The 114,322-nt window shown below is 36.2% G+C and overlaps 2 protein-coding genes across 2 annotated transcripts; both read right to left on the reverse strand.

The window, feature by feature from the left end:
- Positions 1-24,590: 24,590 nt before the first annotated feature.
- On the reverse strand, positions 24,591-30,271 carry LOC115929446. The gene is made up of 4 exons (XM_030998343.1): positions 30,192-30,271; positions 26,999-27,027; positions 26,206-26,325; positions 24,591-25,676 (listed from the first exon to the last, which is right to left on the reverse strand). The coding sequence occupies exons 2-4, from the start codon at positions 27,005-27,007 to the stop codon at positions 25,425-25,427; spliced, it is 381 nt and encodes a 126-aa protein (XP_030854203.1). The 5' UTR covers positions 27,008-27,027; positions 30,192-30,271; the 3' UTR covers positions 24,591-25,424.
- Positions 30,272-32,435: 2,164 nt separating this feature from the next.
- On the reverse strand, positions 32,436-77,314 carry LOC115929628 (tenascin-X-like). The gene is made up of 19 exons (XM_030999210.1): positions 77,232-77,314; positions 76,680-76,834; positions 74,749-74,838; positions 73,531-73,620; positions 71,594-71,683; positions 70,378-70,467; positions 68,448-68,537; positions 67,233-67,322; positions 65,306-65,395; positions 64,074-64,163; positions 62,304-62,393; positions 61,084-61,173; positions 51,531-51,620; positions 48,011-48,100; positions 46,786-46,875; positions 45,004-45,093; positions 38,338-38,436; positions 33,081-33,142; positions 32,436-32,555 (listed from the first exon to the last, which is right to left on the reverse strand). The coding sequence occupies exons 1-19, from the start codon at positions 77,312-77,314 to the stop codon at positions 32,436-32,438; spliced, it is 1,779 nt and encodes a 592-aa protein (XP_030855070.1).
- Positions 77,315-114,322: the final 37,008 nt, after the last annotated feature.

Raw genomic sequence — 114,322 nt, forward strand, 5'->3', positions numbered from 1 at the left:
AACCTATTGCAACTCATCTGCAATGTAATCTGTATGATTAGAGTTAAGTTTTATGTTCTTCTTTTTTTTCCGTTTCGCTCCACCATAGCTTTATACGTTCATTGAATATATTTCAACAAATTGCGGTGGGTTGAGGTTTCCATCCTATCTAAACAGTCAACTTATGATGCTAATGATGCTTTTAACAAGCTAGTTGATGTGATATCTATATTCCAGTGAAATCATCCTCCAAGTCGAGTTATAAAAAGGTAACTATGACACAAACGGGAATAGTGACTGTACAAAGAACTTCGTTCGTAGAAGTTGCTTGATATGTAAAAAGGAGCTGATTAATTGCAATACCAAGGATATCTTGTGTGATAATTGCACAGATCTACCAAATAAAGTCAAATCATTGGAAGCTTCTGTCCTTGACATCGTTACAAGGTTGAACGACCAATATTGTGACCATATATCAATTGACGAGTCCTTAATAGGATCTACTGTCGAGAGTCCCAACAAAGGGAATAATAGACCTGTGTCTCCTGAAGTTAGCGAGACGATTCAAACAGTCGCTGACTTAGAGCGCCGCGAACAAAACGTTATTAATCCCTCTCTACAGGAACAGTTCGACGAATACAAAACTAAACAAAAGCAACTGCACGCCCTGACAAAATCCAATCAAACCAATGTGATTGAGAATGCCCCTATTAACACTGACATTCAAACCACAAGGGATTCCATGACAAGAGAGAACGAAACATCACATGATGGAAACCCCGTTTCCATGAATGAGCGGAATCAGAAATCTATGCAAACACAAAGACCGATGAAAGCGGATGTGCTGATAATTGGGGACTCTATGACGAAACAAATCAGACCATCCAAACTTTCTCGAAGCAAAAACATTATCTGCAGAACTCTGAATGGAGCGAAAATTGAGGATGCACACAATGATGTATGTAAGTTCGCTAATGAGTATGAAGTAAGCGAAGTTGTCGTACATCTCGGCACAAATAACTTGCAATGCGATGAATCAGATGTAATAATTGCTAAAACAATCTCACTTCTTGAACAAGTCCATACAATTCCTGGGGTCAAGACCATTGCTACTTCAACTATCATCCATAGACTGAATGAAACGAATCAAGAATATACCAAAGTTTCAGAGGTGAACGCAGCCATCAAACTTTCAGCCAATCAACGAAGTTGGCTCGTCATCGATAATGACAATATCGACCCTGGCCTTCATCTCAACGCAGATGGCGTACATCTCAATCGGACGGGGACGATCACGTTTGCACAAAATATCATTCACTTTCTGCGGCGATCATCTAGACCAACATCGATGGACTCGCAATACAAGTCTCTGCAATCCTATGATGTTGATTTTCCACCCCTGAATGATAACAGAATTCCACAGAACGGAGGAGATGATGGATTGACATCAACCCAATTTAGCTATCCAACGTGGACGCCCCAGCAAGACGCACAGAAGAACGAGCCTCCACCTTTTCCGTGGCACAGCTACAGCTACTCGAAATCTCGACGGAAACCAGAAAACAGAGTGTTCCCAAAGATTGGATGGACAGTCTTACAACAGCCAGGAATCTCCTGAACAATCGTTACCACTAAATGCCACTACTTGTGACAATATCACCTTTACTTCTAAAAACAGTCTCAATCCAACTGGCTCACAAACTGATGTAAATTGGGCCCACACCTGTAAGTACTTCGGAACTCAAGATAAATTATTCAGCTGCCTTCCTAAAACAGGTTTAAAAATATGTCACATTAATATAAATTCAATTGTACCAAAGTTATCTGAACTTAAAATTGTACTTCAACATAATCCTTTCCATGTTGTTGCTGTCTCTGAAACCAAATGCGATGCTACCATATCTGATTCTGAATTAGACATTGAAAATTACAATATTTTCCGCAAAGACCGCAACCGGCATGGAGGGGGTGTGGCTCTGTACGTGAAAGATGACGTAAGTTGCCGGTTTGAAAATAATATTACATGCGACGATATTGAAGCCCTGTGGGTAAAATTATCGCCAAAACATTCAGAAACACTTCTTATATGTGTTATCTACAGACCTCCAAATTCGTCGTCAAGTTACTTTGATTTATTGAACGGAATGTTAAGTCAAGCTGTCACTAATACAGATGTGGAAATGATATTACTTGGAGACTTAAATTGTGATATGTGTCCAAATAACATAGACTCTCTATCACGATCTCTCGAAGAGATGATGTCTGGTTTTCTTTTCGACCAACTGATTGATGATCCAACACGAGTGACGACAACGTCGCAAACTATTATTGATCTTATATATTCCACTGACGTAGAAAATCACTCCTTGAATGGAGTGCTAAAAACATCATTTAGTGATCATTATATGATTTTCACCGTTTACGGTGATGCTGATATTACTCAAAAAGAAAATATCATAGAATGGAGAGATTTTAAGGGTTTTGAGTTTGCAGAATTCAATTTTTTACTTTCCCAAGTGCATTTTGAAGAATTATATCAGTGTAAGGATGTTAACTGTGCATGGGATATATGGTACAACCCGATAATGGAAATTGTAAATATGTGTGCACCATACAAAAGAAAACGTCTAAGAAATAATCCATGTCCTTGGGTGACAGGTAACGTCATTAAATTGATGAACACGAGGGACTACCTTCGTGATAAAGCAATACAGCTCTCGTCATCAGATTTTTGGGAACAATATAAAAAATGCAGAAATCTTATCACACGCGAACTCAAAAATCTTTAAAAATCATACATTACTTCATTATTGAACGACAAATCAGGAAACGCAAATGCGTTATGGGATGTTATGCGACGTCTTACTAAGAAAAGTCAGTCTAAAAATATAATATTGAATGTAAACGATGTTGAAATATCAGACTTGAAGGAGGTTGTCGAATATTTTAATACGTATTTTGTTGACTCCGTTTCTGAACTCACTAAAGGTTTTGAGCTCGAGACCGAAACAATTAAGAGATGTGAATCACTTGAAGAAAATCTGGAAAAACAAACAAACGGTGATTTACTTTACTTTTCAAATATCTCGATAGATTTCGTCATCAAACAGATAAAATCATATACTTGCAAAAAAGCAACTGGGTATGATGAACTCTCTGTTAAAATACTGAAATATATCTGTGATATTCCTCATGTAATGGAAAGTTTAGAATATATACTAAATTTGTCTTTGCATTCTTCAGTATACCCTGATGCTTGGAAGATAGCCCGAGTCCAACCAATTCCCAAAGGAGGGGATACAGCCATAATGAAAAACTACAGACCCGTGTCTATATTGCCGATTTTATCTAAAATAATTGAAAGGGCAGTTTATTTAAATATCTTTGAATATCTGTCTCAGCATAATCTATTTTATAAGAACCAATTTGGATTTCGTCCTAAGCACTCATGTGAAACAGCCCTATTGTGCATGGTTAACCAGTGGTCAGTCAATGTAGACAAAGGGTATTTAAATGGTGTAGCTTTTATAGATCTCCGACGTGCATTCGATACAGTCAATCACTCTCTCCTCTTAAATAGATTACATCAATATGGTTGCTCTCCGCATGTAATTAAATGGTTTGAATCATACTTGAAAAATCGCCAACAATTTGTCTCATTAGGGAAAGAAAAATCAACATTTAGAAATATAACAATGGGAGTTCCACAAGGGTCCATCCTGGCCCCGCTCCTTTTTACTCTATTCGTTAATGACCTCCCATGTTCCATCTCAAATGGCATTGTTTATATGTATGCGGATGATACTACTATTTCTGTATGTGAAAAAACTAAGCAAGAGGTAGAACTCAAACTGACAAAAGCTCTTGGTGAACTGAATTCTTGGCTGAATAAAAATAAGTTGATTTTGAATAGTGATAAAACCAAAACGATGCTGCTAGGATCAAATCAAAAGCTTAGATCATTAGATAACAGTATGCTGTCGATTGAATTAAATAGATGCCAATTGGAATGTGTATATACCTATAAATGTTTGGGAGTTATAATTGATAACAGTCTTGACTTTAAAAAACATATCGAAAGTATTGCTTTAACTGTGAAACAGAAATTAGGAACTATTCGTCGATGTAAACATTATTTTGATAAAGCACAATTGAACAAACTGTACTGGGCTTTTGTAGTGCCCCATTTAATGTACTGTTGTACCGTTTGGTCTGGGAGATCTGAAGCAAACCATAGTAAACTAGAAAGATTACATAAGAGGGCAGCATATATGATATCTCGTTTTTCCTGGGAAACCCCATCTGAACAAGTGTTTGAAATTCTATCCTGGCCGAAAGTAGATCATCTGTTTTTTAGAGCATCTTGTTGCATGATTCATAAATGCTTACATAAAGCTGCACCTGAAGTACTAGGTGATAAGTTTATTTATATTGAAGCGATATCATCTCGAACAACAAGGAGCACAAATAAGATGCTAATTAGGATGCCACATGTTCGTACGACCTTTTATCAGAAGTCATTTCTTGTCACAGGTCCATCAAACTGGAATAAATTACCCGAACGTATTCGATTTATAAAAAATATGAAACCATTTAAACAAGAATTGGCAAAATGGCAAAAGACATCCACATTTTAATATGATTATGGTATGATATAACTCTTCTTTTTCTCCTCTTTTTATATATTTTATCATATCTTCTTCTTGTTTTCTTTTGTTGGTTTGTTATTGTGGTTGTATGTTGCTGTTGTTTTTTTTTTTTTTTTTTTTTTTTTTAAATAACTTTTTACTGTTTGCTTCAATAGGATATATGGCATTAACATATTTGTATCATATACATTTTACTAATTTCGTTATTCTCTATGTTCAAATCCTTTTATATAACCTGGTTTGCAATTTTAGTTTGTTAAAATCGTATTTTGTAACTTTCTATATTTATTTATATTTTTATATTTGTATCATATACATTTTAATCATTTCGTTATTCTTTATAATCAAATCCTTATTTATAACCTGGTTTGCAATTTTTTGTTTGTTAAAATCGAATTTTGTAATTTTCTATATTTATTTATATTTTGATATGTTGATGAAATGTATATACTTGTTTGTGTCATGAAGGGCCTCAACGAAAACCAGTATTTGTTTGCTGATTGGGCTACCCTTCTTTTTAAAGATGTGTTATAAATAAATTTAAAAAAAAACTAGATCCCCCTGGATGTCCAATTCTGTACTTAGATCCATTAACCGGAAAATAGTCTTTTTTTACAAATATAAATCTAAAAGAACAGATGAATCTAAGCTGAAATATTCTTCCTATCGTAATTCCCTGACATCTGTAATACGTAGGGCAAAAAAGAATTATTATGCAACCTAATTCACCACTCATCAAAAAGACATAAATTCAACCTGGAAAATGATCAATAATGTTCTCAGGAAAAGTGAAAAGAAAAAAAAAACAAAAACAGTAAGATCGTCTACAACGGAAACGAAATAAAAGACCCTCTCGGCATAGCAGAGGCATTCAACTTTTTTGGGGTTAAATATAGGGCCAGATATTGCCAGTAAAATCCCGGTCACAAATAATTATTTCCACTCGTTTCTAGGAAACCCAAATCCTCAATCAATATTTCTTGTACCCATACATGAAACTGAGATTATTGATATCGTGAATAACCTAAATGTAAAGAAAAGTTCTGGTTGTGATGGTATCTCTGATTGTCTCCTCAAAACTATTATCCATGAAATAATCTCTCCATTATGTATTCAATTTGTCTTTGGTACATGGAATTAAACACCTGCAACATTCTAGTAAATTCTCAATTCGGTTTTCGCCAAAAACATTCAACCACGCACGCGATAATAATGTTAACTGATAAAGTAGCAAAAGCCATCGATAATATGTCTCGTACTGTGGTATTTTGTTGGACTTCTCCAAGGCCTTCAACACAATTAACCACGAGATTCTACTTTACAAATTATCCCATTACGGGATCCGTGGGAAGGCCTTGGAGTGCAGGTTCCGAAGCTATCTTACTGGTAGAACCCAATTTGAGTTCATTAATCACCCAAACTCAAACTCAGAATTAATATCTTGCGGGGTACCACAAGGCTCCCTCCTTGGCCCACTCCTCTTTATTCTTTATATCAATGATTTCCAAAACTCATCAACAGTTCTCTCGTTTCTCCTCTTCGCAGACGATTCAAATATATTTTTTTCTCACAAAAACCCAAACATGCTTCTTGATATTTTGAATTATGAAGTGCATAGAGACATGCAATGTTGCCTATGTGTTATGCGCTATATAAAAATGTTTAATTATTATTAATAGGTGGTCTTTCGTAGACAGATCACCTACTGTTTTCGTCAGAATTTTCTTTCTTCTTTATTATTAGGTGGTCTGTCGTAGACAGAGAGTACGAATCAGGTCATTTTAAGCATTTCAAAATTTTCCATCCGTACGTGTCCCCGCGCGCGTTGTGCGGGCTCTAAGCGCGCGTAAAAGGTCAAATTCAAAATATTTACATGATTTGGATTTCTCTTACCTTAATTAACAATTTACATGAATTTCAGTCATTCATGACTTTTTATAAGGCCATGAGCGCGCGTCAAAATTCAAAATCCGCGCGTGCTGCTATGGGCAATAAAATGCACATTTGATCAAAAACATGCCTTTTTAAAAATCGTAATAGCTCTTCAAATAGTCCGTCGACCCCCGATTTTTATATCATGGTTGGAAAAAGTATGAGTTGGAGATATGATTTCATACCACCTTGACTCGTACAAAGTGAAAGTAAGTCATCATATTGGCATCTAAACTAAAAAAAAAGTATTTTGTTGATGACGTCATTTTTTTCTTTGTTTAATTGAGATTATCTCGCTTAATCGATCGATTTTCTCCCAAACTTTGAAATGTTGTAGCTGAGATAATTGTCTACAAGAAATATGACATTTATTATTCATTTGGATGACGTCATCATAGTGAAATATTCAATTAAAGGCGGCAATGCATTATTTGTCTAATTTGCGTGTTATGTCTATGGGAGGTCACTTTTTTCAAAACATGAATCTGCATGACAATGTGTTTTGACCATTATCTCGGTTATTATTCAACAGTTTTCTCCCAAATATTAGTATGTTGTAGCTGAGACTATTTGCTATCTAAATATTTCCTTATTTTTTCAATCAGATGTCAGGATCATGCTCATGCTCATCATCATCAACATCAATATCATCATCATCATCATCATCATCATCATCATCAATATCACCATCATCATCATCATGGTCTGAAGATGATCATCATCAACATCATCATGATCATGATCATTATCATCATCATCATTAACATTATCGTTTTTATCGTCATATAACATTATCTTTATCATCATCATCATCACCTTTACTATCATGATCATCATTATGTTCATCATGATAATCATTGTTTACATGTCCATATAACTTCTCCCATTCTCATATCTATCATAAGACTTAGACAGACCACCTTATTCGTCTTCGTGACTAATTAAATTCTAGTTTATTATCAGGTGGGCTGTATAACGTACAGACCACCTTATAATTTCGTTAGAATTGCCTTTATTTATCAGGGCTGTATAACGTACAGACCACCTTATAATTTCGTTAGAATTGCCTTTATTATTACATATTTTTACCAAAAAAATTATAGCATGTTTATCTCTTTATGACTATTAATGACGGAATGATCGACCGTTAAACATAAATTTCTGTGCGCGCGAGCTCTTGTAATACGTAGCATATATGGGCAAAAACATGCCTATGCAAAATCCATTGTAGCTCTTTAGGATGCAAGGTGACCCCAATTTGTTTTCATATTTTGATTGAGTATGAATCGGAGATATGATTTCATGTCTCATTTGACCCTCAATTAACTCCTGACGTCATCATAATGGCCTTCGAACTCAAAATTTCAATTTGCATATTATGACGTCCGCATATTTTTGGAGAATTGATTGTATTTTTGTGAAAATTGATCGATTGTCTTCAAAATTTTGATATGTTCTAGCTGAGACAATTCTCTACAAATCTAGTCATCACGATTTTTCATTTTGACAAAGGCATCATGGCGTATTTTTGCGATTAAAGGAGGCATGTCAATTTTTCACATTTTGCGTGTATTCTCTATGGGACATGACTTTTTTCTCAAAACTTGATTCTACATTCCCGTCTTTCGCGAGCAATATCTACGTCGTTTTAGCTTACGCTGAACTTCGAGTTTGTTGTAGCTGAGACAAAAAGCTATCTCAAATGTACCCTTCCTTTTTGTCTCAATTTTTTGCTGGATCAGCCCACCTATACTTGTTCCAAACAAGTATTACAAATCTAGTTTATTTTTATTTATTTCTCCACTTTTTTGTGCAACCGATTTCTCAATATCCATCCACCCAATTTCTCTCAATTTTAACACAGTCATAGGTAATCATCATGAGACATGACAGGAACATTTTCAAGGTCATCAAATTATCGTGACGTCATCCAGGCGCCAATTTGTGAAATCACATTATCCATCATATCTTCATGATGCATACTCAAAGTTCATTTATATTCATATCACATATACTTCAGGTTAAGGGTCAACAGGTCGTATCATTAAAGATCAAATAAAGGTCATGACACGCGCGTACGCGCGCGTCAAAATTTTAAAATGCTCAAAATGACTCAACTATTAAACGAGAGTACGAATCAGGTCATTTTAAGCATTTCAAAATTTTCCGTCCGTACGTGTCCCCGCGCGCATTGTGCGCGCTCACAGCGCGCGGAAAAGGTCAAATTCAAAATGTTTACATGATTTAGATTCCTCTTACCGTAATTGACAATTTACATGAATTTCAGTCACTCTTAATCTTTCATAAGGCCGTGAGCGCGCGTCAAAGTTCAAAATCCGCGCGTGCTGCTATGGGCAATATAATGCAAATTTCATTTTGAAAATCGAAATAGCTCTTCAGATAGTCCATCGACCCTCAATTTTTATATCATTGTTGGAAAAAGCATGATTCGGAGATATGCTTTCATACCACCCTGACTCGTACAAAGTGAAAGAAAGTCATCATATTGGCATCTAAACTCAAACAAATGTATTTTGTTGATGATGTCATTTTGTGTCTTTGTCTTTAATTGAGATGATCTCACCTATCGGTGATCGATTTTCTCCCAGATTTTGATATGTTGTAGCTAAGATAATTCTCTACTACAATTATATAATTTATTTTTTATTTAGATGACGTCATCACAGTAAAATATTCGATTAAAGGCGACAATGCATAATTTGTCATATTTGCGTGTTATGTCTATGGGAGGTCACTTTTTTTAAAACATGAATCTGCATGACAATGTGTTTTGACCATTATCTCGTTTGTTATTCAATATTTTTCTCCCAAATTTTAGTATGTTGTAGCTGAGACTATATGCTGTCTAAATATTTCCTCATTTTTTCAATCAGATGTCAGGATCATGCTCATGCTTATCATTATCATTAACATTATCGTTTTTATCATCATATAACATTATCATTATCATCATCATCACCTTTACTATCATGATCATCATCATGGTCATCATGATCATCATTGTTTACATGTCTATATAACTTCTCCCATTCTCAAATCTATCATAAGTGAAGGCAGACCACCTAATTCGTCCCCATGACGAATTAGATTTTCTAGTTAGGTGGTCTGTTGTCAACAGACCACCTATTGATTTCGTCAGAATTTTCTTTCTTTCTTTCTTTATTATTATTAGGTGGTCTGTTGTCAACAGACCACCTATTGATTTCGTCAGAATTTTCTTTCTTTATTTCTTTATTTATTATTATTTATTATTATTATATTTATTATTATTTCTGTTGCAAACAGACCACCTATTGATTTCGTCAGAATTTTCTTTCTTTCTTTATTATTTATTTATTTATTTATTATTTATCAAGTGCTGGATATGATGATTTTGATGTTAAAATTGTGAAAAGATGTATCTATTTATTAAGCAATCATTTATGTACAATATTTAATCAATGTCTTGAACAAGGAGTATTTCCAGATAAAATGAAAATAGCAAAAGTGATACCTGTTTTTAAAAATGGAGTGTCTGATACAATGTCTAATTATCGCCCTATATCCGTTTTAACAGTTTTTTCAAAAAATTTAGAAAAATGTATGTATAATAGATTATATGCTTTTTTAACTAAGTGCAATATTATTAATAATAATCAGTATGGTTTTAGAGCTGGACATTCTACTTCATGTGCAATAATTGATTTTATTCATAAGGTAGCCTCTGCAATAGATAATAATGAAGTTATGCTTTGATTGTTTTTAGACCTTAGTAAGGCTTTTGACACGTTAGACCATCATATACTGTTGGTGAAATTATATCAATATGGAATAAGGGGAATCGGTTTAGATCTTTTTAAAAGTTATTTGTTACATCGTCATCAATTTGTTTCTATTGCTAATGTAAAATCAAATTACCAAGAAATCAAATGTGGAGTACCTCAAGGATCCACATTAGGCCCATTATTGTTTATTTTATATATCAATGATCTTCCTAGTGTGTCGAGAATTTTAAAATCAATTTTATTTGCCGACGATACAAGCATTTTTTTTTATCCCATCAAAATATACAATCACTACAAGATATATGTAATCGAGAAATTAAGTTAATAAACACATGGTTTTCTGTAAATAAATTGTCAATCAATATAATTAAGACACATTATATGATTTTTACTAATAAAAAATGTGACACTGATTCTATTATAATTCGTTTGTGTAATACAGAAATTAAACAGGTCTCTTCACTTAAATTTCTTGGCATAACCATTGATAATAAGTTGAAATGGACTGATCATATCAATGCTGTTTGTAATGTATTATCGAAAAATATTGGTGTTATGTATAAATTAAAATCATTTCCTAAATGCATATTGAAGATGATATATAACAGTTTGATATTACCATTTTTGTATTATGGAATACTTGCATGGGGGAATGCACATGAAACCCATATTAGGAAAGTGATTTTATTGCAAAAACGTGCAATTCGTACTATTTGTCATACTTCTTATCTTGCCCATTCACATCCACTTTTTAAAGAAATGAAAATATTGAATTTTACTGATATGTATAATTATCAATGTGCAATATTTATGTTCCAGTGCTATTTACAAATCCTTCCCAAATCACTTTTAAAACTTTTTATACTAAATTGTAATATACACCACTATAGTAGCTAGAAATGTTGAGAATTTTCACTTGCCACTTGTACATACAACTTCATATAAACGTACAGTAATATTTAATGGACCTTACTTATGGAGTACTATACCTCGTAAAATACGTGAATTGAAATTTGTTAACACTTTCAAACGTAAATACAAAAAATACTTGATGGACGTATATTGATATTAGCTACGGATTTTAACGGTTGTTAAATTCATTATATTTTACATGTAATTGTTGCTTGTTTCACTTTTTATTACAGCTTAACTTTTTATATTTGATTAATTGGTCAGCCGCATACAAGGACCACCTCCTTTCTGGCTGCTACCAGCATTAGCAATTTCCTTTGTATTATTCATGTTTGTAAATTGATTCTGTGTATTTCTGTGTTTATCTATGTTAGTAATTGTAATTGTGTGAAACTTTGTATACTGCTTTTGTTTTACCCTGTATGTTTTTTATTGCTTGGCAAAATAAATTGAATTGAATTGAATTGAATAGGCAATATTGAAATGGGGCGGTAATTATTAAAGAAGAAATATTTCCAGATTTGAATATTGGTACTACCCGAGCCTTTTTCCATTCACCTGTAGACAGGGATTTGTCTGAATGAATGATATCACAAAGAGACTCTGCGATAACATTCTTTGTCATCTTTAAAAGTTTACAGCTGATGTGATCTATACTCAGATTATCAATCTGTTTCAATACAAAATCCTCAGTAATAAAATTCAAATTAAATTGCGAATGAGTTGGACCAATATTATTGTCCTCGTCTACTCTCAGTTGAGACGTATTCCTTCGCAGGTCCTTTGTAATCTTAGTAGCATAAGAAATGAAAAAGTCATTAAAAGCTTCAGCAATATTTGTATTGTCTGACACATTAGCACCATCAACATTTATGCTATTGGGAGAAATAGGTAATGACTTAGGCACAAGGTTTCTCAAGCATTTCCACATTTGCTTACTATTGTTATGATTTTGCGAGATCTCGTCCGCATTATATTCTCTTTTTCTTTTCCTTATGAGATGAATAACTGTATTCTTTAGATATTTGTAGGTGTCCCAAAGATCATCACTTTTGTTAGCTTTAGCAGCTTTGAGAACTTTATCACGTTCTGTCATAAGCTTGACAATCTCGTCAGATATCCATGGACATGCATTTTTTCTTATCCGCTTTTTACATACTGGTATGTGCTTGTTGATTATATTATTGAATAGAGTCAACCACATATCCCACGCAGCATCAACATTATCTATATATTTTATGACCTGCCAAGGAGTACTTCTCAATTCACTGTAAAATTCCTCCTCGTCAAGATTTTTAAACGAGCGAAATTCTGCGTATTCAGGTTTGTTATGGATCTTTGCACTAAAATCGCGAACCGTATACACCAAATAATGATCACTTATGCTAGTTTCAAATATTCCCCATTCATTGTAAAGTTCCTTGTCTGATACAAATATCAAATCAATTAAAGTAGAAGAGGTATTTGTAACTCTTGTCGCAGTATCAATTAGCTGACTTTGCCCGTACATATTTGTATAAAACATTAACATTAACTTTTCAGCATTCAGATCAAGTTGGTGTGGCATACAATCACGATTGAAATCATCTAAAATAATACTGCTCATATCTTCCGAGAGAGCAGAGTCCAAATTTCCGTCTAATTCTTCAAAGAAATAAACGTGAAAATTTGGAGGTCTGTAAAACTCTCAAACCAGGATGGGAGACTTATTTGGATAATGCAATTCAAACCAAAGGCATTCTAAAGTAGATAAAATCAAATCATTCCTTCTTTTATAATTGAACCTCTTGGATATATTTACAGCCACACCACCACCATGTCTCGTACGGTCTCTACGTAATAAATATAATCATCTACATACAATTCAGAATCAACAATAATGGAGTCCCAAAATGTAGTCAAGTTGTACACACTATTAAAGAGACGATGAAATCAAAGTAATCTTACCTGCTCTGGTTCCTTTAAATCCTGCTGACCAGGGTTGATAATCAAGAAAGAATCCCCAGAATAGATGAAGAAAGAAACAAGTGTTAGTGTGGTCAAGGAATATGAATGTATATTTCTACATTAGATCTCTTATCTCTTTTTTTTATTTACTATCTCAATCCCCCCCCCCCCAAAAAAAAACTAAAACAGGTGTCTTGAAGGTTAAAGCAAGTGAATAATGATAATTGTTAAGTTACTAGTGTTCAATTATTGCTTATTAAGACCTATGTAGAATGTCATTAATATCAGATATGTATATTTTGTAATGTCTTTATGTTATGCACTGTATAAAAATAGTTAATAAATAAACTTGAACTTCTTTTTTTTCCCCTTCTATTTTATAACTTTTTACGGTCTGCGAATCTACCTCACACCCCCTAGTTGAATTTCTACGCTAAAACAATGGTGGGTTCAGCCTGTTCAGCATTCTGCCCAGTTACTTTTGAGTATAACGTATGAAGATATTCAGGAGACAGACCTTGCTCTATTAAAAAAAAAAAAAAAAACACTACAAGATTGAAAAATGGATAGGTTCGTCAACTATTCTACAACTAATGTGCAACCATTCGGTGTATGTGGAAACTATTCTGTTGTAATTCCTCAACTTCTCTCCTTACTATTCTGAAAGGAGCGAATGTCTGAAAATGCCTGTCAGCCGCTTTCGCAATCTATTGTCAACTAAATTGAGATATACCTCAGTTACACCGTGAGACGATCCTAGACTTAACCAACACAGAACCAACATTACATGACTCCGAATGACCAAGGACAGGTTGGTCTGGAGTTGGTTCGAACTCGCATAGGTAGTGTGACCGAGATGTAAGAGTACGGTAAGATTTCTTCGTAAAACCTCCAGCCATTTTCGCTATGTAGGGCCCTGATTCTGAAATGTTGGGCCCTTTTTACAAATGTTAACTGTTTCAACTAACCTATCATTAGAGGGCGCTATACAAGTTCTCATATTCGAAATTGAGACTGTATTTGATTTGCGGTTGTGAAACGGGGACCAATATCATTATCTCTATGAAATAAGGATGCTCTCAAAACCGCAATATATGCCTACCCGTAGTAAATCGAATCGCAACGTGTGTTCATTCGACTTACAACAGGACGTAAATGTAATAAAATCAAATGCACAATATGTAACCATACTTGCATAGAGCAGTGGCGGATCCAGGGGGGGGGGGGGCCCGGGGGCACGGGGGGCCCCCCCCCCCCCCTTGAGAAAAAAATCAAGTAAAATCACGTGTTTTTTACCTTTTTTGGGGGTTGGGGCCCCCCCCCCCTGGCGCTCAAGGGGGGGGGGGGATGCAAATTGAAATTTTTTTGAGGATCAAAAAAAAAAAAATGTGCACTACCCCCCCCCCCCCCCCCCCCACTGAGCGATTTTTTGGCCGGCGCGTTTTACAAATTTTCGGGAGCAAAAAAAAATTGTGCTCTGTACCCCCCCCCCCCCCCCCCCCCCCCCCCCCCCCCCCCCCACTGAGCGACTTTTCGGCCGGCGCGATTTTCAAATTTTCGGGAGCAAAAAAAAAAAATTGGGCCCCCTCCCCTAAGAAATCCTGGATCCGCGCCTGGCATGGAGCCAATATCCTGAACAACATGTATCATATAGCACCCAGTCTCAATGCACTATTTTAAATATAAATCATTGTAATGCCTTATTTGCAAGGATAATGTATTAATCAAAAAGTTATCTGTATTCAATTGTTACACAGGTCAGACACGGCTTCCTAACTGAATTCATATTTGGACATTGCATTTTATTCCTGGTTTTTTAAACATAACAATTGTAAACACTTATTTTACTGTTAACCTCCTTTCCTTCTTTTGTTCCGCTCTCCTTCTATTTTTCTTTTCCTTCTTTTGTCTTGTAATACCAAATTCACTACTGTATACATGTCTTACTTATGTATTTGCCTATTTAACATGGTACTATTTGCAGTTTTATTTGTAAAAGGCATCACCTTTTAGCTGTAACTTTGAATTTTTATCAATACACCTTTTCAACTAACTTTAATTCAATTCAATAAATATGTCACGTCACAACACGACGTTAATATTTTAGACACATTTTAATTCGAATTCCAACACAATTTTAGGTAGACAGTTTTTGTGAAGGCAGATTAAGAGTCATGTTAAAATTCGAATTAATACGTGTCTTAAATATTTTTGTTGTGCTTTTAAAGTGACTCGGTAACATTGCTGAAGGTTGATGAAAAAATGCGTAATTTTTGTATGAAATGTTACCTATTATATTCCTTCTAATGTGCTGACCCTCTAACAAATCCTGAAAAAATTCTCCAACCTCTGTGCGACACTCTTTAACATTAAATTCTCCCTACGATTTTTGAATTTTCCGAACCGTTTTCTATGAAAATAAGACAGGCTTTTAAGAATCTTTCAACACTTAAATGTCTGGAATGGAATTTAGAGCCAATTTATTGCTTTGTGACAATTTTCATTTACCTAAAATATATAATTAAATTGTAATGATATATTTTGGAGAATTAAGGAATCGATCAGATCAGCTTCCCAATTTTAATCATTAATAATGGTCTGTTTTCCCTCAAACTTTCAGATTATCTTAAATTGTGCATCTAGCATTGAAGTTACTACCTAAACACCATTTTCTCTCATCGGAACAATGTTAAAAAGTCCCTTTCATTTCATTTATTTCATTCTCCATAAAAAAAACATTAAAAAATAAAAACACATTGCAATAAAAATATAAAGGAAAGCAGCAAACAAAATTTGATGGCAATGTGGGGTTTAAAAAAGGGCAATTAGCCTTATGAACGTCCACCCCTTTAAAAGTTTAATACTACAGTACATGATTAACGATCAACAAAGTGGATCATTACACCAGCTAGCCTTCGCCCTTTTCCGATCATATACACGAAGCCTTGCCAATAACAATTGCGAAAATATGTTTAAAGATATCTGCATGAAAACGAAAAAAAATAGGGCCCATAAGGTATTTTCAAGCGTTCCCCAAAATAAGGAGATGGTAAATAATTACTTACCTGTAATGATTAACATTAAGACCAAGGCGATTGTCTTGTAATCCCCCATTCTTGTTAATTGTTGAAATCCTGGATTAGAATAGATACACCTCAAATATGTCAATAAGCGCTATATAAAAACTGAGTATTATTATTGTTATTATTATAATAAAGAAACATCTCCCTCACTCATTCGTTTTGTTCTTGTCTATAATTCTGTTCTCCAATGTTTCTATTTCATAGAATTACTTAGAAAATGATCATCCAACATTTCTTTAGTAAGAAAGACACTTCGATGTAAGTTCTCGTCAATATATTGATTAATGATTCAGTGGTTATCATTTAATGTACAAGTACGAATCGTATAGAATGTATATATACCTTAGTTGTTACGCTGTAAGTCGATGACAACTTCGAACGGATAAATACATTACAATTGTCTCATGGAATTAGAAATGACACAGACAAAGCTTACACTAATACATTACCGTAATTTTGGAAAACGTAAACTAGGACTTGATTTGATTTGAATTCATCAATTCCCCACCCATGGGTTGGATTGACCATATCACCGATAAACTGCTTTTAAAAATATGGATTTTTTTTTTTTTATAACTAACATATAGCTCCTTTTAGTCTCATTTCACAACGCCCCCTATCGTCAGAGTCAGCAGCCTAACATGTTAGCCTATGGAATTAAACCCCCCCCCCCAAAAAAAAAAAAAAAAAAAAAATCGTTAAAAATTCATTTTTTGTTTAAACGAAAAGCACATCCACCCGACGTACGCTATCACTAGCTCTTGCATTGGAACCCTCATGTCCCATTGACTTTTGAAAGTTCACCCACCGTAATTTGATAAAAATAGGTTGCAAGCTCGCCATTGTCTATAATACACATGTGGGAACAACTCGAACTTTGGACTCAGTTTGCCGAGCGATTTTAAGATTATAGGTCAAGCACACGAAGAGAAAGAAGCAGGAAATATCATAGATCACTTCTGCTTGGTTCATTATGTCCATTTCATCCAACCCCCCCCCCCCCCCACCGGCATTTTTCCATTTAGTAAAAGCAAACATTTTGCCGAGGTAAGCAAAAACATGAATATTTATGAACGGTCAGACAATACAGCCTTTTAGTATAAAGTATAGTGAATGGGAATGAGCGATGATCCGTCCAGGAGGTAGAGGTCAGTGATTTGTGCTGGTAATGTTCCAGTTAGCGAAAATGAGACAACCGGAGCAATATGCAAGCAATCATGGAATATAAAATAATGTGCAAAGTAACGTTAATATGAGAGGGAGAAATGTATATAATATGTGCCTGACTGTGAGATTGATTTCTTCAAATAGAAATGAAGACTGTTTTACGTCCTTTAAGATTATTAACATCTTGATGGCGTTGTTGTCCAAATGTATCGATATTCTGGGTATTTTTCGTAACACAAGTAGATTGCAAAATCTTATATACGCATAATACCTATGTACCTGAATTATTGAAAGCATTACGATGGAAACATGACGGGAACTTTCAGAAAGGCCAACTTCCTACTATAGTGACTACAATTACTTTACTTTACGAAAGTTTTTTGATAAAAAAAACAACAATTGAATGACTTGACGAGGGCTGAACACAACGAAGTATTAGAAGAAATTTCGTAAAATGCCCTCTATCGTCGATACGGTAAATAAATCCATTTTCATATTCTAGTCAGTTATTAGGTTTTCTTCTCTGCACGGACAGTAAAAAGACAAGAGTCATCACAGTTGTTACTAGCATGCGGAGAAGCCTGCTTACTTTCTTTCCTTAAATTTAGTGTTTAAGAAATCGAGCTCCAAGTGAAATCATTTTGTATGTAGTTTGAACAGTTTTATATCTATAGTATAAAAAATGTTACAATTTCGGAATGCATGGAGGAATTTGTTTCTTTTAAAAACATTAACATCTTGAAATATATTTGTACGGAATACTTTTGTGATTTAACTTAAACATCCTGTATGATTCAGATGAGTGATAATAACACAAGATGATTGCCAACGTACGTTCACTTAAGCAAATAGGTTCTGAATCGGAATTATGTGAAGGAAAAAGACAGAAATAATTGCAAATTGGAAATAGGCTTCACGATTCAATAAAAAAGTACGAATATCAACACTGTTATTGATTTTAAGTATCATTAAACTGGAGAGACACAAAGCCTGTATTCAGTGATCACAATTAGCCTATATTTGTCAGAGCCGAGTGTTCATTTTTTCAGTTTGCAAATAATTTCAAAGATAACTGTCTTGATAAACTAATCGCAAAACAACTACTTAAAAGTGTAAATGAGATACCAATACAAATGTGAAAGATAATGGTAATAATACTGAAATAGCACTTACCTCTTTTTGACTTGGGTAATGTATGTAAACCCAACAGAATCCGCCCTTAGAAGCTCCTAACCGTGGATTGAAATATGAGATTATGAGCAAAGATATGACTCTGCACAATGTATATATCACTTTTACCAAAGCAAAATCCAAATCATATTTATGTCTGTTTTTTTCTTATTAGGGATATAATGTGCTACTGATAGCATACATAGACATGCCGGGAAAACCGTGTATGCAATGGCTGAAAAGGAGTCCCTTTGTAAGTGAATTATTTAGGGATATAGTTCAGAACCTAATCCCAGTGAAGTGAATTATGTGTGAGAGATAAATAAGGAAGCTAGAGAAGTGTGGGGAATATAGGTCAATTACGAGACCAAGTTCCAGCCGAGAGTCAAAGAAGGAGTGAATGAGTAAGAGATACAGCAATACTGCAGGTCTTGAGTTGAGAATCTGATTTGAAGTGTACTCCTATACGTTAACTTTTTATGACATTTAAATTTGTGTGTTGGTTCTATTTTATCTTTCTCTTGTTGAAATATCAGAACTCTTTGTCTTTGCTTACAGCTGAGACTGGTGTAAATGTTTAAACCCGAAATCAAGTAGAGGGTATCGCTGTATGGTAAATGGCATGTCTGCAAATGCAATTCTTGTTTTAACCATGTGAAACCGAGCGAGGCAATTTCGATTTGGAAGTTTACAATTTGTACTTTAAAGCCAAAGAAAGCTTGCTAAACATCGTTAAACATAAAAATCATTTCACGTCCTTTTCTCGCTTTTTTTGTTCTAGTATGATAATATACCATTAGGACCAAGGCAATTGTTTATCCCCCATTCTTGTTGATTTTTTTTATAAATCCTGAAAAAGAATAGATACACCTCAAATAAGTCAATATAGAAATATCTCCCCTTTCTCTTCTTTTGTTTGTCCGTCTCTCTCTTTCTCCATCTTTTCGTTTCTTGGTAACGTTCTTGTCTATAATTATGTGCTATAATTTTTTTATTATAAAGAATTACTTAGAGCATTATCACCAAACGCTTCTATCGTTAGAAAGACACTTCGATTCAAAATCTCGTCAAAATATTGATATATCATTTCGTGGTAATCACTTGATTTACAATTCTGAATTCTATCGAATGTATATATACATTAGTTCTTTACGCTGTAAGTCTATGGCAACTTCGAACATATAAATACACTACAGTACAATTGTCTCAGGGAATTAGAAAGAAAATAAATAAAGCTTACACTAATATTTTGTTATGGAAAACGTTAACTAAGACTTGATTATATTTTATTTTATTTTATCACTTTCCCGATCATGGGTTGGATTGCCCCTGGCAGCTGTTTTCTCTGGGTCGCTTCGCTCGCAAGAATTTACGCGAGGGCCATCGACAAGAGGCTAGTCATTTATTAGGTTTTCTTCTCCGCAGTCCGCACAGACAGAAACAAGACAAAAGTCATTACAGTTGCCACCAGCATGGGGAGAAGCCTGCATACATATTTTTTTCAATTCAGTGTTTAAGAAATCGAGCTCCAAGTAAAAACATTCTTATGTAATCTGAGCAGCTTTATATCTACAGTATAAGAAATGTTACAATTTCGGGAAACATCGGGGAATTTGTTTCTTTTTTGGAACTTTTGAGATTTAAAGGTACTATGTTCCTTTTGCAGCCAACCTCAAATTCTGTAGAACTTTGCAGGAATTATGAATATGTCATGTATGTCCTATCTGTGAAATTTAAACGTTAGCAGTGTCTTCATATTCAAATTATGCAAGGAAACCCGTTTACTTGCTAGACTTCACTGTCAGACACTATTGAGTGACTGACTGGCTTTTTTCTTCTTTGGTAACAACATACATGAAAAGAGTTGTCTACATCAATAACCCACTTCTTGTGATGGCCAAGATTAAACTGATTGAATCTTTGCGCAGCATAAAACGTATGACCATTCGGTACAATTGTCTGAAAATCAAGACTATCACTTTTGGGCTCTATAGCCCTAAAGTCGATTTGACAACTAATAGTCATTATTTTTCCACTTGAATACATTTTCAAGCCTTACCTTTTTAGGGAAGTTCTAAATAAGTATTATCTTTCAAATGCAGTTGGAATTTAACTTTTTCATTTTTTTGGCCTGCAAATGGGACATAGTACCTTTAATATAAACATCCTGTAGAGTTCAGATGAGTGATAATAACAAAAGATGATTGCCAACATACGTTCACTTATGAATATAGGTTCTGAATCGGGATTGTGTGATGGAGAAAGAAATAGGCTTCACGATTGAATAAAACAAGTATGGATATATCGAACACTGTATTGAGTTTAAGTACTTTTATAAAACCTGAAGAGACACAAAGCCTGTATTCAATGATCACAGTTAGCCTAAATTTGTCAAAATTTAGTGTTATTTTTTGTTATAAGTTTGCAAATAACTTCAAAGAGAACTGTCCAACCGTTGATATAGTCATTACAAGGCAACTACTTGCACGTGTACATGAGAAACCAATACAACTGGAAATGATAACGGTAATAATACTGAATTGCACTTACCTCTATTTGACTCTGGTATGTATGTTATCCTAATAGAATCTGTCCTTATAAGTTCCTGACAGGTTGAAATATGTGATTATGAGCAAAGATATGATTCTGCACAATTTATATATCACCTCTATCAAAGCCACGCCCCCTGTTTTCTCATTGCCATGAATACAACGTGGGCAACCAATGGATAGCCAATAAGAGGCGCGCTTTCATGCCTAAAACGAATGAAATATTGGACAATCATTGGCCAGTAATATTGTCCAATGGGTTTACAGTGCGTTAAAATAGTGTTTTATTCCTTCTGGTTCATGATACTCGTGTGTGTGTTTGTGTATAGATGCGATTGGGTGACCTGATTGATTCATTCATTCGTACAAAATGCATGGAGATAAATATAGGGATATGGGATGTCTGTGCCAAATACAAAAACATGAACGCGTTACTACCCATGTATAAACTTTGAAAAGGGATCATAACAGGAACACGTATACATGTATATTATACACTGTCTTTTCGAGGTTCTTGTTAAAATTATGGTCAAGAGGTGACTCCACTATTTGCTGGGAAAATAGGAGTATTGGAGTCACTGAGGCCCATAGTTTAACCAGTACCCCGAAAAGAAGGCATGGCATATATCTTTTATATCCTGCAACATTTTTTTAAACAATTTTTTTTTAAAGAGGAAATAATTGTATAAAATGTTGTTTAACATAATTACAAACAGGCAATACAAAGGCACAAATTAATACCAACACGAAACAATACATATAAAATCATATACTTAAGTATAAAATTATGAAACAAAAACACAACAATGATTCTCTGTACAAGACGAAAGTATTTCAAATAATTTTGACCTCAAGCCCTTCTTTTCAAATAATTATTTTATTTGACGTTGAATACGGGTACAAAAAAAAAATGCGCAAAATAGTACCCCAGTGACTCGGCTCGGGGGTTGAACACGCGAGCCGTTGCTCAACCCGGCAATTTTATTTCATATAAACGGGAGCTTAGTGATCCGCGAGCCGTGTAGAACCCGCCATTTTGGATCCGCCAAAATGGCAGTTTTAACCCGCGAGCCGTGCTCAACGCGGGGCATTTTATGTCATGTAAACGGGATCACTGATGTAGGTTAATGACCTACGCACATTTGAGTGTCAAATTCCATGCATTGTGACATCATTGTGACCCGCGGGCCGTGTTGAACTCGCCTTTTTTTGTCCGTATCAATATGTTATTATACCTTTTCAATACTAAATTTGTATGTCTAACCTACAACATGGACCAGATTGCATTACAATCGAACTAGAAGCTCAAATACTAAGTTTTAGATGCTTACGTTTGTTTTGATGGCGTGCAATTACAAAATATTTGGTATTTATAAATTCAGTGTTTTCTTGATATGTAAATAATTACCAAACATGATATCGGCAATGGTGGTCACATCCACAACAAAACTTTAAGACGAAACGAGCAGGTTATGACAGCTTAGAGTACTAGATGAAATATTTATATCATTTTATATGACTCATATTATGCTTTTTTGTATTTTGTGTCGATCGCTGCATTTCTCTTTTTGGTTCACAGAAGCTGATGTCAACTTCTTTAGGATTCAATTTCCATGGAAACGGCCATTTGTTTTTGCTAGAGTAAGATCCTCATGTCCCTGTATCCTTCAGATTGTGCTATTCTCGACATGCTTGATGAGCTCCTGACGTTTCCTGTACGACTATAATTGAACATGAGTCCCTCGATTCTTTAAGACGTTCATCCTGTCACTGATCGGTCGTCTACAATGCGTCTTCAAGATGACAAAGACATTCATCCTGTGACTGATCGGACATCTCAAGGAACCATCGAGTTAGTCAAACAAAATTTGCATGGGCATCAATCTTAACTTGACAATATGTTGATCTCATGGGCTGTCCGCTTCATGACTTCTCGGGCCTTATTGGGGTTATCCCAGTAGACAGACAGCCCATAATACTAACAAAGACTGTCAGTCTCGTCGTGCGTCAGTCTGGTGAACCCTTGAAACGTTGTCAGGAGCTCCACGAGACTGACATTGTCGGTCTAATGGTCTATTGGATTAGTGAGGCCTCAAAAAAGATGTCAAAAGGCCTGTGAGACCGACATTGTTGGTCTTGTGGGCTCTCATCCCTAAGACCAATTACATTCTAGGATCACGTACTTGTTCATATAAGTGGATGAAGTAAGAACATTTGGTTTCATTATTCTAAAGAAATAAGTCCACATTAACTATGATTAATGACACCTCAATCTAAACTTTATTTAGAACATTAAAGGAAAATGAATTGACAATACATTAATACGTAACAATTTAATGTATATTTTAGATTATGTACATCCATTGCAATGTGAAAGCTCTAGTTGTTTCAGCATTATGACATATTATCAAATACATGTACAACCCGAATGAAATACACTCTTCCCCATCGTTAAATTGTTATCAAATTATTAAGAAAACAGCTCTGCATCAAAAACATCAATAAATTCATACTTGTTTGTACAGATAAGCAGCTTTTTATAAGAGAACAACAAAGTCAAAGTTGAGACGAATCAATCAAGGTGATCGAGCATACCATAGAAAATGTTAGGAAGATACATAACAAATTTGACACTGTTAACACTAAACATAACTATACAATAGAAGACTGAACTACAACTTTCTAGTATATGGTATAGTAAGTTAGTTTGTAGGCATATTTCATATCTCTCTTCTTAATGAACTCAATTCACTACCAATTGGTATCCCCCTAACCTCGCAGACTTGGACAAATAATTGATTTTTTTTAAGCGCTCTAATAGTTTAAAAGTAAAATTATCCTTGGTCATGTTGAATGGAGAAAATAAAATGAAAAACCTTTTTTTTTTCGTTTCGTCAATGTCTTCCTTTATGTATTAAATCAATAACGACTACAGATGTAAAGTGCTGAAGGCAGTTTTCCCCCAATACGTTTATGTAGGGCAATATGACAATAATTGTGTACATCTTACCAGCTCCTCATAAATATCATGTATGGAGCTTTCTCCCCATTCCAAGACTACACAATACATTTCCATTCCCACCTTTTAAACAGTTTTATCAGGCAATGAATACAATTCATTCATAAGTGTTCTACCTGTGTATTGGTCGATAAAGTGAAAAGCGAATATTATTTACAATATCCCTGTGTCTGTTTGTGAGTAGTTTTCATACCTTTCAGGTCTACATCAACGTACTGGCAATCATCAACTTATTGATACATACACTAAATTTTGATAAGAGAAAACACATCATGGAAGCAAGCTATAGAAGCCTGATACCCAGGTCATTTGTGTCATTCAAATGTAAATGTAATTAGAATATTAAACAGTTTTCTATCAGATTTGTTGAAACTCACATAAAAACAATGTCACATTGATTTTTCCTATAATACAAATTTAATTTAATCAAATACTTTCCATTCATTGTTTATATTACAGTTGGTAAGGGCACAAAATCTACCAAAAATTTGAAAACTTCAAGGTACTATAAATCGTTTTTGAACGTCTTTATTCTGCATTTTAATGTACTTTTAAGAATATGTCCATGCAGAAAATTCAGGACGGATTTTAAGTCTTGTTTAACGTGAATAGTACATTAAAGATATTCTAAACTTTTCTAATGATAAATATGTATAATAGAAGAAATCTTACCAAATCTAAAAGTGATTTCATTTATTTTCAATTCAATGTTTTATTCAATCAATACTTATTTATAAAACAAAAGTATGTTACTTACTTTTGCAAACACTGATGGTTTGGTTGTAAGAAATAGTTGTTTCCTTTTTAAAGTGTTATTATTTGATTTTGTATATCGCAATATTGCTAATTTTTCTGATTTATTAACATGCTTAGTGGCCAATAATAAATATTAAATATGATTTTGCATTATCGTGCGTTTATCTCACAATACTTTCCTGGTTTAATAAACGACACAATATTATGATTAATATTGTTGCTAGTATCGTTATTATTATTATTGTTATTAGATTGAGTACATAAGTGCTTGCCATATTTTGATTTAAAAAAAAATCATATTTCAAATTTCACATAAATCTTATTATCCGTATGATTATTCAAAATATCCTAGTTCAACCATTAGTCTTTCATCAATTACAAAAGTCAATATACAATGTATTAACATTATGATTGTGAATGGAGTGACTGTTATAATAAATGGTAATATGAGGACAGCTTTTGACATTTGAGTTTTGTTAGGTTCTATAAGTGATGAGCATGATGACCACTGAGAAAAGAGATGTCAGCCATGTCACACAGCTAGAAGTGAGACCCTCAGAGCTGGATTTGTTGTCGTTGCATTTTGATTCAGTACAACAGGATGTGCAACTGGTAACACCATTAGCCATAGTGCAATAAGGTCCACCACCTTCATGCAAGTCTTCACATGGCTCATCTGTACATCCACGCGACACAACCGTGTGTGATGAGTTTGCATAATGATCAGTCTGCAAGAAATACAAAAATTGTATTATGGCTATGTAACTTAGTCTTTCATGTTTAGTTGTGTTTGTGGCAGTATTCTTTTTTTTAACGATATTGTAAAATTTTCATCTCGTCATTTCATTTCTTCAAAATACAAATCGGCTCTTTCCCTCATCCAGTTAACTTATAGTGTTGTCTTTTTGTTGTTGATAGACGTCCCACTATTTCTTGTCTCTTGCTTTGTAATCTACTATTTTTTTGTCTTTGATTAAAAAACAAAAACCAAACAAACAGACAAACTATCTCTTACCTCAACTTGCCCAAGTATATGAAGACAGAATTAAAAAAATATAAATAAGACGATAAATTATACAATATAAAGATGAGGTGAAAATTTAAGATTAACGTTTATTTTGTATAAATTCATGTCTTCTGTCTCACAACATCAATTTACAGATATTTCCTCATTGTATTTTCACTCATCAACCCAAACTATATAAACATGCCAGATCAACCCTGTAAAGAAATGTAAATGTCAAAGTATTCAAATACCCAACAACGCTGTCCTTCATAGCATGTAACAGTTGATACTCCGGAACCGCTTGCAAGGTCATCAGCAGTAGAGCAAACATCCGTTATGGAGTTAGTCGAACAGGAATGACATTGAAGAGTCTGCAAGGAAAATTTAAATGCACATGGTATTAATTTCAAAGATATGGAAAGAATGTAGTATCTAATTATATTATACTTGGATAGGTGGTCAGCATGTATCGCTAAAAATGACCAAATACTATCCATTCCTTGTTCTACATCAAAGGTGAACCAAAACTGTATTGATACAAAATGTGTTTAGTGTAAAAAAAATGTAAACAGCAGAATTATCAAATATTTTCTAAGCCAGGCGCGGATCCAGAATTTCTTAGGGGGAGGCCCTATTTTGAAATCAATTTAAAATTTAGTCTGCTGAAATTTGAAAATATATATATTTTTTGTTGCCCCTGGAAACTTGAAACTTGTGCCAGCCGATGTTAAGCTCAGTGGGGGGGGGGGGGGGGCAAAAAAGAAAAGGTAAATACTTTTTTTTTAAATTTTTGCGTGACTTTTATTGTTGCCAGGGGGGGGGGGGGAGGTCCGCTCGGCCCCCAGAATATCAACTAGTTGTAGTCTGTAGGCAACAAGTAAAAAGATTTTTCTTACAAGATCTCTTTCATAGACCTTCCTAACAAAGAATTATATATTTTAGGTCATTATTGTTGGTAAAGACATATACATAGTTACAACAAATTTGTACAATATCGAAAAAAGCCTCTCCCCATCAAGCATTACAAGATTTCATTTCACTTACCCCTTGCATTCTTGTGGCCGGGGTAGTTGCTGTAGTGATGGAAGTTTGATAAGGTATCATTATTGATATGATTTACAGACAATACATAATTAATGCTATGGTCAAATAACCCAAAAGTAGCCTGCTTGGCGGCCGAGCGGCGAGTTTTTAGCCAATTTTCCCCGGCCACCGAGCGGCGGCCGCCCAGTAGTTAAAATTCGGGCGGCGCCTGCTCACTTTCACTTGCCGCCCGAACTACGCTCGGTGACCGGGCGGTCGCCGCCCGGGCTCCGACCTAATCGAGCGTTCATCGTCGAGCGTTTTAGGTCAAAAATCGAAGTCGCTAGGTCAAAGGCTGTCGAGCAATCGCCGCCCGGTCGCCGCTCGGTCGCCGCTGGGAGATCAGTCGGTCACTGGTCGGCGAGTCCAAAATCGGTCGGCAGCCTTTGACCTAGCGGCTTCGATTTTTGACCTAACTCGCTCTGCGGCGAACGCTCGATTAGTTCGGTGCCCGGGCGGCGAACGGCCGGGCACCGAGCGTATTTTGGAGCCGGCGCCGATCACTGGCCGGCCGCCGTGCAATATCTTTAAAATCAGTCGGCAGCCGGTGGGAGACTGCTCGGGAATGGGTGGGTGACCGGTGGGTCACTGCCGGGACACCGCGCGGAAAAGTTCCGCGATTTCGCCCAGTTTTGACTTAAAATCGACCGGCGACCGACGGGAGATCGACAGGCACCTCCCATGCATCGCTGGGGCTTTACAGCCTGGTCGACTTCTCCAAAAATCGCTGGGCGATGCCTAAATTCCAGCGGGGACCGAGCAGGCAACTAATCAGTTGGTTGTCGCTCTGATTTGTGACCATATCATTAGTTTCCATACCTTGCTAGGTGATTCAGGAGGGGAAGGGGGGTACTGAACGTTTCCAATACCCTTTGGAAAATAGGGCAGAGTCCCAAAGGGTTAGCGAGATGTCAAAGTTGTGAGTGGATATTCCAGAAATATCGTTATAAAAAAATTTGTTAAAATGAGGATTGTTCTGATCTTTGGAACGGTCTTATATTTCTTCATTCAAATTTCGTCCTTTTTTCCCCATAGTGTTATTCCTTCGTGTATAACCCCTGTCTTCCCTTTCTGACAGAACTAAATGAATTGTGTTTGAATAAAAAGCGTTGCCGCCCCGGACTCTTTCAACATTCTCCTTTTTAATCGACACTGTAGCTTGATTGACACTTTTGTTATTTTGGAAGATAGAATGATTCTTATAGCAAAGTTTGTTCGTCAGTTCCTCGCGTTGAATCAACTAATAAAGGCCAATGAACTAAAGTTAACATTGTGACTTTTCATTGATGATCGAATGGAGATGCGAAGCCTGAGTTGAAGGTTGAATCCCCCCGCCCCCCATCGTGGATACGTGCCTGAGTATGAGATGGTCTGTATTTAAGTTCTTTTAATGACAATGAGAACGACTAAAAGAACCTGAACACGATGATGATGATGGTGATAATCATAAAGATAAGTGTATTGATAACGACTGTGGTGATAATAAATTACGATGACTACAATGTCAATATATCAAGTTTATACTTCAAACTTAAGTTCAAACCGAGTCGCTCTCCCGTTTTTTTGTATAGATATGAACATAACTTCAGGACAAAGTAAAAGCATATACTGTCGTCATTGACATCCATTGAGCAGTTTCGGACCAATTGAGACGATAAGTGTACCAAGCTTCAAAGGGATGGACCGTGCCGTTTTTAGATGTATAACCTTATGTATGTAGTTGAATTATTAAAGGTTCGAAAGATTCAAAAGCATTTGGAAACTATTCTTTGATAATTACCTGTGTAGAGAATGACGGTGTTATTGACATTCATTGAGCAGTTTCGGACTATTTGAGGCGATAGTATAAGTGTACCAAGATTCAAAGGGATGGACCGTGCCGTTTTTAAATGTATAACATTTTGTGTGTCATTGAATTACTTAAAGTCCAAAAAATTCAAAAGCATTTAGAAACGATCCTTTGATAATAACCTTTGCAGAAATAATGACGGTGTTGAAGCAAAATAACGCATATGGGCTCAAATTAAAATGCCGGGAATTTTCGAAACTTTTTTAAATTGACATATCCACTCGACCACGACACCTTTCCCCATTTAGCCTCTTTATGGAGGCCTTCCTGACATAACATGAATTGAAGTATGCAGACTGGATAAGAAGTCTTGTAGTTTAGTCATTGATGATATTTTAAAGGGACTCGGTACCATTCTTCAGATGAAACAAAATGGTGCTGAGGTAGTGACGCCAATGCAGTGCCTTTAAAAACGACCCACGTAGCAATCCACTAAGACGACGTGCAAATCTAAAAATCCCTAATGCAGAGACACCATTACAAAAGCCTTGACAAACGAAGACGTACCAAACACACACACGTCTCAGTCACCTAAGAAAATAACCAATACCCAATTACACAAAAGTCGCACAGAACGACAGCAATACACAGAGCAAAACCTCCGTCGTTCAAAACGTCATATCCGTAAACCAGATAAGTTGGACTTATAAAAACAAACAGAACACACTTTGTATTTAGTTCTTACTGTGTATCATAATGTAATTGATAAGACGAAAAGATGAGATCAGAGTAATATGATGTGATTTGATAATTATGCTCAATATTGTTTGGTAAACTGTAAATTGAAAAATCGCGTAGACTGATATTTTGCTCAGTTGAGAGGAAGGGCGGGGGCGGGGGGGGGGGGGGGGTAGTGACCACTTATTATTATTTTTTGTTTGTCCCAGCAAATGGGAAAATTGCCTCGACCAATATTTCGCTCAGTTGGGGGGGGGGGGGGAAGGGTAAGAGCATTAATTCTATTTTATGCAGCACAACTCCTCCCACACTATTGAGCAAAGAAAAATTAAGGTGGGTTTTAACCCCAACAATGCGTTCGCGACTGATGTAGAGCCCCCGACTCAATGTTATTGGAGACTTACAGTTTTCAACACACTACTTTTTGATCGACTCTGTAGCTTGATTGATACTTTTGTGATTTTGGAAGATAGAATGATTCTTATAGCAAAGTTTGTTCGTCGGTTCCTCGCTTTGAATCAACTAATAAAGGCCAATGAACTAAAATTAACATTGTGATTTTTCATTGTTGATCGAATGGAGATGCGAAACCTGAGTTGAAAGGTAGGAAATTTGAAGAAATCTTACCTCCGTCACAGGTTGAACCAGCTGGACAGGTGCACGTACCCGATTCACAACTCTTTTCGTCCTGGCAACCCGCGTTATCGGTACAGGTGACTGTAAAGAGCCAATCACAATTATGAACAAGTATGAGATGGTCTGTATTAAAGTTCTTTTAATTACAATAAGAATGACTAAAAAGAACCTGAACACGATGATGATGGTGATAATCATGAAGATAACTGTATTGATAACGCCTGTGATGATGATGAGTTACGATGACTACAATATCATTAAACCAATTTTCTACTAATCATTTATTAGTTTCTAACCGAGTCGCTATTCCGTTTTTGTTATGGATATGAACATAACTTCAGGACAAAGTAAAAACGGCTTCCTGTCGTTATTGACATTCATTTAGCAGTTTCGGACTATTAGAGGCGATAATATAAGTGTACCAAGATTCAAAGGGATGGACCATGCCGTTTTTAAAAGTATAAACTTTTGTGTGTAATTGAATTACTTAAAGTCCAACAGATCCAAAAGCATTTAGAAACCAATTTTTGATAATAACCTTTGCAGGAATAATGACGGTGTTGAGGCAAAATAAGGCATATGGGCTCAGATTAAAATGCGCGGGAATTTTCGAAACTTTTTTTTGTTGACATATCCACTCGACCACGACACCTTTCCCCATTCAGCCTCTTTATGGAGGCTTTCCTGACATAACATGAAGTCATGTATGCAGACTGGATAGGAAGTCTTGTAGTTAAGTCATTGATGATATTTTAAAGGGACTCGGTAACATTCTTCAGATGAAACAAAATGGTGCTAAGGTAGTGACGCCAATGCAGTGCCTTAAAATAACGACCCACGGAGCAGTCCACCAAATCGACGTGCAAATCTCAAAGTCCCTAATGCAGAGACACCATCACAAAATCCTTGACAAGCGAAGACATACCAAACACACCCACGTCTCAGTCACCTAAGAAAATAACCCAGACCCAATTACACAAACGTTACAAAGAACGAGAGCAATACACAGAGCAAAACCTCCGTTGTTCAAAACGTCATATCCGTAAACCAGATAGGTTAAACTTCTAAAAACAAAACACACTTTGCAAATAGTACTTGTTGTGTATCTTAATGTAATTGATAAGACGAAAAGATAAGATCAGAGTAATATGTTGTAATTTGATAATTATGCTCAATATTGTTTGGTATTAACTGGAAAATCGAGTCGACTGATATTGTTGTCAGTGGCGAGAAGGGGCGAGGGGTAGTGACCACTAATTATTAAATTTTTGTTTATCTCAGCAAATGGGTAATTATATCGCCTCAACCAATATTTCGCTCAGTTGGGGGGGGGGGGGGGGGTTAGGAGCATTATTTGTTTGTTATGCAGCACGACCCCTACTCCACTTTTGAGCAAAAAAAAATCAAAATGAGGTGGGTTTTAGCCCCAAACCCCCCCCCCCCCACCCTGCGTTCGCCACTGATGTAGAGCCCCCGACTCAATGTTATTGGAGATTTACAGTTTTCAAAACACTCCTTTTTGATCGACTCTGTAGCTTGATTGATACTTTTGTGATTTTGGAAGATAGAATGATTCTTATAGCAAAGTTTGTTCGTCAGTTCCTCGCTTTGAATCAACTAACAAAGGCCAATGAACTAAAATTAACATTTTGATTTTTCATTGTTGATCGAATGGAGATGCGAAGCCTGAGTTGAAAGGTAGGAATAATCATACGTAACTCATGGGTGGCGGACGTGTTTTTTGTTAGCTCCGGCAAGCTAACGTACTGGAGCGAAGGAGCACACTAATTGACTTGACTGATATACCGTTATACAAGGGAATATAGTTGATGTATATTCTTTTGATATATTTTGGACTTTACACTCTCATCGAGGTCTTTTTGGAGTACATTGGAACGTTTTTATTATATACTGGATCTCCTGCGTTGTCCCACAAGCATGCCTGGCACGAGAAGTTCGACGAAGACGGAGGACTTGGTCGTGGATGTTCGAGAAGAAGTACGCAAGGCGTTGGAAGTAAACCATGACCTCCTCGACACTCTCGTGGCGAAGGTAAAGCAGACTCTTATAGATGATCTTACCAACACCATCACCACGAGAGTAGCTGATGCACTAAAAGAAACTTATGGCTTTGAACTAGGTGAGAAGGATAAAAGAATTAATGACCTCGAGCAGAGAGTCGACGATCTTGAAAATCAACTGGATGACGCCGAATAATACTCTCGAAGAAACTGCCTAGTGTTTCACGGCCTTGATGAAAAGGAAGGAGAAAATACCGACGAGGTGCTTAAGAATTTCTGCAAAGACAAACTTGGAGTATCCATAGAAAACAGCGACATCGACAGGTCCCATCGACTCGGAACGCAGAAGCAAGACAAGAAGCGTGGAATAATCATGAAATTTTCTAACTACAATACGCGTAATGTCGTTTACCAGAGTCAGAGTAAGCTACGTAGATTAAAGGCCCCGCCATTTTATTACATCCAAGAAAATTTGACCAAGGCAAGGTCTGACCTCTTCTGGAAAGTCAAGAAAAACTACAAGGATCGTCTTAATAGTATATGGACCCAAGATGGACGAATAAAAGTAATCACGGCTGACGATAAGCGAATTACTTTGACGAGGGTGAGTCATATCGAGAAAATCTAAGTCATACTTTCGACGTCTTAAATGTATGTAAATCGAACCTGATCACATTCTTTGTGTCATTGCTACATACTACCCATATACCCAGCTCATCTATTTATTCTTATTCGTGTTTACTCAGTATTATATCATTTTTTGGTTCTACAATGATTAGCTGACTATTTTGTGTTATTGCTTATTTTATAATAACTCATGTATATTTTCTATATTCACGAATTTGTAATATTTTTTTACATTCCAGAAAATGGCGATCTTCTCTGATTTAGACGTATAAGTGATCATTGTCGTTGATCCCACTGATGTCAGTATTGGGCTGAATAACTTTTTTTAGTGTATGTGTACCATCTCACAATACCTTATTCATTATACAACGAGAAGGTTCTTCTCAGGGTGAATTGTTCAGTGGTATAACAAGAAAGAAGATTTGGGAGTTGCTACTCCACGCCCAAAATGTCTATGCGGATTAACTGCTTTTTATGTACTTCTGTTGCACATTGAAACTAATCGCTATGCAGTGATGTTCAACTATGGGTCATTGACACTGACTGCATAGACTCAGATTGTAATAGTAGTTCTCTACTTCGTATAACTCTCTCATACTCTATATACTCTATATATAATGAGTAGACTCTTTTGTCATGTTGCTCTTTTGTATTATATGACCCTGGATTCTAGGAGTATTCATGGTCCACTCTGGTGCTTCTGGTTCTTTATCTTTATGTTTTGCCACTTAATGATATGCAATAATACCTATTGATCATTAGGCCTGCCTGCAGGCAAGTCTTCTTTTTTTTCTTTTTTTTTCTCTCTCTCCTAAATGACCGTAATGTGATATCATGCAAGGCTACTGCTTTGAATGAACCTGTAAAGCTAATAATAATCGTTCTCTGTTATAACATACATGTATTGATATGTGATTTAGTACTGCTCCCGCTCCAGTTTCGGTTTGTCTTCACCTGTGTGTGCAAACATATTTATATATATATATATTGCTGTTGTTATTATATATATATATATATATATATCCATTTTTATTATTTTGTTTTGACATATATTTGTTTTTGTTTTTGTTTTGTTTTTTTGTCACTTGGTTTCATATTGATTTTGTATTTTCTGTTTTCTTTTTGTAATGAACATCAATTTTGTATGTGCATTATGTAATAATCTTGTTAAAGTCAACCATAGAGCACTTCTTTGTACGTCTTGTAATGATTGGGTTCATATCTCCTGCGCTAATATTCCTGTCAAAGTGTACAATGAAATGTCTGAACTATTTTTGGAATGGCAGTGCCCGAAATGTATCATGAAAGTATTGCCATTTTATGATGAATCTAAATGTACCTGAATGTATTACAATTGTATCAAATTCTCATAAGGATAAATCAGAGGTCACCCAGAAAAATCAAGATATTAGCTTCAACAAATATTCAGAATTATCTATTAAGGGTCTGAAATTTGTTCATCTTAACATTGCCAGTTTACTTAAGAATATTGATGAATTGCGATCTATTGTTATGAAGAACCAAATTCACATTTTTGCATTCAATGAAACTAGACTGGATGATAGCATCAGAAGTTCTGAAATTGAAATACCTCATTATTTCATTGTCATAAAGGACAGAAATAGATCTGGAGGTGGAGTTGCTATTTATATACATGGAAGTCTTATTTATTCAGTTTAAGAGCACGATTCTCTTTCCCACCTTGAGGCCATACCATTATTATTCGACTAAAGAATACAAAACCTATTATCTTTATTAACTGGTACAGACCTCCTAATTCAAAAAATGAAGTTTTTAATTATTATGATGAACTTATTTCTTTTGCATCTGGATTTAATTGTCATCTGATAATGATGGGTGATACAAACTGTGATATCTTAAAACAACCTTTACATCTGAAAACTAAGAATTATAATCAAATTAATAATATATACTCAATGAACCAGATAAATACCTCTAAACCCACTCGAATTGTGAATAGTTCCTCATCCTTAATAGACCATACACACTAAGAAAAAAATGGTGCAACTGTGCACCTTTAGGGGTTCAAACCGATGCAACAATAGCAGCACCTTTAGGGGTTAAATCCTGCACCCTTTTTAAAGGTGCAATCGTGCACCCTTTAAAAGGGTGCCAGATTGAACCTTTTAGGGGACATGTTAGTATCCTTTATGGTTCAATCCTGCACCTTTAGGGGTGCAAACCGATGCAACAATAGCAGCACCTTTAGAGGTTAAATCCTGCACCCTTTAGGAGGGTGCCAGAATGCACCTTTTAGGAGACTTGTTAGTTCCCTTAATGGTTTAATCCTGCTCCTTTAGGGGTGCAAACCGATGCAATAGCAGCACATTAAGGGGTTCAATCCTGCACCCTTTAAAAGGTGCAATTCTGCACCCATCATCAAGGAATACTCGTGACATTTGCTCGTACACAACTACATATTAAACATGCATGATGTTTCTTGGTTAGTAATCATATAATCAATATATATATTGCTAAAACGTGAATGTAATTGTAACATGATCAGACGAAATAATCTATTGGTTAATGATTGCCGAAGGAAAATACAAATCACAAAACTGATGTGCATTGTCATAGTTTGCTTAACAAATCATATGATAAATGTATTTTTATGTGAACACGTGGAAAGTAATCATGAATATGCATGCAATATGCAAACTTTTATTTTGCACCTTTTTGGGTCGTTAGGGTTCATTTTTGTGGGAAGGGTGCAAAATCGTATATTGCACCCTTTTTTGAACCCCTTTTCCTTCAATAGGGTTCATTTTTATGTAAAGGGTGCAAACTCTTATTTTGCACCCTTTTTTGCACCCTTTTTTGCACCCTTTTTTCTTAGAGTGTATAGTAACTAATTCCGTTGATAAAATTAAGTCCTGGGGGTAATTCACAGCGGGTTAAGTGACCACTCAATTAGTTTCATTGTATGGAAATCCAATTGTAATAATAATAAGATGAATGATAAATACATTACTTTTAGAAAGTGTACTAATGTAGATGTGGAAGCTTTTAAGTCCGATGTGAAAAAGCAGCCTTGGGGTGAAATTAAAGTATATGAAGACATTGATGAAGCAGCAAACAAATGGAAAGAACTTTTGATAAATGTGATAGATAAATTTATGCCTTTAAATAAGCAATCCCCCTGGTTAAATGAATCAATTTTTTCTTTGATGAAAAATAGAGATAAAATGAAAAAGAGAGCAATTTTGAAGAAAAGATGAAAATATTTGGATCGAATATAGACGTTTGAGGAATAAAGTAACATCAGAAAATCGAAAGCTTAAAAAGACACATTTTACTGACAAATTATATGAATGTCAAAACAAAACTCAATCTTGGAAGGTTTTAAAATCACTTACTACAAATGTCAGCTCTTCATCAACTATTACCATTCATTCTAATGATACCCGGACTGCTGCTAATAAATTCAATTTTCATTTTGCAAATGTAGTGTATGACTTAATCAATGATTTGTCGGAACAACATGCAAACTATTCTGTTAATACTTCTAATCCTGATAATTTGTTAATTTTTCATACAGTAAATGAAAATGATGTTTTAAAGGTAATACTGAAGTTAAAAAACAAGAAATCTGTTGGTGTTGATGGTATATCCACATTTATCTTGAAAACTTGTGTAAACGAATTGATCGAATCTATAACATATTTAATTAATAAGTCGATTTTAGATGGTAAAGTACCAACATCATGGAAGATAGCTAAGGTAATCCCTCTACATAAAAAAGGAGATAAATCAAATCCTGATAACTATAGACCAATTTCTCTTCTTCCTTGTATTTCTAAAATCCTCGAAAAAATCGTCCTAATTCAGGTACTTAAGTTCATTCAAGTAAACAAAATGTTAGTACCTGAGCAATCAGGATTTAGAGCTAAGCACTCAACCATAACGGCATTGTTGAAAGTGACTGACGACTGGCTCCAAGCCATGGATAACGGACATTATACCGGGGCGGTATTCATCGATTTACATAAAGCCTTTGACATGGTCAATCACGAGCTACTTTTATCTAAGCTAGCTCGGCTTGGTATAGTTGGTAAATCTTTGGACTGGTTTTCAAGTTATTTGTCGGAAAAAAAAATCACTACTTTTTTAAATAAAACATTTTCGGATGAATATTCTATTAACAACGGGCTGCCCCAGGGGAGTTTGATTGGGCCAATTATCTTTGTATTATTTATTAATGACTTAGCTTCTGTATTTGACAAATGTGCTTTTCACTTTTATGCAGATGATACTGTTTTATATTTCTCTGATAAAGATCCAAAAGTTGTTGAGACAACTTTGAATTCCGAACTTACCAAAGTTAGTAAATGGATGAATAGAAATAAGTTGAAAATAAATTGTACTAAAACTGTATGCATGTCTTTAGGAACAAGACAAATGCTAGCAAGGCACGATGTTTTAAATTTAAGAATTCAAAATACGTATATTAAAAATGTAGAAACAGTAAAATACCTTGGAATTATTATTGATAAAGAGCTTAAGTGGAATTTTCATATTGAACAAATGTGCTCTAAAATTGGTAAAATGATAGGTTTTCTTGGTAGACTGAGACATTCTGTAAATGAATCTATTTTAAAAATTGTTTATTCCCCAATTATTCTTCCCCATTTTGATTACACCGATATAATCTGGCAGTCTGCCCCCAAAAAATATCTAGATATGTTGCAAAAACTTCAGAACAGGGCAGGAAGAATCATATTGAAAATCAATCCATACTCTCATCTTTCCACTTCTCATATCCATGAAGTTTTAAATTGGAAATTACTAAGTGTCCGCCAAGAAGAACATATATATATTATGATGTACAAAATTTTAAATAATCTTATTCCTGAATATATCAAACGTCCCATACCAATCAAATCAGACAGGTATTTTTTCCGTTCTATAGGTAACCTAAGTCTCCCTAGACCGAAAACCAATAATTGTAAAAGAACATTTTATTATAGAGGAACTTCATTGTACAACAAATTACCAGCTAATACCCGTAGTGCTTGTACGATTCAAAATTTCAAATCCAATCTGACAATTTTTTTCACAATATCTTAGAAATATGCTCAATAATCTGTTTACCTCTCTTTCCTTTTACTTTATTTGTTCAGGGTTCGTGCGGTTCTGTATCCCTTATAAAATCCACTGAATTTTAATTATAAATGTAAATTGAATTTATTAGACTCGAAAATATATTATACATGTTCAGTTATATCCTTTATGTTTGTTTAATGTAATGTTTTCATTGAATTTATATAAATCTAATTTCCCTATGATTGTATAAAATATCTGATTTTTATGTATCAGCTTTTTTTATCCGGACCCCATGGAAGAACAGGCGTATTTTGTCAATACGCCTGAAATGGGCTATCCGCCGTATATCTCATTTATGTATGTATTTGTATCTTGTGATGATTTTATACGGAAATAAAAACAAACAAACAAAAAAGAAATCTTACCTCCGTCACCTCCGTCACAGGTTGAACCAGCTGGACAGGTGCATGTACCCGACTCACAAGTCTCTTCGTACCGGCAATCCGCGTTATCGGTACAGGTGACTGTAAAGAACCAATGACAATTATAAACAAGTATGAGATGGTCTGTATTTAAGTTCTTTTATTGACAATAAAAACGACTAAAAAGAACATGAACACGATGATGATGGTGATAATCATAAAGATAACTGTATTAATAACGCCTGTGATGATGGTGAGTTATACGATGACTACAATATCATTAAACTAATTTTCTACTAATCATTTATTAGTTTCAAACCGAGTCGCTATTCCGTCTTTGTTATAGATATGAACATAACTTCAGGACAAAGTAAAAACGGCTTCCTGTCGTTATTGACATTCATTGAGCAGTTTCGGACTATTTGAGGCGATAATATAAGTGTACCGAGATTCAAAGGGATGGACCGTGCCGTTTTTAAAAGTATAACCTTTTGTGTGTAATTGAATTACTTAAAGTCCAACAGATCCAAAAGCATTTAGAAACCATCTTTTGATAATAACCTTTGCAGAAATAATGACGGTGTTGAGGCAAAATAAGGCATATGGGCTCAGATTAAAATGCGCGGGAATTTTCAAAACTTTTTTAATTTTTTTGGTTTTGTTTGTTGACATATCCACTCGACCACGACACCTTTTTCCATTCAGCCTCTTCATGGAGGCTTTCCTGAAATAACATGAAGTCATGTATGCAGACTGGATAGGAAGTCTTGTAGTTAAGTCATTGATGATATTTTAAAGGGACCCGGTAACATTCTTCAGATGAAACAAAATGGTGCTAAGGTAGTGACGCCAATGCAGTGCCTTAAAATAACTACAAAATATTAAACACGCTACACAAGCGCGCAGCATATATTGTAAGTGGATATACTTGGGAAACCTCATCGGAAACAGTTTTTCGAATACTAGCCTGGCCTACTCTAAAAGAACTGTTTAACAAGTCAATATCATGCATGGTGTATAAATGTGTAAGTGGGGTAGCACCATCCCAGTTAAGTAGTAAATTTGTTCTAAATGACAATGTCTCTACACGTGTAACACGAAGCACCAACAGGTTGTTATTACGTATCCCTCAATGCAAAACTCAATTTTATCGGAGGACATTTGTACCAGTTAGTGTAAATGAATGGAACTGTTTGTCCGATGAATGCCGATCTGCCCAGTCCTTAGCCATTTTCAAAAAATGTATCAAACCTTGCAATAAATAGCTTTTTTAAAATGAAGGTGGAGGAGGGGGTCGCAGTGAGGTCAAATTCATTTTATGCTTGATTTTAATGTAATTTTTAGTTTGTAAACAGGTGTTAAATAGGTGTGTGTGTTAGCTTTCGTTACCCCTGTCATTTCTATATATAATATTGTTCATTGTCATTTTATGTTGTTTTTTAAACAGAGCCCTGTTGTAAACCAGCCTATTTTAATGTTTTTAACAATGTTTTGTAATGATTTTTAGCTGAACATGTTACTCTGTATAAAGATGCGAAATAAATAAATAAATAAAATAAAACCCACAAAGCAGTCCACCAAATCGACGTGCAAATCTAAAAGTCCCTAATGCAGAGACACCATCACAAAATCCTTGACAAGCGAAGACATACCAAACACACCCACGTCTATTAAAGTCACCTAAGAAAATAACCCAGACCCAATTACACAAACGTCACAAAGAACGAGAGCAATACACAGAGCAAAACCTCCGTCGTTCAAAACGTCATATCCGTAAACCAGATAAGTTGGACTTATAAAAACAAACAGAACACACTTTGTATATAGTTCTTGCTGTGTATCATAATGTAATTGGTAAGACGAAAAGATGAGATCAGAGTAATATGTTGTGATTTGATAATTATGCTCAATATTGTTTGGTAAACTGTAAATTGAAAAATCGCGTAGACTGATATTTTGCTCAGTGGAGAGGAAGGGCGGGGGGGGGGGAGGGGGTAGTGACCACTAATTATTATTTATTTGTTTGTCCCAGCAATTGGGAAAATTGCCTCGACCAATATTTCGCTCAGTTGGGGGGGGGGGAGGGGTTAGGAGCATTAATTCTATTTTATGCAGCACAACCCCTCCCACACTATTGAGCAAAGACAAATTATTAGGTAGGTTTTAACCCCAACCCCCCACCCATGCGTTCGCGACTGATGTAGAGCCCCCGACTCAATGTTATTGGAGACTTACAGTTTTCAAAACACTCCTTTTTGATCGACTCTGTAGCTTGATTGATACTTTTGTGATTTTGGAAGATAGAATGATTCTTAAAGCAAAGTTTGTTCGTCAGTTCCTCGCTTTGAATCAACTAATAAAGGCCAATGAACTAAAATTAACATTGTGATGTTTCATTGTTGATCGAATGGAGATGCGAAGCCTTGGTTTGGTTTTGGTTTTATTTTCCGTATAAAAATTCAATACATACAAGAATACAATTTACAAATAATACAAATCAAGAATTAAAAAACGGCTGGAAAGCTCTATTCAGAGCCATTATTAAAATAGCTCTGTTCTTCCTAGAGGTCCAGAAATAATCAAACATAGAAATAAAACACAAAATATTACAAAAATATAATATTACAAACGCACTATCTACAACCCCTCCCAAACCCTCTATAACACATTATGAATACGATTGTTACCATCCCTCCCCCCTCCCCGTTTACACCAATCATACTTGTTCATAAATTTATCTAGGCGTTGTGGCGTAGTTGAAAGGTAGGAAGTTTGAAGAAATCTTACCTCCGTCACAGGTTGAACCAGCTGGACAGGTGCACGTACCCGATTCACAAGTCTTTCCGTCCTGGCAACCCGCGTTATCGGTACAAGTGACTGTAAAGAGCCAATGACAATTATGAACAAGTGTGTGTGTGTGTGTATTTGGTTTTTACAGACGTGTATCAATCAGATATGATTATTTACGTCTGGGGACCGACCTTTAACGTCACCATCCGAAAGACGTGACTCAGTTTCGAACCTGCATCCTCGGCTGAATCAGTTTGTAACTTCCACTGTTAGCTGGATTACAGGCGCACGCCACAACGCCTAGATAAATTTATGAACAAGTATGAGATGGTCTGTATTTAAGTTCTTTTAATTACAATGAGAACGACTAAAAAGTACCTGAACACGATGATGATGGTGATAATCATAAAGATGACTGTATTGATAACGCCTGTGATGATGATGAGTTACGATGACTACAATATCATTAAACCAATTTTCTACTAATCATTTATTAGTTTCAAACCGAGTCGCTATTCCGTTTTTGTTATAGATATGAACATAACTTCAGGACAAAGTAAAAACGGCTTCCTGTCGTTATTGACATTCATTGAGCAGTTTCGGACTATTAGAGGCGATAATATAAGTGTACCAAGATTCAAAGGGATGGACCGTGCCATTTTTAAAAGTATAACCTTTTGTGTGTAATTGAATTACTTAAAGTCCAACAGATCCAAAAGCATTTAGAAACCATCTTTTGATAATAACCTTTGCAGAAATAATGACAGTGTTGAGGCAAAATACGGCATATGGGCTCGAATTAAAATGCGCGCGAAATTTCGAAACTTTTTTAAATTGACATATCCACTCGACCACGACATGTTTCCCCTTTCAGGCTTTTTATGGAGGCTTTCCTGAAATAATATGAAGTCATGTATGCAGACTGGATAGGAAGTCTTGTAGTTAAGTCATTGATGATATTTTAAAGGGACTCGGTAACATTCTTCAGATGAAACAAAATGGTGCTAAGGTAGTGACGCCAATGCAGTGCCTTAAAATAACGACCCACAAAGCAGTCCACCAAATTAACGTGCAAATCTAAAAGTCCCTAATGCAGAGACACCATCACAAAATCCTTGACAAGCGAAGACATACCAAACACACCCACGTCTAAGTCACCTAAGAAAATAACCCTGACCCAATTACACAAGCGTCACAAAGAACGACAGCAATACACAGAGCAAAACCTCCGTCGTTCAAAACGTCATATCCGTAAACCAGATAAGTTGGACTTATAAAAACAAACAGAACACACTTTGTATATAGTTCTTGTTGTGTATCATAATGTAATTGATAAGACGAAAAGATGAGATCAGAGTAATATGATGTGATTTGATAATTATGCTCAATATTGTTTGGTAAACTGTAAATTGAAAAATCGAGTAGACTGATATTTTGCTCAGTGGAGAGGAAGGGCGGGGGGGGGGGGGGGAGGGGGTAGTGACCACTAAATTATTATTTTTTTTTTTTTGTCCCAGCAAATGGGAAAATTGCCTCGACCAATATTTCGCTCAGTTGGTGGGGGGGGGGGGAGGGGTTAGGAGCATTAATTCTATTTTATGCAGCACAACCCCTCCCACACTAGTGAGCAAAGAAAAATTAAGGTGGGTTAAAACCCAACCCCCCACCCATGCGTCCGCGACTGATGTAGAGCCCCCGACTCAATGTTATTGGAGACTTACAGTTTTCAAAACACTCCTTTTTGATCGACTCTGTAGCTTGATTGATACTTTTGTGATTTTGGAAGATAGAATGATTCTTATAGCAAAGTTTGTTCGTCAGTTCCTCGCTTTGAATCAACTAATAAAGGCCAATGAACTAAAATTAACATTGTGATTTTTCATTGTTGATCGAATGGAGATGCGAAGCCTGAGTTGAAAGATAGGAAGTTTGAAGAAATCTTACCTCCGTCACAGGTTGAACCAGCTGGACAGGTGCACGTACCCGATTCACAAGTCTTTCCGTCCTGGCAACCCTCGTTATCGGTACAGGTGACTGTAAAGAGCCAATGACAATTATGAACAAGTGTGTGTGTGTGTGTATTTGGTTTTTACAGACGTGTATCAATCAGATATGATTATTTACGTCTGGGGACCGACCTTTAACGTCACCATCCGAAAGACGTGACTCAGTTTCGAACCTGCGTCCTCGGCTGAATCAGTTTGTAACTTCCACTGTTAGCTGGATTACAGGCGCACGCCACAACGCCTAGATAAATTTATGAACAAGTATGAGATGGTCTGTATTTAAGTTCTTTTAATTACAATGAGAACGACTAAAAAGTACCTGAACACGATGATGATGGTGATAATCATAAAGATGACTGTATTGATAACGCCTGTGATGATGATGAGTTACGATGACTACAATATCATTAAACCAATTTTCTACTAATCATTTATTAGTTTCAAACCGAGTCGCTATTCCGTTTTTGGTATAGATATGAACATAACTTCAGGACAAAGTAAAAACGGCTTCCTGTCGTTATTGACATTCATTGAGCAGTTTCGGACTATTAGAGGCGATAATATAAGTGTACCAAGATTCCAAGGGATGGACCGTGCCGTTTTTAAAAGTATAACCTTTTGTGTGTAATTGAATTACTTAAAGTCCAACAGATCCAAAAGCATTTAGAAACCATCTTTTGATAATAACCTTTGCAGAAATAATGACGGTGTTGAGGCAAAATAAGGCATATGGGCTCAGATTAAAATGCGCGAGAATTTTCGAAACATTTTTAAATTGACATATCCACTCGACCACGACATCTTTTCCCATTCAGCCTCTTTATGGAGGCTTTCCTGAAATAATATGAAGTCATGTATGCAGACTGGATAGGAAGTCTTGTAGTTAAGTCATTGATTATATTTTAAAGGGACAAAATAACATTCTTCAGATGAAACAAAATGGTGCTAAGGTAGTGACGCCAATGCAGTGCCTTAAAATAACGACCCACAAAGCAGTCCACCAAATCGACGTGCAAATCTCAAAGTCCCTAATGCAGAGACACCATCACAAAATCCTTGACAAGCGAAGACATACCAAACACACCCACGTCTAAGTCACCTAAGAAAATAACCCTGACCCAATTACACAAGCGTCACAAAGAACGACAGCAATACACAGAGCAAAACCTCCGTCGTTCAAAACGTCATATCCGTAAACCAGATAAGTTGGACTTAAAAAAACAAACAGAACACACTTTGTATATAGTTCTTGTTGTGTATCATAATGTAATTGATAAGACGAAAAGATGAGATCAGAGTAATATGATGTGATTTGATAATTATGCTCAATATTGTTTGGTAAACTGTAAATTGAAAAATCGCGTAGACTGATATTTTGCTCAGTTGAGAGGAAGGGCGGGGGGGGGGGGGTAGTGACCACTAAATATTATTTTTTTTGTTTGTCCCAGCAAATGGGAAAATTGCCTCGACCAATATTTCGCTCAGTTGGTGGGGGGGGGGGAGGGGTTAGAAGCATTAATTCTATTTCATGCAGCACAACCCCTCCCACACTATTGAGCAAAGAAAAATTAAGGTGGGTTAAAACCCAAACCCCCACCCATGCTTTCGCGACTGATGTAGAGCCCCGACTCGATGTTATTTGCGACTTACAGTTTTCAAAACACTCCTTTTTGATCGACTCTGTAGCTTGGTTGATACTTTTGTGATTTTGGAAGATAGAATGATTCTTATAGCAAAGTTTGTTCGTCAGTTCCTCGCTTTGAATAAACTAATAAAGGCCAATGAACTTAAATTAACATTGTGATTTTTCATTGTTGATCGAATGGAGATGCGAAGCCTGAGTTGAAAGGTAGGAAGTTTGAAGAAATCTTACCTCCGTCACAGGTTGAACCAGCTGGACAGGTGCACGTACCCGACTCACAAGTCTCTTCGTACCGGCAATCCGCGTCAACGGTACAGGTGACTGTAAAGAACCAATGATAATTGTAAACAAGTATGAGATGGTCTGTATTCAAGTTCTTTTAATTACAAAAAGAACGACTAAAAAGTACCTGAAGACGATGATGATGGTGATAATCCTAAAGATAACGGTATTGATAACGACTGTGATGATGATGAATTACGACGACTGCAATGTCATTATACACATTTTATACTATTCAGTTCTAAGTTTCAAACTGAGTCGCTGTACCGTTTTTGTTCTAGATATGAACATAACTTCAGGACAAAGTAAAAACGGTCTACTGTTGTCATTGACATTCGGTGAGCAGTTTCGGACTAATTGAGGCGATAAGTGTACCAAGATTCAAACGGATGGACCGTGCCGTTTTTAAATGTATAACCTTTTGTTTGTAATTAAATTACTTAAAGTCCAAAAGATTCAAAAGCATTTAGAAACCATCCTTTGATAATAACCTTTGCATAAATAATGACGGTGTTGAAGCAAAATAAGGCATATGGGCTCGAATTAAAATGCGCGCGAAATTTCGAAACTTTTTTAAATTGACATATCCACTCGACGACGACATGTTTCCCCTTTCAGGCTTTTTATGGAGGCTTTTCTAACATAACATGAAGTCATGTTTGCAGACTGGATAGGAAGTCTTGTAGTTCAGTCATTGATGATATTTTAAAGGGACTCGGTAACATTCTTCAGATGAAACAAAATGGTGCTAAGGTAGTGACGTCAATACAGTGCCTTAAAATAACCGCACACGTACATGTAGCAGACCACTATGTCGACGTGCAAATCTAAAAGTCCCTAATGCAGAGACAAAATCACAAAAGCCTTGACTGGTGAAGACATACCAAACACACACGTCTCAGTCACCTAGAAAAATAACCGAGACCCGATTAAACAAAAGTCACACAGAACGACATCAACACACAGAGCAAAACCTCCGTCGTTCAAAACGTCACGTCCGTAAACCAGATAGGTTGGACTTATAAAAACAAACAAAAACAAAACAAAACAAAACGCGCACTTTGTATATAGTTCTTGTTATGTATCATAATGTAATTGATAAGACGAAAAGATGAGATCAGAGTAATATGTTGTGATTTGATAATTATGCTCAATATTGTTTGGTAATCTGTTATTTGGTAAATCACGTCGACTGACATTTTGCTCATTGGGGAAGAGGCGGGGGTGGGGGGGGGGGGGGTAGTGATTACTCATTTCTTAAATTTTTGTTTCCCCCCGCAAATAGGAAAATCGCGTCGACCAATATTTCGCTCAGTTGGAGGGAGGGAGGGAGGGGGGAGGGAGTAAAGGAGCATTTTTTATTTTTCATGCAGCAAAACCTCTCCCCCACCCTTGAGCAAAAAAAGTAAAAAAAATTGACGGGGGGGGGGGGTAAACCCCCGCAAACACCCCCACAAATGCGTTGCGACTGATGTAGAGCCCCCGACTCAGTGTTATTGGAGACTTACAGTTTTTAACATTCTTCTTTTTGATCGACACTATTGCTTGATTCACATTTTTGTTATTTTGGAAGATAGATTGATTCTTAGAGCAAAGTTTGTTCGTCAGTTCCTCTCTTTGAATCAACGATAAAGGCCATTGAACTAATAATTAACATTGTGACTTTTCATTGGTGATCGAATGGAGATGCGAAGCCTGAGTTAAAAGGTAGGGGGTTTGAAGAAATCTTACCTCCGTCACAGGTTGAACCAGCTGGACAGGTGCACGTACCCGAATCACAAATCTTTCCGTTCTCGCAACCCGCGTCAACGGTACAGGTGACTGTAAAGAGCCAATGACAATTGTGAACAAGTATGAGATGGTCTGTATATAAGTTCTTTTATTTACAATAAAAACGACTAAAAAGAACCTGAACACGATGATAATGGTGATAATCATGAAGATTACTGTATTGATAACGACTGTGATGATGAATTACGACAACTTAAATGTCATTATACAAATGTTATACTATTCAGTTCTAAGTTTCAAACCGAGTCGCTGTACCGTTTTTGTTCTAGATATGAACATAACTTCAGGACAAAGTAAAAACGGTCTACTGTCGTCATTGACATTAAGTGAGCAGTTTCGGACTAATTGAGGCGATAAGTGTACCAAGATTCAAAGGGATGGACCGTGCTGTTTTTACATGTATAACCTTTTGTGTGTAATTAGATTACTAAAGGTCCAAAACTTTCAAAAGCATGCGAAAACAATCCTTTGATAATTAACTTTGCAAAAAACAAAACAAAACAAAACACACAATTTGTAAATAGTTCTTGTTTGTGTATCATAATGAAATTAATAAGACGAAAAGATCAGATTAGAGTAATATGTTGTCATTTGATAATTATACTCAATATTGTTGGGTAATCTTTAAATTGGAAAATCGCTACGACTGATATTTTCCTCAGTGGGGAGAAGGCGGAGGGGGGGGGGGGTAGTGACAACTTATTATTACATTTTTGTTTGTTCCCGCATATGGGAAAATCGAGTCGACCAATATTTCGCTTAAATGGGGGGAGGGGTTAAAGGAGCATTCATTTGTTTTGTTCATGCAGCACAACCCCTCCCCCACCCTTAAAAAAAAAAAAAAAAAGGAGGCTGGTTTAACCCCCCCCCCCCCCCCCCCCCCCCCCACCATGCGTTCGCGACTTATGTAGAGCCCCAGACTCAGTGTTATTGGAGACTTACAGTTTTCAACATTGTCCTTTTTGATCGACACTGTAGCTTGATTCACACTTTTGTTATTTTGGAAGATGGATTGATTCTTAGAGCAAAGTTTGATCGTTAGTTCCTCGCTTTGAATCAACTAATAAAGGTCAATGAACTAAAATTAACATTGTGACTTTTCATTGGTGATCGAATGGAAATGCGAAGCCTGAGTTGAAAGGTAGGAGGTTTGAAGAAATGTTACCTCCGTCACAGGTTGAACCAGCTGGACAGGTGCATGTACCCGACTCACAAGTCTCTTCGTACCGGCAATCCGCGTTATCGGTACAGGTGACTGTAAAGAACCAATGATAATTGTAAACAAGTATGAGATGGTCTGTATTCAAGTTCTTTTAATGACAATAAAAACGACTAAAAAGAACCTGAACACGATGATGATAATGATAATCATTAATATTACTGTATTGATAACGACTGTGATGACGACGACTACAATGTCATTAGACCAAATTTATACTATTCAGTTCTAAGTTTCAAACTGAGTCGCTGTACCGTTTTTGTTCTAGATATGAACATAACTTCAGGACAAAGTAAAAAGGGTCTACTGTCGTCATTGACATTCAGTGAGCAGTTTCGGACTAATTGAGGCGATAAGTGTACCAAGATTCAAAGGGATGGACCGTGCCGCTTTTACATGTATAACCTTTTGCGTGTAATTACATTACTTAAAGTCCAAAAGATTCAAAAGCATTTAGAAACCATCCTTTGATAATAACCTTTGCATAAATAATGACGGTGTTGAAGCAAAATAAGGCATATGGGCTCGAATTAAAATGCGCGCGAAATTTCGAAACTTTTTTAAATTGACATATCCACTCGACCACGACATGTTTCCCCATTCAGGCTTTTTATGGAGGCTTTTCTAACATAACATGAAGTCATGTTTGCAGACTGGATAGGAAATCTTGTAGTTCAGTCATTGATGATATTTTAAAGGGACTCGGTAACATTCTTCAGATGAAACAAAATGGTGCTAAGGTAGTGACGTCAATACAGTGCCTTAAAATAACTTCACACGTAGCAGACCACTATGTCGACATGCAAATCTAAAAGTCCCTAATGCAGAGACACAATCACAAAAGCCTTGACTGGCGAAGACATACCAAACACACACGTCTCAGTCACCTAGAAAAATAACCGAGACCCGATTAAACTAAAGTCACACAGAACGACATCAACACACAGAGCAAAACCTCCGTCGTTCAAAACGTCACGTCCGTAAACCAGATAGGTTGGACTTATAAAAACAAACAAAAACAAAACAAAACAAAACGCGCACTTTGTATATAGTTCTTGTTGTGTATCATAATGTAATTGATAAGACGAAAAGATGAGATCAGAGTAATATGTTGTGATTTGATAATTATGCTCAATATTGTTTGGTAATATGTTATTTGGTAAATTACGTCGACTGACATTTTGCTGAGTAGGGAAGAGGAGGGGGCGGGGGGGGGGGGGGTAGTGACCACTCATTTCTTAAATTTTTGTTCCCCCCGCAAATAGGAAAATCGCGTCGACCAATATTTCGCTCAGTTGGAGAAAGGGGGGATGGAGTAAAGGAGCATTTATTATTTTTCATGCAGCACAACTTCTCCCCCACCCTTGAGCAAAAAAGTAAAAAAATTGACGGGGGGGGGGGGGGTAACCCCCGCAAACACCCCCACAAATGCGTTGCGACTGATGTAGAGCCCCCGACTCTGTGTTATTGGAGACTTACAGTTTAAGGGAAAGTCCACCCCCAAAATAAGTTTGTTTCGATAGAGGCAGAATATTAAGAAAATCAGGTGAGTGAAAGTTTGAGCAAATTCTGAATGAAAATAAGAAAGTTATGAATTATTGAAGTTGTGATCAATCAAACACAAATTGGCAACTCTATGACGTATCATGCGAGCTCAACTTCCATTTGCTCAGTACTAAAAAAATCTAAAATTTTCATTTTCCCTCGAGAAAAATTTCAACCATACATGCACCCTAAATATAATAATTGCAAATATGTTTCTATACTCCCCCTGCAAGGAACAAATATATATTCCGTCATCAATAACGAAGAAAACATGATTTTATGGAATATTATGCACAAAGCAAATGAAGGAGAGCTCGTATAATAAGTCACAGAGTTGCCAATTTGTATTTGATTGATCACAACTTCAATAATTCATAACTTTCTTATTTTCATTCAGAATTTGCTCAAACTTTCACTCACCTGATTTTCTTATTATTCTGCCTCTATCGAAACAAACTTATTTTGGGGGTGGACTTTCCCTTTAACATTCTTCTTTTTGATCGACACTATTGCTTGAATCACATTTTTGTTATTTTGGAAGATAGATTGATTCTTAGAGCAAAGTTTGTTCGTCAGTTCCTCGCTTTGAATCAACGTAAAAGGCCATTGAACTAAAAATTAACATTGTGACTTTTCATTGGTGATCGAATGGAGATGCGAAGCCTAAGTTTAAAGGTAGGAGGTTTGAAGAAATCTTACCTCCGTCACAGTTTGAACCAGCTGGACAGGTGCACGTACCCGAATCACAAGTCTTTCCGTTCTCGCAACCCGCGTCAACGGTACAGGTGACTGTAAAGAGTCAATGACAATTATGAACAAGTATGAGATGGTCTGTATTTAAGTTCTTTTATTGACAATAAAAACGACTAAAAAGAACCTGAACACGATGATGATGGTGATAATCATAAAGATAACTGTATTAATAACGCCTGTGATGATGATGAATTACGACGACTACAATGTCATTATACCAATTTTATACTATTCAGTTCTGAGTTTCAAACCGAGTCGCTGTACCGTTTTTGTTCTAGATATGAACATAACTTCAGGACAAAGTAAAAACGGTCTACTGTCGTCATTGACATTCATTGAGCAGTTTCGGACTAATTGAGGCGATAAGTGTACCAAGATTCAAAGGGATGGACCTTGCCGTTTTTACATGTATAACCTTTTGTGTGTAATTAGATTACTAAAGGTCCGAAACGTTCAAAAGCATGCGAAAACAATCCTTTGATAATTAACTTTGCAGAAAACAAAACAAAACAAAACACACAATTTGTAAATAGTTCTTGTTTGTGTATCATAATGTAATTGATAAGACGAACAAATCAGATCAGAGTAATATGTTGTCATTTGATAATTATGCTCAATATTGTTGGGTAATCTTTAAATTGGAAAATCGCTTCGACTGATATTTTGCTCAGTTGGGAGTGGGTGGAGGGGGGGGGGGGAGGGGGTAGTGACAACTTATTATTACATTTTTTTTCCCCCGCATATGGGAAAAACGCATCGACCAATATTTTGCTTAGTTGGGGGAAGGGGTTAAAGGAGCATTAATTTGTTTTGTTCATGCAGCACAACCCCTACCCCACCCTTAAGCAAAAAAAGTAAAATAGTGAGGAGGGTTTAACCCCCCCCCCCTAACCATGCGTTCGCGACTGATGTACAGCCCCAGACTCAGTGTTATTGGAGACTAACAGTTTTCAACATTCTCCTTTTTGATTGACACTGTAGATTGATTTACATTTTTGTTATTTTGGAAGAAAGATTGATTCTTAGAGCAAAGTTTGTTCATTAGTTCCTCGCTTTGAATCAACTAATAAAGGTCAATGAACTAAAATTAACATTGTGACTTTTCATTGGTGATCGAATGGAAATGCGAAGCCTGAGTTGAAAGGTAGGAGGTTTGAAGAAATCTTACCTCCGTCACAGGTTGAACCAGCTGGACAGTTGCATGTACCCGAATCACAAGTCTTTTCGTACCGGCAATCCGCGTTATCGGTACAGGTGACTGTAAAGAACCAATGATAATTGTAAACAAGTATGAGATGGTCTGTATTCAAGTTCTTTTAATGTCAATAAAAACGACTAAAAAGAACCTGAAGACGATAATGATGGTGATAATCCTAAAGATAACGGTATTGATAACGACTGTGATGGTGATGAATTACGACGACTGCAATGTCATTATAATAATAATAATAATAACTAGAATTTAAATCGTCACGAGGACGATTAAGGTGGTCTGTCTTCAAGTCATGATAGATTATAATATTTACTATATTGAGAAAGGGAGAAGTTATATAGACACATGTAAACAATGATGATCATGATGATGATCATGATGATGATGATCTTGATAGTAATGGTGATGTCGAATATGATGATGATGATGATGATGATGATGTTGATGATTATCATTAACAGACCATGATGACATCAGACTGAAAAAAATGAGAGAACATTTAGATAGTATATAGTCTCAGCTACAACATACTCAAAAATCAACAAAAATCAAGCCGAAATAACGGCGATATTGCTCGCAAAAGACAAGAATGTAGAATTCAGATTTGAGAAAAAGTCATCTCCCATAAGGATTACATGCAAAAAGTAATGGATCAAGTGATAATAGGGTAATAATAAAGTAAATATGGTTGTTTATTACATTATTTGCGATTTTACGTGTTTTAATATTCAAAGGAGATGGTACAGTGAAAGGTCAAAAAGAAAAAAAAATTAAAGAAAAAAAATTGTTGGAGACGCCCGGACTTGAACCAGGGACCTCGAGGTCGGAAGTCAAGTGCGTTACCGATATACCAAAACATTTCCTATAGAGATTACACGTAAACGGAAAATAGAATTCTCAAATCCCACTTTGTAAGTGAAATATGAGCATGATCCCGGCATCTGATCGAAAAATAAAGGGCACACTTGTGATAGCTTATTGTCTCAGCTACAACATACTCAAAGCTCAGCGTAAACAAAAATAAAACGACGGAGATATTGCTCGCAAAGACGAGAATGTAGAATCCACTTTTGAGAAAAAGTCATCTCCCATAGAGAATTCACGCAAAATGTGAAAAATTGACATGCCTCCTTTAATCGCAAAAATACGCCATGATACCATTGTCAAAATGAAATATCGTGTGAAGCGCATTTGTAGAAAATATTCTCAGGTAGAACATATCAAAATTTGAAAGAAAATCGATCAATATTTACAGAGATACAATCAATTTACCAAAAATCTGCTGACGTCATAATATGCAAATTGAAATTTTGAGTTCGGAGGCCATTATGATGACGTCATGAGTTAATTGAGGGTCAAATGAGACATAAAATCATATCTCCAACTCATAATCTATTTAAATATGAAAGAAATTGGGGGGTATCTATCCATCCTGAAGAGTTACAATGAATTTTGTATAGGCATGTTTTTGCACATGTATGTTATGTATTACAAGAGCTCGCACGCACGGATGCGTATCTTAACGGACGCTCATTCCGTTATTAATGGTCAAAAAAAGGTGAAAATGGTATCAAAATGCTTGAAAAAATGTGCCAAATATGATGACAGAGAAAATTTGGCGATTCTATGTTGCAAAATGCAAGTACGCGCGAAAACGCGCACGCATGCGCGTGCGCGTGTTTTTTTGCAAAATGCCTAAAATGGCCTGAAACGTGTGCAAAAAAAAATTTAAACGAATTGGAGCATTTTAAAATTTTGATACGCGCGTACGTGCGCGTCGAGGTGCGCGCGCAAAATTTGTTGACATTTTTAGTTGAACTTTGAACTGAAGTTGATGTATATTAAATATGGTTGATTTTTGTTGACTCGTTATCGAGATATGATAATGACCTGACTTTTACAAAATGGCGCCTGGATAACGTCACGATGACCTAGTGACCTTGAAAAAGTTAATTTGACTTGAAATTATAGAGCTTGATGACTGACAGAAATTTGAAGGCAATTGACCATGTTGATTTCGAGTAAACGTGTGGACAAAAAAGTGTACGGAAGAAATAAAAATAAAGAATAAAGAAAGAATAAAGAAAGAATGAAAGAAAATTCTAACGAAATCAATAGGTGATCTGTCGTTGACAGACCACCTAATAATAGAATAAACTTATAGAGCGCACACTCCGTCCAGGGACGCTCATGGCGCTAGCATTTACACTTTATACTATTCAGTTCTAAGTTTCAAACCGAGTCGCTGTACCATTTTTGTTCTAGATATAAACATAACTTCAGGACAAAGTAAAAGCGGTTTACTGTCGTCATTGACATTCAGTGAGCAGTTTCGGACTAATTGAGGCGATAAGTGTACCAAGATTCAAACGGATGGACCGTGCCGTTTTTACATGTATAATCTTTTGTGTGAAATTAAATTACTTAAAGTCCAAAAGATTCAAAAGCATTTAGAAACCATCCTTTGATAATAACCTTTGCATAAATAATGACGGTGTTGAAGCAAAATAAGGCATATGGGCTCAAATTAAAATGCGCGCGAAATTTCGAAACTTTTTTAAATTGACATATCCACTCGACCACGACATGTTTCCCCTTTCAATTCAATTCAATTTATTTATTCATCATCCATAAAAATTATAACAGATATTGACAATATTTGACGATGCATAACAATAATAACAATAGATGAAAGGATACCTTCAAAAAAAGCACGGGGCTTGTACAATAGAAGGCACCTGAACAAAGTTAAATAATACATTTATAATTGCAAAACAATTCACCCAGCCACAAAACACAATAGTCACACACAAAAATGCGCCGACACACAAACACACAAACACACACACACACACCCTCACTCACAAACTAACTAACTACTAACCGAAATGTAACGTAAACAATCTTTTGAAAATCATTGTTGGAGTACATCAAGTATTGTAACTGTTAACGAAATGCTGGTTAAGTTTACGTTTGAATACATTGAGTGTGGTTGCATCGGAAATACAATTTTCAATTTCGTTTAAAATTTTGGGACCAGTATACCGAATGGATCTTATATCTAACGAATTTTGAGGTTTTGGCAGTCGAAATTTCATTGAATTGCGGGTAAAATGTGAATGAATATCTGAATTTAGCTGAAACATATCATGAAACGAAAGTGGAAGAGTATTGTTTATATATCGATACATGAAAATACCAACAAGATATTTATATATGTCAAAAATGTTTAAAAGATTTAACGAATGAAAAATAGGACTAGAATGGGCAAGATAATGCGAAAGAGTACAAATTCGAATAGCTTGTTTCTGTTTCTTAAAAATACTTACTAATCTGGTTTTACACGCTGAACCCCATACAATATTACCATACATGAGATACGGCAAGATAAGAGCATTGTATAATAGAATTAATATATGTGGGGGTACTGTATATTTCAATTTATATAAAATTCCAATGGTTTTACTTATTTTATTACAGACATGTCTGACATGAAAATCCCATTTTAGATAACAATCAACATGTATACCAAGGAAATTATGACAGTCGACGAAATCAATCAACTCTCCGTCCAATTGTACTTTGGGTAAAGCGATACTCCGTGAATTGTTCAAACAAAAATATATACATTTAGTTTTTTTAACATTGAGACATAGCTTGTTTGTTCTTAACCATTCAACAACCTTGATAAGTTCTGTATTTGTTTGACATATTAAGTCATTCTGATTATAATTTGAGGCAATCAAACAAGTATCATCTGCGTATTGAATAAAGTGAAACAATTTTGAAACACAATATAAATCATTAACATATAATAGGAACAATAGAGGACCTAGAATTGATCCTTGAGGAATACCTGTTTTGATCAAAAGTTTTTTAGAAATATGAGTTTTATACATTGTACATTGATTTCTGTTTGTTAAATAATCTTTAAACCATAAATAGGGTATACCACGAATACCATATCTAGATAACTTAGAAAGTAATATGTCGTGATCCATTACATCGAAAGCTTTCGACAGGTCTAAAAATATACCGATAACAAACTTATTTGAGTGCAATGCGTTACATACTGTATCATTAAAATCAATAAGAGCATGATCAGTTGAATGGTTTGGCCGAAAGCCATATTGATGCATGTATAAAATATTGTTATGTTCAAGAAATTTATATAGACGAACGTAAACTAATTTTTCTAGTAACTTTGAAAAACAAGGAAGTAAAGAAATTGGACGATGGTTGCATATATCATAAGGATCCCCTGTTTTTGGTACAGGAACAATTTTTGCAGTTTTAAGCCGGTTTGAAAATTTTCCAGTCGAAATTGATAAATTCATAATGTGCATCAACGGACGGGCTATAGCGTGAATAGATTTCTTTGCTATATTTTGACTAACATCATCAACTCCAGTGCTATTTGTATTCTTTAAATTCCTAAAAATATTTATAATTTCGTTTTCAGATGTAGGGCACAAAAATAACGAATTTGGATTTGATGCGTTCATGTAATCCAAATGGTGTTTATAAGAGCGAGGAATCTGGGCAGCTGTTTTGGTTCCAACGTCATTAAACATTCTATTGAACAGTTCGGATATTTCGCACTCATTGTCTACTATCACACCGTTGACTTTGAAATGATTCGGCAGGACTTTAGCTTTTCTATTTAAAATACCATTGATAATGCCCCAGGTTTTCTTCAGGTTATTAGAGTTGTATTTAAGCATATCACCATAGTATTTTGTTCGTGCTTGTCTTAGAAGAAAAGTAACTTTATTTCGATAAGATTTATACTTCCTACTCAAATCTGAAGAAAATTTCAACTTCAATTGCTTATATAACTTATTTCTCCGATTGATACAAGAGAAAAGAAAATTATTTATCCACGGTTTTCGAATTGATTTTTTCTTCCTACTTTTCTCCTTGAGGGTAAAGTGTTTATCATACAATTCAGAATAGATATCTATAAATATATATTATGCCTGTTCGACATTTGTGGATCTATAAACACACGTCCAATCATATAAATGTAGACCAATGCAAAATTGTGCAATGTTTGCCTCCGTAAAATGCCGTGTACGAACATTTAAGATAGGAATAGAAACCTTTAATTTGTAGTTAATTTGAAAAATTGGAAAATGGTCTGTAATATCACAATATAGAACTCCAGAATGAATATCATTGATAACGTTTGTGAATATGTTGTCGATCAATGACATTGATTTCGATGTATTTTTTCGGGTGGGTTTGTCTATCAAAGGATATAAACTATTAGAGTGGAGAATACTCAAGAAGTCAGAAACATGAATATTTTGTGAATTATGTAAGTTTATATTAAAATCACCCATTAAATATATGCTTTTATTTTCTTTACTAATCTTAATGAGAAGTGCCTCGATTTCTTCAAGGAAGCAGGGAATATTGGAAGCAGGTGGACGATATATGGTTCCAACTATAATATTTTTTCTTTCAGATATATTTATCTCAATAAAAATGGATTCGATGTTATCATTGCACATTTTTAAGTCATCTCTGGTCTTGAACTCGAAGCAATCTCTTACTAACATAGCAACACCCCCACCCTTCTTTTGTATTCTGTTGGAGTAAACAAAATTATATCCAGAGAAATCGAAACAATGTGGTGTATGTTCTTGAAGCCATGTTTCCGTGAAAGCAATAATGGAAAAAGGATAGTTAATTGCTGATAAAAAATCTGAAATATCATTGAAATTTTTGGACAAACTTCTTGCGTTAAAATGTATAGTACTAAAGAAATATTCTTCTCTTGTGACATATTTAGAAACAAATTCCTGAGGTATGTAATAATTGCATTCACTGTTCTTAAAAATATCGCAATGTAAATCAGGGTCAATGTCATCAAGTGCATTCAAATTATCTTTTAACAACTCAAGTCTGATGGTATTGAAATTTTGTAACGAAATTGTAGAATCGGCAGTAAACATATTAGATTTGAAATCTTCGTCGCTAATCAGACTAAAAGGAAATATGCATATTATACAATCTTTGCACATCCAATCAGAAACATTTTGAATAACATGACATGATTCATCGTGAAAACAGTCACAGTTTATACAGCAAACGGAAGAGTTTGTTTTGACGGTGCACCCACAACAATTAGTATTTGCTCTGTATCCAATCATACAATAACGAATCAAACACTCATACAGACACACGTACACTCACTCCAAGATAGCAAGTTCAGTATTTTGTATTCTCTATACAGATAGGTTTCACAGTCCAAAAATGAAGGAAAACCCCCACCCCCAATCCGCCAAGTTGTTGACATGCTTGACGATTGCATAATAGAACATGTTACATAATCGACTAAACTGTTTACATTCTTGGATTACTGAGTGCCGAAGTATTAATTCAAAGAATTTGGAATCGCATTCTATGAATAAATGAATTAAATCATTTTGTTAAATGGTTGACATGGGAACGGGCTATGCACATGTAGATGGTACTGTAATAAGGCGTGCTTCAAATCAAGATATTTCGATTGAAAGAGTGTAAAATAAAGAATATAAATGGCATATAGTTACATAAAATAGTATTTTAAAAAAAAATTACAAAAAGAAAAACGGTGACGTGTCGTAAAACGAAATTCCATGTATAGACGCATTATTTTGAAACAATCGTTATACTCACGAAATGAAGTCCAAGTTGCTAGTGTCTGTGATTTTGGCCTGTGCTCCAGTACTAGTTTTACACCAACCAGTCGAATTCTAGTTGACATATTTTGTGTTTTTCGTAGATTATAGGCTTCTCTTTCCAGCTGATAGCGAGCTTTCTTTAGTTCGGCTGGCAAGTCGGTACGTATCGTTATTCTAGGCGTATCGTCTGGAGTCTTGGCCGGATTTGGACGTCGCTGTATTCGTTCGAAGGCGGCGAGGACTTCATTGCGGTCGGACATGCAGACAAATCGCACGATGATCGGGTCGGGAGTTTTGATGTTCTCGTTTGGCTTACGTGGCAATCGGTGAACATTGTTGAATATCATATTTTGTGCCGTACTTTCTGAGACATCGAGAGATGTAATTGCTTTTCGAATAACTTCTTGTATATTTTCATCATTTTTCTTTTCAATACCGTAGAATAGCAAATTTCTTTTCCTCTCATGAATTTCCATGGCTGTCATCGCGTCGCGAATACTCTGGTCGCATTCCTTCTGTTTCTTAATCAGGGCGGGAATAGTATCATTTTCCAATGCTTCAACTCGGGATGCGGAGTCTGCAGCTGCAACTTGTAGTTCTGATATCGAACTTTTGACGACCTTTATCTCCTCTCCTATGGTTAAGACATTAGTGGCAACAGTATCCAATTTTTTCAGTATCTTTGCAGAAAATTCGTCGAAATGCTGTCTGAATTCCGTGACTGATTCAGCCGTAGCGTATGCTTGCGTGGCAGCTGGAATGTCGGGTGTGTCCGTTTTGCTAGCCGCATCGGTAACAGTCTTAGATCTTGGCATTTTTGTAGGTTTTGGAGGTACGAAACGAAATGTTATAACGAATTTATCCGTAGAATGTATCAAACTTACTTGCAAACTGAAAATTTGTTCAATATTCCTTTTTGTAGAGGCGGATTAAGTGGGATTTTCCGTCAGATTTTAAGAGCGTTAAAAATCAGTCCTCCATGTTCCAAATAGCGCTTTTTATGGAGGCTTTTCTAACATAACATGAAGTCATGTTTGCAGACTGGATAGGAAGTCTTGTAGTTCAGTCATTGATGATATTTTAAAGGGACTCGGTAACATTCTTCAGATGAAACAAAATGGTGCTAAGGTAGTGACGTCAATACAGTGCCTTAAAATAACTTCACACGTAGCAGACCACTATGTCGACGTGCAAATCTAAAAGTCCCTAATGCAGAGACACAATCACAAAAGCCTTGACTGGCGAAGACATACCAAACACACACGTCTCAGTCACCTAGAAAAATAACCGAGACCCGAGCCCCGTCTTACAAAGAGTTACGATCGATCCAAATCAATCGTAAGTCCTCCAATCAATCGCAAGTTTGCAGTCTCCTATCTCTTATGTACATAGTTACGATTGATATCAATCGCAAATAAGTTACGATTGATATCAACTCTTTGTAAGACGGGGCCCCGATTAAACAAAAGTCACACAGAACGACATCAACACACAGAGCAAAACCTCCGTCGTTCAAAACGTCACGTCCGTAAACCAGATAGGTTGGACTTATAAAAACAAACAAAAACAAAACAAAACAAAACGCGCACTTTGTATATAGTTCTTGTTGTGTATCATAATGTAATTGGTAAGACGAAAAGATGAGATCAGAGTAATATGTTGTGATTTGATAATTATGCTCAATATTTATATGATATTGACTGACCTTGAGGGGTATATCATAAATATTGACCAAGCTCAGATCATATTGCCCCGAGTCGAAAGACGAGGGCAATATGGTCTTAGCGCGGTCAATATTTCTGATATTCCCCGAAAGTAAAGCCAGTCAATATTTGTATTGTTATCCTAATCAGACATCTAGAGCAAATACAGAAATCCGGCATGACAATCTCAAAGAACTGAACAAACTTTGTCAAATATCCAGTGCTTGACGAAATTTTCGATACACTGCAATCAGTGTGCATTTGATGTGATTAATACGTCACAATAGAGTGCGCGCAAAGTGCGCAGGTTCTCGTACGCATAATAGATGCGCAATGAAAATGACAAAATACGGCGCGGTCAATACAAGATGCCCGGATGCGAGACCGTGGAAAATACAAAGGTATTTTTTCACTCGTCTCTACACGCAAAGTCTATACGAGCAGGGAGACCAAGGAAAATACAAAGAATATACCCCTCTGTTCCCACTGCTAGTAAAAACTAGGGCAATACGGTTTTGTAAATGACCAGCTCAGATGTCTGATACGGGTAATAATGTTTGGTAATCTGTTATTTGGTAAATTGCGTCGACTGACATTTTGCTGAGTAGGGAAGAGGAGGGGGCGGGGGGGGGGGGGGGGTAGTGACCACTCATTTCTTAAATTTGTGTTTCCCCCCCGCAAATAGGAAAATCGCGTCGACCAATATTTCGCTCAGTTGGAGGGAGGGAGGGAGGGGGGAGGGAGTAAAGGAGCATTTTTTATTTTTCATGCAGCACAACCTCTCCCCCACCCTTGAGCAAAAAAAGTAAAAAAAATTGACGGGGGGGGGGGGGGGTTAACCCCCGCAAACATCCCCACAAATGCGTTGCGACTGATGTAGAGCCACCGACTCTGTGTTATTGGAGACTTACAGTTTTTAACATTCTTCTTTTTGATCGACACTATTGCTTGAATCACATTTTTGTTATTTTGGAAGATAGATTGATTCTTAGAGCAAAGTTTGTTCGTCATTTCCTCGCTTTGAATCAACGTAAAAGGCCATTGAACTAAAAATTAACATTGTGACTTTTCATTGGTGATCGAATGGAGATGCGAAGCCTGAGTTTAAAGGTAGGAGGTTTGAAGAAATCTTACCTCCGTCACAGGTTGAACCAGCTGGACAGGTGCACGTACCCGAATCACAAGTCTTTCCGTTCTCGCAACCCGCGTCAACGGTACAGGTGACTGTAAAGAGTCAATGACAATTGTGAACAAGTAGGAGATAGTCTGTATTTAAGTTCTTTTAATGGCAATAAAAACGACTAAAAAGAACCTGAACACGATGATGATGGTGATAATCATGAAGATTATTGTATTGATAACGACTGTGATGATGATAAATTCCGACGACTACAATGTCATTATACCAATTTTATACTATTCAGTTCTAAGTTTCAAACCGAGTCGCTGTCCCGTTTTTGTTCTAGATATGAACATAACTTCAGGACAAAGTAAAAACGGCCTACTATCGTCATTGACATTCATTGAGCAGTTTCGGGCTAATTGAGGCTATAAGTGTACCAATATTCAAAGGGATGGACCGTGCCGTTTTTACATGTATAACCTTTTGTGTGTAATTAGATTACTAAAGGTCCGAAACGTTCAAAAGCATGCGAAAAACAATCCTTTGATAATTAACTTTGCAGAAAACAAAACAAAACAAAACACACAATTTGTAAGTAGTTCTTGTTTGTGTATCATAATGTTATTGATAAGACGAAAAAATCAGATCAGAGTAATATATTGTCATTTGATAATTATGCTCAATATTGTTGGGTAATCTTTAAATTGGAAAATCGCTTCAACTGATATTTTGCTCAGTGGGGAGTGGGCGGAGGGGGGGGGGGGGGTAGTGACAACTTATTATTACATTTTTTTGTTCCCGCATATGGGAAAAACGCCTCGACCAATATTTTGCTTAGTTGGGGGGAGGGGTTAAAGGAGCATTAATTTGTTTTGTTCATGCAGCACAACCCCTCCCCCACCCTTAAGCGAAAAAAGGAAAAAAGTGAGGAGGGTTTAACCCCCCCCCCCCTAACCATGCGTTTGCGACTGATGTAGAGCCCCAGACTCAGTGTTATTGGAGACTTCCAGTTTTCAACATTCTCCTTTTTGATCGACACTGTAGCTTGATTCACATTTTTGTTATTTTGCAAGATAGATTGATTCTAAGAGCAAAGTTTGTTCGTTAGTTCCTCGCTTTGAATCAACTATTAAAGGTCAATGAACTAAAATTAACATTGTGACTTTTCATTGGTGATCGAATGGAAATGCGAAGCCTGAGTTGAAAGGTTGGAGGTTTGAAGAAATTTTACCTCCGTCACAGGTTGAACCAGCTGGACAGGTGCACGTACCCGACTCACAAGTCTCTTCGTACCGGCAATCCGCGTTACCGGTACAGGTGACTGTAAAGAACCAATGATAATTGTAAACAAGTATGAGATAGTCTGTATTCAAGTTCTTTAAATGTCAATAAAAACGACTAAAAAGAACCTGAACACGATGATGATGGTGATAATCCTAAAGATAACGGTATTGATAACGACTGTGATGATGATGAATTACGACGACTGCAATGTCATTATACACATTTTATACTATTCAGTTCTAAATTTTAAACCGAGTCGCTGTACCGTTTTTGTTCTAGATATAAACATAACTTCAGGACAAAGTAAAAAGGGTCTACTGTCGTCATTGACATTCAGTGAGCAGTTTTGGACTAATTAAGGCGATAAGTGTACCAAGATTCAAACGGATGGACCGTGCCGTTTTTACATGTATAATCTTTTGTGTGTAATTAAATTACTTAAAGTCCAAAAGTTTCAAAAGCATTTAGAAACCATTCTTTGATAATAACCTTTGCATAAATAATGACGGTGTTGAAGCAAAATAAGGCATATGGGCTCAAATTAAAATGCGCGCGAAATTTCGAAACTTTTTTAAATTGACATATCTACTCGACCACGACATGTTTCCCCATTCAGGCTTTTTATGGAGGCTTTTCTAACATAACATAAAGTCATGTTTGCAGACTGGATAGGAAGTCTTGTAGTTCAGTCATTGATGATATTTTAAAGGGACTCGGTAACATTCTTCAGATGAAACAAAATGGTGCTAAGGTAGTGACGTCAATACAGTGCCTTAAAATAACTTCACACGTAGCACACCACTATGTCGACGTGCAAATCTAAAAGTCCCTAATGCAGAGACACAATCACAAAAGCCTTGACTGGCGAAGACATACCAAACACACACGTCTCAGTCACCTAGAAAAATAACTGAGACCCGATTAAACAAAAGTCACACAGAACGACATCAACACACAGAGCAAAACCTCCGTCGTTCAAAACGTCACGTCCGTAAACCAGATAGGTTGGACTTATAAAAACAAACAAAAACAAAACAAAACAAAACGCGCACTTTGTATATAGTTCTTGTTATGTATCATAATGTAATTGATAAGACGAAAAGATGAGATCAGAGTAATATGTTGTGATTTGATAATTATGCTCAATATTGTTTGGTAATCTGGTATTTGGTAAATTGCGTCGACTGACATTTTGCTGAGTAGGGAAGAGGAGGGGGCGGGGGGGGGGGGGAGGGTAGTGACCACTCATTTCTTAAATGTTTGTTTCCCCCCGCAAATAGGAAAATCGCGTCGACCAATATTTCGCTCAGTTGGAGGGAGGGGGATGGAGTAAATGAGCATTTATTATTTTTCATGCAGCACAACCTCTCCCCCACCCTTGAGCAAAAAAAGTAAAAACAAATTGACAGGGGGGGGGGTTAACCCCCGCAAACATCCCCACAAATGCGTTGCGACTGATCTAGAGCCCCCGACTCTGTGTTATTGGAGACTTACAGTTTTTAACATTCTTCTTTTTGATCGACACTATTGCTTGAATCACATTTTTGTTATTTTGGAAGATAGATTGATTCTTAGAGCAAAGTTTGTTCGTCATTTCCTCGCTTTGAATCAACGTAAAAGGCCATTGAACTAAAAATTAACATTGTGACTTTTCATTGGTGATCGAATGGAGATGCGAAGCCTGAGTTTAAAGGTAGGAGGTTTGAAGAAATCTTACCTCCGTCACAGGTTGAACCAGCTGGACAGGTGCACGTACCCGAATCACAAGTCTTTCCGTTCTCGCAACCCGCGTCAACGGTACAGGTGACTGTAAAGAGTCAATGACAATTGTGAACAAGTAGGAGATAGTCTGTATTTAAGTTCTTTTAATGACAATAAAACGACTGAAAAGAACCTGAACACGATGATGATGGTGATAATCATTAAGATTATTGTATTGATAACGACTGTGATGATGATAAATTCCGACGACTACAATGTCATTATACCAATTTTATACTATTCAGTTCTAAGTTTCAAACCGAGTCTCTGTCCCGTTTTTGTTCTAGATATAAACATAACTTCAGGACAAAGTAAAAACGGTCTACTGTCGTCATTGACATTCATTGAGCAGTTTCGGACTAATTGAGGCGATGAGTGTACCAAGATTCAAACGGATGGACCTTGCCGTTTTTACATGTATAACCTTTTGTGTGTAATTAGATTACTAAAGGTCCAAAACGTTCAAAAGCATGCGAATACAATCCGTTGATAATTAACTTTGCAGAAAACAAAACAAAACAAAACACACAATTTGTAAGTAGTTTTCGTTGTGTATCATAATGTAATTGATAAGACGAAAAGATCAGATCAGAGTAATATGTTGTCATTTGATAATTATACTCAATATTGTAGGGTAATCTTTAAATTGGAAAATAGCTTCGACCGATATTTTGCTCAGTGGGGAGAGGCGGAGGGGGGGGGGGGGGGGGGGTATTGACAACTTATTATTACATTTTTGTTTGTTCCCGCATATGGGAAAATCGAGTCGACCAATATTTCGCTTAGTTGGGGGGAGGGGTTAAAGGAGCATTAATTAGTTTTGTTCATGCAGCACAACCCCTCCCCACCCTTAAGCGAAAAAAGGAAAATAGTGAGGAGGGTTTAACCCCCCCCCCCCCCCCCCCCCCTAACCATGCGTTTGCGACTGATGTAGAGCCCCAGACTCAGTGTTATTGGAGACTTCCAGTTTTCAACATTCTCCTTTTTGATCGAGACTGTAGCTTGATTCACATTTTTGTTATTTTGGAAGATAGATTGATTCTTAGAGCAAAGTTTGTTCGTTAGTTCCTCGCTTTGAATCAACTATTAAAGGTCAATGAACTAAAATTAACATTGTGACTTTTCATTGGTGATCGAATGGAAATGCGAAGCCTGAGTTGAAAGGTTGGAGGTTTGAAGAAATCTTACCTCCGTCACAGGTTGAACCAGCTGGACAGGTGCACGTACCCGACTCACAAGTCTCTTCGTACCGGCAATCCGCGTTACCGGTACAGGTGACTGTAAAGAACCAATGATAATTGTAAACAAGTATGAGATGGTCTGTATTCAAGTTCTTTAAATGTCAATAAAAACGACTAAAAAGAACCTGAACACGATGATGATGGTGATAATCCTAAAGATAACGGTATTGATAACGACTGTGATGATGATGAATTACGACGACTGCAATGTCATTATACACATTTTATACTATTCAGTTCTAAGTTTCAAACCGAGTCACTGTACCGTTTTTGTTCTAGATATAAACATAACTTCAGGACAAAGTAAAAAGGGTCTACTGTCGTCATTGACATTCAGTGAGCAGTTTTGGACTAATTGAGGCGATAAGTGTACCAAGATTCAAACGGATGGAGCGTGCCGTTTTTACATGTATAACCTTTTACGTGTAATTAAATTACTTAAAGTCCAAAAGATTCAAAAGCATTTAGAAACCATTCTTTGATAATAACCTTTGCATAAATAATGACGGTGTTGAAGCAAAATAAGGCATATGGGCTCAAATTAAAATGCGCGCGAAATTTCGAAACTTTTTTAAATTGACATATCTACTCGACCACGACATGTTTCCCCATTCAGGCTTTTTATGGAGGCTTTTCTAACATAACATGAAGTCATGTTTGCAGACTGGATAGGAAGTCTTGTAGTTCAGTCATTGATGATATTTTAAAGGGACTCGGTAACATTCTTCAGATGAAACAAAATGGTGCTAAGGTAGTGACGTCAATACAGTGCCTTAAAATAACTTCACACGTAGCAGACCACTATGTCGACGTGCAAATCTAAAAGTCCCTAATGCAGAGACACAATCACAAAAGCCTTGACTGGCGAAGACATACCAAACACACACGTCTCAGTCACCTAGAAAAATAACCGAGACCCGAGCCCCGTCTTACAAAGAGTTACGATCGATCCAAATCAATCGTAAGTCCTCCAATCAATCGCAAGTTTGCAGTCTCCTATCTCTTATGTACATAGTTACGATTGATATCAATCGCAAATAAGTTACGATTGATATCAACTCTTTGTAAGACGGGGCCCCGATTAAACAAAAGTCACACAGAACGACATCAACACACAGAGCAAAACCTCCGTCGTTCAAAACGTCACGTCCGTAAACCAGATAGGTTGGACTTATAAAAACAAACAAAAACAAAACAAAACAAAACGCGCACATTGTATATAGTTCTTGTTATGTATCATAATGTAATTGATAAGACGAAAAGATGAGATCAGAGTAATATGTTGTGATTTGATAATTATGCTCAATATTGTTTGGTAATCTGGTATTTGGTAAATTGCGTCGACTGACATTTTGCTGAGTAGGGAAGAGGAGGGGTCGGGGGGGGGAGGGTAGTGACCACTCATTTCTTAAATTTGTGTTTCCCCCCGAAAATAGGAAAATCGCGTCGACCAATATTTCGCTCAGTTGGAGGGAGGGGGGGATGGAGTAAAGGAGCATTTATTATTTGTCATGTAGCACAACCTCTCCCCCACCCTTGAGCAAAAAAAGTAAAAAAAATTGACGGGGGGGGGGGTTAACCCCCGCAAACACCCCCACAAATGCGTTGCGACTGATGTAGAGCCCCCGACTCTGTGTTATTGGAGACTTACAGTTTTTAACATTCTTCTTTTTGATCGACACTATTGCTTGAATCACATTTTTGTTATTTTGGAAGATAGATTGATTCTTAGAGCAAAGTTTGTTCGTCATTTCCTCGCTTTGAATCAACGTAAAAGGCCATTAAACTAAAAATTAACATTGTGACTTTTCATTGGTGATCGAATGGAGATGCGAAGCCTGAGTTTAAAGGTAGGAGGTTTAAAGAAATCTTACCTCCGTCACAGGTTGAACCAGCTGGACAGGTGCACGTACCCGACTCACAAGTCTTTCCGTTCTCGCAACCCGCGTCAACGGTACAGGTGACTGTAAAGAGTCAATGACAATTGTGAACAAGTAGGAGATAGTCTGTATTTAAGTTCTTTTAATGACAATAAAACGACTGAAAAGAACCTGAACACGATGATGATGGTGATAATCATTAAGATTATTGTATTGATAACGACTGTGATGATGATAAATTCCGACGACTACAATGTCATTATACCAATTTTATACTATTCAGTTCTAAGTTTCAAACCGAGTCTCTGTCCCGTTTTTGTTCTAGATATGAACATAACTTCAGGACAAAGTAAAAACGGTCTACTGTCGTCATTGACATTCATTGAGCAGTTTCGGACTAATTGAGGCGATGAGTGTACCAAGATTCAAACGGATGGACCTTGCCGTTTTTACATGTATAACCTTTTGTGTGTAATTAGATTACTAAAGGTCCAAAACGTTCAAAAGCATGCGAATACAATCCGTTGATAATTAACTTTGCAGAAAACAAAACAAAACAAAACACACAATTTGTAAGTAGTTTTCGTTGTGTATCATAATGTAATTGATAAGACGAAAAGATCAGATCAGAGTAATATGTTGTCATTTGATAATTATACTCAATATTGTTGGGTAATCTTTAAATTGGAAAATAGCTTCGACCGATATTTTGCTCAGTGGGGAGAGGCGGAGGGGGGGGGGGGTATTGACAACTTATTATTACATTTTTGTTTGTTCCCGCATATGGGAAAATCGAGTCGACCAATATTTCGCTTAGTTGGGGGGAGGGGTTAAAGGAGCATTAATTAGTTTTGTTCATGCAGCACAACCCCTCCCCACCCTTAAGCGAAAAAAGGAAAATAGTGAGGAGGGTTTAACCCCCCCCCCCCTAACCATGCGTTTGCGACTGATGTAGAGCCCCAGACTCAGTGTTATTGGAGACTTCCAGTTTTCAACATTCTCCTTTTTGATCGACACTGTAGCTTGATTCACATTTTTGTTATTTTGGAAGATAGATTGATTCTTAGAGCAAAGTTTGTTCGTTAGTTCCTCGCTTTGAATCAACTATTAAAGGTCAATGAACTAAAATTAACATTGTGACTTTTCATTGGTGATCGAATGGAAATGCGAAGCCTGAGTTGAAAGGTTGGAGGTTTGAAGAAATCTTACCTCCGTCACAGGTTGAACCAGCTGGACAGGTGCACGTACCCGACTCACAAGTCTCTTCGTACCGGCAATCCGCGTTACCGGTACAGGTGACTGTAAAGAACCAATGATAATTGTAAACAAGTATGAGATGGTCTGTATTCAAGTTCTTTAAATGTCAATAAAAACGACTAAAAAGAACCTGAACACGATGATGATGGTGATAATCCTAAAGATAACGGTATTGATAACGACTGTGATGATGATGAATTACGACGACTGCAATGTCATTATACACATTTTATACTATTCAGTTCTAAGTTTCAAACCGAGTCACTGTACCGTTTTTGTTCTAGATATAAACATAACTTCAGGACAAAGTAAAAAGGGTCTACTGTCGTCATTGACATTCAGTGAGCAGTTTTGGATTAATTGAGGCGATAAGTGTACCAAGATTCAAACGGATGGACCGTGCCGTTTTTACATGTATAACCTTTTGCGTGTAATTAAATTACTAAAGGTCCAAAAGATTCAAAAGCATTTAGAAACCATTCTTTGATAATAACCTTTGCATAAATAATGACGGTGTTGAAGCAAAATAAGGCATATGGGCTCAAATTAAAATGCGCGCGAAATTTCGAAACTTTTTTAAATTGACATATCTACTCGACCACGACATGTTTCCCCATTCAGGCTTTTTATGGAGGCTTTTCTAACATAACATGAAGTCATGTTTGCAGACTGGATAGGAAGTCTTGTAGTTCAGTCATTGATGATATTTTAAAGGGACTCGGTAACATTCTTCAGATGAAACAAAATGGTGCTAAGGTAGTGACGTCAATACAGTGCCTTAAAATAACTTCACACGTAGCAGACCACTATGTCGACGTGCAAATCTAAAAGTCCCTAATGCAGAGACACAATCACAAAAGCCTTGACTGGCGAAGACATACCAAACACACACGTCTCAGTCACCTAGAAAAATAACCGAGACCCGAGCCCCGTCTTACAAAGAGTTACGATCGATCCAAATCAATCGTAAGTCCTCCAATCAATCGCAAGTTTGCAGTCTCCTATCTCTTATGTACATAGTTACGATTGATATCAATCGCAAATAAGTTACGATTGATATCAACTCTTTGTAAGACGGGGCCCCGATTAAACAAAAGTCACACAGAACGACATCAACACACAGAGCAAAACCTCCGTCGTTCAAAACGTCACGTCCGTAAACCAGATAGGTTGGACTTATAAAAACAAACAAAAACAAAACAAAACAAAACGCGCACATTGTATATAGTTCTTGTTATGTATCATAATGTAATTGATAAGACGAAAAGATGAGATCAGAGTAATATGTTGTGATTTGATAATTATGCTCAATATTCTTTGGTAATCTGGTATTTGGTAAATTGCGTCGACTGACATTTTGCTGAGTAGGGAAGAGGAGGGGTCGGGGGGGGGGGGGGGGGTAGTGACCACTCATTTCTTAAATTTGTGTTTCCCCCCGAAAATAGGAAAATCGCGTCGACCAATATTTCGCTCAGTTGGAGGGAGGGGGGGATGGAGTAAAGGAGCATTTATTATTTGTCATGTAGCACAACCTCTCCCCCACCCTTGAGCAAAAAAAGTAAAAAAAATTGACGGGGGGGGGGTTAACCCCCGCAAAAACCCCCACAAATGCGTTGCGACTGATGTAGAGCCCCCGACTCTGTGTTATTGGAGACTTACAGTTTTTAACATTCTTCTTTTTGATCGACACTATTGCTTGAATCACATTTTTGTTATTTTGGAAGATAGATTGATTCTTAGAGCAAAGTTTGTTCGTCATTTCCTCGCTTTGAATCAACGTAAAAGGCCATTAAACTAAAAATTAACATTGTGACTTTTCATTGGTGATCGAATGGAGATGCGAAGCCTGAGTTTAAAGGTAGGAGGTTTAAAGAAATCTTACCTCCGTCACAGGTTGAACCAGCTGGACAGGTGCACGTACCCGACTCACAAGTCTTTCCGTTCTCGCAACCCGCGTCAACGGTACAGGTGACTGTAAAGAGTCAATGACAATTGTGAACAAGTAGGAGATAGTCTGTATTTAAGTTCTTTTAATGACAATAAAACGACTGAAAAGAACCTGAACACGATGATGATGGTGATAATCATTAAGATTATTGTATTGATAACGACTGTGATGATGATAAATTCCGACGACTACAATGTCATTATACCAATGTTATACTATTCAGTTCTAAGTTTCAAACCGAGTCTCTGTCCCGTTTTTGTTCTAGATATGAACATAACTTCAGGACAAAGTAAAAACGGTCTACTGTCGTCATTGACATTCATTGAGCAGTTTCGGACTAATTGAGGCGATGAGTGTACCAAGATTCAAACGGATGGACCTTGCCGTTTTTACATGTATAACCTTTTGTGTGTAATTAGATTACTAAAGGTCCAAAACGTTCAAAAGCATGCGAATACAATCCGTTGATAATTAACTTTGCAGAAAACAAAACAAAACAAAACACACAATTTGTAAGTAGTTTTCGTTGTGTATCATAATGTAATTGATAAGACGAAAAGATCAGATCAGAGTAATATGTTGTCATTTGATAATTATACTCAATATTGTTGGGTAATCTTTAAATTGGAAAATAGCTTCGACCGATATTTTGCTCAGTGGGGAGAGGCGGAGGGGGGGGGGGGGTATTGACAACTTATTATTACATTTTTGTTTGTTCCCGCATATGGGAAAATCGAGTCGACCAATATTTCGCTTAGTTGGGGGGAGGGGTTAAAGGAGCATTAATTAGTTTTGTTCATGCAGCACAACCCCTCCCCACCCTTAAGCGAAAAAAGGAAAATAGTGAGGAGGGTTTAACCCCCCCCCCCCTAACCATGCGTTTGCGACTGATGTAGAGCCCCAGACTCAGTGTTATTGGAGACTTCCAGTTTTCAACATTCTCCTTTTTGATCGACACTGTAGCTTGATTCACATTTTTGTTATTTTGGAAGATAGATTGATTCTTAGAGCAAAGTTTGTTCGTTAGTTCCTCGCTTTGAATCAACTATTAAAGGTCAATGAACTAAAATTAACATTGTGACTTTTCATTGGTGATCGAATGGAAATGCGAAGCCTGAGTTGAAAGGTTGGAGGTTTGAAGAAATCTTACCTCCGTCACAGGTTGAACCAGCTGGACAGGTGCACGTACCCGACTCACAAGTCTCTTCGTACCGGCAATCCGCGTTACCGGTACAGGTGACTGTAAAGAACCAATGATAATTGTAAACAAGTATGAGATGGTCTGTATTCAAGTTCTTTAAATGTCAATAAAAACGACTAAAAAGAACCTGAACACGATGATGATGGTGATAATCCTAAAGATAACGGTATTGATAACGACTGTGATGATGATGAATTACGACGACTGCAATGTCATTATACACATTTTATACTATTCAGTTCTAAGTTTCAAACCGAGTCACTGTACCGTTTTTGTTCTAGATATAAACATAACTTCAGGACAAAGTAAAAAGGGTCTACTGTCGTCATTGACATTCAGTGAGCAGTTTTGGACTAATTGAGGCGATAAGTGTACCAAGATTCAAACGGATGGAGCGTGCCGTTTTTACATGTATAACCTTTTACGTGTAATTAAATTACTTAAAGTCCAAAAGATTCAAAAGCATTTAGAAACCATTCTTTGATAATAACCTTTGCATAAATAATGACGGTGTTGAAGCAAAATAAGGCATATGGGCTCAAATTAAAATGCGCGCGAAATTTCGAAACTTTTTTAAATTGACATATCTACTCGATCACGACATGTTTCCCCATTCAGGCTTTTTATGGAGGCTTTTCTAACATAACATGAAGTCATGTTTGCAGACTGGATAGGAAGTCTTGTAGTTCAGTCATTGATGATATTTTAAAGGGACTCGGTAACATTCTTCAGATGAAACAAAATGGTGCTAAGGTAGTGACGTCAATACAGTGCCTTAAAATAACTTCACACGTAGCAGACCACTATGTCGACGTGCAAATCTAAAAGTCCCTAATGCAGAGACACAATCACAAAAGCCTTGACTGGCGAAGACATACCAAACACACACGTCTCAGTCACCTAGAAAAATAACCGAGACCCGAGCCCCGTCTTACAAAGAGTTACGATCGATCCAAATCAATCGTAAGTCCTCCAATCAATCGCAAGTTTGCAGTCTCCTATCTCTTATGTACATAGTTACGATTGATATCAATCGCAAATAAGTTACGATTGATATCAACTCTTTGTAAGACGGGGCCCCGATTAAACAAAAGTCACACAGAACGACATCAACACACAGAGCAAAACCTCCGTCGTTCAAAACGTCACGTCCGTAAACCAGATAGGTTGGACTTATAAAAACAAACAAAAACAAAACAAAACAAAACGCGCACTTTGTATATAGTTCTTGTTATGTATCATAATGTAATTGATAAGACGAAAAGATGAGATCAGAGTAATATGTTGTGATTTGATAATTATGCTCAATATTGTTTGGTAATCTGGTACAATGTATTTGGTAAATTGCGTCGACTGACATTTTGCTGAGTAGGGAAGAGGAGGGGTCGGGGGGGGGGGTGGGAGGGTAGTGACCACTCATTTCTTAAATTTGTGTTTCCCCCGAAAATAGGAAAATCGCGTCGACCAATATTTCGCTCAGTTGGAGGGAGGGGGGGATGGAGTAAAGGAGCATTTATTATTTGTCATGTAGCACAACCTCTCCCCCACCCTTGAGCAAAAAAAGTAAAAAAAATTGACGGGGGGGGGGTTAACCCCCGCAAACACCCCCACAAATGCGTTGCGACTGATGTAGAGCCCCCGACTCTGTGTTATTGGAGACTTACAGTTTTTAACATTCTTCTTTTGATCGACACTATTGCTTGAATCACATTTTTGTTATTTTGGAAGATAGATTGATTCTTAGAGCAAAGTTTGTTCGTCATTTCCTCGCTTTGAATCAACGTAAAAGGCCATTAAACTAAAAATTAACATTGTGACTTTTCATTGGTGATCGAATGGAGATGCGAAGCCTGAGTTTAAAGGTAGGAGGTTTAAAGAAATCTTACCTCCGTCACAGGTTGAACCAGCTGGACAGGTGCACGTACCCGACTCACAAGTCTTTCCGTTCTCGCAACCCGCGTCAACGGTACAGGTGACTGTAAAGAGTCAATGACAATTGTGAACAAGTAGGAGATAGTCTGTATTTAAGTTCTTTTAATGACAATAAAACGACTGAAAAGAACCTGAACACGATGATGATGGTGATAATCATTAAGATTATTGTATTGATAACGACTGTGATGATGATAAATTCCGACGACTACAATGTCATTATACCAATTTTATACTATTTAGTTCTAAGTTTCAAACCGAGTCTCTGTCCCGTTTTTGTTCTAGATATGAACATAACTTCAGGACAAAGTAAAAACGGTCTACTGTCGTCATTGACATTCATTGAGCAGTTTCGGACTATTTGAGGCGATAAGTGTACCAAGATTCAAACGGATGGACCTTGCCGTTTTTACATGTATAACCTTTTGTGTGTAATTAGATTACTAAAGGTCCAAAACGTTCAAAAGCATGCGAATACAATCCGTTGATAATTAACTTTGCAGAAAACAAAACAAAACAAAACACACAATTTGTAAGTAGTTTTCGTTGTGTATCATAATGTAATTGATAAGACGAAAAGATCAGATCAGAGTAATATGTTGTCATTTGATAATTATACTCAATATTGTTGGGTAATCTTTAAATTGGAAAATAGCTTCGACCGATATTTTGCTCAGTGGGGAGAGGCGGAGGGGGGGGGGGGGGGTATTGACAACTTATTATTACATTTTTGTTTGTTCCCGCATATGGGAAAATCGAGTCGACCAATATTTCGCTTAGTTGGGGGGAGGGGTTAAAGGAGCATTAATTAGTTTTGTTCATGCAGCACAACCCCTCCCCACCCTTAAGCGAAAAAAGGAAAATAGTGAGGAGGGTTTAACCCCCCCCCCCCCTAACCATGCGTTTGCGACTGATGTAGAGCCCCAGACTCAGTGTTATTGGAGACTTCCAGTTTTCAACATTCTCCTTTTTGATCGACACTGTAGCTTGATTCACATTTTGTTATTTTGGAAGATAGATTGATTCTTAGAGCAAAGTTTGTTCGTTAGTTCCTCGCTTTGAATCAACTATTAAAGGTCAATGAACTAAAATTAACATTGTGACTTTTCATTGGTGATCGAATGGAAATGCGAAGCCTGAGTTGAAAGGTTGGAGGTTTGAAGAAATCTTACCTCCGTCACAGGTTGAACCAGCTGGACAGGTGCACGTACCCGACTCACAAGTCTCTTCGTACCGGCAATCCGCGTTACCGGTACAGGTGACTGTAAAGAACCAATGATAATTGTAAACAAGTATGAGATGGTCTGTATTCAAGTTCTTTAAATGTCAATAAAAACGACTAAAAAGAACCTGAACACGATGATGATGGTGATAATCCTAAAGATAACGGTATTGATAACGACTGTGATGATGATGAATTACGACGACTGCAATGTCATTATACACATTTTATACTATTCAGTTCTAAGTTTCAAACCGAGTCACTGTACCGTTTTTGTTCTAGATATAAACATAACTTCAGGACAAAGTAAAAAGGGTCTACTGTCGTCATTGACATTCAGTGAGCAGTTTTGGACTAATTGAGGCGATAAGTGTACCAAGATTCAAACGGATGGAGCGTGCCGTTTTTACATGTATAACCTTTTACGTGTAATTAAATTACTTAAAGTCCAAAAGATTCAAAAGCATTTAGAAACCATTCTTTGATAATAACCTTTGCATAAATAATGACGGTGTTGAAGCAAAATAAGGCATATGGGCTCAAATTAAAATGCGCGCGAAATTTCGAAACTTTTTTAAATTGACATATCTACTCGACCACGACATGTTTCCCAATTCAGGCTTTTTATGGAGGCTTTTCTAACATAACATGAAGTCATGTTTGCAGACTGGATAGGAAGTCTTGTAGTTCAGTCATTGATGATATTTTAAAGGGACTCGGTAACATTCTTCAGATGAAACAAAATGGTGCTAAGGTAGTGACGTCAATACAGTGCCTTAAAATAACTTCACACGTAGCAGACCACTATGTCGACGTGCAAATCTAAAAGTCCCTAATGCAGAGACACAATCACAAAAGCCTTGACTGGCGAAGACATACCAAACACACACGTCTCAGTCACCTAGAAAAATAACCGAGACCCGAGCCCCGTCTTACAAAGAGTTACGATCGATCCAAATCAATCGTAAGTCCTCCAATCAATCGCAAGTTTGCAGTCTCCTATCTCTTATGTACATAGTTACGATTGATATCAATCGCAAATAAGTTACGATTGATATCAACTCTTTGTAAGACGGGGCCCCGATTAAACAAAAGTCACACAGAACGACATCCACACACAGAGCAAAACCTCCGTCGTTCAAAACGTCACGTCCGTAAACCAGATAGGTTGGACTTATAAAAACAAACAAAAACAAAACAAAACAAAACGCGCACATTGTATATAGTTCTTGTTGTGTATCATAATGTAATTGATAAGACGAAAAGATGAGATCAGAGTAATATGTTGTGATTTGATAATTATGCTCAAGATTGTTTGGTAATCTTGTATTTGGTAAATTGCGTCGACTGACATTTTGCTGAGTAGGGAAGAGGAGGGGCGGCGGGGGGGGGGGGAGGGTAGTGACCACTCATTTCTTAAATTTGTGTTTCCCCCCGAAAATAGGAAAATCGCGTCGACCAATTTTTCGCTCAGTTGGAGGGAGGGGGGGGGGATGGAGTAAAGGAGCATTTATTATTTGTCATGTAGCACAACCTCTCCCCCACCCTTGAGCGAAAAAAGCGAAAAAAAATTGACGGGGGGGGGGGTCAACCCCCGCAAACACCCCCACAAATGCGTTCACGACTGATGTAGAGCTTCCGACTCAGTGTTTTTGGAGACTTACAGTTTTTAACAGTTTCGATCGACACTATTGCTTGATTCACATTTTTGTTATTTTGGAAGATAGATTGATTCTTAGAGCAAAGTTTGTTCGTCAGTTCCTCGCTTTGAATCAACGTAAAAGGCCATTGAACTAAAAATTAACATTGTGACTTTTCATTGGTGATCGAATGGAGATGCGAAGCCTGAGTTTAAAGGTAGGAGGTTTGAAGAAATCTTACCTCCGTCACAGGTTGAACCAGCTGGACGGTTTTGAAGCAAAATAAGGCTTATGATTTGCTCTAAACAAGACGCGCGTGACCACTTATTTTTTATTTTTTTGTTTACCTCCTCAAATGGGAAAAATCGCTCAGATATTTTCACTTTGTAAACAGTTCTTGTTGTGTATCATAATGTTATTGATAATAGGAAAAGATTATATCAGAGTAATAAGTTGTGATTCATAATTATGATCAATATTGTTTGGTATTCTTTACTAATTGTACATTAAAAACAATGAAATGCATATGTGACTTGAAATGATTTAAGCATAGTGCCTGATATCTCAGTGCTTCTATTCAGCGTGGTGCATTGCTAGAACTTCAACGTCCTTGTTCTTTGATCCTGATATATCTTTTAGTTGTTTAATCTTTTCATGATCTTTAAATTACATACCTAATGGTTAAGGATTTTCTATGCGGGATATGCCATAAGTCTGTTCTGGTAAATCAAAAAGGTCTATTATGCACACATTATAGAAAATGGTAAATAAATCATGCGCTCATGTGTCTGACGCATCATATAATGATCCCTCTGAACTATTCATAGCGTGGATCTGCATATTCTGGCCCGATTCACAAAGGAGATTTGACGACATCCCGAGGTTTATGTACGTCATATGACGCGTTTTGACGCATTTTTTACAAACCTAGTTTGTAAAAACGCGTCGAAACGCGTCATATGACGCACGAAAACCAAGGTTTGTCGACAAACCTCCTTTTTGAATTCGGGCCGTTGTGTTTTGAAAAAGTTACCCTTTTATCATAATCATCCATCAGAATTGGAGAGAAGTAAACGACAGTAGAAACGGGATAGGCATTTTAATAAAAACAAGTTATCAGTCCAGTAGAATATACTCTAAATTATGTGATAAAGGTGTCAAATTTGTTCATTTGAACATCGTTAGCTTATTGAAGCATTTTGATGAAATTGGGTCTATATTATGCAATAATGATATTTACGTTTCAGCTCTAAATGAGACCGGCTTGATAATTCAGTTGCAGATAGTGAAATAAGTATACCTCATTTCATTTCAATGTAATTAGGAATGATAGAGACAGAATAGGTGGAGGAGTTGTCATATACATAAATGACAATGTTACATTTGAAAAGTTAATAGTGCCTAGTTCAGTAGATCAACTTGAAGTTATTTGCATTCTGATTCGTTTAAAGCATACAAAGCCTTTTATTTTTATAAATTGGTATCGACCGCCAAGTAAAACACATCTATTGGAGTCCTATGAAGAATTGCTGTTATATTTAGGAGGATTTTATACTCTTTTTTGATGAAAGCTTCGAGTAATTATTATGTAAACGTACATTGTACATTGTAAAGCGCTTTGAGAGTGCCTTTGGTCCTGAAATGCGCTATAAAAGAACGAACTATTATTATTATTATTATATATTAATAATATTAATCGGCGATGTTAATTATAACATTGCCAAGATACCACTTATTTTCGATACTCGTAAATATTCACAAATTAATGATATATATGGTTTGTGTCAAATTAATCAATCGTACTCGAGTAACGCCTGAGTGCTCATCATTAATTGATCACATGTTAACAACTTGCCCAGACAAAGTAAGCTCTTTTGGTGTCTTACACAATGGTTTGAGTGATCATTATAATTATGAGTTACTTAGTCTGGAAAGCTCAGGTCAATCATGATGATTCTTTTGTAAATTATGTAATATTTAGGCAATCTCATCAGGTAGACTTTGAAAAGTTGAATGCCGATCTTAGATCGCAGAAATGAGATGAGGTAGAAGAAGGTATTGACCTCAATAACGCTGTAAACAAATGGGAAGTACTCTTTTAGACACAATAGACAAATACATGCCGTTGAAGAAGAAAAGGGTACGCAAAAAACACTCCCCTTGGTTGAATGAATGTATATTTAAGCTCATGAAAGATCATGATAAAATGAAAGGTAAAGCAAAGACGAAAAAACAAGACGTTTACTGGAAACAATACATTTGAGAAAACACTTGAGAAATAAAGTAATGTTTGAAATAAGGAGAGTAAAGAAAAAATATTTCGTTGAAAAACTAGATGCTTGTACGGATAGAGCGAAATATTGGAGAGTATTAAAAGCACTGATTCCCAATACGAAATCAGCTACGAATTTTCCCTTCCCTATCGATGAATGTAAAAGAGTAGCAAATGATTTTAACGAACATTTTGTCAATGTTGGAAAACAATTTGATAGCAGTAATGGTAATAAATGTATCAGTTACGAAGAGTTTGAAAGTACAGAAGCCATTGAGAGCAAAGAAAATATCTTTTCTGTTCCTGTGTTACATAGTCAGATGTTCTGAAAGAAATCTATCGACTAAAGAATAAGATATCAGTTGGGGTTGATGAAATAGATTCTTACATGCTGAAAGCCTGTGCACTGGAAATTGTGAAACCTCTCACATATTTAATTAATAGGTCATTGTCTGAAGGTAGAGTTCCTTCCAGAAGGAAGGTGGCTAAGGTCATTCCCACTACATAAAAAGGGTGATAAAGCTTTAGCTAATAATTACAGATCTTTATTAACGTGCTTGTCCAAAATTTTAGAAAACATTGTACAAAAACACTCAATTCGATTTTTGGAAAAAACAACATTTTAACCAAAGATCAATCGGGATTCAGGCCGAATGGCTTCAATTAGTTAAGAAGGGTTTATAATTATACAGGAGCCCTTCATGTCGATGTGCGAAAAGCATTCGATTTGGTCGATCACAGAATTCTCTTGAGAAAATTGTCTGATTTTGGTATAAATGGTATACTGCACAAGTAGTTTTATTAATATTTGGTTAACCGTCAAATGTTTACTTCGATTAAAATGTTTCTTTCAATGAATTGATATTAACGTATGGTGTCCCTCAAGGCTCCATACTTGGCCCAATTTTATTTCTAATATACAACAACTTCTCATTATTGCCATCTACATTTATATGCAGATGACACAGTTATTTATTTCTCAAATGTAAACCCTATTGTTGTACAGTCTGTTCCTAATAATGAATTAATTTCTCTTTCTGATAGGATGTGCCATAACAAACTTTATATAAATTGTGAAAAAACAGTATCTATGTTAATGGGAACGAAGTCAATGCTTCATAAACATCAAACATTAAACTTAAAACTAGGTGGTAATGTTATTAATCAGGTTCAGAACATAAAATACCTAAGAATGAATATAGACTCTGAATTAAAATGGGATTTATATTTATGTGAAGTAATTAGGAAAGTAGTAGACAAAGATTTGTTTTGTTTTATTTTGTGCCTCTAATGAGGTGTTTATTTACATTCAAACATGAAAATAAAGTTGTGAGAACAAATACAATTGACGCACAATTTTATCAATAGAGATCACATGTTTTTTTATTAACTATACAATATTTTGCTACTTTTCATCTAAATTGCTTGTAACAGTTTCTTTGGCAAACTCTGATCTGGCTTTTTAAGCTCCTGATTTACAACAATTCTGTTTTTGATTTCTCTTTCAAATACGTATCTTAGTTTGAAACGGTTTTCATTAAATCCATACTTATTCCGGGTGACTAACATTTTGTATATACACCAGAATGCGATCGTTGTTACAACGTCTATCTCTCTGTCAATATTAATCTTAAGTAAACAGGAGATATCCATGACAAAATCAATATTAAAAGTGTACTTCACAACATGTTTGATATCATCAAAGAAATTCTTATTCTGTTCACATTGGATAAACACATGCACTATGTCCTCTATGACATGACACTTGGGACAGTATCTGTCGTCTGCTAATCCCCATTTGTAAAGATTGTTTCTAACAGGTAGTATGTTGTACAGCAATTTAAAATTGAACTCCCTTAAGCGATGTTCCCTTGTATATGTTAAATTCCTTTTGAACACGAAGACCAGTCAACAGTTCTTTGTAGTATATTTCCCCCAAAAAGACAGCACCTGTTGTTGTTGAATATATGTTTAAAAAATATCAGGTTGTAGAAACGTTTGCTGCTTACGTCACTGATAGGTAAGGACACTCTTCCAAATTTAAAATAAGAAATTCCAAGAGGGTGAATATAATATACTGGTTCAGTTTCTTCCTTGGTAAGATCACTGAACCATATCCTTGGGATATTTTTCTTTAATTTATGGATTTAGTATAATCGAATAAACAAAAATGGTAAACTTTTTGGGAAGGCTGAGACACATTTTAAATGAATCTTTTCTCTAATTTATCAATCAATTTATCAATTAATAGTCATTCCTCATTTTGATTATGGTGACATTATATGGCAAGCTTCCCCAAAAAACTATCTGGACCAACTTCAAAACTTCAAAATAGGGCTGGTAGGATAATCCTTAAGATAAACCCTCATAATCATACTTCAACATTTCAGAATCACGATCTCTTAAAATGGGAATCCCTAAAAACCAGATGTAAAAAGCACATGTTAATAATGCTGTATAAGATTTTCCACAATTTAAGTTCAGATTACGCCTAATTTTCATGCAACAACGTCCATCCCGTAATACACAAAAATCCGGCTAGTATTGATTTTACACACGGGAAGGATAGGGGGTGCTTTCAAAGGAAGGGAACATACATCCGCGTACCCTAAATAACACTGAGTGGGGGCCGAGCTTGTAATGCAAAATTATTTAGTTACAGGAAATGAAAAACGAACCTACTTGAAAGCAATGCTTGTTAGGTGTAGATTAAGGTTCATGTTAAGTTTCATGTTCGGTTAACCCTAATAAGGCCGGGCTATTTGAGGTCTTAGTATGGCCGGGGGGGGGCCATTATGGCCCCCCCTTAAGATCTCGGCCGCGAAGCGGCCGATCGCCGCGAAAATTTGCACGCATGTCAAGTGAAGTGTATAGAATAATATGATAATTTCAATTTTTTGAAAACTTCACTCATTTGCATATTTATGGTAATTTATGCAAATAAAGTCATAAAACTCACATTTTTACCCATAAATCATATATTATTCATAATTAGGCATTCTTTTTCACTACATATATTCATTAGACCATTCTGAATAATAATACAACAAAAAAATTTGGAAGAGCTAGCTTATTCCTTATGTTATCCCTTGTTTTGATAATTTCTTATGTATTTCATTGTTTTTTTAACTTATGTATTTCATTGTTTTTGTTGTTTTATTTCATTTCTTACTACAATTCAACTATTTTGACACCCAAAACAACCACCTAAACTTTAAACAAGACCAAATAACCCATGTTTGATCTGTTTTTAGGAAAAATGACTTTTCCATATGTTTTGTACACAAATCACGAAAATGAGCGGTTTTCGGGCTGACATGCAAAGACAAAAGGTCACGTGACCTTGTAACCGTAGGTCCGATTTTCAAAAAAATTCTTTTAAAAGTTGCGCAAGACTCGAAAGAAAAAAGTCAGCGAGTGGCGGGGCGCCATCCATTTGCGTTTTCGAGCAATCAGAAAACTCGTGGAGGGGGGGGGCCATAATGGCCCCCCCGGCCTTATTAGGGTTAAGTTCCATGTTTTTCCTTCTTACCCCCCCCCCCCCCTCTCTCTCTCTCTCTTTTTTTCATTTCTCCTTCTATCTTCTTTTCTTTTTCTTCTTTTCTCCCTTTTCTTTCTCGTTGTTTTCTTTTCGTTTTTTCCCTTTTTTGAGGCCGCCACAAAACTGGGGAAGGACCGCAGCTGATTCGCCTTTCCCCGATCCGCCAGCATTGATTTATGCATATATTTATATATTCAATCCAAAACGTTACAAGCGATACAATTCATGTTTGCCCTTCTTCTTCTCTTTTACCTTCTTTTCTCTTTTACCTTCTTTTCTCTTTTAACTTCTTTTCTCTTTCTTACTTCTTTGTTCTTCTGTCGCTCTCCACTTTTTTAGGCCGCCAAACGCTGTGGATTGATTGATGACGCTCTCTATAGTTGTAATAAAATTGTATACACTACAAAGAGACCAATAAATCAAAGTATTCTTACCTGCTGCACTGGTCCCTTCGAATCCTGCTGACCAATGTTGATAATCAAGGGAAGAATCCCCAAAATAGAAAAAAAAAGAAATAAGTGTTAGTGTGGTCAATGAATATGAATGTAAATTTCCACATTAGATCTCTTATCTCTGTTTTTACTTACTATCTCCTTCCCCCCCCCCCAAAAAAAAAAAACCCAACGACAATTGTCTTGAAGGTCAATGGAAGTCAATAATGAGACATTGTTAAGTTACTAATGTTCAATTATTCCTTATTGAGACCAATGTAAAATGTCATTATTATGAGATATGAATTTTTTAAATGTTGTTATGTTATGCAATGTATAAAAATAGTAAATAAATAAAAGTGATTTTTTTTTCTTTCTTCTATTTAAAATAACTTTTTATGGTCGGCGAATCGACCTTACACCCCTCCAGTTGAATTTCTACGCTACAAAAATGGTGGGTTCAGCATTTTGTTCAGCATTTTGCTCTGTATCTATCCAAGTATAAAGTATTAAGATATTTAGGAGACAGACCTTGCTCTATTAAACACAAAAATTGATTTAGAAATGAATAGGTTCGTCCACTATTCTACAACTAATGTCCAACCATTCGGCGTATTTGGAAACTATTCTGTTGTAATTCCTCAACTACTTTTCTTACTATTCTACAAGGAGCGAATGTCTGAAAATGCCTGTCAGTCCCTTGAGATATACCTCTGTTACACCCGTGAGACCGATCCTAGACCGAACCAACGCTGAACCAAATTTACATGACTTCGAACGACCAAGAACCGGTTAATTTGGAGTTGGACGAACTCTCTTTGGCGGTGTGACCGAGATATAAAAATGCGGTCAGATCTCTTCGTAAAACTTCTAACCGTTTGAGTTACGCAGGGCCCTGTTTCTGAAGATGCTTGGTCCTTTTTACAATTGGTTACTGTTTCAACTAACTTGACATTAGATGGCACTATACAATTTTTCATATTCGAAATTGAGTTGGTCGGTAACTGTATTTTGATTTGCGGTTGTGAAACGGGAACTAATCTCATTATCAATGGAACAAGGAAGCTCTCAAAAACGCAACATGCCTAGTACCCGTAGTAAATCGAATTACAACGTGTGTCAATTTGACTTACGACACGACGTAATGTAATAAATTGAAATTCATTATCTTTAATAATTTTTCCCTAGAGCCAATATACTTAACAAAATGTATTATGATGCTATAGCACTCAGTCTCAATACACTATTTAAAATATAAATCATTTTAATGCATTATTTACAAAGATTTTGTATTTATCAAAAAGTTATTTAAATTTGTTACACAGGTCAAAAACGGCTTCCTTACTGAATCTGCTTTTGGTTACTGCATTTTATTATTGGTGTTTATAAACATAAACATTTTAAACACTTTTTTGTTTTGTTTTACTATCAACCATGTTTCCTCCTTTTTTCTTTCTTTCATTTTTCTCCTTTTTAAAATATTTTTTTACAAATCATATCAAGTTCACTACTCTATGTATTTGCCTAGTTTACATCGTACTATTTGGATGTACTTTATATGATGCAGTTTTATTTGTAAATTCAAGATGTATAAATCCTTTTAGCTTTAACTTTGAATTTTTATCAAAACATCTTGTCAATTCACTTCAATTTAATCCAATAAAGATGTCACGTCACAACACGACGTAAATATTCTAGACCCATCTTAATTCGAATTGGAAGACGACCTTATAGGTAGAAAGTTTTGTGGAGACAAATTAAGAGTCATGTGGAAATTCGACTTAATACGTGTCTCAAATATTTTTGTCGTGTTGTTAATACTACAGTGCATGATAGACGATCAACAAAGCGGCTCATTACACCAACTAGCATTGCCCTTTTCCGGTCGTAGATACGATGCCTTGCCAGTAACAATTGCCAAAAATATATTTAGAGATATCTCAACGAAAACTAACAAAATAGGGCACATAGGTTTTTTTTCAAACGTTCCCCAAAATAAGGAGATGGCAAATAATGACTTACCTATAATGATTAACATTAGGACCAAGGCAATCGTCTTGTAATCACCCATTCTTGTTTATTGTTTGAAATCCTGGAATAGAATAGATACACCTCAAATATGTCATAATAGAAACATCTCCCTCTCTCGTTTGTTTCGTTCTTGTCTATAATTCTGTGCTCCTCTGTTTCTATTTTAAGGAATTACTAAGAGTATTATCATCAAACGTTTCTTTAGTAAGAAAGACATTTCAATGCAACTCTCGTCAAAATATTGATTTATAATTTAGTGGTTATCGTTTAATTTACAAGTACTAATTGTATAGAATGTAAATACTTTGGTTGTTACGCTGTAAATCTATGACAACTTCGAACACAGAGAAGGCGCGATAGCTCAGTCGGTAGAGCAGTGGTCTCGTAATCCGGTGACCCGGGTTCGAAACCAAGTCGATGTGCCCTTTGGTAAGGCATTCATCGAGATTATACCATGTCCCTCAGAGATGACCTAAATCCGCCGGCCGTCTTTTTCCTTACTTACAAGCATTTATGCTTTCTTAGCAGTCAGGTAAAATAACCACCATTGCCATTTATCCATCACCATTTATAATTACATTACAGTATATACTTTGAGTCTCAGAAAATTAGAAAGGACACACAAAATACTTAAACTAATATTTTCCCGATATTTTTGAAAACGTAAATTAGGACTTGATTTGATTAAATTTGATTTGATTTGATTTGATTTGAAATTTATCAATTTCCCACTCATGGCTTGGATTGTCCCTATCATCTTTAAACTGTGTTTCAAAGGGGTCCAAGCCAAAAGATTTTAAAAAGGAAAATATGAACAAACTATATTTATTACTAACAAGCAATCATGGAATATAAATAATATGCAAAGTAAGAAAGTAACGTTCATATTACAGGGGGGGGGGAATGCATATAATATATGCCTGGCTATGATATTGATTTTCTTCAAATAGAAGTGAAGGCTGTATTACGTTCTTTAATGTACATATTCATTGATTTTAAAAACTAATTTTATTTTCATTATTGCAAAGTTGAAACTTTGATTCGACAAGATTATCAACATTCAATGCTTGGAAACATTCGAAGTAATGATTATTATAAATTGCAAAACGCTTAAATACAGCCCCGGCATAGCACTTGAAGAGCTCTCCGAACGCTGCTGAGATGTGTGAGATCACAGGATGGACATGATTTGCACAAGCAGACGATGTCCCATGACATCTCACACATTTTCAGTGCCTGTTTTTTTATCTTCTATTGAGTTCTTTCTCTTACTTTACTACCGTCAGGCTAAATATATAATCTATTGCCTCACTCTAAACCCCGCGCATGGTTTTATTTTGACGACAAATGCCGCGATACCAAAATAAAGGAATCTGTCGCTTGTAAACAAAATTAGACGCCATTGTATATTCAGCGTTTTCGAAGTCGGAGGGGATATAGTAACGCTACCGTTCGTCCTTCCGCTTCCTTCCGTCCGTTCGTGCGTCCGTCCGTAACAAATTTGGTTTCCGATCGATAACTTCAGTAAGATTTGACGGATTTTAATGAAATTTGATATGAAGGTTCATGATATCAAAACACAGCTTTAGTTCGATTTCGGAGTATGTAGGTCAAAGGTCATAGCTCATTAAATATGCAAATCTGGTTTCCATTCGATAATTTGAGTAATATTTGACGAATTTTAATGAAATTTGATATGAAGGTACATGGTATCAAAACACAGCCTAAGTTCAATTTCCGAGTATGTAGGTCGAAGGTCATAGTTCATTAAATATGCGGATCAGGTTTCCGTTTGATAGCTTGAGTAATGTTTGACGAATTTTAATGAAATTTAATATAAAGGTACATGGTATCAAAATACATGTACAGCCAAAGTTCGATTTCTAAGTATGTAGGTCAAAGGTGAAAGGTCATAACTCATTAAATATGCAAAAACACCTAATTACATATGTGAAAATGTGGTAAACTTCCTTGCTAAGTAGTGATAACCCGACACATCCTCCGCCGACATTTACTCCGCAAAACGCGACAATTGCTCCGCGACATTTGCCCCGCGACATTTGCTCCGCCGACAATTGCTCCGCCGACATTTGCTCCGCCCGCATTTGCTCCGCCGACATTTGCTCTGCCGACATCTGCTCCGCCGACAATTGCTCCGCCGACATTTGCTCTGCCGACAATTGCTCCGCCGACAATTGCTCCGGTGACAAATGCTCCTCGAACGACAGTTGCTCCGCCGACATTTGCTCCGCCTGAAGCGACACTTGCTCCGGTAAAATTTGCTCCGCCGACAATTGCTCCGCCGACATTTGCTCCGCGACATTTGCTCCGCCGACAATTGCTCCGCCAACATTTGCTCGCCGACAATTGCTCGGCCGACATTTGTTCCGCTCAAAAAGTGCCCCGTAAAATACAAAAGCTGCTACGACAATAATTGTTGCTCCTCCCCAAAAGTACCCCGTAAAAGACAATGCTCCGCCGACAATAAAATTGCTCTCTGATCATGAATGCTGCTCTGACAATTAGTGCAATTAATGCTCAGTCGTATTTTGCTTTGATTGTTTGATTTAAAAAAAAAATCAAGTTGTAGCTCCTCCTTCATCACTTCTTCTCTTCTCCCCCTCTCGAGTTCTAGTTCTCTCGTGAATTTGTAACGTAATGTAGTACATGTAGTATATTCTTGTTTAGAATAGTATTTTTAATAATATCTAGTCCGTTTTCTATAGGTATCTTTCTTTCAGTTAAGCGCTTTACTAAATATATATATATATATTAGTGTGTACAAAAACCCCGTCTCATTAAGTACTTTTTTTTCACTGACTTTAAGGGATTCACGGAACCACCGGAAGAAGAGCAATTGGCTTATCATGAAGAACTAACATCAAACTGCAACTAAATGATTTGTATAAATGGGAATAAGCAGAAAGGCTGCCATCTAATTTTCCCGTCTGAATGGGTTCTCTTCTTTACGTATAAGTGCCCCTCAAAGTTTATTTTGTTCACTCCCCTGTTGTTCTCTAGAACTTCCATGATGAACTAGTACATTGTATAATGCTTTACTTGCAGATGGTTTACCCAGAGCTGTCGGAACTAGGGTTGGGTATTGGTATAGCAGAGAAGTAGATTGGTGGACTGATAAGAAGATATGTGTTCAAGTTTCCTACGAAGTGCTTTGAGTATACCGCATTAGTTTGCATCTTGGTTGCAGGACAGGTTGTTGCTCAATTATGGCACAGTAATTTTGATTTGTGTGGGCATTTAAGTGGCTATGAAATTTCATGAGATGGATTATTTGGCCAAAAGTGAAGACAGTTGAATTGCATTAGTGAGGGTCCATCCTGATATTGATAAAAAGTGTAAAGGTTATAATATATATATTGGGAAATGTGTTTAATATAGGCCTATGCCAATGAGAAATCCCCTTTCTTTGGTGGTCATAGGTGCTTTTTTTTATTATTTCTTTTTTTTTTAAAGAAGAGCAGAGATATGTGTTAAATGCCAATGTATGCTGTGAATGAGCCCTTCATATTAGTCGTGCACAGTTGTAGATATAAGTAGGGACTTGGTACTAGACGAGGGATGAGTGGTATGTTTGTACAAGGGCTTGTGGCCGATTGCACTTGAGTTTGTCAGCAATCTTTGAAGAATGTTGTAGTGGACTTTGAGGTAGAGTGAAAATTGCTATGATGTAGTTAAAAAGTACCCAGAATGAGGGAATGTTTCTTTTGGACAATATGAAAATTGGAAGGATGGGGATGACCATGTTCCTGGTTGTTTGGAGGTAAGAGGACGCATTGCCTAAAGAAAATGCATCCTCTCACCTAGTGACTTCAAATTTGAAATTATTGGATATTTGGAAATGTGTACATGAGCATTGTAAATACTTACACGAGGTAAACGTAGCTACGCGTCACCTAGGTTTTTCCATACAAGGCTTGGGTATCTCGTACGCATCCGGATGAAGACCTTTTTTTCAATTGGTGTAGATTTTTTGAGTATCTGGTAGGTGGTCGTCTGCATTCAGGGCATGCTAGAGATGCTCAAAATGTTTCCTGGCATCTATGTTGGCCTCGTCATGACCACTGCCAGGGAATCGGTATACTACCACCAAGCACATCCAGGGTCGCAGTTGGGGGATATTTGTAAAGTTTGAACCATGGGCACTGTTGTGTTGTTGGAATCTGCGCTTTATAGAAGCTGTTTCGCCAACATAAGCGAAATTGCAATGGGATTGGCTGAACAACATGTACACTCATATTAAAAAAAATCTTTAAAATATGATTATTGTAACAAAAAAAAAATCATGAATGAATGACAATGGAATGATCTGTCTTTCATTATAATCTTGGCTGTTATGTTATTTTTTGTTCACCAGAGTACTCAAATCTTAAGCATATTTTTGTGAGGCCCTCTAGGTTATTGGCATGGTTTTACAATTCCATATTTAGAGGCACTCGAGGGGGAATTAGGACCTCAATAACGTGGAGAAAAACCGCCAGAGTAGTCAGACTTTCAAGCATAATTGTACAAAATTGACAAGAATTTAATCAGAGTTTTAAATTTGTGATATATAAACTGCAATAATCAATAACTAATTTTACTCAAAAAAGTCTTTAATTAAAAGAAAAAATATCATAAAATCACAAGACACCTCACACCGCCGTCAAGCCTTGTCGTTATCATTGTTTGCATTTGTGTGTTACCGCGGGTGCCGACTTTCCTCAAATGCACCACCCCGTATATGCGCTATTGTCACCTATGAGTATGAGGTCAAAGGCTGTTGTGTTTCACCTCATTGGCACTAGGTCTAGGAGTAGGAGTGTTTAACTTGTTACTTAGACTAGGGCCTTGCAAGAATGAGCTCAGGATTGAAGATTTGAGCGCTCTTGTGAATAAAAAAATAACCAAACAGCCAAGATAATAATGACAGACACATAATTCATGAATGAGATTCTTTTTTAGTATGGGTTGTGTGCTGCTAAGTTTCACTAGCTATACACAAAGGAGTTGTTCAGCAGTGCGAGTGGTGCAGTGTCACAAACAAATTTTTATTTCATCATTAATTTTAATTCATACCGGTATATAATGAACATGTTGCATGTTGTACTGTATGTGCGTGAGATTAAAAATAATAAAATAAAATAACTTCAGTTTACTTACAAACACACCAGGTTACTTTGCAGACATGTTTCACAAATTTTGGTGCCCGTTCTGTGGTTTCCTACGGTGAAATTCGCTATTGAATAATGCGTGAGAGAAGTATTATTTGGCTTATCAATCGCCAAAAAATCACCAATGACTTTTCTAGCCGATGGCTTATTAATGGCTTATAAATCGCCAATGACGTCATCAAATCAGACAACTTGACAAAAAACAGATAAATTCTCCTAATTACCTGCGAGTCATTTAATTTCAAGGAAGTCATATTTAATTAAAAGTGTTCAGTTTTGTATCCGTGTATTTAAAGCGAAAAGGGGTAAACGTGATCATACATAACTGGAGCTCTTTATTTACAACAGGTCCTTTCCTAATGAAAACATTTACTTTTTTGTTTTCATAGGTTTTTATTCGTTTCTCTCAAAGAAAATTGTACATTTATAACATAATACATTGGATACAAAATAACAAAATAATTTAACATAGGTCTTTATAAATTTACCAATGATCTTTTACATTTACATACAAAAGTTACACCTCTTCATTTTCCTTTGGAGATAAAAAAAATTATATATATAAAAAAGGGAAAAAGCTACAAAACACCTACTACCCCCCCCCCCCCCCACCCCACACAACATTTAAACACATAACATGTACAACAGTATACAAAACACACGCTAACATAGAACGAGCAAAAAAAAAAAAAAAAAAAAAAAAAAAAAAACTGAAAACATTTATTCTAAACTTTCCAAAGCTTCCCATTTCCTTAAATGAATTGAAAGTGTGTCTCTTTCCATTGAAAGTTCCTTCTCTTCATTTCTATTTTCCAACAATCTATATTCTATTTCTTTTGCTTTTGGAGGGTTTCCCTTCTCTCTACTGTGGAAAATCATATATTTAATCAAAATTAAAATGTGGTTCAATAATTGCTCTGTTTTAAATGTAGTGTCTTCTATTCCTATATGAATTTCTTTCCAGGATAATTTCTTCAAAATTGGTAAATTAAGTCTATCTCCACATTTCCCCCAGACTTCCTTTATTGTATTACATTCAAAGAATATATGTTGATAAGTTTCTTCAAAATTTTTGCAAAATGAGCACAAACCATTTTCATGGAACCTGAATCTATGTAAATGATGATTTGTATATAAAATATTATGCAATAATTTGAATTGAAATTCTCGCAGTTTACTACTTAAGGTACACATCCTTGGTTGAACATATATCTTTTCTACTTCTTTTCTTGGAATATTGTAAAGTGTCATTAAATTGCCGCCTGCCGAGTTTGTTTCTACATTCTTTTTAATTTGACTCTTATATACCATTTTTGCAGTTAAATCTTCAAATGTAAACACTTTCTTTGAAAAAATAAATTCTAAACTAAAGCCAGTGTGAATTGCTTTTCTTAAAGGTTGAACATTCTGTTTCCATTCATAAGGGGCTACGTTATAAATTTGTTTTACTTTATCAATTTCCACTCTGCTCAAACCTAACATTATAAAATGAGCTTCAGGTTTCAATTCTCCATTTTCTTTACAAATGTGATGAATTCGATATATATTTTTCAAAAACAAAGTTTCCTCAAATAAGGTTTGACCTTCTAGTTGAATAAAATTATTATTATACAATATTTCATTCCCTTTGTATCTCTCTTCTGTTTTAACATATTCTTTCATATCTATCCATGCTTTCAGAAGATTCTGATAAAAGGAAGGTAACATAAGTTTCACTGTATCTCTCCAATAATTGCAATAAATATTAAATTACCTCCTATCGGTCTCATTAAATATTTAAAGTATTGTTTCCACTTGATATCATGAGTTCCTGTTACAAGCCTTTTTATCCACATTATTCTTTGTGCTTTTACAAACAACCTAAAATTCATCATTTTGAGCCCACCCTGCTGATAGTCTAACATCATTGTACTTCTTTTAATTTTATCTTTACCTCTCCACAAAAAATCAAAACATATTACTTCCATTTCTTTGTATACCCACTCTGGAACTGGCATTAGTGATGTTACATATGTCAATTTAGAATATCCATATACTTTCATCAATTGAATTTTACCCATTAAAGTTAGGTCACGCTGTTTCCACCACGTCAGTAGTTTTTTAATTTTGCTCAATATTTCCTTATAATTCATTTTTTCCTTGATATCTACATGAACTGAAAAATAAACACCTAATATTTTAACAGCATCTACAAGTTTCCCAAACGGAAATATGTTATTAGACACCTGTGGGCCCAGGGGCAGAATATATGTCTTATCCTTGTTTAACTTTAATCCTGATATTTTATAAAAACCTTCTAAAACGTGTTCTATTTCCTTAACTGAACTCATATCTTTGATGAAGAGTGTTATATCATCAGCATATAATACTTGCTTTATTTCTGTATTTCCAAAACAAATTCCTTTTACCAATTGATTGTTTCTAATCGTATGAGCTAAAATTTCAATGCATAAAATGAACAGGTATGGAGATAATGGGTCTCCTTGTCTAATTCCTCTTTCAACTTTAAAATAACCTGTTGATGCGTTTCCATTCATAACACAGCTTTCAGTATTAGTATAAAGTATATTCACCCATTTACAAAACAATGGTCCAAACCCAAATGAATTTAAGACTTTGTATAGAAAACAATGAGAAACAGAGTCGAATGCCTTTTCAAAATCTAAGGCCATCAAAAAAGCATTTTCCTTATAAAAAGAAGTATGAAAAATCATGTCATCTATTATTCTTATGGCTTCTCCAATGTTTCTATTCTTAACATATCCAAGTTGATCAGAAGATACAATATCAGGTAAAATTTCTTGCAATCTCTTTGAAAGTATCTTTGTTAAAATTTTATAATCCACATTTAAAAGAGAAATCGGTCTGTAATTCTTAATAAAGTCTGAATCTTTATCTTTTTTATGTATCAAGGTGATAACTGCTTGTCTCTGAGAGGCCGATAGTTCTCCATGATTAAAGGCTTCATTAAAAGATGCAAGGATTAGATCTCCAATTACCGGCCAAAATTTAAGATAAAACTCTACACTTAAGCCATCATTTCCTGGTGATTTATTTAATTTCATATTTTTTAATATTTCTATACATTCCCTTTCTACTATCTTTTCTTCACCTAAACCCTTTAAGGTCTCGTTCAATTTTGGCATGTTACTAGGGAAAAATTCTAAACCTCCATCTAGTACAACTTCTATTTTTTTATACAACTGACTGTAAAACTGTTTTATTCCCTCGACAATTTCTTTTTCCTTAGTAACAATCTTTCCGTTTACGTTTAATTTCTGTATTACACTTTTCTTTCTATTTGCTTCCATGAGCTGTTTAAAAAATGCTGTATTCTTCTCCCCACATTCATACCAAGAGGCCCTTGATCGTATTTTTAAACCTTCATTAATATAGTCATAAAATACTCTTAGTTGTTGTTTCTTAATTTTCAGTTGTTCAAGGATATCTTTATAATGTACATTATTGATTGATAGTAGATTTTCTTCCAAGTCTTCAATTTTTTTTTCTAGCTTTTCTATTTTTTCCTTCCTTTCCCTTGCCCTTTTCTTTGAAAATTTAGTTGTAAACCTGCGTATTTCCATTTTGATATAGTCCCATAATACTCTCTTGTCTTTTATCTCAGATAACATTTTGTTCTTTAAAGTCTTTATTTCTTCCTTCATCTTTAAAACATAGTCTCTATCATTTACCAAGCTATTATTGAACTTCCAATAACCCCTTTTACCCTGAAATTGTCCAGACGTTCTATCATGCAGAACCAAATTAACAGCTGAATGGTCGGGTGCTAAGGAGGGAATAATGTCACATTTGGATGTTATCTGTTCTAAATTCTCTGATATAATGAAATAATCCAAACGGCTTTGCATAAATGGATTCCCTTGTCTATAAGTATATTGTTTTTTATCTTTATTTTTATTTCTCCATACATCTCTTAATCTAAATTCATCCATGAATTCTTCTAATTTGCTACTGAATTTTGATTGCTTCTTTGTAACTTGTCCAAAATAATCTAAGTTCTTGTCTCTAATAACATTAAAATCACCTCCAAGAACTACTGGGTTCCCTTCTGAATTGTTTCTATACAACAACTCCCTTAAATCCATTAAACATTTTATTTGCTCCCCTTTCGGTATTTCCAGTAGGAAAATAAACATTTCCTAGCAACATCTTCTGACCTTGTATATTACATCTAATCAATAAATATCTTCCATTTATGTCTGCACAAGTGTCACTAATTTCAATGTCTAACTTACTATTTATTAATACCAAAACTCCTCTACTGTGGCTTGTACCATGACTAAAGATACAATTCCCGCCCCACCCCAATTGCCATTTCTTTTCGATATCAGGTGTACTGTATGTTTCTTGTAAGTATATTATATCTATAGACTTTGTCCTAAACCAATTAAACATTTTTTCTCGTTTGCTTCTATCTCTAATTCCCCTCACGTTTAGTGTAAGATAGTTACATGAAAACAAGTTCCCTTTATTATCCATCTTTTTTGTTGTTGAAATAAACCCTTATCTATATATGAGCTGGGACCCTCTATAAATTCCGACCTTGCAGATAAAGGGATCATCTCTTGGCCAATTAATATTTTTAATGAAACAACTTCACGACCCTCTTCCCTACCAGAAAGGAAACTAAGAAAGAAAAAGAATATGTATAAATACATGAGACTACTACAAATATTCGAGAACCCATATTTGAAAAAAAAAAAAAAAAAAGAAAGAAAAGGAAATAAAAGGAAAAGAACACAAGAAAACATAAGATGACAACATGAAACAGACAAATAACAGAGTTCGCGTGGCGAATCATACATAATGATTAACCAGACTGCCTTTGCAAACGTTGCATGGCAGTCCCCTCCCCCCTCTCCCCTCTCCCCTAATTTAGCTTTCCTACTTATTTGTCATACAGCCTGCAATTAAAAATTATGCACTGTCTGACCTTTGTTTCTACATTTCCTTGTAAAAAAATCAAATCAAATCAAACTAATATCTTCCTACAAATCTACTACATCATGGTCTTTTTCCATGTAAAGGTTAATCAACAACAAAAAAAAAGAAAAAAAAAAAAAGAAGATAGACCTCACTCTGTGCTATCTCCATCTCAATTCAAAACTTTTCTATCCTGCCTTCATTGTATAACGCTTACAATTCAAAGACTATGCCATATCTCCCCTTCTTTCTACCTTCAACAGTTCTCAAAACAAATACCTTACTACCGATCGACTGCATTGTAACTCATTAACATTTGGATTAAGGTAGTGTTCTGAAACTCCTGCTAGTAAAATTGCATTGAGAAACTACTTCTCTTTTAACCTTTGCAGCAACATAGCAACAAAAAAATTAAAAAAAATCACTACATCAATAAATATTCCTTTCAAGTTGGTTCTACAGTGTAAATACATTTCCTCTGTGCTGTCTCCATCTCAATTCAACACTTTTCTCTCTTGCCTTCATTGTACATTCATCTTGCCATTTCAAACTACAGTAAGCCATATCTCCCTACTTGTACATTCCAGTTAATAAAACCAATGACTTCCTGCATATCCACTGCTATTACATCAATGGTCTTTTTCATATAGGAGTACAACAAAAAATAAAACTAATATCTTCCTACAAATCTACTACATCATGGTCTTTTTCCATGTAAAGGTTAATCAACAACAACAAAAAAAAAAAAAAAAAAAAAAAAAGATAGACCACCCTCTGTGCTATCTCCATCTCAATTCAAAACTTTTCTATCCTGCCTTCATTGTATAACGCTTACACTTCAAAGACTATGCCATATCTCCCCTTCTTTCTACCTTCAACAGTTCTCAAAACAAATACCTTACTACCGATCGACTGCATTGTAACTCATTAACATTTGGATTAAGGTAGTGTTCTGAAACTCCTGCTAGTAAAATTGCATTGAGAAACTACTTCTCTTTTAACCTTTGCAGCAACACAGCAAAAAAAAAAAAAAAAAAAAAAATCACTACATCAATAAATATTCCTTTCAAGTTGCTTCTACAGTGTAAATACATTTCCTCTGTGCTGTCTCCATCTCAATTCAACACTTTTCTCTCTTGCCTTCATTGTACATACATCTTGCCATTTCAAACTACAGTAAGCCATATCTCCCTACTTGTACATTCCAGTTAATAAAACCAATGACTTCCTGCATATCAACTGCTATTACATCAATGGTCTTTTTCATATAGGAGTACAACAAAAGAAGGGTTAAAACCCCCATGTATAAATTATCATATGTCCTACCCAGCATCTTCCCCCCATTATTATGCCTTTTATCTACTAACCAAAGTACATGTTCCATCTTCCTTTCTGTCAATCTTCTGTCATTAATACTTGGATTAAGACTGTACTCTGAAACTAACCTAAACAAATTTGCATGAAGAAATCCCTTCTCTTTCATATTTGTAATAACATATCGTCCTTGTTTTCACGAAGTGACGGTAGTGAGGAAAATCGTAACGCAAAGTGAATGCAATTTTTTTTCACTACCGTCACTTCGTGAAAACAGCGACGATATAAAGAATTCATACTCTCTACCTTTCTTTTTCTGTGCAAGAAACATTTCCACTCTCAACTTTACTGAAGGAAATAGTCTACATATAATATTTCTTCAAAATAGCTCCTCTATTACATTTCCTCTGTGCTATCTCAATCTCAATTCAAAACTTTTCTATCCTGCCTTCATTGTATACCGCTTGCAATTCAAGACTATGCCATATCTCAACCTTCTTTCTACATTCAACAGTTCACAAAAGGAATACCTTACTACAGATCGACTGCATTATTGTAACTCATTAACATTTGGATTTAGGCAGTGTTCTGAAACTGCTGTAAGTAAAATTGCTTCGAGAAACTGTTTCTCTTTTAACACTTGTAACAACACAGCAAAAAAAAAAAAAAAAAAAAAAAAAAAACTTCAACAGTTCTCAAAACAAATACCTTACTACAAATCGACTGCATTGTAACTCATTAACATTTGGATTAAGGTAGTGTTCCGAAACTGCTGCAAGTAAAATTGCTTCGAGATACTTCTTTCTTTTTTTTTTTTTATCTTTGCAACAACACAGCATAGCAAAAAAAAAAAAAAAAAAAAAAAAAAAAAAAAGCTTCATTGTACATACAGCTTGCCATTTCAAACTATCGTATGCCCTATCTTACCTCCTTGTACATTCCAGTTAATAAAACCAATTATATACCTCACTTAAGTAATCCAGCCATCTGATTGGTCGAAATTGCATTCATAAACTTCAACTGTTCCTGTAAAATTCCCGGTAACCATGCATAAAACATTTAATATTTTTAATAACCATGGTTATTAAAAAAATAGGTCAGCCTCCATGGTTACCCCATAGGTTTACATGTTAAAAAATGGTTTGAGCGATCGAGGATACCGTATGTGTGCGAAGGATTGGTCGGTAATTTCAATACAATTGAATCTCGATCGATCTTACCGACAATTTTATCTTGCATTGTTGACATGAAGACGAAAATAAACTTCCAAAAACAAAAAAACAACATCTGCCGATAGATCTTGATCTAAGTTCGTGCCAATATGCATTGCAAAAGTAAAAGAAGGGTGCTTTTGCGAAGCATTCATCACGCCGAAGCCGGTTTCAATCCATTTTAATGTATATATTGTACAAAACTGCCGAGCATGTGAACAGCGCGCGATGGCCGAGTGGTGTAAGGCGTTGGTGTAAGATACATCACTCATTGTACGCAAGAGTTCGACTCTCACCTTCGACAAAAAAAAAGAGTATTTTTTATTTTTTATTTTTTAGTCTATTTTTTTTCGGCATATAAAAGTATTAATGACTGCTTTAATATTCGAGAAATAGTTGTTTTTATACGCTCTCGGGAAGGTTACAATTGGGCTATTCCCCTCGGCACGCCTCGGGTAATAGCACAATTCTAACCTTCCCTTGAGCGTATAAAAACAACTATTTCTCTCAAAGCAGTCATTAATACTATATAACTTCCTGCATATCAACTGCGATTACATCAATGGTCTTTTTCATGTAGGAGTACAACAATAGAAGGGTTAAAACCCCCATGTATAAATTATCATATGTCCAACCCAGCATCTTCCCTCCATTATTATGCCTTTTTATCTACTAACCAAAGTACATGTTCCATCTTCCTTTCTGTCAATCTTCTGTCATTAATACTTGGATTAAGACTGTACTCTGAAACTAACCTAAACAAATTTGCATGAAGAAATCCCTTCTTCTCTTTCATATTTGTAATAACAGATAAAGAATTAATACTCTCTACCTCTCCTTTTCTGTACAAGAAACTTCTCCACCCTCAACTTTACTGAAGGAAATAGTCTACATATAATATTTCTTCAAAATAGCTCCTCTATTACATTTCCTCTGTGCTATCTCAATCTCCATTCAAAGCTTTTCTATCCTGCCTTCATTGTATAACGCTTGCAATTCAAGACTATACCATATCTTACTCTTCTTTCTACATTCAACAGTTCACAAAACAAATACCTTACTACAGCTCGATTGCATTTTAACTCATTTACATTTGGATTAAGGCAGTGTTCTGAAACTGCTGCAAGTAAAATTGCATTGAGAAACTACTTCTCTTTTAACATTTGCAACATCACAGCAAAAAAAAAAAAAAAAAAAAAATTTTTTTTACAGTGTTCCGATAGAGTGTTCGATGAATATAGCGCCGCCTTCGGCGTTCCGGGAACTATGCGTCTAGTAAGATGCATGTGCTTGCTTGCATTGAGGTCAGGTCTTACATATTGATGAGCTGTTTGAAATTAACTAGGAGGTATCCGCGTATTGGGGGATTTGGCTTGCTGCTCTACTTTTTTAAAAAACTTCCCACGACATGTAATGAGTGTTTAGTGTACATTATATGGGACGTACAGTGATAGATGGAAAGTTATTTCAGTATATTCGAAATAAATTTTAGGTATTAACTCCTTTTTCCTACCACATTCATTCATGTCTTTTCATTTACATTATCTCATGAAATGCATTCAGAAAATGAAGAAAAAAAGAAACGAAAAGAACCCGTGAAAAAAAAATATTGTCGGCGAAGCATTTGTCGTACTATTAGTAACATTTGTATTTTATGGAACACTTTTTGGGCGGAGCAAATGTCACCGGAGCAAGTGTCGCTTCATGCGGAGCAAATGTCATCGGATCAAATGTCGTCGAAGCAAATGTCGTCGAAGCAAATGTCGGAGGAGCAAATGTCGTTCGAGGAGCATTTGTCACCGGAGCAATTGTCGGCGGAGCAATTGTCGGCGGAGCAAATGTCGGCGGAGCAATTGTCGGCGGAGCATCTGTCGGCGGAGCAATTGTCGGCGGAGCAAATGTCGGCGGAGCAAGTGTCGGAGGAGCATTTGACGTCGGAGCAAATGTCGCGGAGCAAATGTCGCGGAGAAATTGTCGCGTTTTGCGGAGTAAATGTCGACGGAGCAATCGTCGTGCATTGTGTCTAATGAAGGTAGCTTGTTCTGACGTATATAGGCCATTTGTACCATGCGAGGGGATGCTACGCTTTGCGCTGACTTGTTACATTTTTTCTCTGCACAGACAGTAATGAGACACAAGTTATCACAGTTGCTACCAACATGGGGGGGGGGGAGAAGCCTGCTTACATATTTTTTTCTTCAATTTAGTGTTTAAAGATAAAGACCAAATATGGTCATGCGATTGCATTGTGAAAGAAACGTTGTGGAATCGATCAGAAAAGGTTGATCTTCTAGCATAAAAGTATTGGTGTGTACTGCAAGGTTCTGGAGTCATCAAAATGATAAGACATTTGGCCCAGTCTTGGTAAAGTTACAAGCACTGTACACAGACAGATGGATATGGGACTACGCAGCACGTGCACGACACGTGCGCGATATGTATCAGGTCCAAATACATATAATAATTTACCAAATATATCAAGTAGGCCTAGTAGGCGGTTTCCCGGCAAAATGTGTATCATCACGTATTAGTCAAACATATTCTATCACATGATTAGTAATAAGAGCTTCCATTTTATTTTTTGAGAAGGGGGCGTTTCCTAAACTGATCCTTACCTTTAATAAATTGAGCTCCAAGTAAAATCATTTTTCATGTAATCTGAGCAGTTTTATATGTAGTATAAGAAATGTTACAATTTCGGAATGCATGGAGGATTTATTTCTTTTAAAATCATTAACATCTTGATATATATATTTGTTGAATACTTTCGTAATTTAGATGAGTGACAATAACAAAAGATGATTGCCAACGTACGTTCAATGAAGAAAATAGAGACTGAATCGGAATTGTGTGGTGGAGAAAGACAGAAATAATTGCCAATTGGATTCAATAAGAAAAGTATGGATATCGAACACTGTTATTGATTTTAAGTATCATAAAAACTGAAAAGACACAAAGCCTCTATTCACTAATCTCAAAGCCTAAATTTGTCAGAATCGAGTGTTCATTTTTCAGTTTGCAAATAAGTTCAAAGATAAGTGTCAAACCGTTGATAAACTTATCACAAGACAACTACTTAAAATTGTAAATGAGAAACCAATACAAATGTAAATGTTAAAGGAAACAATACTGAAATCGCACTTACCTCTAGTATTTGACTCGGTTAATGTATGTAATCCCAACGGAATCCGTCCATAGAAGTTCCTAACCGTGGATTGAAATATGTGATTATGAGCAAAGATATGATTCTGCACAATTTATATATCACTTCTACCAAAGCCACGCCCCCTGTATTCTCAATTCCATGACTATAATGTGGGCAACCCATGAAAAGCCAATCAGAGGCGCTCTTTCTTGCCTGAAACGAATGAAATATTGGACAATCATTGGCCAATAATATTGTCCAATGGGTTAACAGCGCGTTAAAGCAGTGTTTTATTCATCCTGGTTTCATGATACTCATGGATGTATAGGTGCGATTGGGCGACCTTAATAATTCATTCGTACAAACGGCATTGGAATAGATATAAGGGTATGGGATGTTTGTGGCAAATATAAAAACAATGAACGCGATACTACCCATGTATAAACATTGCGAAGGGATCATAACAGGAATACGTATACATGTATATTATACAAATATACACTGTCTTGAGAGGTTCTGGTTAAAACTATGGGCAAGAGGTGAACCAACTATTTGCCGAGAAAATAGTAGTATTGGAGTCGCTGAGGCCCATAGTTTTAACCAATTCCTCGACAATAATTATATCCTGCATCAAATGTATTAATTTCTTTTGAAATATATATTTTTTGAACGTTTTAACATTTCAAAAATGTAATAAAATTGAAAATTAAAGAAACTAAAATTATCAAAATAAATTTCCAAAACTTTTGCACATTTTAACTTTTTACAATTTTATAAAAATTGACAAAATTTAACAAGAAAAATCATCAAAGCAAAAATTATACTTCCGAAAAGTTCTCCAAAATACTACTTCTACTACCTTATAGCACTCTTTCGGAGCAACCTAAAACATATTTCTGGTCGCGTGACGAGCTTTCAACCCAGGGTGTCAATCCCGGGGGGACAGGGGTACGTCCCCCACGATTTTTCTTAGAGGGGGGACAGAAAAAAAAGGACCACCGGGGAGCGACGATAATTATTGTATACGAAATCTTACGAATGGCCCCCCCCCCCCAAAAAAAAAAAAAAAAAAAAAGTTGTGCTCTTACCCCCCCCCCCCCCCCCCCCCCCCCCCCCCCCCCCCCCCATCGTACCCCGCTTATTCACTGGCTGGCTGATACGCCGCTACGACGAATTGGGCAAAAATAAAAGTAATTGTAGCTTCATAAACATGGCATATTGAAATCGAATCATGTATTCACAAACAAGTTCTTCTTTCCCTCTGAGATTAAACAGAGTCACCCTGTTTTTTCATTGAATAGCCCAGGGTCCAGTGGGGGTATTTGCTCAGGGCTAATTTGCATAAAATTGCCTTGTAGATCATCTCATGGGATGCATGCCACATCCTCACAGTGCAGACCGAAATACACAGGAAAGGAGTTAGCAACTCAAGTTAGAATTGTGTGAAAGTTTGGAGGATCTTTTATCGTAATCATCTATTAGAACCGGGATATTTAACAGTTGGTAAGTAAATATAGTGCTTGCTTATATGTTCGTGTATAATGAAGTTCGGTTACATACTTTGTGATAAACAGGAGACAAACCTGTAGAAGAAAGTAACTTGTGTGCCAATCTTAAATTGTTCTTGGTTCATTATGTTGTTCATGATACAATGCTAGTGTACTGTACCATTACCAATATATGTTACTTTATAAGTCGTTCTTACTCAAGTTGTAATGAGTTTATTGTACATATGATTGAAACAGTAATAATTGTAGTTCCATACCCAGTAGTTGATTGCTATATTACAGTTTGGAGTTTGGAAAGTTTCACCAAGGCATGCCTCTAGTGTACGCACACACACCCAGCTTCGTGCAGAGCGTGTATGATTGATATACATGTAGTTTAGTAAGGTGTGTGTGAGGGGTAAATGCAAGACCCAGAGAGTGCAACCAAATAGGGCCCTGTGCACTCAAGCGCACTGCATAAGTGCTTTGATTCTTTGTCTTACAGTTAGGCAAAACTTTAGGCTGTATATGTATTGCATATTTAATTGGCAGTGCTAGCTTGAACTAAGGGATATTAAGAGGGATTTAATGGTCATTAGAACTTGCTGCATTTCTACAAAGATGCATGTACATTAGTTGAATATTAGGAAGTTTATATCAGGAGTTATGTAATGGCATAACTATTATTAACAGCATGATTATTGCATTATATACACTATGATGATGTATCTATTGTTTACTTATTATACTGTTTATTTGTGTCTTGACAGTAAACCACTATCAGTACGATCGACGACACTATTGCCACGACACTATATCCACTATCGCGACGTCACTATATATCGCTACGTCAATATTACTACTATCGACATCACTACCACTACACGTTTTTACATTTGTTCTGGATTTGACTGTCGTCGTTGTTTAGACTAAATACTGAATAAAGACACGAGCTAGTTTAGACTGCGTCTTGTCTGAATGATTCAGTTTAGTGTGTTTACTACGTTAATCATTACCCTGTAGACGGTTTCTCGGAAACAAAGTTACATTAATACACCAGTTTACGGCTGTATCAGTGCGCATGCGCAGACAGTTGACCTCGGGTCATTGGCGTTGAAACAAAGCCAATGACCCAAGGTCAGTGGTATTCATGCGTAAATTAAGATTGCCCCCATGCAAGGGCGTAGGCAGTGATGTCATCATAAATTGCATGGTCGCAATCTTAATTTACGCATACATACATGACCTCTAGGTCATTGGCTTTGTTTAAAATGGCGCACACAACCGTAAACTGGTTTTATTGTGTCCCTCCCATGCTCAAGCTTGGATTGACACCCTTGCTTTCAACCAATCAAAAACCAATAAATTGTTGATGCAGGTTTTAAATATATATACATATATATGTGTGTATCACCTAAGATCCAGAACATGAACAATAATATCAACAAACATCTTACAATTACAGGCAATTCTTATTCAGAGCTCTAGTGGGCCACATGTCAGAATGATTATATGATTACAAAATAGGAAATACAAATGCAAAAACAAGTACCAACACGAAACACTAATTATTCTTCTTTGACGATGAAAATTGTAAAGTGTAAAAATATGCGCATATTGTGTGTATAGGTGAGGGTGCGCGTGTTTGCATGTGCGTGTGTGTTTGTGTAATGAAAATAATTAATATTCTCATATATATATATATATATATATATATATGTCCATTGTTCCAGCCCAATGGTATACAAATAATGAATGGTTATGAGTTCCATAGTGCGAATATTTTCATGAGTTGAAAGATTAACATTCTATTCAACGAGGCGTCAGCCGAGTTGCATAGAATTAACGTCAATCTTTCAACGAATGAAAATATTCGCACCATTGAACGAATGAAAAACATTCATTATTTGTTTTTTATACAACATCGAAGAAGATCTAATAGAACGTTAATCAACAAATTATGCTTTACTCCTTATATTAAAGATACATTAAAGTTGGAGTCAAGCCTTCTCGATTACATTCAGATTGCCTTCGCGTCAGATACACGCAGGGATACGCGCGCGTACGGCTTAGAGGTGCGCAGTCTGCATATAACCAAAAATGCCTTTTCAATACTAAATATGTATGTCTAACCTATAAAATGGGTCAAATTGCATTGCAATCAAACTAGAAGCTCGAATACTAAGTTTTAGATGCTTACGTTTGTTTTTATGTTGTGCAATTACAAATATGTGGTATTTATAAACTCAGTGTTTTCTTGATGTGTATCTGATTATCAAACATGATATCGGCAATGGTGGTCACATCCACAAAAAAAGTTAAGACGAAACGAGCAGGTTATGATAGCTGAGAGTACTAGATGAAATATTTATATCATTTTATATGACTCATATTTTGCGTTTTAGTATTTTGTGTCGATCGTTACTTTCCTTAATTTGGTTCACAGAAGCTGATGTCAACTTAATAGGATTCAATTTCCATGGAAACAGCCATTTCTTTTTGCTAGAGTAAGATCCTCATATCCCTGTATCCTTCAAATGTTTGCTATTCTTGACATGCCTGATGAGCTCTTGACATTTCCTGTGCGAATATAATTGAACATGAGTTCCACGACATGCCTGCCTTGATTGTACGTTTTTAATGCATCTTCAAGACGTTCATCCTGTCACTGATCGGTCGTCTACACTGAGTCTTCAAGATGACAAAGACGTTCATTCTGTGACTGATCGGACGTCAATTAGGTCAAACAAAATGTACATGGGCATCAATATTAACTTGACAATATGTCGGTCTTATAGGCTGTCAGCTCCATGACCTCTTGGTCTCTTTGGTCATATTTGGGTCATCCCAATGTAGACTATTCGAGAAAGATTCGATCATGTACTTTTGATAGCTATCGTAGAGAAATGATTTGGCTGAATACTAATGTAACGTATAAAAGTAAAATGCTTTTTTATAGGAATATAAATTCTGACATTTTGTTTGTTGAGGATTTAATGGATGGTAAAGGTTTTCTACCAGTTAATGATTTAAGTGCGAAAATATTATTTAAGGATGGAAATTAAGTGGTATAGTCAATATGCATGTATTAGAAAAGCGATTCAATCACTTGGGAATATGTTAGTACTTGCAGATATGAATGTAGAACATAGAGAGTATATGCAATTTAGATCCACAGCGTTTGTATATAATGCTTTAAACTTGGTTGAGGATATGATATCAGTAAGACAGTTGTCAGTTAAAAGAATATATCATGAGTTGATTAAAACAAAAATCAAAGAATCTAGAGCGGAGGAATTTGGGCGTAATGCTTTGGAAATTGAATATATACCTGTCTGGTCAGATGTTTGGTTATTTAAATTTAAAGGTGTTAAAGACAGGTTACTAATTAATTTCAATTTCAAATTCATGTACAATATGTTAGCAATACCATATAATTTGTTAAATGGAAGGTAAATGCCACTGAGCAATGTTATTATTGTAATCAAACAGGTGATTGTATGCACATGTTCTTTTTTTGTAACGAAGTTATTAAGTTTTGGAATGAAGTTGAAAGAGATATAAAGAAATATTTCATGTCTAATTTTAATTTCAAACCATGTCATCTATTGTTTGATATTGATTTTAATTCAAAGAAGGAAAGAAATGTTGATATTATTTTGAATTATGCACTTTTTTTACTATTTACAAAAGCATTGTTGGAAAAGAACTTAAAAAGATAAGAACAAAAGAGAGACTTCTTCATATTCTGATTTACCTATTAAATCATCGTTTACAGGTAGAACAAAATATTAGAAAACCATGTATATCCCTCCAGAAATGGAGGCAAATGCTTAAAATGTGAATATGTTTATATTGTTATGAAAAAATAAAGAAGACCTGAAATTTTTATTTTACCAAAAACAAAACAAAAAAATATTAGGGTCATCCCAGTAGACATATAGCCCATAAGACCAAGAAAGAATATCAGTCTCGTCGTGCGTCAGTCGGGTGAACCCTCGAAACGTTGTCAGGAGGTCCACGAGACTGACATTGTCGGTCTAATGGTCTGTTGGTTTAGTGAGCCCTCAAAAACGATGTCAAAAGGCCTGTGAGACCAGGCGCGGATCCAGGATTTCTAGGGGGGAAGGCCCAACTTTGAAATTGTGCGAGCCAAATATTGGTACGTAATGGTGACCAGCAGTGACTTAATTGGGGGGGGGGGTGGGTGCAGGGAGGGGCGAGTTTTTCCCCTTCGACATTTCAATAAATTATTAAAGAAAGAAGGCGATTCATTGTACCGTTCCCAAAAATAATCCTCGTCTGAATTATGTTCCCCCCAATCTTCCTGCGCGAAGCGCGGAAGCTTTGACGTTTTATTAAATTGTAAGAGAAAGAAGACGATTCGTTGTACCGTTCTCGACTCTTAATTCTGTCTGAATTTCAAAAAAAAATTCTTGTCTACTCCCTTTTCTTCCTACGTCCTCTTCCTTTTCACTCCTCTCTTTTTTGGGGGACCACCTCACCCCCCCCCCCCCTGGCTACGCGCCTGCGGTCAGATGAACATATGTTGATACCTTGTCCGCCCCCGGAAGCTCAGGTGTTTAAGGCAATAATTTACGGTCAGATCAGCATTCAAGGGTCTGCCTTAGGGACCTAGGTGAGGTCCATGGGGCAGAGCCCCGGAAGTTCAGGGGTTTTAGGCATTTAATTACGGTCAGAAGACCATTATATTGATACCTAATTAAAACACTGGCAGGTCACTAATTGGCGTGGGGTCCAGGGAGCAGAGCCCCCAGAAATCAGGGGTTTTAGGCATTAAATTACCGTCAGATGATAATTCAGGGGTCTGCCTTAGGGCCCTAGGTGGGGTCCATGGGGCAGAGCCCCGGAAGTTCAGGGGTTTTAGGCATTTAATTACGGTCAGATGACCATTATATTGATACCTCATTGTGACACTGGCAGGACAATATTTGGAGTGGGGTCCAGGGGGCAGAGCCCCCAGAAATCAGGGGTTTTAGGCATTAATTTACCGTCAGATGAGCATCTAAGGGCCCGCCTTAGAGCCCTAGGTGGAATCCAGGGGGCAGAGTCCTCGGGGTTTTAAGCATTTAATCATGGTCAGATGAGCCTATTTTGATACCTCATTATAATGTGACACTGGCAGTTAACTATTTTTTCTTCTTGCTCTCTTTCTTTCTATTTTTCTTTAATATATTTTTCAAAAAAAAGTGTGTGGGGGGGGGGGGGCTCGAGGATCCCGATCCCCGCCGTTCCGCGGGCCCTGACATGTAGGCATCTCAGAGAGTATTTTCTTGCCTGGCTGTAAATTTAGGAATTTGTCATTTTCCAACAAACGCATAAAAAAGTATAATTTACTTAAAAGTGAGATAAAATCTCGGAAAATTATGTCATTTCAGCATTATTTGTAAACCACCGTTATGGAATTAGAAATAAACCACGTTTGAATTTTATATCCCCAAAGCCCCCCCCCCCCCCCGATCTACACCTTGTTGGCGGGAAAATTGCAACTGATATCCCTTACCTTTCATTCTCTTTTCTTTTCTTCTTTGCCTTTCTCTCTCTTTCAGGTTTGCTGGAGGGGGGGGGGGCAAGGTCATTTTGACCCCCACCCCGCTCCACACAATGTTGGATTAACCGCAACTGATCTCCCCTTCTTTTCTCCCTTTTCTTTTCTTCTTCCTCTTTTTTGTTCCCTTTTAGCTCTCTTTTCCTTTTCATTCCTTCTCTCTTTTTTTAGCTGGGATGGGGGGGGGGGGGAGGAGCAAGGGCTTTTTGCCCCCGCCCCCCCCCCCCCGATCCACAACTTGTTGGCGGGAAAATTGCAACTGATATCCCCCTTCTTTTCTTTTCTTCTTTCCCTTTATCTCCTCTTTTCCTTTTTTCTTTCCCTTTCCTTCCTTCTCTTTTATTTTTTGATTGGGGGGGGGGGGGAGGCAGCCTGGGAGGCGAGTTCCCCCCCCCCCCCGATCTCCTTTTCCCCTCTTTTTCTTTTCTTCTTCCTCTTCTTTTTTCCCTTTCTCTCCTCTTTCCCTTTCCCTTCTTTTCCTTCTCTCTCTCTTTTTTTTTTTTTTGGGGGGGGGGGGGCAAGGCCCGCTCGCCCCCCTTCTGGATCCGCGCCTGTTTGAGACTGACATTTTTGGTCTTGTGGGCTGTCTTCCCTGAGACCAATTATACTCTAGGATCACGTACTTGTTAACATTAGTAGATATAGTTCGAAAATTTGGTTTCACTATTCTTAAGAAATAAGTCCACGTTAAATATGATTAATGACACCTCAATCCAAACTTTATTTAGAATATTAAAGGAAAATTATTTGACAATACATTATTACGTAACAATTTGACGTAGTTTTGAGATTGCAAAGAACACAATGTGAAAGCTCTAGTAATTTCAGCATTATGACATACCATTAAATACATGTACGACCCGAAAATAAAATACACTCTTCCTCATAGTTACTTTTTTATCAAATTATAATGAAAATAATGAAAATAGCTCCGCATCAACAACATCAATAACATCATCCTTTTTGTACAGATAAGCAGCTTTTTAACAGAGAACAACAAAATGAAAGTTGAGACAAAACAATCAAGGTGATAGAGCATACCATAAAAAATGTTAGGAAAATATATAGTCATGTGAATTTTTTGTTCACACTAAACATTGTGCCATTCTCTTAACGGGCATCATTATAGAATCTGTAACTATACAGTATGAGACTGAACAAGAACAGTCTAGTATATGGTATAGTAAGTTAGTTAATAATTCTCTTCCTAGAGAGACAAATGAACTCAATTTACTACTAGTTAGTATTCCCCTAACATCGCAGACTTGGACAAATAATTGCCGTTGTTGTACAGTGCTATAATAGTTTAAAATACAGTAACTATACAGTACAGGGGCGTAAATCGCGGGGGATGGGGGGGGGGCTGAACCCCCCCCCCTGGCTTGAAGTAGGGGGGGATGGCCTGTACAATCATCCCCCCCCCTGATATTGCAAAAAAAAGAGAGAAACAAAAGGAAGAAGAAGAAGAAGAAGAAGAAGAAGAAGAAGAAGTAGAAAAAAATGTGATTGTTTCAATTTTAGCATAATACATGAGAAATTAGTTATTTTTTTTAATGTAAGTATAACTGTATAGCCTACACGGATATAGTATGTCACGATCATTAAGAGTAGTTGCGCGACGTGTGCGAACAAGCACTTCATAAACTTTAGAATAATTTTTCGTTATTTTGCAAGGTATTATTATAGCCCAGACGTAAAGTGCGCCAGCGCGCGAGTGCTTAAAAAGTGCAATCATGTACAGTAGATGCCCGGCTCCCCCACTTAGTATTATTTAGGGTACGCGTAAGCTCGTTCCCGCCCTTTAAAAGCACCCCCCCCCCCCACCCTATCTCAGGACTGCCAACATTTCTGAATCCCCCTTTCGCCGGCTTTTCGCTGGCTTTTCCTACCTTGGAGACCCCCCCCCCCAAAAAAAAAAAAAAAAAAATCCGGAACACTGCTAAATGTACAACCCCCAATTTCAGGTGAGCTCTAGTGGATCGAGGGGGACTGGGGGCCAATGCTTTTACTTTTCAAAATGAAATAATATTGAATGAGCTTTCAAAGCTAGCAGGAATTTCAGGAATTTGATCCCGGGATTTGATCAATTTTCCTATGATATTCAAGATATTTTGTAACCTCCTTTTTACATTTCTCAGGAGTCCAAAGAGAGAGAGAAAAAAACCCACCCCCTTTTTAAAGATATTAAGAGTCGAGAATGGTACAACGAATCGTCTTCTTTCTCTAATGATTTAGTGAAACGTAAAAGCTTCCGCGCTTCGCGCGGGAGGGAGGGGGGGGGGAATGAAAAAACTGAATTCAGATGAGGATTAAAAGTCAAGAACGGTACAACGAATCGTCTTCTTTCTGTAATGATTTAATGAAACGTAATAGCTTCCGCGCTTCGCGCGGGAGGGAGGGGGGGGAATGAAAAAACTGAATTCAGATGAGGATTAAAAGTCGAGAACGGTACAACGAATCGTCTTCTTTCTCCAATGATTTTATGAAACGTAAAAGCTTCCGCGCTTCGCGCAGGATGGGGGAAGGAAAAAACTGAATTCAGATGAGGATTAAAAGTCGAGAACGGTACATCGAATCGTCTTCTTTCTCTAATTATTTAATGAAACGTATAAGCTTCCGCGCTTCGCGCGGAAGGACGGGGGGAGGAAGGGAAAAACTGAATTCAGATGAGGATTAAAAGTCGCGAACGGTACAACGAATCGTCTTCTTTCCCTAATGATTTAATGAAACGTAAAAGCTTCCGCGCTTCGCGCGGGAGGGAACGGGGGAACTGAATTCAGACGAGGATTAAGGGTCGAGAACGGTACAACGAATCGTCTTCTTTCTCTAATGATTTAATGAAACGTAAAAGCTTCCGCGCTTCGCGCGGGAGGGGGGGGGGGACTGAAGTCAGACGAGGATTAAAAGTCGAAAACGGCACAACGAATCGTCTTCTTTCTCCAATGATTTTATGAAACGTAAAAGCTTCCGCGCTTCGCGCAGGAGGGGAGAAGGGAAAAACTGAATTCAGATGAGGATTAAAAGTCGAGAACGGTACAACGAATCGTCTTCTTTCTCTAATATTGTTTGTGTTTTTGTGCGTGCGCGATCGCGCGCTTGCGTAAATTAGTGTGGGTGTGTGCTCGTGCTAGTATGTGATGGCTATCGCCGATCATCCCCCCCCCCCACTCCTCGGTACGGATTTACGCCCCTGATACAGTATGAGACTGAACAAGAACAGTCTAGTATATGGTATAGTAAGTTAGTTAATAATTCTCTTCCTAGAGAGACAAATGAACTCAATTTACTACCAGTTAGTATTCCGCTAACCTCGCAGGCTTGGACAAATAATTGCTTTTGTTTTTACACAGCGCTGTAATAGTTAAAAAGTACAATTATTCTTACTCGCATTGAATTGAGAAAATAAAATGGAAAATCTATTTGTTTCTTTTTGTCAATGTCTTCCTTTGTGTATCAATAACGATTACAGATGTAAAGTGCTTAACACAGTTTTAAGTACCATAGCCCTGAACACGGCCAGCACATAATGTTTGCAACATCTAACCTCGGCCCCCCCCCCCCAAAAAAAAAAAAAGAAAACCCTGATAAGTTCATGTAGGGTAATATGAGTAGACAATCACAATATTTGTGTACATCTTATCAGGTTCCTCATTTAAATATAATGTATGGAGCTTCCTTCCCATTCCAAGACTACAAAATACATTTCCATTCCCACCTTTTAAACAGTTTCTTCAGGCAATGAATACAATTCGTTCATAAGCGTTCTTCCTGTGTATTGGTTGATAAAGTGAAAAGCAAATATTTTTAAAACTATTCCTGTGTCTGCTTGTGAGTAGTTGTTATACCTTTCAGGTCTACATCAACGTACTAGCGATTATCAACTTATTGATACATACACTACATTTTTATTGGAGAAAACACATCATGGAAGCAAGCTTTAGAAGCCTGTTACCCAGGTCATTTGTGTCATTCAAATGTTAATGCAATTAGAATATCAAACAGTGTTCTATCAGATTTGTTGAAACTCACATAAAAACAATGTAACATTGTTTTCTACTATAATCCAAAATTAAATTAATCAAATACTTTCCACTCATTATTTATTTAACATTTGGTAAGGGCACAAAATCTACCAAAAATTTGAAAACTTCAAGGCACTATTAATCGTTTTTTAACGTCTTTATTTTGCTTTTTAATGTATTTTTAAGAATATGTCTATGCAGAAAATTCAGGACGGATTTTAAGGCTTGTTTAATATTAATAGTACATTAAAGCTATTCTAAACTTTTCTTATTATAAATATGTACAATAGAAGAAATCTTACCAAATCTAAAATTGATTTCATTTATTTCCACATCAATGCTTTATTCAATCAATATCTATTTATAAAACAAAAGTCTGTTACTTACTTTTGCAAACACTGATGGTTTGGTTGTAAGAAATAGTTGTTTCCTTTATAAGGTGTTATTATTTGATTTTGTGTATCGCAATATTGCTAATTTTTCTGATTTATTAACATGCTTAGTGGTCAATAATAAATAATAAATATGATTTTGCGTTATCGTGCGTTTATCTGACAAGACTATCCTGGTTGAATATTGTTGTTAGTATCGTTATTATTATTATGAGTAGTATTAGTAGTAGTAGTAGTAGTAGTAGTAGTAGTAGTAGTAGTAGTAGTAGTATAGTTATTGATATAAGTATTACTTTAATCATTAGAAATACATTTCATTGAGTACATAAGTGCTTGTCATATTTGAATTTTTAAAATTCATGTTTCAAATTTCACATTGAGAATCTTATTGTCTGTATAATTTATCAAAATGAGCTAGTCTGTTCAACCATTAGTCTTTCATCATTTACAAAAGTCAATATACAATGTATTAACATTATGATTGTGAATGGAGTTGGCATATTTTGGCCTGTTATAATAAATGGTAATATGAGAACAGCTTTTGACATTTGAGTTCATTTAGGTTCTATAAGTGATGAGCATGATGACCACTGAGAAAAGAGATGTCAGCCATGTCACACAGCTACAAGTGAGACCCTCAGAGCTGGATTTGTTGTCGTTGCATTTTGATTCAGTACAACAGGATGTGCAATTCGTAACACCATTAGCCATAGTGCAGTAAGGTCCACCACCTTCATGATAGATATTGCATTGGTGATCTGTGCATCCACGCGACACAACCGTGTGCGATGAGTTCTCATAATGATAAGTCTGCAAAAGATGAAGAAGTTTTATGATAGCTATGTAACTTGATCGTTCGTACCTAGTTAAGTTTTTGGTAGTATTTTTTTAACGATATTATAACATTTTTAATTTCATCTTTTGATTTCTTGAAAATACGAATCGCACAGCTTTTTCCCTCATCCAGTTAACTAATGTTTTTGTCCATTGTTTTTTATAGACATCCCACTAAAAAATTGTTCTCTTGCTTTGTAATGTATTTCATTATTTTTCTCTTAGATAAAAAAAATTAAAGCAAAAGAGAGAAGAAAAAAATTAAAACCAAAAAAAATGGACAAAACTATCACTTACCCGAGTATACATGTATGAGGACGAAATAAATAAACAGATGAGACACAGCATGAGCTTAGGTGAAATTAATGTTTACTTTGTATAAATTCGTGTCTTCTATTTCAAACCATCAATTTAGAGATATATCCTCATTGTATTTTCTGTTATAATACCAAACTATATACACATGCCAGATCAAACCTGTGAAGAAAAATATAAATTTCAAAGTATTTTAATACCCAACAACGCTGTTCTTCATAGCATGTAACAGTTGATACTCCATCAGCGCTTGCAAGGTCATCAGCAGTAGAGCAAACATCCGATATGGAGCTAGTCGAACAAGAATAACATTGAAGAGTCTGCAAGGAACAGTTAAATGCACATGTTATTAGTTTCAAGAATGGATTATCTAATTATATTATACTTGGATACGTGGTCAGCATGTATCGCTAAAAGTTAACAAATGCTATCCCTACCATGTTCCACATCAAAGGTAAACCCAAACTATATTAATACAAAATTGTATTTGGTGACAAAAAAATATAAACAATTAAAAAAAATTGACAAAATTGTAAAATATTTTCTAAGCAATGAATTTCTGTTTCTGCTTTTGTTCAGAATATCAATCAAATGTATTCTGTAGGCAACAAGTCATTGCCTTAAGCACGAAGGAGAAAGTTCTTTCTTAACAAATCTCTTTCATAGACCTTCCTAACAAAGAATTATACATTTTTAGATCATTATTATTGGTAACGCAAATACATTGCCAAAAGAAACGTGTACAGTATTGAAGAAGCCTCTCCCATTAAGCTTTAGAATATTTCACTCACTTACCCCTTGCATTTTTGTGGCCGGGGTAGTTGCTGTAGTGATGGAAGTTTGATTAAAGGTATCATTATTGATATGATGTAAACACATAAGATGTTAGCTATACATAATTAACCTTGCTAGGTGATTCAGATTCAAGAGTCAAGGGGGTGAAGCCGCTCATCGTTTCCAATACCCTTTTAAAATAGGGCAGAGTCTTGGAGGGTCAGTGAGATGTCAAAGTTGTGAGTGGATATTTTATAAAAAATATGTTAAAATGAGGATCGAGTAGTTCCTAACTCCAAATTTGTTCTGATCTTTGGGTTTTATTTTTCTTCATTCCAATTTAGTCCTTTTTTCAAAATGTTATTCCTTTGTGTATAACCTTTGTGTATAACTTTCTGAAAATACTAGATAAATTGTGCTTTAATAAAAAG

The sequence above is a fragment of the Strongylocentrotus purpuratus genome, unplaced genomic scaffold (genome assembly GCF_000002235.5).
Source record: "Strongylocentrotus purpuratus isolate Spur 01 unplaced genomic scaffold, Spur_5.0 spur5_scaffold_5, whole genome shotgun sequence".
In the NCBI taxonomy this organism is placed as follows: Eukaryota; Metazoa; Echinodermata; class Echinoidea; order Camarodonta; family Strongylocentrotidae; genus Strongylocentrotus; species Strongylocentrotus purpuratus.

What these genes read in the sequence shown, in the direction of transcription:
- LOC115929628 (XM_030999210.1), bottom strand. Translation starts at nt 77,314, where the DNA reads ATGTCGTCAAATCTCCTTTGTGAATCGGGCCAGAATATGCAGATCCAC. An exon ending in TGGTTCAACCTGTGACGGAG is followed by an intron (nt 68,538 to 70,377) that starts GTAAGATTTCTT and finishes GGTTCTTTACAG; the next exon opens with TCACCTGTACCGGTAACGCG. An exon ending in TGGTTCAACCTGTGACGGAG is followed by an intron (nt 45,094 to 46,785) that starts GTAAGATTTCTT and finishes GGTTCTTTACAG; the next exon opens with TCACCTGTACCGTTGACGCG.
- LOC115929446 (XM_030998343.1), bottom strand. An exon ending in ATGAAGGACAGCGTTGTTGG is followed by an intron (nt 25,677 to 26,205) that starts GTATTTGAATAC and finishes TATTTCTTGCAG; the next exon opens with ACTGATCATTATGCAAACTC.